This window comes from Cnephaeus nilssonii (genome assembly GCF_951640355.1).
Source record: "Cnephaeus nilssonii genome assembly, chromosome: 15".
Lineage (NCBI taxonomy): Eukaryota > Metazoa > Chordata > Mammalia > Chiroptera > Vespertilionidae > Cnephaeus > Cnephaeus nilssonii.
In genome coordinates, this window is record NC_137086.1 from 64,498,026 (window position 1) to 64,630,276 (window position 132,251).

The 132,251-nt window shown below is 47.7% G+C and overlaps 1 protein-coding gene and 1 long non-coding RNA gene across 5 annotated transcripts; one reads left to right on the forward strand and one right to left on the reverse strand.

Moving 5' to 3' along the window:
* Positions 1-51,572: 51,572 nt before the first annotated feature.
* LOC307111782 lies at positions 51,573-103,609 on the forward strand. 2 transcript variants are annotated; one of them, XR_013814620.1, is made up of 5 exons: positions 51,573-51,792; positions 90,313-90,356; positions 98,543-98,802; positions 99,499-101,177; positions 101,596-103,609. It is a non-coding gene; the product is annotated as an uncharacterized lncRNA (long non-coding RNA). The 2 variants fall into 2 exon arrangements; XR_013814621.1 differs by lacking the exon at positions 90,313-90,356.
* LOC307111939 (sulfotransferase 1C4-like) lies at positions 67,398-80,464 on the reverse strand. Of its 3 annotated transcripts, XM_079792215.1 has the most exons (9): positions 79,188-80,464; positions 73,911-78,990; positions 73,417-73,571; positions 72,406-72,531; positions 71,820-71,917; positions 71,439-71,565; positions 71,047-71,141; positions 69,272-69,452; positions 67,398-68,744 (listed from the first exon to the last, which is right to left on the reverse strand). In XM_079792215.1, exons 3-9 carry the CDS (start codon positions 73,568-73,570, stop codon positions 68,632-68,634), a joined length of 894 nt encoding a protein of 297 aa, XP_079648341.1. In that variant the 5' UTR covers position 73,571; positions 73,911-78,990; positions 79,188-80,464; the 3' UTR covers positions 67,398-68,631. The 3 variants fall into 3 exon arrangements, with proteins under 3 accessions (XP_079648341.1, XP_079648340.1, XP_079648339.1); XM_079792214.1 differs by lacking the exon at positions 79,188-80,464 and having other exon boundaries at positions 73,911-79,181; XM_079792213.1 differs by lacking the exons at positions 73,911-78,990; positions 79,188-80,464 and having other exon boundaries at positions 67,399-68,744; positions 73,417-73,822.
* Positions 103,610-132,251: the final 28,642 nt, after the last annotated feature.

A 132,251-nucleotide genomic window follows, 5' to 3' on the forward strand; every position in this document is an offset into this window, starting at 1 on the left:
TTAGGCTGTCAATCAATGAACTAAAAGTGTTTTAATTATTTTCTAAACTAGTAATGATTTTACTTTGGTTAACTAAAAATTTTATTTTGTTTAAAATAAATTTAAAAGTTTTAAGTAAATGAAATCTTTGGACCTATGATAGAGGGGGACAAAGTACCAATGAGCATTTTTATTAACTATCCAGCTCCAATAAATATTACAAATTACTTAAAGTCCAAGAACAAAAATGAAAAAAAAATCCCACCTACAGTTGTTATTTTTTCATAACCACCTAAATCAATTCCACTTATAGAATCTACCACAAATCTAATAGCCTTCATTTGTGGGAAGCATGATGAGATTTAAAATAATGCAAAACAAAATGTGATCTAAACGGGAAACAAATTTATAAATGTAGTGACCTGAACTGAGAACACAGCAAATTACATATAATTTAGAAATTCATGATATATTGAAAATTGCTTCTCTTATAATTATACAAATCAGGATTTGAATAACGGTTGGCTATATGAGCTTATGCCAATGAAATATTAACTGGATGCTAAAATTTTAAACTCTCTGCTTCCAAATTTCAGGGCCAAGGTTTCAGAGAAATGCAGCAAAATTTATGGGACTAGAACTGTTTTAAAGAAAACACATAACAGTGACATAGAAAACAGGGGAGGCAGACTGAAACCACAAAAAGAGTGCGTGCAAGCCAGTGGCTTTGTAATACAGCTTGAAATCTGATATTGAAATCCCACCTACTTTCCTCTTCTTTCTCAGGATTGCTGAGGCTATTCGGGGTCTTTTTTTTTATTCCAGATGAATTTTTGGAGCGTTCTTTCTAGGTCTGTGAAATATGCCGTTGGTATTTTAATGGGGAGTGCATTGAATCTATAGTTTGCCTTGGGTAGTATGGACATTTTAATCATGTTGATTCTACCAATCCATGAACATGGTATGGGTGTTTTGAACACACAAATGGGATTATTTAATTCTATCAAATTTTTAACTTATTTGATGTCTTCAAAATAAAATATAACAACATAGCATTTAAAAATAGCAATACCGTTCATGTTACTGAAGTTATTTAAGCAATACATTCATTCGATGGGATTTTAACACAAATCTGCAGAGACCTGATTTTATTTTTAAGTGACTCAAGAGCAATTCAGTGATTGACCCCAAGGGCTTCGTGCCCCACTCTCAATTCCCTGAGGGCCTTCCTACCCCCACAGAACTGGAGTTCAATGGGCGCAGCATCGGGAGAGCTCATCGCTGGGGCACAGGATTCAGGGGATGCCATTAGCTGAAGCACCACAATGGCTTCTCTGGAACCAGTCATATCTGGTGTCCTTCATGCCATGAGTGAAGGTTAAGTGAGAAGTGGACCATTAACTTCCTGTGGTCACGTCCAGTGAATGCCTGGCCTGCTGTAGGTGGTCAGGTCTATGGCTTTGACTACATCTCCCTGAAATTCTGTCCCAGCCAGAACCATCAGGTTGTGGAGGATCCCGGTCTCACACAGGAGGGGGAGGAGGTGGGAGACATAGGAGGAAGGCGCCTGGGCTCCATCACACTGTGCAGGGAGGAGCGGGACTGGCCGTGGTGAGGATGAAATAACACCCTGACTTCAGAAGGCCGGCTCCCTAAGCAGCAGGTGCCCGCAGAGCCCGGCCTGCCCTCTGCCCTGCCTTGCCCTGGCCACCTTCTGGGGAAGTTAAGGGACTACCTGCAATGAGCTCTCCTCCAAAGAGGTCCCAGCGCGGACTCCTCACCGTGGGCTTAGCAGCTTCAGGGCCCTGCCTGCTGCCTGCAGCCCTCCGCCCACAGGCCCATGCCTGCCTCGTGCTTACTGAGGCCATGAGCACTGGAAAGCCACCATCTTCCAGATGTCCGTACTCTAACTTCCGGCAGGGGCGGGACTTCCTGGTGGAGAGCAGGGAGCAGTGAGGGACAGGCTGGCGTCCACTGTTGGCAAAGGGCGGCAGCCCCGGAAGCCTGCAGCCTCAGTGTCTCTTCTCAGAAAGCCTGGTCCACTGACGTGGCGGTGGTGGCGGTGAGCGCAGAGACATGTTCACACTTCAAGTCAGGCGGGTCTGGCTTTTCACACGTTAATTGGCTCTTAGGTAAGGTGACCAGATTTTAACATTGGTAAAGCGGGACACCACTGACGGGGTGGGGGGGGGGGGGGCGGGGGGGTGGGGTGGTGGTGGTTCTTGATTAAAAATTTGGTCTATATGGAGCAACAAAAATTTTCATAGAACGAAAAAATAGTATTGTAATATATTTTTTAAAATTTCAACATAAGTACAATTTACAAATATAATAAATAAAAAAATTATGTATAGTATTATTTTATTCTTTGGCATATTTCTCATTTGAGTGAATTTTTTTTAGTAGATTAAGTCCAAACAATGGTCGTCGAATTCTAACAACTGATCAACAATGTGAACTTTGATAAGCAGTTCTCGATAATCAGTTCTCAACAATTATTTGTTATTATTAAAGTTTAACATTATAAAATTAACAAAAATAATATAAAACTCATATCCTGGCTAAATAGCCACATGGCCATTGAAAACCGTATATTCCCTTCCTGTTCTCCCGCCGTTACCTAGCTTGTCGTGCATTCTTTCCAAAAATCGGGACTTTTTAAAAATGCCGCAGGACGCGGGACAAATTGATAAAAATCGGGACTGTCCCGCCAAAAGCGGGACGTCTGGTCACCTTACTCTTAGGGAATATCGACTTTATATCTTAATAATATAGTATGACTTCCAAAATACTGTCATGGAAATTCTGGTTTAGTAGTCCAAAGCTGAATTCCAAATGTGTTTCTTCTTTTCTGCTGTAAGAGTCCTCATCACACATATTCCTCTTGCCCCGGTGAAAGAAAAGCACCCCCTTCCTTGCCATGCAGATGGGTGCCTGTGGGTGAGAGCCGATCATATACACAGAAATGAAAAGATAAAGGCACCTGAGCATCAACAATACCACTGCCATTCCGGTAATGTCTTCAAGGAAAAGGTTATATTTCACTTTCTCTCTGCACTTTCTCAGGGTGCCTAGCACATAATAGGTGCACATGTGGGGTGACCAACTTGTCCCACCATCTGGCTCTTTGGTCTTTGGCTGGAACAACGACTGGATTTCAGAAGGTTAGAGAAATGTTTGACTGTGGTATAAAAGTGAAAGAAAGATCTAGTCTTTAATAAAACCTTGTATTCATAGTTTCAAACTGTAAGTCATTGCACCATGTGAGAAACGCCAGGACAGTGGACTGAGGGAGGGTTTATCTTCTAGTAATTTGCAATGGAAGGACATCTTTTCCATGGTGCTGGCTCAAAGTGGTGGCTCAAAGTGATGGAGATGTCCCTCAGGAGACAAAGGGTTGTGCCCTAGACCTCTGTCAGCACCACACCAGAGTGACTGCTCAGATGTCCCCACCACTTGACTGGGGCCCTCAGCATTGGGGGCTGTGTCACTGGTACCTGCCTCATAACATAACTTCCGTCCTGGCAGTCCTCTGGGAGTTACACCATTTTCCGTGTACTTCACAACCAGAGCCACACTCCCCCCTGGCACATATAGCTCCTTGGTATCCAGCCCTCTCTCTGACCTCATCTCACTCCACCTTCCCTTGCTCAGGGGGCTTCAGACACTCTGACCTTCTCTGATTCCTTGTGTACATCAAACAGAGTCTTCTTACAGCCAGCCTCCCCCTGTGGAGTGGGTTGATGCTCCTCTCAGCTCTTGACCTCTTGGTTACATCTCAACCTTTGGGTCTCAGTTTATGCGTGTTCTTCTCAGAGTGACTTTCCTGGTCACACGGTCCAAGCAGCTTCATAGGCACCCTAGGATTTCCTCACAGAATCCCATGTTTTTATTTTGTGGCCTTGTGACATCTGTTCATATGTTCTACTAGTTTAATATCTGTTCTACCTTGTAGACCTTGAAGGTGGTGTCTGGCTCTGTTTTGTTCCCTGCTATGCCCTACAATGTAGCATATGTCAGGCATCACTGAATATGGATCAACTGGATGCAGAGCCCTTGGGCTGAATTAATGAATGAATAAACTGATGATTTAAGAATTATGGTGTCCACAAGAAAAAAATTATAACTGTGTGGTAATGGATATTAACTAGATTTACTGTGGTGATCATTTTGCAATATATGCAATATCAAATCATTAAGTTGTATACCCAAAACTAATATAATGTTACATGTCAACTACATCTCAATTGTTATAAAAGGAAAAAAGTATGAGGATGTTGATAATATCATTTAAGTTATTGATAGTACAGGATTAGAATGTTTTACATTCAATTAAAATATTTTATTATATTTTTACATTATAAAAATAATGTAGAATCACTGCAAAAAATCAAACTAAACAAGAAGATACTAGTATACAAACAGTTAATTTTCACTGTCCTCTCTATAATCCCTCTCCTTCATACTCACCAATGTTAATAGTTTTTGTGTGTGGGTATTATTCCAGATTTTACATAAATACATATGTGTTTCTTCTTTCATACATGTTTGTGTATGTGTAGATTTATATACTTGTATAAGCAGTTTTTCTTCTGTAAGAGAAAAATGGGAGGCTATTTTACCCATACTTGGTAACTTGCTTTTTCTACTTACTACTTTTTTCTACTTAATAAAATATCATGGCCATCCCTCCAGTTCAATACCGACACATCTCTTTATTTTTACGAACTACATAATATTTCATAGCATAGATACCATAGTTCTTCATCTAATTTCCTATTGATGAAATGGAAGTGGTTTTCAGGGTGTTGCCATTACAAATAACTGTACAGTAAACCTCCTTATATAATTTGTGCTTATTCACTAGATTCTCAGTACATGTAGGGAAAGCATGGGCATTTTAAAATAGATTCTGCCAGACTTTTCTAGGAGGGAATTTAGACCCCCGTCAGCAATGTGCAACCGAGTCCATTTTCCTCTGTCTCAACTAAGAATGGATGTCTTAGTTTCTAAAACTGTTTTCAAATCTCCGCTTCCTTGTGGATGAGGCTTACAGGGAGTCATCCTCCTTCTGGAGTCTTGAGGCCTGAGAACGGAGAGTGGATCCCCTCCCTTCTGACGGGTTGCACAGGGACCTTGGCTAGAACACGTGCGGAGCAGGTAGTGGAGGAAGTAAATGGGGATGAGGAAGTGAACATGGACATAGAGGCTGTGTTAAGGAGTCTGCCTTTGAATGGCCGTGAGGATACACAACTAGCCGGACAGAGGTCTGGGTCAAGGGCGAGTTTGTGTATGCTCACCTACTTAAAGAAAATGCGTTTTAATGGCCGAATACCTCAGTGTGTCTCTCAAAAGTGAGGGCAGTTCCTCACCTAACCGCAACACCATTGTCACACCTGCCAATTTTCAATGAGTCCTTCATGTCATCTAATAGTCCGTCCAAATAGATCCAGAGACACAGAAACATGGAACAGACTGTGGAATGTCAGATGGGGCGGGAGTGGATGGGTGGGTGGGAAGAGATCAGCCAAAGAACTTGTATGCATATATGCATAACCCATGGACACAGACAATAGGATGGTGAAGGCCTGGGGTTGGGGGCAGGGGCGGGCTATAAGGGGTCAATGGGAGAAAAAAGGGGATACATGTAATACTTCCAACAATAAAGATTTAAAAGTAATAGTCAGCCCACCTTTATATTTTGAGACCTTTATCTTAATTGAGAGAGGAGGTTTTAAGGAGCACACCCAAAGCAGGGAAAGCATTGGAAATACAGGGGAGAGGAACTGACAATGGACAGATTAGCCCGAGGAGAAAACAGGTGGTGTTTATCACACACACAGGCAGGGGGTGAGCTGTGACACAGCAGGCAAATGCATGCTCTTAGGGGTGGTTGGAGGGGAGGAGAGATGGGGATACAGTGCTGATGGCGCTTCTCTGTGTTGGTCCTCACATATAAAATAAAACCCCTGTCTTTAAAGACCTGGTTGGTAAGTTGAATATATTGCAGATCCCTGTTACAGGTTTCTGGTCTTCTGCACCACAACTCCAGGAAGAAATTTTTGGGCATTAGTGGCTTGGTGTTAAAATGAGTGATGAAGTAGGACCTAGTTTGAGAGAGAGAGAGAGAGAGAGAGAGAGAGAGATGTTATGAAATGCCTGACCCCCTTGACCCTTGAAAGGTTAGAATTCAAGTCTGCATTACTTTAGCAGTAGGTGACTAGCATAATATGGAAGTAAAAGAAAAAGTCCGTTGATGTTAATTCAATTTATTTTGATTCTCCTTCCCCCACCCCCCAAAAAAGCTGTGGAGTGGACTCAGAGTCAAAGTGAAGTAATCTCAGAGATCATGAAATTCAAATCCTAAAAGTGTTTGGAGGTATTGCTTGGCCCATGGAGTTTTTAGGTTTCTTGCAGAATATTTTCTATGACTTTTCATAGTAGATTTCTGAACCAATGCCGACAGCTATTTCTTTAATGTATCTATGGCAGAGAGAAAAATTCAAGGTCCTCAAAAGTGTTCATTACATCTGACCAATGTGGGCAGAGGTTCTCCTGCTCTTTAGTAGAGTCCCAGCTGCAGTCACGGTAAGTGCATATTCCATAGATTCTGTGTAAATAAAGGTAGGGCTGCTCCTTCTCTCTCTCTCTCTCTCTCTCTCTCTCTCTCTCTCTCTCTCTCTCTCTCTCTCATTCTTTCTTGCTGCTTAAGTAGCTTTATTTCAATAATTTGTATGCCATAAAATTGACGTTTAAATGTGCAATTAAATGGTTTTTAGTAAATGAACGGAGTTGTGCACCCATCACCACAATCCAGCTTGTTCAATTCCTCTCATCTTAAGACGGTCCCTCATCCGTGATTTGCCGTCATTCTTATTCCTGTTCCCAGCCTCGGGCAGCCGCTCTGCAGGTTCCCGGCCTTTGTGGGTTTGCCCTTCCTGGATGGATTATAGAATCGTACGAAAGGCCGTTTTTGTGGTCCGCTTCGTTCACCAGCACAATGTTTGCCAGGCCCCATGTGTAGCGCGTGTGATGCTGTAGTCCTCTCTGTGCCCGTGCCCATGGTGCACATGCACCACGTGTGGTTTATCCCTCAGCAGTTGATGGACGTTTGGTCTGTTCCCACTTTTTGACACTGTGAGTTACTGTGCTATGAACACTGGAGCTAAGGTCTTTGCGAGGACATATGTGATTTCTTTTTCCTTGGGTAGATTGTTAGGAGTGGAATTATTGGGTCAAATGGTAAATGCACTTTTAACTTTTTAAGGAATTGCCAGACTGTTTCCATTCCCACCAGCCACATCTCAGGGGTTCAGCTTCCTTCTCCTGGACAAGATTGGGTATTGTTGGTCTCTCATTGTAGCCATGCCAGTGAGTGTGAAGGGCTTTTAATTTGCATTTCATTAATGACTTATGATGTTGAGCATCTTCTCATGTGCCTATTAGCCATTTATTTATCTTCTTAGGGGAGATGTGTATGCATGTCTTTGCTCATTTTCTTACCTCTTTATTTTGAAATAATTATAAACCACAGGAAGGTGCAAAATAGTAGAGGGGTCCTGCACTCTTTTTGCTCCAGAGGTAACATATTATATAACTTTAGTACATAATTCAGTACATGATCAAAACTAGGGAATTGACATCATATTCAGACCTTATTCAGGTTTTATCAGTTTAAATGGATGTGTGTGTGTGTGTGTGTGTGTGTGTGTGTGTGAGCGCGCGCGTGCGCGCACGCATTCCAAGAAGTTCTCTGTGTGTAAATTTGTGCAGACACCACAGTCAAGGGACAAAAATTCTGTATTACCTTAAAGCTCTCCCTCATGCTTCTCCTTTATAGTCACACTAGAGGCCCGGTGCACGAAATTCGTGCACGGAGGGGGGTTGTCCCTCAGCCCAGCCTGTACCCTCTCCAATCTGGGACCCCTCAAGGGATGTCCGACTGCCTTGAGGGCAGTTGGACATCCCTCTCACAATCCAGGACTGCTGGCTCCCAACTGCTTGCCTGCCTGCCTTCCTTATTGCCCCTAACCGCTTCTGCCTGCCAGCCTGATCACCCCCTAACCACTCTGCTGCCAGCCTGTTTGCCCCCAACTTCCCTCCTCTGCCGGCCTGGTTACCCCTAACTGCCCTCTCCTGCAGGGTTGATCACCTCCAACTGCCCTCCCTTGCAGGCCTGGTCCTTCTCAACTGCCCTCCTTTGCAGGCCGGGTGCCTCCCAACTGCCCTCTCCTGCTGGCCATCTTGTGGTTGCCATCTTGTGTCCACATGGGGGCAGGATCTTTGACCACATGGGGGCAGCTATATTGTGTGTTGCAGTGATGATCAATCTGCATAGTACTCTTTTATTAGATAGGATGACATTTCTTTCTTTTTTTTTTTTTATCCTCACCTGAGTATATGTTTCCATTGACTTTTAGAGAATGTGAAAGAAAAAGGGAAAGACAGAGAGAAACATCAAAGTGAGAGGAATACTTAGATTGCTTGCCTCCTTCCTGAGCCCTGACCTGGGCCCCAGCCAGGGAGGAGCCTGCAACTTAGGTACATGCCCTTGATCAGAATCTAACCTGGACTCTGCGGTTGGCAAACCTAGACATTATCCACTGAGCCAAACCATGTAGGGCAGGTTATGACATTTCTTAGCCCTCCAGCAGCGGACCTTCATTTTTTTCTCCAGGAGTGTGGTGGAAAAGCCCTAGATCACTTTTTTGGATTCTTATACCCAAGTTACTAAGAATATTACCAGTGGCATACAGGGAGCTTAGCCAATGAGTGGTCAGAAAAGGTATTTCCTCTGTAGTTCACACCTATCTCCTGTGATCTCCGGCTCCACCCCTGCCAAGGCCTAAAGCCTCCAGCCCTGGGCAGGGACCCCCAGCTGGCTCTGATCGCCCTGCTCTACCCCCAGCCAAGGCCGCAAGCCTCTGTTTGAGGCTCGGGCCCTGGGCAGGGACCCCCAGCTGGTTCCAATTGCCCACAGACACCCACAGCTGGCTCTATCGCCCGGCTCCACCCACGGCCAAGGCTGCAAGCCTCTAGGCTTGGGCTCTGGGCAGGGACCCCCAGCTGGCTCCGATCGCCCACAGGGGACCCCAGCTTGCTCTGATTGCCAGGCTCCGCCCCAGCGGCCAAGGCTGCAAGCCTCTGGCCAAGGCTTGGGCTCTGGGCAGGACCCCCAGCTGGCTCTGATCTCCCCGCTCTGCCCCCATCCAATGCCGCAAGCCTCTGTTTGAGGCTCGGCCCCTGGGCAGGGACCCCCAGATGGCTCTATCCCCCGCTCCATCCAAGGCCAAGGCCTCAAGCTTCTGTTTGAGGCTTGGGCCCTGGTCAGGGACCCCCAGCTGGCTCCAATCACCGCAGGGGACCCCAGCTGGTTCCAGTGGCCCAGCTCCACCCCCAGCCAATGCCCCAAGCCTCTGTTTGAGGCTTGGGCTCTGGACAGGGACCCCCAGCTGGCTCCGATCGCCTGCAGGGGACCCCAGCTGGCTCTGATCACCTGTGAGGGACCCCTGCTGGCTCTGATATTCCCCTCTGATCTTCGGCTCCAATATCCCAGTTCCAACAACTGCTCTCCGAGGCTGCAGCCATCTTGGTTAGGTGTATTTGCATATTCCCTTTCTGATTGGCCAGTGGGCGTTGCCAGTGGGCGTGGCTTGTGAGTGTAGCAGAGTGATGATTTGCATATTACTGTTTTATAGATAGGATACACCACCCCACCCCTGTCCCTACACCTGATGACCACTAACCTGTTCTCCATCTCTATACTTTTGTCATTTAAAAATCTCTCTCTATATAAGCCTAATATGCTAAGTGTTCAACCATTTAACTGTTTGACCAGTTGCTATGATGCACACTGACCACCAGAGAAGACGCTATGACCAGGAAGTTAGCTTGATGCTGGGGTCTGGCTGATCAGGACTGGGCGAGATGGGCTGGACACGCCCTGAAGCCAACCTCCCACGGTCCCTCCCTGGCCTCTAAAATATTTCTTCTAATTAATTTCCTTTCAATTTGCATGAATTCGTGCACTGGACCACATATATATATATATATATATATGTCTAATATACTAAGTATCTGACCATTTGACCATTCAAGTAGTCACTATGATGTGCACTGACCGCCAGGGGGCAGATGCTCTTATTGGTAGGTTAGCTTGCTGCTGGGGTCTGGGCCAATTGGGACTGGGTGAGTTGAGCCAGACACACCCTGGAGCCCTCCTGTGGTCCCTCCCCAGCTGGCAAATATCCTGCAGTCCCTCCCCAGCCAGCCAGTCCCAATCGGCTGGATAGGGACTGGGCAAGATGGGCTGTCCACATCCTGGAGCCCTCCCACAGTCCCTCTCTGGCCAGTTAATCTCCCACGGTCCCTCCCCAGCCTCTAAAATATTTCTTCTAATTAATTTCCTTTTAGTGTGCATGAATCTGTGCACTGGGCCTCTTCTCTCTCTCTCTCTCTCTCTCTCTCTCTCTCTCTCTATATATATATATATATATATATATATATATATATGAAGCCTAATGTGTTAGTAAGTGTCAACTGTTCGACCAGTTGCTATGATGTGCACTGACCACCAGGGTGCAGACGCTTCAACCCGTAGGTTAGCTTGATGCTGGGTCTGGCTGATAAGGATTGGGTGAGATGGGCTGGACATGCCCTGGATCCCTCCCACGGTCCTTTCCATGCCAGCCAATTTCCCACAGCCCCTCCCCAGCCTCTAAAACATTTCTTCTAATTAATTTCCTTTCAATGAGCCTCTAGTGTTATATAGAGGGAATGCTATAGTATGAAACCATTGAGGTGGGCTTTTTGCAGTCAGCATAATACCCTTGAGATCAGTACGGGTTATTGCATGAGTCAGTACTTTGTGTTTTTATAATTTAATCTTCAGTTGAGTAAAGTATCAAGAGAGTGATGATAAGACCCAGATCATCTTTGTCTCCATCACCAACATACAGGCAAATGATGACTGCACCAGTGAAGGTAAACGCAGGCACTTTTATTGAGAAGTTGAAAATCATTATGTATCATAATTTGCAGACTTTAAAATAAAATATGTGTCCTTTTTTAGAAGATAGACCCCATGCTGGTCCAGGAAAGCAGTGGAAACCTGGTGCTGTACACAGGAGTGGTTTATCACACACAGAGGCAGTGGCTTCCTCCTCAGCTATGACTTGGTAATGTTGCTTCAGTATGATATTTAATATCCATTACTTGTCTGTAGGATTTGGCAGAAGGTACTCTAAGAGTTGACAATGAAGTGTCCAATGTAGGTTGGCCTTCAGTTGGAGGTGTAAGACTTACCGCCTTGGATGGATTGGCACTAGGAACATGGCACAGATGGTGAACCTGCAACAAGTAGAGGTAGATAGTTTTAAAACAGTTAAGCTGAAGTTCAACAAAAAAGGTAGTTTAGAAATTGACATATGTGTAGCTTTGCTAAATCTCAAAGGTTTTAAAAAAAGTGAAAAAAATAAATAAAATAAAATAAAATAAATCTCAAAGGTTTTGTAAGGACTCATTATATTAAATGTATACTATGTTGGCTGGGTTTTTATCAGTTGTAAAATTTACACACATAATCGTGTAAATTTTACAAATTTAAATTATGAGGTTTAAATACGTATACATAGTTTGAAGAATAATGCATGAACATTCATATAAGCTCCACCCAAGTTAAAGTATAGGGGCTGCCAGTATAGTTAGTCTCCTGGGAGTCTTTCCTGACTCTATCCTCATCTCCCTGCCTCCCTCAGATAGATACCGTCCTGACTCTCACAATAAATCAGTCCCTTATTTTCATTAGTCGTTGTTTTGCAATTATGTAGGGGTCACTAAAGTGTGAATTGTTTAGTTTTTCTCATTTTGAATTTTTATATAAATGACACCATATCATATGCTCTTCTCTGACTTGATGTTTTTGCTCAACACTGTGCTATTTTTAGATTGATCTGTGTCAGGTAGCTGTTGTTTCCTTATTCTATGTTGCATGGCATTCCATTGTATGATACCAAAACCTTTACTCTTTAAGTAGCCACTAGGTTGCTTGTGTTGTTTCTTCTAGTAAACAATGCTTTTATTTTTTATTATTTAATTATTTTTAAAGAAGATATGTTTATTGATTTTTATACAGAAAGGAAGGGGAAGAGAGAAACATAGATATGAGAGAGAAGCATTGATTGGTTGCTTCCCATACACTCCCTGACCAGGGATCAAACCTGCAACTTAGGTATGTGCCCTGATTAGGAATCAAAACTACAACCCTTTGGTGTATGGGATGACACTCCAACCAACTAAGCCACCTGGCCAAGGCCAGTAAACAACACTTTTAAAAAATTATAGCGGGAGACAAAAGGGCAGCAGAATAGACGGACCTGTCCCGAGCCTTGTTTCAGAGCAGATAGAACAAGCAACTAAATCAAATAACATCCACCCTGAATTGGTGAATTACTCACAGTTGGTGAGACAATTTGCAGCTAGGGAGGGTAGAGGACACCTAGAGAATGGTAAAATCAGGGATCTGGGCTGGAAAGAACTGTAAGACCTCCGAGCCCAGAGGGTCAGAGGGAAACCTTACTGCACCAAGGCCATGTTCCTTGAGTCAGGCATAATGTCTGGCTGTGGAAAGGAGGTCTGCAGGACTGCTGGTCACAGGTATTCTAGATCTGGGTCTACTGCCATGAGAGACTGAGCCCAGAGGGGGCATTCTGGATGGCTGCCCAGGTCATGCCAAGCTGGGAAGAAAGGGGCTCACAGTGGTGCAGTTTTTTCCCCTCTTTTTAGTCTTTGCTTTTGTTCACTGCACCTAGTTCATAGGACCTTTCAAATATAGACACTCACCTGTGGCTGAGGTGCGTGAGCAGCCCACCCAAATCTGAGGAGCAGCAGCTGTGGGAGCAGCCAGACCCAGTCCAAGGAGCAGTCCCCCCCATCCGATGAGCAGCACCCACATGAGCAGCCCACCGCATGTGAGGAGCAGGAGATGTGCGAGCAGCCTGCTCCTATCTGAGGAGCAGTAGCTATGTGAGCAGCCCACCCTTGTATGAGGAGCAGCAGTCCTGTGAGCAACCTGCTCCTGTCTGAGGAGCAGCAGCCTGTGAGCAGGCCACTCTTGTCAGAGGAGCAGCAGTAGTGCACAACCTGCCTTCATCCTAGGAGCAGCAGCCCCATGAGCAGCTCACCCCTATTAAGGAGCAGCAGCGATGTGCAGCCAGCCCCTGTCTGAGGAGCAGCAGCCCCGTGAGCAGCCCATCACCATCTGAGGAGCAGCAGCTGCACTAGCAGCCTGCCTTCACCAGCCAGAGGAGCCACCACGGCTGTAAACAGTGCCCACCAGAGGAGCTGCTGGCAACTGAGGAGAAGCCACTACCACGACTGCCCAAGGAGCAACCACTGCCCAAGAAGCCACTTCAACCCAAGGAGCAGCTCCTGCACAACACAACACCTAGATCCTTTGGTGAGAGCAAAAATGGGTAGACAAAGAAACCTCCCAAGGAAAGAAAAGGAATCAACATAAAGGCAGCTAAGTGAAAAAGAGGCTTGCAATATGTCAAAAAAATAATTCAGAATAAGGGTCATACAGTTCATAAAGTGGATGGAAGAAAAAAAATCACCAAATTATGTAAGAACCAAGAAGAAATAAAGAGTGATATAGCTGAAATAAAAAACACCATGCAAAGTTTCAACAGTAGACTAGGAGAAGTGGAGGAGCAAATTAGTGAATTAGAAGACAGGGTATCAAAACACACCCAAACTGAACTCGAAATTGGAGAAAAAAATTAAAAGACAAGAGGAGAGCCCAAGGGAGCTTTGGGACAACATAAAATGAAGCAACATACGAATAATAGGGGTGCCAGAATGACAGGAAGAGGAACCAAGGTTAGAAAACCTATTTGAAGAAATAATGTCAGAAAACTTCCCTGATGTGGGATGAAAAAAGTCACACAAGCACAGAGAATCCCAAACAAGCTGAATCTAAAAGACTCACAGCAAGACATCATAATTAAAATGGCAAATGTTCACGACAAAGAGAGCATCTTAAAGGCTGCAAGAGAGAGACAGAAAGTTATGTACAAGGGATCTCCCATTAGATTAACAAGTTATTTCTCAACAGAAACACATCAGGCCAGAAAAGAATGGAAGGAAATTCACAAAGTGATGCAAAGCAAGGAACTAAATCCAAGAATACTCTATCCAGTAAGGCTATCATTCAAAAATTGAAGGGGAAATAAGGAGCTTCACAGACAAAAAAGGCTAAGGGAGTTTATCACTACCAAGCCAGCAATGCAGGAAATGCTAAAGAGACTGGTTTAAAAAGAAGAAGTAAAAAGGGAAGAAGGAACATAGGCACAAAAAATAAAAATGGCTACAAACAAGTACCTATCAATAATAACTTTAAACGTAAACGGACTAAATGCCCAATCAAAAGACATCAAGTGGCTGAATGGATAAAAAAAAAAATGACCCATATATATAAGCTGTCTATAAGAGACCCACCTCAGAACAAAGGACTCACACAGACTGAAAGTGAAGGGATAGAAAAATATAGTCCACACAAATGGAAATGGAAAAAAAAAAAAAAGCTAGGGTAGCAATACTTGTATCTGACAAAATAGACCTCAAAGTGAGGGCTATAACAAGAGATAAGGAAGGCTACTTCATAATACTAAAGTGATCGATACAACAAGAGTATATAACCCTGATAAACATATATGCACCCAATACAGGAGCACCCAAATACATTTAAAAAAAAACACATGGAAGATATCAAGGGAGAGATCGATAACAGAACAATCATAGTAAGGGACTTTAATACCCCACTGACAACACTGGATAAATCCTCTAGACAAAAAAAAAAATCAGCAAAGAAACAGCAATCCTAAATGACTCACTAGATCAGATGGAATTAATTGACATCTTCAGAACATTTCACCCCAAAGCCAAGAAATATAAGTTCTTCTCAAGTGCACATGGGACATTTTCAAAGAAAGACCACATATTAGGTCACAGGCAAAGTCTCTCCAAATTCAAGAAGATTGAAATCATATCAAGCATCTTCTCCTCAGACCACAATGGCATAATATTAGAGATAAACTACAATAAAAAACAATTCAAATACTTGGAAGCTGAATAGCATGCTATTGAACAATGACTGGGTTACCAAAGAGCTCAAAGAAGGAATTAAAAACATCCTGGAATCGCATGACAATGAAAACATAACAATCCAAAATCTATGGGACACATGAAAGCAGTCCTGAGTGGGAAGTTTATAGCTCTACAGGCTTACCTCAAAAAACAAACAAACAAACAGAACAACAAGAAAAAATGGTAGTAAATCATCTAACTCTACAACTTAAAGAATTAGAAAGAGAACAACAAGAAAAGCCCAGAGTGAGGAAAAGGAAAGAGATAATAAAGATCAGAGCAGAAATAAATGACATAGAGACCAAACAAAACAAAACAGTACTAAAGATCAATGAAACCAAGAGCTGGTTTTTTGAAAGGATAAACAAGAATGATGAACCTCTAGCAAGTCTCACCAAGAAGCAAAGAGAGTGGGCACAAATAAACAAAATAAGAAATGAAAGAGGCGAAATAACAACAGACCCACAGAAATACAAAGGATTGTTAAAAAATACTATAAACAACTTTATTCCAACAAACTAGACAACCTGGAGGGAATGGACATATTCCTAGAAAAATACAACTTTCCAAAACTCAATCAGAAAGAATATAAAAATCTCAATAGGCTGATAACTATGCAAGAAATTGAAGCAGTCATGAAAAAGCTTCCAGCAAACAAAAGCCCAGGGCCAGACGGCTTCACAGAGGAGTTTTACCAAACATTCAAGGAAGAACAAAAACCTATCTTCCTCAGTGTATTCCAAGAAATTCAAGAGGAAGGGACACTTCCAAGCTCATTCTATGAAGCCAGCATTACCCTAATACCAAAATCAGATAAAGACAAAACAATGAAAGAGAATTATAGGCCAATATCCCTCATGAACATAGATGCCAAAATCCTCAACAAAATTCTAGCAAATCAGATCCAGAATGACAAAGTACGATTTGTCCTACGAATGCAAGGGTGGTACAATATCTGCAAATCCATAACATGATACATCACACAAATAAATTGAGAGATAAAAATCACATAGTCATATCAATTGATGCAGAAAAAAGCATTTGACAAAATTCAACACCCTTTCTTGATAAAAACCCTCAGCAAAATGGGAATAGAGGGATCATACCTCAACATAATAAAAGCCTTATATGACAAACCTACAGCCAACATGATACTCAATGGGAAAAAACTAAAACCATTTTACCTAAGGAAAGGAATGAGACAGGGATGCCCACTTTCACCACTCCTGTTCGACATAGTTCTGGAAGTGCTAGCCATAGCAATCAGACAAGAAGAAGAAATAAAAGGTATCCAAATTGGAAAAGAAGACGTAAAACTGTCATTATTCACAGATGGCATGATACTGTACATAGAAAACCCCAAAGACTCCATCAAAAAATTATTAGATTTAATAAATGAATTTGGCAATGTAGCAGGATACAAAATTAATGCCATGAAATCTATGGCATTTCTATACACCAATAGTGAACTTACAGAAAGAGAGACTAAAAAAAGACCCATTTACCATCGCACCAAAAAAATTAAGATACCTAGGAATAAACTTAACTAAGGAGGTAAAAGACCTCTACTTAGAAAACTACAAGACATTGAAAGAAGTGATAGAGGAAGACATAAATAGATGGAAGAGCATACTGTGTTCATGGATTGGTAGAATCAACATCATTAAAATGTCCATACTACCCAAAGCAATCTATAGATTCAATATACTCCCCATTAAAATACCAATGGCATATTTCACAGACCTAGAATGAACTCTCCAAAAATTCATCTGGAATAAAAAAAGACCCCAAATAACTACAGTAATCCTGAGAAAGAAGAGCAAAGTAGGTGGGATCTCAATACCAGATATCAAGCTGTATTACAAAGCCTCTGTTCTCAAAACTGCCTGGTACTGGCACAAAAACAGACATATAGATCAATGGAATAGAATAGAGAACCCAGAAGTTGACCCAAACCACTATGCCCAATCAATATTTGACAAAGGAGGCAAGAACATACAATGGAGTCAAGACAGTCTCTTTAATAAATGGTGTTGGGAGAATTGGACAGATCCATGCCTCCACTGCTCCAATCTCCCATTGCCCCCATCACCTGCATATCAAACAAGCATGTTGTCACAAAGCTCCTCTAGACATGGCTGCCATTACTAACAGTTCCCATGAAAGATAAAAGCATACCTGCAGGTCCCTGAACCAGCTCAGTCTTCACTCCAAGCCTGTGCACATTCTGGAAGGACCTCCCATATCTCATTTCACTGTTTAGCAAAATCAGGTTCTAATTCATATAACTCTAGACGTGGACTTAGGATTCAGAGCTTGGTCTCTATTTTTAGGTCCCTAGGTTCAAGGGCTAGCCAAATGGCAGAATAGACCCAGGATACCACTACCTCAGTGGCCATGAGAGTGTGAGGTCCTGAAATAAACTCCACAAACCAGTACCCCTTAGTGATTCTGCACTTGCAGGAATCTCTGAAAAGAGAAAGGTCTGTTGAGAGCCTAACAACCATGGCCAGGATCAATGGGCTCATGCCGCTCAGTACCCTGGCCCAGCCCTGGGCCAAGCAACTCAAGATGACTACATTACCTCAGGGCCTCAGTCCTCAGTGCACGTTCTTGCCAAGTTCGTGATCTTTCAGAGGACTTCTCCTTCCTGTCACCAACTGGTATCCTCTGTCTTCTAGTGACTAGAATCTAGTCTGTTCTTCCTCAGAGCAGTTTTGGGAAATGTTTAGAACCCTCTCTCAGACAATGGCCTTCTTTTGTTCACAACCATGGATGGCTCCAGCTTCCTGAGAATGAAAGTAAAACGCATTATTCTGGTGCTCATTGATTTGGGTGTGACTTTCCTGTGTCTTTCTCCTGGTGGTCATTTTGACCTCTTTGTTCTGTTAACATAGTCAGTGGCACAAACACTGAGTCCCACAGCGTCCTCGCTGTGCAGTGCTGTTTCTGAGGCTTGATTGGCTGCAACAGGTGGGATTGAGATCTCTGTGCATCCCAGACTGTTTAGCTTACAGAGTTCAACTCAGCCTTACCACAGTTACCTACCATCCAGCCTTGGGTGTGGGCGCCTGACAAGTCCTGCAGCCCAGGTGACAGCATCCAGAACAGTGAGTCGCTCATGGGTGACACATGTTGTGACAGGGTGAAAGAGGCTGACAGGCTGCAATGCCCACGTGTAGGCTTTTGGTTGGTGTGGATAGCTTGGGAAGATTCAGGAATCCTGGGCCGTTTTGTGCATAAAGGCAACAGAGAAGATGAGGCGAAGTTTTGTGAGAGAAGTTTTAGTTTCATTCTCAGGAATCGTTGACTGTGAATAAAAGAGGAGCATTGTCTGAGGTAGGATTCTAAACTTTTTCTAAAAATGCTCAGAAGAAGAATACACCAGAAGAGATAGGATATCAAATGGGTACAGGAAAGTGAAGTCCTTTGAAAGATAATGAACTTGGCAAGTGGTCTAAGGCTAGAGGTAATGCAGTCATCTCTAGATCACCTGACCTAGGGGCTGGGCATGAGTACTGAGCAGACTGAGCCCATGGATCCTAGCAATGTTTTCCAGGCTCCCAACACAAATTCTCTTTCACAGATTTCTGAAAATTCAGAATGGCTTAGAGGTACTGGTTTGTGGGTCTGATTCCAGGGCCTGACATTCCTATGTCCTCTGAGATAGAGGTGTCCTGTGACTGTCCAGCCACTCTTCCAGTCCTTGCACCTGGGAAACTTGAAGAGACACCAAGCCCAGAATCCTAAGTCCAGGTTTATAGTCATGTGAGTGGTCCCTCATTTCGGCTCCCATGAATTGGATGTGATAGGTCCTTCCATGCATAATTTCCAGAATGTGCATAGGCTTGGAGTGAAGACTGAGCTGATTCAGGAACCAGAAAGTGTCCTTTTTTTTCTTCTTCTTCTTTTCTTTTCTTACCTAGGAACTGCTAACTATGGGACAGGATTCAGGTCTAGAGGGATGTTGTGCCAACTCTGGTGACTGTTCTGCAGGTGATGGGAGCAATGAGAGATATAGAGCAGTGGAGGCAGGTGATAGGAACCAGGCTATTAGTCTCCATGTGGCTTCATCATGTTGAACAATATGGATGTGAGGGAGATGGTAGAAAGACTAGTCATGGTGAGTGTGATGGTAACTGACCCATGATGGTGACCGTGGAGATGGAAGAAGCAGTTGGATTCTGGATCAGTTTTAGGTGTGGCCACCTGGATTTCTAAATTTGAGGTTGAGAGAGAATGGTAAGATTCAGGGATGATGGGAGGTTTTGGATTTAGCAGCTTGAAGAATGGAAGCATCATCAGCTGAGATGGATAAATTTATAGGTAGAGCAATGTTCATTGGGGATATACAGTAAATTTTTTTAGGCTGTTAGGGTATAACATATTTCAGAGGGTATTTCAGGAGAGTCTGGAATTCTGATGAGCAATTCAGGATGAAGTCTCCTTAAAAAGGTAATGGAGAGTGTGTGGACAAATGTGGAGGTATAGATCACCTTTTTCTAAAAAATATGTTCTTACTGAATTTGGATATGGAGTAGAAGAAACAAGGAGAGAGACAGAAACTTCGATGAGCAAGATCCAAGGATTGCTTGCCCCTTACAGGAAACTGAGCAGGAAACTTGGGTTAGTGACATGACCAGGGCTCAATCCAACCAGTGGCCTCTCAGCAAATGTGTCCATGCTCAACTGAGTCACACCAACCGGGGCTTCAAGTTACTTTAAAATGGAGAATCATGTTTAGGATGATGAAGGTAGCTCAGGAAGGAGAATGTCACGCTGAGGACTGGGTTTCCTGCTGGGCTCCTGTTTGTGGGAGGCAGGTGTCAAAATACATCATAGGGACAGAAGTGATCAACTAGAGGGAGGAAGAGATATTATCATTTGGCAGTGCCCAATAGCCACAAAAATGAGTGGACACAAAGATGAATTGGAGGCTGGCTAGTAATTCAAAGATTAGCCTGGGGCTGTTGCATATGTACTTCTCTTCACACTCACCAGGATTTTGTTGTGAGCCTTGGTGTGGCCTGGGGTGTTGTAGTCAGTCTGATTGTTTAGCTTAGGGGAATGAGTGTTCATTTATGAGACTCACTGGTCAGGGAGTAGTACGCTATTGGGGCTTGGGCTTTGGTGACAGTTGAATGGAGAGATAAACACTGTCACTGGTGAAGGGACATCAAGTGCAGCATCAGTGGAGCTGGTCTCTTGAGATCTGATGCGGTTCTCAATAGGTGAGGTTGGAGGAAAAACAGTTAGCAGTACTCAAGGATGCTTCCATGAGTGTGGACTATCACAGTCAGGGAAATACTTCATTGTGTTAGAAAATGCCAAGAATTTACTGGGCACCCATGGTGAGTAATGAGTAAGAGGCCGAGGAGATGACCGTGGGGGCTGTGGCTCTGGGAGTGCAGGTATGAGAGAAGTGTGGTAGAAAGAGTGATGTGCATTTGTAGATGGAATGTGAATTCATGGATGTGGGGGCCTGACATTGACATAAGAGTGAATGAAAGGGGAGTCCATTTCTGATGATGTCTGGATGACATGATATGGGAAATTTTAGGGTCTTTTCTGTAAAGAGGAGCTGCTGTGCTGCAAGCCAGCTCCTCAGCTTAATTGCCATATATGTGCTCACCTCCCTTTTGTTGTTGATGGCTGATGCAATAATTATTAGGAATGAGATAGCATATATCACTGTCATCAAGCTTGAAAATCACCACTGACATGGGAAAGAGAGAAGGGGAAGAGAGAAATACATTATAGAGGTAGTGATTTGAAATATGGAAAAGAAGCTGATTAGGAAACAACCCATCCTTCTAAAGGCATATTTTTTGTTAACTTTGAATTTGAGCATACGGAAGGAAGTTGTGTGAGAGAAATGAAGCACAAAGAATTATGTGCCGCAGGACTACAATGTGATGGCCTCAGCACTTTTGGATTAGGGTTGGAAGGGTGAAGTGTGATTTCATGTTTTTGGTGCCTTGTAGAGACAATCTGGGGGACTACAAAAATATTGCTTGACAGGACCAGTGTCAGAATGCTCACACTGCCTTTAGGGCCAACAACTCTCCCAACCTATGTTTGTGACACCCGCTGTATTGACAAGAGGTAGTGTGGCCTACATGTCAGGCTTAGAGCTCAGGTATCATGAATGTGGTCTTCTGCCCTTATTGTTGGTGGAAGGCACAGTATCAGTAGGAATATAAGGAGAGAGTGTATTTGATGGGACCTAGGCCTGATATCTTCACTAATGGAGTAGTAGAGGGAGCATATGGATGGGGAGTACAACAAATGTAAAATCCTAGGAGAGAAGCTGACCATGGACTGAACTGTCCCCATTAATAGGATATGATCTTTGAGGACTTGGCCATTGCCTTCTCTCAGGAGGAGTGGGGGCTACTTGATGAGGATCAGAGACTCTGTACTGTGAGGTGATGCTGGAAGTTTTTTCACTTCTATCATCTATAGGTAAGACCTTTACATCTCTCCTACTGTCCTGAAGTGATGTCCTCTCTTCCTTTATTCTGCCGATGTAGCTTTCTCTCTCCCACAGCCACAACATGGGCTCTGCTAATTTTCCCCATTATCTTCTCAAATGCCCTATGGCTGCCAATGCTAAGCTGTGTGGAGAGCCCTGAGCAATGAACATCCTTAACATCAATTGCCTCAAAAAGTGCAGGATGTATCTGGGAGTCAGGAGTCTTATAAGGAGCCTAATGGTTCCCTCCTGCTCTTCTTCTCTCTGAGAGGGTGACCATATCCAGACCCATGGCTTCCATTTCTACCCCTTCCTCCAGCTAAAGTCTCTTTGTGACTGTCTGTGCCAGGATATGTTCTTCACTTACATGAACCATGGCTGTTCTTGTAAGACCCTCCTTCAATTGTTATTTGTAATCTTCCCTGAATACTATTGAAAGCGAAATTGCTCTGGGATAGTGCAGGCTGCTCACCTCTGTTATCTTTCATTAATACTCAGAATATTTAGATTTTACGTATGTGTGCAGGGATAACCCTGTTGTTGTTTTTTCACAGGATGAACATGCGAGATATCCTCAGAGCAGGCCTGGCCCTGTTGGGTGGTAGCTGGGCGAAGGTATGACATAAGGGCTGTGTACTTATCATACAAGGAACTTGCTCATTTCCAACAGTTTTGACGTGAAAATGCCACTGGCAACACTTCATTTCTACTTTGTCTTTCCCATACTTGACACTTTACTGACTTGTCATTTCAACTATGACTTTCTGGTTTTGCTGCTACCTTCATCTTCCTGTCTTTTTGTATCATCTGATCCTCTGAACTGCTCTCTCGGCAGTATTCTCAGACATTGACCTGCACATGTGTTACAAGGTGCACTTACATGCTTAAGTGCTCCTTGTATATCAGCTACACAATTACTGAATTTTACTTAGAATGAGTTATAACCAACCTCCTGCTTAGCTTGCCGATGTCACCAGCAGACAAGCCATGATGAGCACTGTTAGACGAAGAATGAGTTGGAGATCCTGCTTCTCCTCCTCGTGGTGCTTGCCATGTTTGTGTCTTATTTCTGGTGAGGTCTTCCCTGTTTTGTGATATTCAGAGACCCAGAGCTTCACCAGCCTCTTATTAATCCTTCTAAAACATCTGATATTTTCAGAAATTTGCATGGAACAAACATATTATTTATAAAAGACTTTTGCAATGGGACTTCCCCTGTCACCACAGTCAACACTCAGTTCCTCACCATTTCTCTGTTTTCAGGTTGTTGGCATAAAATGGATGAGATGGAGGTGCCTCCTGAGCAGAGTGTATCTGTAGAAGAGTCACAGTTCAGGACTTCTAAGACATCTCCAGCTACCCAGAAGACCTATCTGTGTAAGTGGTGTTTCTCAGTTTTAAAAGATATTTTGCACCTGACTGAGTCACAAGCAGCATACATTGAGCAAAAAGCCTTCTTCAGTGAAGCAGCTGTGAAAGACTTATTTTTTCAGTGCAAACTGTCACCAGCAGCAAAGAGATGCCAATGGAGAGAAGCCCTGGAAAGAAAATATGGACAGGTCTTTGTGTTCAGGGACAGCTTCTATTTAACAGGGGTGCCTTTAACCAGTAGGGAAGTTGGCAAGGACTTGCCAGCCATCTCAGACATTCTCCTACACCAGGCCACTGTTAGCACTGAGGAGCCACAGAGAAGCAGTGAGATTTCCCAGGAATTTCCCAGTGGAAAAAGTCATCACCAATGTGTTGAATGTGAAAAAGCTGCCAACAGCAAGCAGAAAGTTGTTCAATATCTGGGTGTCTCCTCTGGAAAAGTAAATAATGAGTATAACAAACATGGGAAATGTTTCAGACAAAAGTTTCACCTCATTGAGCACCAGAGAGTTCACACTGGAGAAAATGCCTATGAGTATAGTAATTGTGGGAAGTCCTTCAGGCAGAGGTCTACATTCAATCAACACCAGACAGTTCACACTGGAGAAAAGGCCTATGAGTATAGTGATTGTGGGAAGATGTTCAGTCAGATTTATACACTCATTCAGCACCAGAGAGTTCACAATGGAGAAAGGCCCTATGAGTGTAGTGATTGTGGGAAGATGTTCAGTCAGATTTATACACTCATTCAGCACCAGAGTATTCACACTGGAGAAAAGCCCTATGAGTGTAGCAATTGTGGGAAGTCCCTCAGGCAAAGTTCTACACTCAATAAACACCAGAGAGTTCACACTGGAGAAAGGCCCTATGAGTGTAGTAACTGTGGGAAGTTCTTTCATCATAGATCTAACCTCACTAAACACCACAAGGTTCACACTGGAGAAAAACCCTATGAGTGTACTTACTGTGGAAAGTCCTTCTCACAAAGATATAACCTCGCTAGACACCGCAGAATTCATACTGGAGAAAATTGCTATGAGAGTAGTGATTGCCAAAATTCATTCAGAGAAAACTATACTCTCGTTGAACTTCAGAGTTAACACTGGAGAAAAACCTTACCAGTGTAGTGAAATTGGGAAAACTTTTATCCAGAAACCTAGCATAGTAAGACACCTGTGACTTCACTCTGAGAAAAGCCTTAAAGTTGCATGGAATATTTTATTTTTCTCACTCAGAATAACAGTAGTGAAGGAGACTCTTTGACGCCTATTTGCCAAAGGATATACTCCTTTTAATGGAACACACACTCTGCTAGACTCCTCATAGATTTCAGGTACAAGTGAGGCTTTAAGGAGCTGCATTGCACTTGCTAACCTGCCTGGGCCTACTACCCGATTGATGTCACTGCGAGTATTTGTGACTGAAGTGATTTCCCATCTTTCACCTGGCTCGTGCATCAGTGAAAACCCCTGCACGCTCAGGGAAAATGAATGATGTGTTATCACTTCTGCCTCATGAATAATGAATACTCTGGCACGATCTGTACTCCTTTCTTTCTGACTATGGAATGGGCCAAGCCAGGATTCATCTTGAGCTCCCATCCTCAGCTAACCAATGCTAGCTCTTTCAGGGACATGTGGGTCTCACAATATGCTGTGATGAATGGGTTCAGCTTCTAACTCACCACCTGCTAACAGCTTGCTGTACACTGCTCTGGTTTATGATCATTTAGTAAAAGTGTTTTGCCTTTGTACTTTTAACTCTGTTAGTTCTATCCACTGCCCGGGTGATTTGAAAGCAGAGTGGTGATCTGTGTACATGTAGAAGTGAACAGATATTGTGGGGATCTCAAACTTTCTCTGATGTAAAGGGACAGCATGATGGCCTAAAATCACTCTAGGTCCAATATTGGCTTCTTCTGAATTGCTGCCCAAGGCCTTGAAAGAAAGACTGCAGGACGTTGGGTTCAAATTTGCAGCCTGATGCCTTGATTTGTGGTGCGGTCAAAGGTCACCCTGAAGAAGAGGCCTTTGCTGTGCTTCTGTGAACAATATGAATTACATTCTCTGTTCACAGTAGGTATTACATAAGACTCTGCAATGTGTAGGGTAACTCCTCTCCACGTTCTGCAAAGGAGTCATGTGCTATGATGTAGGAAATTTCATGTGCTGGTGTCATTTGTTATAAGATTCTGAGGTGGAGCCACTATTGGGAAGAAACACTGTTTCAATAGGGAGTGGAAGAGACTTCAGTAAATTAGATGAAATGTGCTTCTTCTGAATGTAAATCCACAAATATTCCAGGACCTGTGGCTTGTGTGATCTTTGTGTACAGACATTCTCAGAAATTTAAAACTGTTTCCCTGTAGCTGAAGTCATTGGCAGAAAAAATAATCTAAGGGTTTTGTGGGTTTTTCTTGCCTCTTTAGGGTGTTCACCTCAAAGTTGTTGCTCAACAGGCAAAGACTCAAAGCTAGAGGAAGGATAATCCTGTAATCCTTTCCAAATTGTGTCTTTGGGACCAATCAGCATTCCTGTTGGTTCCCATGGCAATAGTCTTCACTGATTGCCAATATCTGCAGTCAGGGGCACCAGGCTGTTCCTTCCAGGAAATGAGAACTGATGTGCAACAAAGTGCACTTCTCTAATGTTACTATTTGGTGAGCCTTGACACAGATATAAAGCTGTGAAACTCTCACACGGGAAATAAACTTACCTGTCACTCATAGAGATGTTAGTGCAAAAGTAGTCTTATGGTTGTGAGTAAGCAAAACACGGAGTTTATTCTTTGTAAAAAATATTTTAAAAATACTTTTATTCTATTCAGTTTTATGGGAGAGCAGAAGGGATGGGGAGACAAAGAGAAACAGGATTATTTGATCTTTTGCTTCCTGCACGCCTCCTACCGGGGATGGATATGGGCATGTGTCCTGACCTGGAATGGAATCAGTGACCTTTTACTGCACAGGATGATGCCCAAACAGCTGAGCCATACTGGCCCTTGATATGAAAAAAATTGTGATATTTTTTCATATCGAGGACTCTAAACATACTTTTGGCACACCCTATATCTACCTCCTACCATTTTGTAATCTCTCTTTCTGCCTTTTGCAACCCTCAATGCAGTCATTTATTTTCCTCCCTGTACAATAGATTACTTTATATTTTTCATAATTTTATATGCACTGTAAGTTGTGTACTTTTTAATAAATACTGGTTTTCCTCATACTACACAATTATTTTGAGATCAACCCTAATGCTTATTTGAATAGTTAATTTTTTTATTGCTGAGTAGTATCATGTTCTATGGATAACCACTTTACCTATTGATCTTTCTATGATTTTAATTATTTTAGGTTTGTGGTAATATAGATCAGTCTGCTAGGAATATTTGCATTCATTTCTTTATATAGTTATGTGTTTTCCTTATCAAACTGTTGCAGTGCAGGTGAATGTTTTACATTTTAAGATATGCAGAACTGTGATCTAAAATGGTAGTTCTTTTTGCCTTCCCACCCACCCACAGTGATGAAAATTCCAGTGTTTCTATAACCCTGAGAGCAATTACAATGGTCAAATTTTTTAAATACAATCCCCGGAAATGAGTATAAATGATAGCCCACTTTCTTTTCATTCCTTTTCCCTAAGAATTTGTGATGGTGATCATTTTTTTCATGCATTTATTTACAATGTGTTTGTCTCCTTTGTTTAAATGTCTGTTCAGAATGGTTTACCTATTTTTAAATGGGTTTACTATTTTAACCAATAGGAGTACAGTGCAGCATCTAACACATATGTTTGCATTTCACTCATTCCTCAATGACTCATGTGACTTCTTTGCCATATTTGAATACTGGAAGCAAAATTGTTTTTCTCAGTTTTTATCGTATGTACAATTGAAATAAACTTGTATCATATTAATATATGTTTAATATGCACTGCTTACATTCTCCATCACTCTTTTTTAAGTCTAAGCATTAAATAATACATTAAGTGACGTCTAGGTTTGTAGTATTTGTCATTTTCCCTGGTGTAAATATTCTCATCATCATCAGTGTCAAATTGCCAAAATGATAGCACTGAACATGGACATGATAAGATATTTCAGTAGATCATCATATATTTTTTTCCAACATACTGATATAGTAGCAACAAATATGCTCAAGAACTTTCATAATTAAACAGTAAAATAATTGGGAAGTGGCAATTTTTATACATTATTAAAAGGTTTCTTTAAGTACAATTGATTTAAATGTACATTTTTAAAACATATGCTTTTGGTGGTTCCATACCTGCCTGCATCCCTGAACCCAAGTTCCTCCTGCCCCTCTCAGTGCTTCTTCCGCGACATATGGAATAACTGCTGCCAGGACACATTCCACTTTGTAATCGGTTATTTGAAATATATGTATAAAGTAAACACTTATAAAACCCCATGCATCCTATTCTTGCCTTCCATCTTACCTATTATCATGGTGGTTCTTGCACCTCTCTATTCCTCAGTACATTAGTGGGTTATTTTACTTAAACTCCCAGGTATGTGAGGCCATGCACGGATAGCACAGTGGGTCAGAGCCTCATCTCGATAATTCCAAGGTTGCATGTTCCATCCTGGGTCAGGGCAATAACAAGAATCAATCAAAGAATGTATAAAATTGGTGGAACAACAAATTGATCTTTCTCTTTCTCTCTCCCCATTTTTCTCGGTCTCTAAAATCAATATATTTGTTTTATTCACCCAGTCAGTCCACACACATGTGAACGCCTGCATAGCCCAGGGACCCCGTGGTATCTAGAAGCCCGGGTTCTCATGAGGGCAGAGCATGACATGATTGAGGCAACACAGGGGAGGTGCTGCTGCTGTCAGTGTAGCAGGTGCGGAACCGGGCTGAGCTACACAATAACCCACAAGAAATGATGACGTCAGAGTGCTCCCTGAAACTAAAACCGAAGCAGCCAGGAGAAGCTCTGGGCCTGGGCAAGCCCCTTGTGGTCTCTGCACCCTCCAGCCAGGTGCTGAGGTGGGGCGATTTCAGATTCAGGTGGTTGAGGAGCCCAGATTGCTCTCAGGTGTCAAGCCTGGGAGCCACGGTGGCAGCTGGCCAGGTGCGTGTGGGCAGGCAAAAGCCCAGAGCAGTTGCCAGGGAGAGTTGGTGCTGGGTCCTCGTGTGTGACTCTGAGGCCCTCTCTAGTCCAAATCCAGGCTGGTGGCCACTCTGTCCCAATGTTAGTGCGAAATGGACTAAGCTCTGCTGCAGGGTTGAATGTGGGATTTGACCTAGACTCCTACACTGATGTCTCTCTAGGAGGCGAGGGGAAGGGTGCCTCCTCTTGGGAGAGGGTCTCTGCCTGCTGGGAGCCCAGCACCCACTTCTCCTATGCTGCAGTGTGGGAGAGCAACGGGGGTAGTCCAAGTTTCGGTAGCTTCTCCCCAGTGATGAAGTGATGGTATCCTCTCCAACTTCACATGCTTTTCTTCCTGCTGTTCAGTGGACTTGACATCATCCTGTCCTCTTCCAGAGCACTAACTGCAATTGCTCAGCTCCCTCGAGCGCATAGTGTTTCTGTTGCCAGGCCAGAATGATATCACGGACTCTCTCACGGTGCAGAAACTTATCAATGAACTCATCTACATGCATCAGTTCAAACTTTGCATTTCAGGTCTGGCTCCTCATTTTTCTGATGACATTCTACAGGGGCTCCAAGTACTTGTAGCAATCAATTGCATTGCCTGTCAGCCTCATGGAAAGTGCTCCCAACATGCGGATGACTGAAGTCTTCATTTTTTATAAACAATGATGTCCTTCCCCAGTTGAATCTGAAGCCCTTTCAAGGTCAATCACAGAAAGGGAGACACTACCCACCAACCTTAATGCCATGGCTTTATCGACCACAAGTTTGGTGGTCAGTCCAAAACACTCCTCTTTCCAGTGCTTGGACTCACAGATTCGAGTCCTAATGATCTTCAGCAGATAAGGAGGATTAGTGCCATGGATGCTCTGAGCATCCGTCTCTATGAGTTTCACCATTTTTAGAGCCTGTTCCACTTATTGCATGCCTTCATTTGGTTGCTTCTTGAATGTGCCCTGACTGAGGATCAGACCCACAACATGGACCTATCTGGATGGCCCTCGAGCCACAGAGCTACTGGACCAGGGCTTGGTTGAATTCCTAAGTGTCCTCCTTATTTATCTCATACTCTGCTCCTCCCCCCAATCCCCCACTATGACCCCATCCCCAGGTGAGTCCTACTGATCCATAACCTACTCACATAGCACCAGCATTTCCCCACTCCAACAGCTTGTTGTCTTTGTGAAGAACCAGATTTCTCTTAAATTTTATGAGGTTGAGTTTATCATTCATTGCCTGTATGGCTCCCAGGCTTTGTTTACAGTCCTTAGAAAGACCTCATCCCTGTGTTAATTTTGGGTGCACTTGTGATACTGGTGAGCGTGGTGGGGTGGTGGTAGGGTTGGTGTTGGGGGTGAAGTCAAAAGAAAAGGAAGAAAAGGGGAAGAGAGGAACAAATGTGGACAGAAGTAGACTTTATCTTTTGGTCTCAATACAGTATATATTGAGATGATGTCACACTGCATGTTCATGATGTTCCTTGAGATGTACATATGAAACTGAAGGAGTGCACTCTCAGAGCTGGCGCCCCGGAGGCTGTTCTGGGAGGCAGGAATAGTTGGGATTGAGCGGGCATGGCTCAGTTCCCAGAAGAGAGTGAAGGAATAGTGAAGAGTTTTTTTCAAAAGCTGTTTTGTCTCAAAGCCCCCCCTGGGTCTCTCCCCCTGTGCTGGTAAGGCTGAGAGTGTGTTTTGTCTCGACTCCTCAAGGTCCCTCTCCCAGTGATGGGAACAAGCTGTGTGTCTTGTCTCGGATCAAAGAATAAACAGAGCGGTGTTGTTCGGACAGAGAAAGAAACATAGAATATAAGATTAATATGTAACTAACAGCTCCCCTTTGAAATTTCCCAGCAGCTTTTGGTCCCCTTTTCCTCCCACCCGTGTGTGACCCCTCCCAACGTGTAGTTTTTGCCTATATAAGCTTGTAAAATTTCCCACTGGGCTGTTCAACCCCTCTGCTCCTGCGTGAGTTAGGAGTTGAGCCCCAGCGCGCTGGAATAAAAACCTCTTGCGGTTTGCATCAAGTGACGCCTCCTGCGGTTGATTGGGGTTGCCGTCAATTCGGGGGACAGAGTAAGGGTCTCCTTTTGGGGGTCTTACAAAACCAAACAACCAAGAGGTCTGGGCTGCCTGTCACTACATGAACCAATAAAGCACAGACAGGGTGGAATCATATATGAGCCTTTATTCCAATAATGCTGGCAGTATGGGAGAGCAGCAGGTCATGCAGGAAAATCTGCTCTGTACTCCACTTCCCCATAAGCCAGCGGGTTGTATGGGGAATAAGGACAAAGATTACATGGGGAAGTGGGCAAAAGGAGTAAGAATGGGTATAATGGTTACAGATTATAGGCAATGTGGGCAGTGTGAGATGGGTGTTTGCAAAGGGCAGGGGGCATCAGGGACTCCATTGTTTGTTTCCTCAACAAGGTTGTTAATCTTTCCATGATAGTAGGCAGCTCCCACATGGGGAGGATGGAAGCATTTACAGTGAGCTCCAAGGTCCCGCATACAACTCCCAGCCAGGTTAGAATGTGCTTTTAAAATCAGAACAATTACGGATAACAGAGCATGAGTAATATTTCTTATAATTATTTCTTATACATAATAATTAGTCCCAAATATTCTATTTCTGCCACTAACATGTACACTTGCCAAACCTGTAGCTTTAGTGAGTGTGTGAATGGAGTTCCATGCAATGATTCTTATTTATTTATTTATTTATTTATTTATTTATTTATTTTAAAACCTGTATGGTTTTATTGACTGACGTCTCCCCAATTAATTCAACTTGGGGGAAAAAAGAGGGAGACAGAAAAAGATATAATGATTCCAGAGATGTCCTGTCAATACTCGCTTGGTTTTAAAGTCCCCAGCACCTCCCCCCCCCCCCCCCGCCCCCTGCGCCCAAATCTGTCTAGGACCGTCTCAGAGGCCCAGGCATGGCTCTCCCACAAGGGTCTATTTGGGAGGAACTAAGGCACACCAGCCTGTTGGTGTCTGTCAAATTGTTTCACCTCCAAGTGGGCTGCCTGATAAAGATGTTGTGGACACCGACTTATAACGATGTTCGGACACCACCTGATAAAGGTGTTCAGACACCACCTGATAAAGATGTTCGGATACCGCCTTATACAGATGTTCCAAGAGCCCCTTCTGCTACCAAGGTCACACTGTGCAGCCTCCCAGGTGGCCATGGACTGGATCTGACCAGAGGGCAGGCTGCCAGGCACCCTCACCAATTCCTGGGGTGAGAGATGGGACCCCCAAGAGGACACCAGAGGGTTGGAAGAGCAGGGGCAGGTGTGGCTTAGCCTGGGGTGGGCAGGGGCAGAAAAGAACATATTGTCTTCTCCATTACCCCTTGGGAAATTGCCTATGCAGCTGCCTGGGCAGGGTGCACAGACTCACCGGGAAACATACAGACACCTCAAGCACAGACACACACAGGTACAGAACACCCCCAGCCTAAGATGGGCACTCAGGTGCAGGGCTTTTGGCCAGGCTCACCAAAACCCAACACTCTAGACACAGGCACCAGCTTGAGGGGAACACACACACAGATAAGAACACACTGGGCCAGCCAGACAGTGCAACAGGGCAATCCCACAAACACAACAGACACAAATACACACATCAGAACAGACATACACGGAAACAGAACACAGACACAAAGAGGACACACACACAAACACATACAATCAGGAACACCTAAAGGGACAGCAAATTCACACATACAAACAACACGCCCACATGCAAATAAACACTCCTGCAAATGCTGAGTCATACTAATTCACTGTCTTGAAGGAAACATTAAGTATTAAGGTGCTGCCCTGGCCAGATGGCTCAGTTGGTTGGATCATCATTTAATTTATTGCCCATACCCCCCCCCCCCAGATAAGATTGAAGGCTTAATTCTTGGTAAGGGGATACATCTAGATTGAGGAATCCATACCTGCTTGGGGCGCATAAGGGAAGCAACTGATCAATATTTCCTTTCATTTCGTTATTTCAATTTTTTTCTCTGTCTCCCTTCCTCTCTCTCTAAAATCAGTGAACATATCCTTGGATGAAGATTCAAAATATATTAAGGAGTTGAGTTTTCAAGAACACCATTAAATATAGAGCAATCTCTCTAGAACAATTGTCAGAATCATCTGAACCCAGTAGAAGTCTGTCTCTTAGCACCTAAGAGGCTGAGAACATGAATATCATGGATCTCAGAAAAATCCCCCACTATTAGTGTCATTGTCATAATTCTCTTCTTGCTTATATTTAAGCATTAAATTCCCATGATTTCTGAATAAAATCATCTCTAATTTTTTTTTAAACTTAGGTTATTCTTTGAGTGATAAAAATGAACTTACCCATGGGAGATGGTGATTCTGAGTGATTCCAATATGGCTTTAGGGAGACAGTGAGGTGGGTAGATCCCATGGTGAGCTAGAATGTGTGCGTTACATAGAGAAACACAGTTTCTAATGTGTAAAAACACTGCCAGCAGCACAGGAAGCAGGAGTCAGCCAGCTTGCAGCCTTTCATAAACTAGAGCAGCCCCTGGAGACCACTTAGAGGCTGATGTCGGGTTTCTAAAGATGATTTCTTGAGAAAGATGTATTGAAAATGTCTAAGGCTCCTCATTATCTCAAATATGATTTCAATTGCCCATCCTGTCCCATTTTTGTGTCCTTTGGCCTGACTTTTTGAAATTCTGTGGAAAGTTACCATCATTACTGCCTCCTTGTAAATTTCTGTAGTTGTCATTTTCCTCTGGAGCACTGTCCTTGCGGTGAGTATACAAAGTACCTTACAGACACACTTTTAATCATAAAAAAGCAAGTTGTTTCAGCCCCTGGACCTTCCCTTTGCACTCAGTCCTGCAAGGTTACCTCTGGGCACTGAGTTTGCTGGAGGTGCCCCACAGCAGCCCTTCTGAAGGCAGCCCGGGGCTCGAGATAAACTGTGAGTCTTCCCGAGGGGGAAGTAAAGTCCTCACACAGCACCCACAGCCCAGCCAGGTCCCCACTTTCTGATCCTGGTTGTTCAACCAGCCACAGTGACCTCCCTTCAGCTCCCAAATGGGCCTGGCATGCTCCCTGAAGTCCCTCCACCTGGACTCTGCCACGCCTTCCTGGACTTGCTCAGTGGCAGCATAGAGTCACTGCAACAGACACTGCATGTTGGCATTTCTGCCGCTCCCTGCACAGATAGAGAGAAAGCCTCCCAGGTCTGGGCGGGCTGCCAGCACAGCCACTTTCTGGCTAGTGGTTATGTCCCCATCCAGCCAGCTCTGCAGCCAGGTTGCCGGCCCCACCCCATCCCTCTCTGTGAATTTGCTGTCCAGATCTCCCCTCTGGTCCAGGTCTATCTGAGGGGAGAGTAAGGAAAGAGCACTCCAGGGCCACACACAAAGTAGGGGGAGCCCAGTCACGCTCCTCCAGGAACTCCTCCAGGGTGACCATCCTCTGCTCCGGGGGCACAGGGACCCCCAGGCCTGGGGCTGGGCCACACCCCTCTTCTGGATGCCTCCTGGTGGGGAGTCCCATTCTGGGTGGCGGGTACTCCTGGCGGCTGAGGGTAGTGTGGCCTGGGGTGCTGGCATCACGGGGCAGGCAGAGAGCTGTGTCAGGTCCTCACTGCGGAAGCTCTCAGTCCTGCGGTGGAGTGGGCCGGGTGAGAGGAACCTGTTGTCAGGGAGAGGGGACACAGAGGGACACACGTCAGTCTCTCACTCTCACTCTCCTGCCTCCACTGGGCTCTGCGCTGCCTCCTACTCACAGAACACAGGGAGCCCTGCTGGGGAACCCAGAGCACACTTCTCCCAGGCTGGCATTGGGGATGTCAAGGACATGCTGGAATTCTCTAGAAGTTCACGCTGGGATATAAAAACAAAATAAGGGAGGAGGAAATGCAGAACTCCTGCTAAAGCTGAAATTAGCAACAGCTGTGAGGCACCACACTGCTTAGCCCTTGGGACAGCGCAGACAGACCATCTTCTGCACCATTAACAAGCTTAGACACAGTAAAGGAATCACACTCACCCCGTGTCCTCTGAGCACGATGGACCGGAACTCCCAGCCCTGTCCCCATCTGGAAGCTGCAGGAATTTAGACTCGGAGGAAAGGTAGCTCACCCAGGTGCTCAGAGCTGGTCAGTGAGGAGATTGGATCTGAACCCAAATCCGTGAAAACTCCCAGGCCTGAGCCTGAAACTGCATGATGTGCCCTATGGAGGCAAACCCATCAAGCTTTGAAAAGCTTGCTAATTGTCTTCTTTAAATCATACAGATAACCCCAAGCCCAGAGCGGAGATCCAAGGGCACTGGAAAGTGCCCAGAAGGAAGGCCGACTTACCCTTCAGGCCGCGAGGTGAGCGGTCACTGGAAGCATCCCTGCGGCTCTCTGAGCTGCCTGGCCGGGACCCTGAGAGAAAAGGACCACCCTGAACCAAAGGGCCGCTGACCCAGTCTAGCCCAGACTGCGCCATCCAGTCTGCAAACGAGGACAGAACAGAGCGATTCTGCCACAGCTCAGGGAGCGCACTCAGAAGGACAGACCCGGGTTCTGGAGACGCCCCAGGAGGGGTCCCGCCTCCCCTGAGCTCCAGGCCCCGGGCACAGTGGGCATGGGCTGTGCGGGATGACAACCTCTGCTTCTGTGTCTGTGAGGTCTGGGGCTGGGGCTCAAACAGTGTTGTTAACAGAGGAAATTTCACGCAGAATTCGGGTATAGACCAAACAGGGCGGCTCGGGAAAGCGAAGGGTTGGAGGGGTGGAGAGCCCACTCTTACTCCACATGGAGTTTTCTAGAACACGTGGAAACACGCTGCCTAGACCAGGACAGTGGCACCTCGTGAGGGCGGGAGCCAGGACAGGGCAGTGTGCGCGCCCACGTGTGCACAATGAAGCCTGAGCCGCTCCAAGGGCCACTTCACCTCAGTGGTCTGAGGGGGCGGGTGCTGGGCCTCAGGAGGAAAGAACGTGCTGGCTTTTCGTGGCTGTTTGCTGTCCTTCAGCTCCTCCTCTTTTTTGTCTCAAATTGCCAGCTGCCCCAAAGGGAAAAGAAATGGACCTCACGGTGACAAGTGTGGGGCAGCCGCCCTCCTGGCTGCGGTGTGTGCCTGCCTGAGCGTGTCTAGGGCAGCCCTCCCTGCCTCCCTGGGATCAGAGCAGAGCACCTGCTGCAGGGAGGGCGGCACCACCAGGCCAGGGCAGGCGGTCCTTCCAGGCCTGCAGACCGCCCCTCCTGGTCCACGCCCCCAGCACACGCAGTCCCACGGCCCCGTCCCGTGTACCATCAGGGCTTATCCTGCTGCACAGTCACAGCTGGGGACAGGGACTGTGTGCCCGTCCTCCCTGCACACAGCTGGTGTTGAGCTGAACTGCACTGAGAACCGGGGACACACTAGGAGCAGCTCTGCTTCCGCCCCGCCAAGCAGTCTGCTCTGGACTCACTGGGGCACAGGGCACCCAGTTCCCCAGCCCTGGTGCACTCCCCAAATAGCAGGCATCGGAAAAAGCCTGTTAGCAGCGGGGCTGGGGGTGAGCCAAAAAGTACTTGGTTTCCATGAAGAACACAAAAGCAGAACCAGCCCCTCTTTGAGAAGGAAAACCTTGGACAGAAACATCCACCTTCCTCTTGGAAAAGGACGTGTCACTGAAAGGCAACTGGGATACAGATCAGCGGGCTCCAAACCCTCCGTCCATTCGAGCCCTGCACTGCCCACCCCTTCGCCTTCTGTCTCTTGGTAAGAGAAGCTCCAGGAATCAGAACACTTAGGAAGAGGATCTTTTCCTCGGCTGATTCGGCATAAATCTGGCCCCTCGGTGACACTTCCAAGAGCGGTGGCCGACTCCTCCTGTCGTGTTCCCCTCCACCCAGTGAGAGAGGTGAGGGCTCCGCGGTGTCACAGTTTCCCCATAGATCCTGTCTCTGCCCATAAGCTGTAAGAGTCCATGCCAGCACCACGGAGCTTTCTAGGCAATGGGAGGGAGGAGACAATGCTCACTCCTACACTTATTATTGGTTACTTCAGAAGCTGAATCCAATGGAAACTCTCTCAGTTTTCATTTTAATCAAAAAGTTAGCTTCCTACCCTCCTAGGATTTTGTTCTTAGAAATTATAAAAACCCAAAGCAACTGTTAATGTTCAAAAGGCTGGTGTCATTCACTGTTTCCCTTCTGCCTACATGAGATGTCAAGTGTTTCCACCAATTTCTAAGATGAAATTTACAACTCGGAGCTGCTCTGGGCAACTAAAACCCAGGTGAGGAAGGTGAGACCCTCCTGCAATCAGTGCTCTCTGCCTGGGCCACTAGACCTTCCTGCCAGCAAGGGGAGTCAGAGTCTCCAGAAGTAGTGACTCCCCTTCCCTGGAGGGATGGAAGCAGCAGCTGCATGCTTAGGCCCCAGGGAAGGCAGGAGAGGGGTGTTGAGAAACTGTGGGTCCCCATTCTCACATCAGCATAACACCTCCACTTTCATCTCCTGTGTGTGTGGGACTTGCACACAGGCCTTACTTGAAGGAAAAGCACTGTTGATGCAAACAGCTGTGAGAACCCAGGCTAAAGGGCACCACACACAGCCCACTCCCCGTGCTGCCTGCGGTTGGGAACTCGAGCGCCCGGAACCGCTCACAGGGGCTGTCCTCTGAAGTCTAGCCGGCGGAGAACATAAGGCTGGAGAGTCAGCAGACCTGGAACATCCACGGGGAATCCTGGGCCTTTTGCGAGAGAACCACCTCTGACTCTGGCCCAGCCCCTGAGTCCTGGTTGTGTCCAGGTCCTGGAGGAGGGAGGGACAGGTGGACCGTGCCCTTAGGGAGCATGTGCCTGCCTGTCCTATCTCCCCCTTGTTTCTCCTGCCGGGACAGCCTCACACTCGGGACTCTATCTGACTTAACTTTAAGTCACACTTTCGCCTGCGCAATGACTGGGACTCCAAAGGACAGCAGTGTCCTGGCCTAAGGGCCATGCAGCACAGGCAGCTGATACTTAGTGTCCCGGGTGCCCTGCACCCCCTCCAGGGCCAGCTGCACCAAAAGCAGACCCCGAGAGCAATTCTCTCCCAGGGGCCTGGGCTCTCCAGGGGCTGGAGGAAGGAAAAGGAGAACCACCACCCGAGGGAGGATGCGGGCTCCCTAGAGACTGAGCCTGCACCAGCAGCTCCTCCCAGCAACGTCCAGTATCCATGGGCCACCAGTCACTGCTCTTCCCTGAGAAGGACTAAGATGCCCCGTGCCTCAGGCCTGCCAGCTGCTCTCTGACAGCAGCCCTGGACCCCTCCAAACTGACACCAGGGTCTCCATTTTGCAGACAGTTCTAGGTCCACCTGAGCGTGAGCACTGGGCTGCCAGGGAATCGCTGTGAGCAGTGCTGGGTGTGCAGTGTGAGAGGCCCTCGGGCAGGCTCTGCAGGCGTCTGGACAGGCCTGGGCTCTGGCTCAGGATGGGAGCCAGGCTGAGACAGCCCGAGGGTTAGCCTGGAGGGGTGGGTCTGGAGCCACATAGGCCGCTGGCAGGCCCTGGGGAGGTGGTGCTCCTGGCTCCTGCTGGAGCCCAGGCAGGGCTTCTGCTCTGCCAAGCCTGGGAGACCGGGCCGACTGCTGAGTGCCCACAAGGGACACAGAGCAAGCCCACCCTAGTCGCACCCGTCACCACGCCCCTGACACCCAACAGTCAGTGACTGTCATTTCAGTGTCTGGCCAGGAGCACAGAGGGACTCACCTCATCTTCTCCCAGGGGAGCTTCTGATTTGTAAACAAGAGGCAAGGTCCTGAAGCTGCCCCAGGAAGTCTTGAGGGCAGGGACCCTGTCTGTCTTTGCTTGGCTTGTCAAACCACGGTTATGCATGTCATAGCTTCCAGGTCCTGTGGGAGGTAAGATTATGAAAAATCATAACCCCGTGTCTTCTCGTCAGGTTCGAACACCCTGGGACAGTCATTTTCAGCTCTTTCTGCTGTCCTCAGATATTTCATCTCTGGGTTAGAAGCAGAATGTCTGTTTAAGTTTTGAGCTTTATTTCTCTTTTCTGTTGCACATTTTAAATTTCCGATTGCTCTTCCCCAAATGCTCCTTTTCATAGCATCCTGCTCTGGTTTCACCATGCAGAGTGGCTTACTCTGAGGTCATGACGGACATTTTAAAGCTTCTGTCTCTGTGCCTAATGCCCGCTGGCTCTGTTGCTCTCACATTGGTTTGTCTCTGGTGTTGCAGGCGCTCCTCAGGTGTCCGGGGACCCAGACCTCTCATGGGCTCCCCTGGCAAGATGTGACCCGACTGCTCTGCTGGGAATGTCTCCTGCTAGTCAGATGCCTTGAAGAGGATGTAACGTCCCATCTATGGTGTGAGCACGCATGGCTACTGGCATCTGGGAGACATCCAACCTGTCAATCCTTCCCGAACCCCCTTGTTTTTCAGTCTAGGCCACCTGCCCTCCACTCCATGGACCGGCCTCCAGTGCAGGGACCCTGTCAAGTCTCCTCCCTGAAGAATAAACCTCCAAAGTTGCCTGATTTTAGCCCAAACTCTGGTTCATCTCCGTTCGGGAGCCACTTGGTGCCACCAATTCCTGAGCAGTGGTGTGGGTTCCAGGGCTCAGGCCCGATGGCGGAGTTACCCTCCCAAAGTCGCACAGCTGTAGGCGGAGCCGAGCTCTGAACCTGTGTCTGTGGAACACCAAACCTGCCCACAGCTTCACCCACCTGCTGACCACCTCTCAGTCTGAGAGGCGCCTCCTGCCCCTGTGAACCGGGATCTTTGGGAAGGACCTTGGGCCGAGATGCTCGTCCCTCTTGGTTCTGGAGGGACCCATGACTCACCGTGTCTGAGAAAGGGAGGGGCTAGTTAGAAGCGGGTGTGATGTCAGAGGAGGACCAGAACCTCAGGCGTGTAGAGAAAGCCGGGCGGGCAGATAGAGACTTGGCCTTGTCCTCGCTTCCGCTTCTCCAAAAGCGATTCTTTTTGCGCTGAGTTGCTAAATTGTTAAACCCCCGGATAACACAAGAGAGGAAGGAAAAACAGAACAAAACAGCAAATAAATAAAATGAGTCATAACAAATGACTACATTAGCTAAATGTTCTTGGGAGATCAGAGTCCTGTCCTGCCCAGGAGAGTTGGAAACTATACCCATGGCACAACCAGAATCAGGACTCGGTGAACCGTTATGCCCTGACTCCACTTAATTCATTTAGTGGCATCCTTCTGCCAACGCTTTACTGAGCACGTGAGGAGGATTATGTTGCTCTAGGACAGAGGATTATATTGCTCTAGGACAGGCTCTACAGCAGCGGTTCTCAACCTGTGGGTCACGACTCCTTTCACAGGGGTCACCTAAGACCATCGGAAAACACAGATATTTACATTACGATTCATTAACAGTAGCAAAATAACAGTTATGAAGTAGCAACGAAATAATTTTATGGTTGGGGGTCACCACAACATGAGGAACTGTATTAAAGGGTCGAGGCATTAGAAAGGTTGAGAAGCACTGGTCTAAGGGGTTAAATCTTTTAAACATTTATTTTTTATTGAATTTTTACAGAGAGGAAGGGAGAGGGATAGAGAGTTAGAAACATCGATGAGAGAGAAGCATCAATCAGCTGCCTCCTTCACCCCCCCACCCCCCAGGGATGTGCCCATAACCAAGACACATGCTCTTGACCTGAGACCTTTCAGTCCGAAGGCTGATGCTCTATCCACTGAACCAAAGTAGTTAGAGCATAAGGGGTTAAATCTTTTACCTTCTATGGGAGAGTTCAAGGCACTGGAAGCCCTTTAACTCAGGGAATGTTTTTTTGTTTGTTTGTTTTTCCGGTTAATTCCATGTAATACCTGAAGCTGCTGCTGTTTCTTCCCATGGCTGCAGGCGTCTAGGGACGTGGTTGGCACACTGCGGCTCGCGAACCACATGCGGCTCTTTGGCCCCTTGAGTGTGGTTCTTCCACAGAATACCACGGCCTGGGCGAGTCTATTTTGAAGAAGTGGCATTAGAAGAAGTTTAAGTTTTAAAAATTTGGCTGTCAAAAGAAATTTCAATCATTGTACTGTTGATATTTGGCTCTGTTGACTAATGAGTTTGCCGACCACTGGTCTAGGGCATCCGGCCTCCCCAGCCTTCCTTCTCCTGGCTCTGTGGGCTGAGTCTGCCTAGTAACCAGCTCTAAATCACCAGGACTGCTGCGGACTTCAGCTCTGTCTCTCCTCCACTGGGCTCCTGGGAGTTCAGTTGTTGTTTTTTCCAAGTCATGCCTGCCCCTGTCCTGACTGCTTTTTCTCTTGCTACTAAAACCTTACTCTGTTCTTTTTATTATATACATAATCTTTATGAATTTAATACTTTCAAATTAGCCTTCAAATTTTTTTCTATGCTCTTCAAAAATGCATAACTATGCCTTAGACTTTCTATTAAGTATCTTTACTTTAATATTTTTTCTGTCACACTATTAACAACTTGTAGACCTTTTCTTTCTTTTATTCTTTAAAATGTTTAGAAGTCTTTATTTTTAGCAATAATTATCAAAAAGTAACAGTCAGAATTTCCTGGATTAATACTTATGTACACACTTTAAATGTACTTTTACTTTCAAGTATACCTAGACCTTCTGTGATATAGCTAAGAGCAGGTAAATTAAAATTTGTCTAGTAAAAACTGCTATATTTTTCCTTATGTAATTTCAAGTATATTGTATCAGTCTAATTTAGTATTGGAAGGGTTAAAAAGAATAAAACGGGGCAGAGAAAGATTAATCGTGCTCGCAGAAAACTTGCAACCTTGAGTCTAGTACAGTTCAGATAAGACACCTGGCAGGCTACAGACCAGACCCCTATGCCAGTAGAGCGGTCTGCAGCCAGTAAAAATTAACAAAAACCCATCTTTCCCTGCTTCATAATGAACCGCCGACAACCCCCCCCCCCCCCCCCGGTTTCTGTATTAACCCTTTACTCTGTCCTGAAATAAGGCAAATGGTCTGAGAGCCTATATATTTAGGCTTTTTATATTTAAGGATACTTTTTTCTTCCTGTAACAGTTGCTTTCCGTCACAGATTTTTCCTCTTTACTCCAAGCCTCTAGAGCAGTGGTCTGCAAACTGCAACTCATGAGCCACCTGCAGCTCTTTGGCCCCTTGAGTTTTTAGCAAAGCCCAGCTTAGGAGTACCCTAATTAAGTTAATAAAATGTACCTACTTATATAGTTTAAGTTTAAAAATTTTGGCTCTCAAAAGAAATTTCAATCGTTGTACTATTGATATTTGGTTCTGTTGACTAATGAGTTTGCCGACCACTGCCCTAGAGGTTCTTAAATCCTCCTTTACTACTCTTGATTTCTCCGACCATTGTCCTGTCCCTCAGCCCAGGGCTCCTCTATCTCAGCAGGCTGAGAGCATACCACCCTGTCCAGCAAACCCCACCGCCACCACCCCACACCCACTCTGGAGCAGTTAATTATGAAAAGTCTGGCAGTCTTTCTCTCTAGCCCTAAACAGGCCATGAGAAAATGTACTAATCTTAACCTAACAAGCCTTAGCAGAGGAGAAAAGAGTAGTGGTCTAGTCTTTGTTTAAACTTCTCTGGGCTACACCCTTCACAAATTTATACCTTTAAATTAACCCCAGAATTCCAAAATTTCAATGTAATACAGTAAAATCACAAACATAGACAGAAATTTCATTAGCTAAGTGGGCTGATTCCCTCTCTGACAGAGAGAAAAAAGAAAGAAAGAAAGAAAGAAAGAAAGAAAGAAAGAAAGAAAGAAAGAAGAAAGAAAGAAGAAAATGGGAAAAAAGGAGATCCCAGCAGCTGCTTGGGGTTTTTTGCAGTCTGCCAGAGCACCTAGCCTTACTATACACAATTAGGCTTCTCTCTAAAGCAGGGTTTGCCCTACCTTTAAACAAATTAAACAACTGAAAGAGAAAACAAATACTCTCATGTGTACAGCCAGATAGTACAAAGTAGCTTTCACTTCACACAGACTCTCACACTTACTTTATACACCAGACAATCTGAGTTTTCTACCAGATATTTACTCAGAGTTTATACAGTCCACCTGATTCCTGATTAATTTGCTTCTGGGGAGGTGATCAAGCTCCCCCTTCCACTCACTTGAGTGGGCCTGACTGACTGGGGCCCCACCTTACCAATTCTGTTGACAGGTCCAGAAGTGTCCATCCACTCTCTCCAAATGCCAGCTGGGTCCTGGGCTGAGATCCGGATCGCATAGGGTCCCCCGGTTCAATTCTGTTAAATCAGCAGAGCGCGCCTCCCAAAGGCCTGTCCGGCGCCCCCAGGCCCCAAACCGGGTCTACTCACCGGAGGCCAAAAAGGCCAAGCACAGTGATTTCCCATATTTCATGGAACCATTAATGTGTCAGAAGACCGGAGAAGAACCAAGCAATGCTTGGAGAGATGGAGTTACACTTTACTATTATTATTATTATTATTATTATTATTACGTGCGGGCCAAGAGAAAACTGTATTTCAAATTCTGGGCCCCAACATGGAGGAACTTTCCCTATTTATATGTTTTTACCTTTTTTGTCTCCCAAATATGGGGTGTTTCCGGTCCCCTTTGTAAGTTCTTAAAGAGCCCTATGTGCTGTGGCTTTGCGACCTCAACCAAAGGCTTGGCCTGGCGCCCGCACTGATAACTTCATCTGGAGAAAATTTATGGCCTCTCTGGAATGGGAGTAGTCTTATTTTCCTTATTATTTAAGCAAACAAGCATTTACAGAAGCCAAAATAGCAGGGTTAAAATTTCAAACAGCAGTTTTTATATAAGATGGATGCTTCAACGGGAGTGTCTGTTTGCCTGGACACGGACCGCAGTGCTGGTCTGGACTTGCAGGGGAGCCTGGGGAAGACAGGCCGGCCCTGCTGGCAGCATGGGATCAGCCACGGGAACAGCTGCGCACACCAGGGCCTTGGATGAGCTTCCCTGTTCAACGGTAACCTGTGCTCCTTGTGGTACATCGTGGCTGGAGGAGGCGCTACTGTCTAGGACGCCGGGACTCAGTGGACTGAAGCCCGCACTTGGTGGAGAGTTTCCAGCCTGCAGGACTGTGGGAACACAGTTCTGGCTCCGGAGCCCCCAGCAGTGTTGCTCTGTGACGCAGCCCTGAGAGACTCGTCCAGGGCTGCATCGGGTTAAGGTGGGCGTTTGGTAACTGGCTCTGGTATCCGATTTGGTCTCCCCCTGGCAGAGAGCCTGCCGAGCAAGCAGCTCAGGCATAACTGCAGGGGTTACTTTTTCCATCACAAAACATGTTTTCTGTTAAACAGACAAGCCTGCAATCTAAATTCCGCTTCCATATGCAAGCATATAAAGTAACCTAGGAACACGATAAGAATGAAACTACAGGCAGGTGTGCAATGGGGAGAAGTCCCTCTCCCTTTACGCTTTACCCCCAAGCGCTCACAGGCAGCCCCCAGGACAGGCCATGCCCACCCTGCAGGGAAGCGTTTCATCCCTGTGACAGAAATTAGGGACTTTGCGTCCTGTAAAATTTACACAGAAGAGATCAGACCATACATAGGGCTGCCCCTCAGGCCCCTTCATCTCTGCAGACCTTTCCGTCAACCACAGAGACCCGGCCTGCCTGCCTCGGCTGTAGGAGGCAACACACCACTGGGTGCACAGGCTGGGGGTTCAGGGTGGGTCTCTCCCAGGCCATCCCAGGCGGCTGCCAGGCTCTGTGAACCCTGCCAGGCATCTCCTTCTGAGGGGGCTGCAGGCTGGCTGCCAGCGGCTGAAGGAACATAAACGGTTACATTCCAAAATGGGGGGAGAGAGGGGGAGAGAGAGAAGTCCTTCCCTCTGAGCCCACAGGGTCTTTCCAGTCAGGCCAGCTAACTTGCATGTCTTGTGCTTCCCCTGGGTGGTGGTGATGCTGGGAAAGCACCCTGGGTGTGGCCTGGAGCCAGCAGGACCCTCTCCTGGTGAGAAGATAGGAAGCCCCGCCTGGTGGTGGGGAGAGGGGGGGACAGGCGTGTGGGACCAGGTGAGATGGCCAGATGTGTGTTGGCATTTTTGTAGGGAGAGTGATGTGGAGGGTGTTCACCCAAAACTCACAAACACTTGGCATCTTTATTTTTTAACTAGAGGCCCAGTGCACGAAATTCGTGCGGGGGAAGGGGGCCTCAGCCCAGCCTGCACCCTCTCCAATCTGGGACCCTTTGGGGGATGTCTGACTGCCGGTTTAGGCCTGATCCTTAAACCGGCAGTCGGACATCCCTCTCACAATCCTGGACCGCTGGCTCCTAATCACTCACCTGCCTGCCTGCCTGGTTGCCCCTAACTGCCCCCAACCCTGCCAGCCTAATCGCCCCTCACTGTCTCTGTGTGCCAGCCTGATTGCCCCTAACTGCTCCCCCTGCTGGCCTTGTTGCTCCTAACTGCCCCCTCCCTGCCAGCCTGGTTGCTCCTAATTGTCCCCTCCCCGCCGGCCTGGTCACTCCTTACTGCTCCCCCTGCTGGCCTGGTCACCCCACGCAGCCTGCTGTTCAGTCGTTTGGTCATCCCTCACTAACCCCCCTGCCAGCCTGGTCATAGGCAGCCATCTTGTGAGGGCGTGAGGGTCGATTTGCATATTACCTCTTTATTATATAGGATATATTTTTATTGATTTAAGAGAGGAAGGGAGAGAGAGAAACATCAATGATGAGAGGGAATCCTTGACCAGCTGCCTCCTGCACTGCCCCCCCCCCCAACTGGCCTGTGCCACTTGGGAAAGGGTTAAATAACTGTCTTATCCCAAAGCAGGTGCAGTTACCCACATGATAGCGTTACAAGCATTTCCCTAGCTCCTGCTTTGCCCTCACCTGCCATCTGCTCACCCCGTGATAGCAGCCGGGGATCAAAGGGGAAGGCCTCCTGCCCCTCCGCCAGCAGTTGTGGGGGTCCCGGGGTGGGCAACAGAAGCAAATAGAGAAGAGGCGCCTGTGGTCGCCAGGAGGGGCGCAGGGCCACGGAGCGGAAGCCATGGGGTGGGCCGAGCCTGCAGAGCGTGTGAAGCTAGAACTGAGGGAACAATGGGGAGGGGCGGGGCAGGGTCCGCCTGCCAGCCTTGCGGACTCTGCATTGCACGGCAGGCGGCGCCCCTCGTGTTTATTTCTCTCGTGTGTGACAAGTGGCCACACGTGAGGACCTAAGACCACAGCATCTGTTACCCCGCAGCCTGGAGCTCCGCGTCCTGCAGGCAGGGCTGGTCTGCGCTGAGTCCCCTGCCACCCAGGGGCAGCGGAGTGGTTCTTCCGGGGCTCGGAGCGGGAGGAGGGGCGGGGAGGGGAGAGAAGCGGCTCCCAGGGTGCCAGGGCGGGCAGGACTCAGCTCCGCGCAGGCCCCACAGTCTCAGACAGACAAAAGGCCTCCCGGGTCCCCAAGCTCCGTCACCCCCACTTCTGTCTTCCTCTCCCACTTAAAAGGCTCATGTGGCCAGAGGCCAGGTACCGAGCTCACCAGGTGATGGCTCCGGGTGCCCAGCAGGGGCAGAACGGGGAAAAGGAGGCGCTCGCCCCAGGGGCCTTCCTCCCAACAGGTTGCTGCTCCTGCGGTTTGGACCCCTGACCTCTCCTCCCTAGAGGCCTCCCTTGCACATCAGCTCCAGGCCCAGAAAAGCAGCAAAACCAGACAGGGACGCAGTGGCTGCCTCAGGCCCAACTGCATCGGTAACGACCCTGCCCCGGCGCTGACCCAACCATGGAGACCAGGACCCTGAAGACCACCCTGGGAAGCTGGTGAGTGTTCCATTGAGACCGTCCCTGCGGCCTCCCCTCCTCACGCTTCTGGGGTAAATAAGGGCAGAACAGGAAGAACTGATCATTGGAGCCTCAAACATGAAGGAGGGCTGAGTCTGGGAGGCCGGCGAGTCCTGTGCTCACTGCTGCCTGCAGGAGCCTGAGAGCACGTCCGTGTGTCTTTCAGGGGCGCCCGGGACCCTCAGCGGAGCCTCCTGTGTGCAGAGGTCCCAGCGCTGACCCCGTCCTCCAGCCAGGGGTGCCCTGGGCCTCCTCGCCCAGCTCAGCTCGCCGCGCACCTGGTGGCACTGCGACCTTGCTGAGCTGCTGAAAGTCAGTTTGGGCCACTTAACAAGACACTGCCCTGCCCTGCAAAGGTTCCCCCCTCCCCTCCCAGCAGCTCCCCAGCCGCCCTGCCTTGAATGTCCATGGCAGCGGTTCCAACGCTGCAGCTTGAAACAGATGAACCGACCCGAGGGACGCTCCCGTCCTCATGGTCACAGTGTCCGGTCAGGCCCGACCCAGGGATTCTGACTGCATCGGTCTGGGTGCCGCCTGGGCAGCAGTGACTTTAAAACCGCCCAGTGACGGAAGCACAGCCCCTGCTGAGACACACATCCCCCTCCGCCCTCCCCCACCCCGCTGTTCCTTTGTGGCTCTTATCTGCTCACTGACACTTTGTGACTCGTCCAAGCTCTCATCCCTGACCCTTTCTTCTGGGCCTTGGCTTGTCCTCTGTGCAGGCTCTCAGCCCCTGGGGCTCCCTCACAGCAGTTTGCAGAGAGGTTCTCTGGGGGCGACGGCGTCTTTAGGAGTCTGGGAGGGTGTCAGTTAGACAGGTGGCCATGGCTGGATGCCCCCGGGGTCAGGCAGAGCCTCAGCGAGGGGCCGGGTGGAGACGGTTCCGTGGGGAGGGCAGGGGGCTGGGGTGGTTGAAGGGCCTGCCGCTGGCCACCTACCCACCGGGCTGGGCGGCCATGTGGCTGTCAGATGGCAAACGCGTCCCTGGACTTGTCAGAGGCTTTGGGGGCTGGGTACGGACTTGCTCTGGCCAATGGGCCCTGTTGCTGGCAGGCAGCCAAGGCCTCACACCCCTGCGGTGGGCTTGCTCTCCTGGGCTCAGGGAGTCTTTGGCCACCACCAGGGCAAGGAGCCCTGCAGCCACCATGGAAGGCGCACGGCCAGGGCACGAGAGTGCGGCTCTCCTGGCCCGTCCGCCCAGATGACCACGAAGAGCAGCCATACTGACCCGGACGAGGACTGCCCGCCGGCCCGCGGACTCTGGGAAAGTGATGTGTGTTCGGGGACTGAGACCAGGGTGTGCAGCAGAGGCTTCCTGAGTCCAGCCCAGATGTCCGGGTCTTTCAAGGAAAACCGAGGTCACATTTGTGTGTAAGCTCCAGTTTTTAAAAATGTCCATTAGTAGCCAGGCGTCCATAGAGCGCTCTGGGCAAACCCGCACCTCTGGGGGCTGCCCTGGGCCTGCAGGTGATGGTCTTGCTGCCTAGGGGCCTGGCGCGTTTACACCGCCTCTCGTGCCAGGCTGCCATGCCAGCTTCCCCTCCACAGCTGCTCTTTCGTGTGCGATGCCCACAGTGCCCGTCACAACCTCAGCCCCTGGCAGTCTTTCCTTATGGACATAGAGGTGGTGGGTGTCTCCAGTGTCCTGGGCCCCGAGGAGGGGAAGGGGAGGGACCCCTGACTTTGGGTAAGCAGGAGGTCACTGTGGAGGTGGCTGGTGGGAGCAGTGGACAAGGCATCCACCCGTTTTGCCAGAGAAGAAGGTCTTGCAGGGAAAGTTGGAAGACAAGCTTGGAGGGACAGAGGGGAGAGTGTGAGTGTGTGCCCTTCATGCTCTGGGGGTGGGGGGGAGGGGCACCCTTGATCTTGTGGGCATTCCAGGCAGTAAGTCCTCTGAAGCTTTGAATGGGGTGGGGGCAGGGGGCGGGGGAGGTGCGTGGGGAAGCAGTGCTGCGCCTGCTCCAGTGCCAGTGCCCACAGCTGGAGGAAGGGAGGAGGGGAGGGAGGGAGGGGGCAGAGAGGCAGAGAGATCAGAGGGGCTGTGTTTATAGCAACAAAGGGAAAAACTGACCTGGGGCAGAATTTAACTTAAAATGATGGTAACTTCTCTTTAAGTTATGGCTAGGTATGCTCATTTTCTTATATGCGTAAAGAAGACATATTGGCATTTTTCAAAAGCACTCTATCAAGGACAATGAGTTTGGACAGACAATAGTGTAGGGAAGGCCTGGGGCAGGGTGGGAGGGGGTAGAGGGAGTCAGTGGAGGAAAAGGGGAATCTGTAATACTTTCAACAATAAAGATAAATTAAAAGAGAACTATGTGTGTGGTTAAGGATCTTGTTGCCTGACTTGAAGGCATCTGGGGCTCTCGTTGCTTGTTCCTGTGCTGGAGGCTCGGGGAGGAACTGCCTTGGTCTCCACCCAGAGCATCTGGATCACTGCCTCCCTCCCTCTTCCCTCTTCTCCCTCCTGCTCTCTCCCTGGGCGGGGGGGGGGGGGGGGGTGTCTAACTTACTCCTCCTCCTCAGCATGAGGCACACAATGTGGGAAGGGGGGGTTCTGGGGGGGGGCTCAGTGGTTAGAGTGTGAGCCCATTCACCAGAGTTCAATTACTGGTAAAGGGCACTTATGACCTGGGTTGATCCTTGGCCCCAGTTGAGGCGCCTGCAGGAGGCAATCAATCGATATGTCTCTTTCACATCTCTCTCCCCCCCCTCTCTCTCTCCCTTTATCTCCCCCCCCCCCATTTCCCCTTTCACTCTATCTAAAAGCAATAGAAAAATATCTCAGGTGAGGATTAAAAAAAGGTTGGAAGGGTGGGAAGAGAAAACACAACAAAGCAAGTACATATTTTATGCTTCAACTAGGGGCCCAGTGCATGAATTCGTGCACCTTGAAAGGAACTGTGGGCTGAGAGGCTGCAGTGGGCACAGGGGCCGGTCTTGGCCCATCCTCTACGTCCCCTCTTGGCCCCTGGTCTCCTGTCTGCCAGCAGCCCTGCTCCTGCCGCTACAGGTCCCATGGGCTGATGGCACAGGCCCTGCTTGCAGCCGCTGACAACGTGGAGTGATTGGGACCGGTGCCAGTAGTGGGTGCGAGTGGGGCCAGTGCTGTCAGCGGGTGTGAGTGGTGGCTGCTGCCCCAATTGCCCCTCGGGAGCAGGGGGAGGTGGAGAAGCCCTCAGGGGTGATTGGGGCCAGCAGCTGCTGCTAGCACCCGCTGATGGCACCAAGTGAATTTTCAGTAACCACCAGAGGCTCGCCCTGATGACAGCGACCAGTGCCCCACCTTGGTTTGGTGCCCCGGCTCACCTGCGCCACCATCCCACTACGGCCAACACCCACCATGTTCCGCACTCTGCTGCCTGCTGCTGACACCTGCCATGTTCTGCAAGTGCCCCCTGGTGGTTTGCACACATCATAGCAACTGGTTGTTCCACCATTCAGTCCATTTGCATATTAGTCTTTTATAATATAGGATAGTGAGTTTTATTGATAAAACAATGTCTATACAGGGTGTGGCAAAAGTAGGTTTACAGTTGTGACCATGCGAAATACAGTTTATTTTCATGTTGTTATTTATTAATTATTGTATTATTTTCCAGATGAGCAGCTGTGAACCTGCTTTTGCCCCACCCTGAACGTCACTGTGAAGTGCGAGGCCTGGCAGGATGGCCCATTTCCATGCACTGTGATGCCATTCTCCCATGGCTTCCGCCAGCAGCATCTGCTCCCGGGGGTGCAGGAAAAAGAAAAGAAAAACTTTCCTCTTTGTGATGAGAACTTGGTGATTTTCTAACAACTCCCTGACCACAGTGCTAGCTCCAGTCATCATGTTGCAGGTTCCATCCAGCACCCTGTGGCTGCAACTTGTGCCTTTTGGCCCCTTTCTCCAGTTCTCCCTCCCCGCCGCGGAACCACCAGTCTGATCTCTGTCTGAAAGTTTGGTTGAGGTTTTTTGTGGTTGCTATTTTATTTTATTTTATTTTATTAACTCATTTATTTATTCATTTGCTTAAGAATCCACTTATATGTGAGATCATATGGTATTTGTCTTTGTCTGAGTCATTTCACTTGGCATAACGCCTTAAGCTTCATCCATGTTGTCACAAGTGTAGGACTCTCTTGTGAAGGCTGAGTCACATCTGTTGTGCGTATGTGTGTCACCACGTCCTGGTCCCTGCCCTCGCTGACGGACACTTAGTAACTGGCTGCTGTGACCGGCAGGGTGCAGACTCCTTTTAGAACCATTTCCCCGCTGCCTTTGGATGTGCTCCCAGAGGCAGAATTGCTCGGACAAATGGCAGTTCTAGTGTTGATTTTTTGAGGATCCTACACACAGTTTTCCAGAGTGGCTGCACCAATGTCCATTCCCACCAGCAGTGCCCGTCCAGGGCATGTCCGCCCAGCTCGCTCTGTCCCACCTGCTGCTGCTCCTGCTGCTGCTGGGGCACCTGCACGGCCCTCGCTGTACCTGTCTCTCACTTTTGCTGTGAACATAAAACTGCTTGGGAAAAAGTCTTAAAAAGTAAGACTCCTAGGTTTTCTGGTGAGTGTTTTCACATAGGACAACATTTCTGGAAAAGAGTATCAATGTTAAGCAAGAAATGCCTCAAGTGTGTAACTACTTGTCTTTTTGTGGGTCAGAACTATTTTACTGTCTTTTTGAAAATATGGAGATTCGACCCTTGTTTTTGTGTATCTTCTCTATGCAGTTTTGTTCTCTATTTCATGAACTGTTCCTTTAGTCGCTATTACTCCCTTCTTACACTTCTCGTTCAGTTTACTTCCTTCAAAGTGTCTTGGTTATGGACTTCATTCCAGTCTTCTGTCCCCTCGCGCATGCACTTTAAACTAAATTTCCTTCCAAACACTATTTTGGCTGATTCACATCTTTGAATTGTGGAGCTTGATCACATCATTCAGTTTCACAGGTGGTCGGATTCCTGTAACAACTTGTTTTTCTTTTCAGTTGTAGTAAAAATCACCTGACATAACAGGAACCACATAACCGGCTCCAGTGTGTGTGACAGGGTGAAGCACAGTCTCGTATTGGGCACAGACTTCCGGGGCTGGTGCGTTAAACAATCTCCTCACCCCCCCCCCCCCACCCCTTCCCCAGGAAACCCTCATTTTACTGTTTGTGTGAGTTTGACAACTTTAGGTACCTGATTGTCGCTGTAGAACAGAAGGGATTCTACCCGCCCCCAAGGTGGAAATCAGGGGGGACCCGGTGGCCGTGGGAGCTGCGGTGGCGCTGCCTTCCCCACAGGCGCCGGCGGGGGTAGATTCTTCGCTTCCAGGCCCTGCTGGTGCGGGGAGGCCCGGAGAGGCCCAGCTGGGCACCAGGGCCCAGGCTCCTGTCGGGGCCCAAGACCAGTTCCGAGACCCACGAGGACTCAGTAAAGCACAGGAAGCGCATTAACTGAGCAGGGCGCTGGGCAGCGGGGGCAGCAGCGCTGGGAGGAGAGATCCCCTACGGGTGGGGGAGGAGGTGGGAGGTTTTCATTAAACCGGGGGCGGGGGGCGGGGGGGGGCGCGGGGGCGGGGTAAGTGGTTCCCAGCCTGGAGGCTGCGGCAGGGCTCACGCCCCTCCTCTAGGGGTGTGCTTGGTGTGTGCATGCATTGACTTTTGTCTTGTGCCTTTGCTGACCTTATTGGTCAGTTCCTGGAGTTGCCATGGTGATTCAGGGGTGGGGTTTGTCTCAGTTACAGGAAGCCGGAAGGACCAGGGGAGCAGCCAGAGGACGCTCAGTGTGGGCCCTTCCAGACGCTCCAGCCCCTACCGACGCGGGCTCACCCCCGCCTCACCCCGCAGCTAGTGTTGGGGTGCAGCCCAGTGGAGCTCTTCGAGTAAAGTGCCAGAAGGGAAACTTGAAACTTCCCTCCGAAGGCTGATGATGCTCACTGAGGAGCATTCCCCTGTGAGAGGCTCGCCTGTCTCCTGTAAGTGGAGTCACGTTATTCGTCCGTGGGTCCCGCTCCTTTCCCTTAAGGTCCCCAAGTGCCCCCGTTCCAGCCCCGCAGGCCCGACCTGCCTTAAGGCGGAACACTGGCCGTCGTGTGCGTCCCACGCTGCTGGCCACTCGCCCATCCTGGACACTCCTGTCGCTTCCATCTTTTGTTGTAAAAAACGCCACAGTGAACATGGGTTTGCAAATATCTGTTTGAGGTGCATGTTTTAATCCCTTGACCCGGAAATGAGGCCTCCGAGTCCTGTGGTAGTTGCGTGGGAAGCATTGTCAGAGCGCCCATGCTGGTTGCTCTGGAAGCTGTGTGATTCCGCGCTCCCGCCCAACGTACCCCAGGGCTCTAACCTCGACACTCTGGCCAGCACTGGCTTCCTGGGTTTTATGGGCATCCCAATGGGTGTGCGGGGATGTCTCATTTGGCTTTATTTTGCATTTCTCAGATGACTAGCAATGCTAAGCATCTTTCCATCTGCTGTAGAAACACCAATGCAAGTACTTTGCTCATTGAAAAATCAGGTGGCTTTGTTGAGTTTTAGGAGTTCAGTCTGTATTCTGGATATTAATCCCTCGTGAAATATATGATTTGCAAATATTTTCTCCCATTCCATAGGTTGTCTTTTAATTCTGTTGATAGTTGTCTTTGAAATACCGGTAGTTTCATTTTCCTAGCCCCTGGTTTGGTTGTAATATCCTGGAAATCATTGCCTAATTTAATCTCATTAAGCCTGTTCTCCATATTTTCTTCTTGGAGATATATATACATACACACACACACACACACACACACACACACACATATATTTTATAAAATATATGTGTGTGTGTAGTACATATATATGTATATATAAAATTTTATATATAAAACATATATGTGTGTGTGTAGTACATATATATGTATATATATTTTGTCTTATGCTTAGGTCTTTTATTCATTTTTAAAAAAATATATTATTTTATTGATTTCAGAGAGAAAAGGAGAGGGGGAGAGAGATAGAAACATCAATGATGAGAGAGAATCATTGATCAGCTGCCTCCTGCACATTCCCTCTTGGGGATCAAGCCCACAACCCAGGGATGTGCCCTGACCTGGAATCAAACCATGACTTCCTGGTTCATAGGTGTTGACTCAACCACTGAGGGCCTTTTATTCATTTTGTGGTAATTTTTGTAAACGCCTATGAGAGTCCGACTTCATGCTGGTCTACGTATACACCCCCCCCCCACACACACACACACACACACACACACACACGCACGCGCGCGCGCACATATATTCCTTTTATTCCTGCAACCCAGGTACGTGCCCTTGACCAGAATTGAACCTGTTAATATGTTAATGTGGTGTGTTACATTGATTTGCACATGTTGAATCATCCTTGTATTCTAGGGATAAAACCCACTTGGTTATCATATATATTCCTTTTATTCCTGCAACCCAGGTACGTGCCCTTGACCAGAATTGAACCTGGAACTATTTGGTCCTCAGGCAGACGCTCTATCCACTCAGACAAACTGGCTAGGGCTCTTTTTTATCTTAGTCCTTCCAGCTAAAGATTTGTCACGTTTGTGAATCTTTTTTAAAAATCTGATTTCATTGATTTTTCTGTATTGTTTTTCTATTTTATTTATCTGTAATCTTTATTGGTTCCTCCCTCTGCTAGTGTTAGATGTCGTTTGTTCTTTTCTTAGTTCCTTCAGTTGTTAAGTTTTAGATTTGAGATGCTTCTTATTTTTAATATAGAAGAGGCAGCTGGAGTTAGGAACTTTCTCTGCAGCATTTTGTTGCCTCCCCTAAGTTTTGGTACTTTGCACTTGCATTTTCATTAATTTCTAAGTATTTTCCAATTTCTCTGTGATTTCTTCATTGATCATTTGTTTAATAATTGTGTTATTTAATTTCTAGAAGTTTTTTGTTTACATTCTGTTATTGTTTTCTAATATTCTGTTGTAGTCAGAGGGCATCCTTTGTATTTATCTATATATTAAAATCTATTGAGGCTTAAAGTGTGGTATAACATATTATCTACCCTGGAGATGTCCTGTGTGCGCTGGAGAATATGTGTGTACTGTTGTTGGATAGAGTGCACTGTAAAGGGTATTTGTTTGCTAGATCAGCTGGTTTTTGTGTTAAGTCTTCTATTTCTTTACTTACTGGTATCTTCTGCCTGGTTGTTGTTGTTTTCATTATTGCAATAACCAATTATTATTGAACTGTTTGTGTCTCCCATTAATTTTGTCAGTTTTTGCTTCATATATTTTGACAGTCTGTTATTAGCTGAGTAAATAGTTACAATTATTATATACTAGTGGCCCGGTGCACGAAATTCATGCATGGGTGGGAGGAGGTGTCCTTCAGCCTGGCCAACACTCTCTTTAATCTGGGACTCCTCGGAGGATGTCCAACTGCCCGATTGATCAGGCCTAAACCGGCAGTTGGACTATCCTCTCGCAATCCAGGACCACTGGCTCCTACCCGCTCACCTGCCTGCCTGCCTGATTGCCCCTAACCACTCTGCCTGCCAACCTGATCTCCCCCAACTGCCCCCATGCCAGCCTGCTCATCCTCAAATACCCCCCATTGCTGGCCTTATTGCCCACAACTCCCCTGCCGGCCTGATACCCCCAACTGCCCTACCCTCCTGGCCTGATCACCCCTAACCACCTCTGCCTTGGCCCCACCACCATGGCTTTGTCCAGAAGGGCTCCCAGAAGGTCTCCCAGTCTAATTAGCATATTACCCTTTTATTAGTATAGATTCTTGTTATATTAGCAGATAACCTGCTAATCTTTAATAATAAAAGTATAATATGCAAATCAACTGAACAGTGGAACGACCATCCAGATGACCACACTATGACACCCACTGGTGCCAGGCCACCCAAGGAGGGTGCAATGCGATTGGTCCAGGACCTGCCATTGCCCCATGATCACACCGCAGAGGGAGGACCAGGCCACCTGCGGCGGGAGCCTCTCTCATCTCTTCAGCAGCTCTAAGGATGTCTGACTGCCTGAGGAGGGGGCCTAAGCTGGCATGTGGACATCCCTCGAGGGATCCTGGGCTGCCAGAGGGATGTCTGAGTGCCAGCTTAGGCCCGCTCTCTGGGACCAGTAGGTGGACATCTCCCGAGACTGTGAGATGGTGCAGGTTGGGCTGAGGGACCCCCCGAGTGCATGAATTTTCATGCTCTGGGCCTCTAGTGAATGTTATAAAACATTTTGAGGGAGAGAGCACATTCACACCACTTTTATTACATTGCTATAATTGTACCATTTTATTATTAACTAGAGGCCCGGTGCATGAAATTCGTGCAGGGGGGGGGGAGGTGTCCCTCAGCTCAGCCTGCACCCTCTCCAATCTGGGACCCCTCGAGGGATGTCCGACTGCCCATTGCTGGGATCGGGCCTAAATGGGCAGTCGGACATCCCTCTCACAATCCAGGACTGCTGGCTCCCAACTGCTCACCTGCCTGCCTCCCTGATTGCCCCTAACCGCTTCTGCTGCCAGCCTAATCACCCCCTAACCACTCCCCTGCCAGCCTGATTGATGCCTAACTGCTCCCCTGCCAGCCTGTTTGCCCCTAACTGCCCTCCCCTGTAGGCCTGGTCCTTCTAACTGCTCTCCCCTGCAGGCCTGGGTTCCCCCAACTGCTCTCCCCTGCAGGCCTGCTGCCCCCCAACTGCCCTTCCCTGCAGGCCCAGTCACCCCCAACTTCCCTCCTCTGCTGGCCTGGTCACCCCTAACTGCCCTCCTCTGCAGGCTTGATTGCCCCCAACTGCCCTCCCTTGCAGGCCTGGTCCCTCCAAACTTCCCTCCCCTGCTGGCCATCTTGTGGTGGCCATCCTGTGTCCACATGGGGGCAGGATCTTTGACCACATGGGGGCAGCCATCTTGTGTGTTGGAGTGATGGCCAATCTGCATATTACTCTTTTATTAGATAGGACAGAGGCCTGGTGCATGGGTGCAGGCCAGCTGGTTTGCCCTGAAGGGTGTCCCGGATCAAGGTAGGAGTTCCCTTGGGGTGTGGGGCAGCCTGGGTGAGGGGCCTGTGGTGGTTTGCAGGCTGGCTATGCCCCCTGGTGACCCAAGTAGAGGCCCGTGTATCTGGGATTTATTTATCTTCTATAATTGAAACTTTGTAGCCTGGAGTGGAGGCCTAGGCCGGCCAGGGCTGCAGAAGCTTGGCTTCCTCCATTGCCGAGGGCAACCCTAACCTCCTGCTCTCTCCAGCTCCATGGATGCCACCATTTCTGTTCGAATTTATTCATCTTCTATCATTGAAACTTTGTAGCATTGAGTGGAGGCCTAGGCCAGAAAGGCAGATGGAAAGCTTGGCGTCCTCCATTGCCAGGGAAACCCAAGCATCCCTCCTGCTCTCTGTGGCCACAGCCATCTTGGTTGGGTTTATTTCCATATTCACTCCTGATTGACTGGTGGGCGTGGTTGGTGGTCTTGTGGGTCTAGAGGAGGTATGGTCAATTTGCATAATACTCTTTTATTATATAGGATTACTAGAGGCCCGATGCACGAAATTTGTGCACTCAGGGGGTGTCTCTCAGCCCAGCCTGCACCCTCTCCAATCTGGGACCCCTGTGGGATATGGCCTAAACTGGCAGTCAGACATCTCTCACAATCCGGGACTGCTGGCTCCTAACCACTCGCCTGCCTGCCAGCCTGATCACCCCCTAACCACTCCCTTGCCGGCCTGATCGCTCCCAACTACCCTCCCCTGCTGGCCTGTTTGCCCCCAACTGCCCTCCCCTGCCATCCTGATCACCCACAACTGCCCTCCCCTGCCGGCCATCTTCTGATAACATGGGGGCGGCCATCTTATGATGATGTGAGGGCATCACTCAAGGGCACAAAGGCCACCTAGGCTTTTATTAGTATAGATTGCTTTAATCTTTTATACCTACTTTATTTATCAAACTTTATAAAAGGTATGAAGTAACCATTTTGGAAGTCTGAAGTCCACTGAAGTCTTGCACTTCCAGGGACAAGCTTAGAAGGCACATTGTGGTTGATGTCAGTCAATTTCAGTCCTCAGTACAATAACAGTTCCCACAATCACCCAAGCACCATGTTAGGCAAGTCTACATATGTCCCTGAAGCATCATCATGCACACAGTTTGTGGAGGAGCCAGACCTGGGGAATAAAACAGCATCCTCCAAATACCAGTGCTCTGATCACTGCTTGCTGCTGACGAGCAAATACGAGCAGACAGAGAGCAGGTAGTCATTGTTCTTGTGCCTTCCCCCATTGTTGCAAGCCCCTTCCTGTCTATATAAAGTGATTCCCAAGGGTTTTAAAGGGCCAGTGCCCTTTTCCCCATTATTTTTCTCGTTTTTGTCTTTTGAGACTCAGACATTAAAGACTAGGACATACAAAAAGCAATTACACCTTCAGGAAAAATTAGAAAGTGGTCATACATGCCCAGGGAAAGGTACAGGCTCAGAAGAGATTTGGGAAGACCTTAAGTCTACACCTTAGAAAGATCTTTGGCAGAGACAACCTAATACAATAAAACAACAACAACAAACCAGAACACTCTAAGGAAGAGGGAGAGTCTGCCAGAGTTATTCACATCATTAAATTCAAATGTCCAGCTTTCAACAAAACAATTACAAGGCATACAAAGAAACACAAACTATGGCCCCTTCGAAGGAAGAAAATAAATCAACAGAAACTATTCCTGAAAAAGACCTGATAGCAACTTTACTAGACAAAAACTTTAAAACAACCACCTTAAGGATCCTAAAATATTAAAGAAGGATGTGAAGAAAGTCAAGAATGTGAGTTATGAACAAAATGCAACATCAAAAAAGAGATATAAAACCTAAAAAGAAATGGAAAAAAAATTCTAGAGCTGAAAAATACAATAACTGAAATGAATTCATTAAAGGTAATCAAAGGTAGATCTGAGCAAACAGAAGAAACAATCAGAATTTTAAAATAACATAATAAAAATTATCTAATCTGAGGACTGTAAAGACAAAGATTGAAGAAAAGTGAACAGAGCCGAAGGGACCTGTGGAACACCAATGTATATGGACACCAACATATACATTGTGGGAGTCCAGAAGGAGATGAGAAAGAAAAATGAGCAGAAAAAATACTTGAAATAATAGTAAAAAAAAAAAAATGTCCCAAATTTGATGAAATACATGAAGATAAATATAAAAATGCTCAACAAATTCCAAGTAAGATGAATTCCAAGAGAACCACTCTAAGACACAATAAAATCAAACTTTCAAAAGAAAAGGACAAAGAGATAACCTTGAAGAAACAAAAGAGAAGGGACTCAACATACAAGGGATCCTCAACAAGAGTAGATTTCTCAACAGAAACTTCAGAGGTAAAAAGGCAGTGGGCCACCCTAACTGGTTTGGCTCAGTGGATAGAGCGCCGGCCTGCAGACTCAAGGGTCCCAGGTTCGGTTCTGGTCAAGGGCATGTACCTTGGTTGCGGGCACATAACCAGTGGGGAGTGTGCAGGAGGCAGCTGGTCAATGTTTCTCTCTCATCAATGTTTCTAGCTCTCTGTCCCTCTCCCTTCCTCTTTGTAAAAAAATCAATAAAATATATATTTTTTAAAAAAGGCAGTGGGCCAATATTCTCAAAATGTTAAAAAAAAAAAAAAAAACAACACCCTGCCATCCAGCAATTCTATAGTCAGCAAAATTGTTCTTCAAAAGTGAAAAAGAAATTAAGACATTCCCAGATAAACAAAAGTAATGCTCAAGGGAGTCCTGCAGGATGAAATAAAAGGACATTCAACAGTAACTCAAAGCCATATGATGAAATAAAGAATTATTTACTCAATAAAGGTAAATACATGGCAGTAATATTGTAATGTGGACGAAAGGAGCCACCTGCTAACCTGACAAGCTCAGGGGAGGCCTGCGTGGCAGTCTTGCAAACTCAGAGACCTGGAATAACCACAAAGGATGGTTTAAAAATTAAATATTTAACTACAAACAGGTTATGGTGGGCAGTCATTCCTAGGCTTCTATCTTCCCTGACAAAGATCAACTTGGATCTTCTTTACTGAGCCCATTTGCCTTTTTGCCTCTGAGATAACATATCTGTGAGATGTCTGGGTAACTTGTAACTTCCTTCTTTTGCTGGAGCCCCTGGGGTACAACCAAATGTGGTAGGCGCCAGGACAGATGCCTCAAATTCCTTCATTATCATGTTAATTGTTCCTGTACCCACCTAAGTATGTGTCCATCATTTTACTTTTTGTCCAATCCCAGGGGTTTCCCACCATTTGACTTTATCCAATGAATTTCATGTAGCCCACCTATGTCCCTCCTTTAATGGCAATGCATAAATACAGATGTAACCCACCATTCTTCGGAGCATAATCTCAATTCATTGAGGTTCTGCTTCCGGGCATATGTCGACAGTTTGGCTCAAATAAACTCACTAAAATTCTTTACAGGTTTCAATGGTTTTTTCGTTAACAGTAACAACAGTTTTTGTTTTCTATATGATTTAGGAAACTAATACATTAAAAAAAAATACTAATCCAAAAGCTAGTATTATTGTAACTTTGGTTTATAATTACACATTTTGTTATCTACATAATATGAGAGAGTAATGCATTTATTTGTTTACTAAAGGCCTGGTTCACAAATTCGTGCACAGGTTGGGTTTCTCAGCCTGGCCATTGACTGGGGCCGATTGGAGCCATCTCGCTCAGTCCTGACCAGGGCTGGTGGCCAAGCTCCCACAGCCCCTCCCCCTGAAGGGGCCATTGGAGGTTGGTCGGCCAGAAGGAGGGGCCACGGGAGATTGGCTGGCCGAAGGGAAGAACCGCAGGAGGTAGGATAGCCAGCCCTCCCCCCATCGGGGCTGATCAGGGGAAGGTACTATGGGAGGTTGGCTGTGGGTGCTGATTGACCACCAGGGGGCAGCTCCTGCATTGAGCATCTGCCCCCTGATGGTAGTGCGCGTCATACCGACCGGCTGTTCTGCCATTCAGTCAATTTGCATATTAGCCTTTTATGCCTGCGGGATCAGGCCGAAACCAGCTCTCTGACATCCCCCAAGGGGTCCCAGGTTGCGAGAGGGCACTGGCCAGGCCAAGGGACCCCACCGATGCACAATCGAGGCTGGGAAGGGATGTGGGAGGGTGGCCAGCCAGGGAGGGACCACAGGAGGGCTCCAGGGCATGTCCGTCTGTCTTGCTCTGTCCCGGTCGGCTGGACCCCATCAGCAAGCTAACCTACCAGTCAGAGCATCTACCACCCTGGTGGTCAGTGCACGTCATAATGAGCGATTGAGCGGCCTTAGCATATCATTAGCATATTATGCTTTGATTGGTTGAATGGACTACTGGACACTTAGCATATTAGGCTTTTATTTTATAGGATGTTTTTTGGGCAAATCATGTAAAAAGATATAAGTTTGTGACATCAACAACCAAATAGGGGTGGGCATGGAACTATGAAAGGAGTAGAGTTTGTATATTATTAACACGTTAAATGCCCTGTCAGTCACCGGTGACTGACACTATACTTTCTGTCTCAAAGACAAAACAGGTTGGGCGCTTAATGTGTTAATGTTAAGCTGGCATAATTCAAATGAGATTGTTATAACTTTGGGAAATTAAATATAATCCTTGTGGTAATCACAAAAAATTGCTATAGAACATATATAAAAGGAAATAAAAAGCAATTTAAATGTCCCACTATGGAAAATAAACTAAACATAAAAGAAGACAGTAATGCAGAAAATGAAAGAAAGGCTTATAGAAAACAAACAGTAATATGACAGAAGTCCTGGCTCATCAGTAATTACTTGAAATGTAAATGGCTTAAATTTCCTAATGAAAAGACAAAATCTGAAGAATAGGAGGAAAAATCCATGATCCAATTATATGCTGCCTGTAAGAGACTCACTTCGGATCCAAAGACAAAAGGGTTTGGAAGTGAAAGGATGGAGAAAATACTCCATCCAAATGATAACCAAAAGACAGCCAGGAATGGCTGCACCAGAGGTTCCTAGCGTGAGGCACATGCCCCACAGGAAGGCAGTTTGATTGTTAAGCGGGGCAATTTGAGAATGAGTTACTAACAGTGCATTTCTTGCCTTTCTTATTATTGTAGGGGCCTCATACACAGTATATAAAGACATGTGTGATATATTTATGCATTTCAGTTCAGTTCTCTATTATATGTCTGGAAACTTCATTTGCTATTTTTTCATATCACTTCATATTATTATTATTTTTTAAACAATTCCTTAGAGATTGTTTCCTCAGTACTTTAACTGTCCTTTCGTTCTTTTATTTTTCTTTCATGGATGCTATGTTCTTTGGAAGCTTGTTTAAACCAAGTTCATGGCCTTTAAGGCTTCTTCCATGTGAATAGTAGTTCACTTTTTGAATAATAAGAATTATATGTCACAGAGGGGCGGGGGACATCAGGATTTTAGAGATGCATGGCCCAAAAAGGTTGGGAACCACTGGGCTACACTAATATCAGACAAAATAGATTTTAAAAAGGTTATATGAGTCAAAGAAGAACATTATATACTAACTAGAGGCCTGGTGCACAAAATTTGTGCATGGGTAGGGTCCCTAGGCCTGGCCAGTGATCAGGGCTGATGGGGGCCTTTCTTCATTCCATGCTGCCTCATGGTGGTCAGCACACATCATAGTGAGCGATCGAACTCCTGATCTCTGGTCGAACTCCCAAGGAGACACTTTGCATATTAGCCTTTTATATATATATATAGATAAAAAGATGTTTTATATGAATAAAATGGCATCCCACAATATATCCATGCATGTCCTGAAGGCCTCAGAGCCTCCCAGCTTGGCAATTATGAATAAAGCAGCTATAAGCATCTATGTGCAAGCTTTTGTGTGGGTACAGGTTTTCAGCTCCTTTGGGTAAATACCAGGAGGTACACTTGTTGGGTCATGTGTAAGAGTGTGCTTAGTTTTGTAAGAAACTGCCAAGCTGCTTTCCAACATGGCTGTGCCATTTGTATCCCCACCAGCAATGGCCTGGCGCTCCTGTGTGTCCGCATCCCAGTGGCTGTTGGTGCTGGCGCAGGTCCAGGTTTGACCTCCAGCGGGTGTATAGTGGGTCTCGTTCCTTTCCCTTTCCCTGACAGCATGCGATGAGGGCACCTTCCCATGTGCTTCATTGAGATCGTTAGTGAAGAGGTCTTTTGGTCATTTTTTTTTTTTTCAAATAAAGAGGCCATTTATTGAAGAAAACCAGTTATTCATTTGAAATATATTCTCATGCTGTTTAAAAAACTGTATTTTTAAATTACAGTTTAGATTCATTATTAATTTGTGTACAGCTTAGTGGTTATTTCAACTAGCCACTTGGTGCCAAACATTGTCATTACAGTATTATTGATTCTGTTTCACATGTTCTAGTTTGTACTTCTCAGTTTGGTCATTTTAAAAATCAGAGAGTTTGTTCTCTTATTGTTATACTAGAGGCTTGATGCATGAAATTCATGCAACGGTAGGCCTTTGCAGTCCCAGCTGCTGGGGCCCTTGCAGCCCCAGCTGCCTTATGGCTCCAGCTGCCTCATGGCCCTGCGGTCCCGCCCCCTCCTCCCCGCCCACCTGCGTCCGCCACCACACACCCCTGGTTCCCCAGTTCTGCAAAGCCCCTCGATTGATCACCCATAGAGGGTGGCCTGAGCCTCCCTCTTTGGGCAATCATGGAGCCTCCCGATTGATCGCCCTGCTGGCTGCCCCCTGGTAGTCAGTGTGTGTCATAGCGACCGGTCGTTCTGCCATTAGGGTCAATTTGCATATTACCCTTCTATTACATAGGATTCTTCTAATGCTGATGCGAAATGATGCCATGTCTGTGTGATGAGATGAAGTGCGGAGAATGACACAGATGTTGTAAGCTTGGTGGTAGGCCACTAGTGTCTGTCAGATTGTGTGACAAAAAGAGGATCATCAAGCCAGGATGCCATGTCTTCCACCTACAAATTTAAAACATTTTTCCATCTTAACTGAACACTTAGACACTGTGGCTATAACTCCTGCAGTGTGAGGTTTGACAGCAAGACTAGCATAAATTTCTTTTTCTTTGTTTGCAGTTTCATGGATAGAAGATTTGTTCTTACTGTAGATCTTGGGAACCCCAGTATGTGATTTCTTCCTTATTAAATTTAGAACTTTTATATTTTCATTTTTAAAAAGTGGAAGCACTTCACGGCTCTCTTTGGCATGTCTGAATTGCCGCAGCACTGCTCTGCACTTTGGGACCATTGTTAAGTAAAGTGAGGGCTCCTGGAATAGGAGCACTCGATACCAGGACAACCTTGTCATCGAGATGGTGACCAGGACTGATGGTGGGTAGTGTACACAGTGTGGATGTGCTGGGCAGTGGCATGGTTCACGTCCCAGGAAGGATGGAGTGAGTTGATGTGTAATTGTATCCCACTACTCAGAATAGTTCAAAATCTAAAACATGACTTGCTTATTTCTGGAATTTTCCATTTACTATTTGGAACTGCTATTGATCGGGCAGCTGAAATTGCTAAAAGGGAAACTGTGGGTACTGGGTGACTGTACATTGTTTGATCGTGTCTCCTAAGTCCTATTGAATTTAGTTCTACCCATGTCTCTTTTAGCTCGAGCATCTTAAAGGTGATTGTTTTGAATTCTTTGTCATAGATATATGTGTCTTTAGGATTGATTTCTGGGGGTTTATTTTGTTCTTTTGATTGAGTATGTTTCTCTTTGTCTTTGTATGCCTTGGGATCTTACTTTGAGATTTGGTCATTTGAAAAAAACTGTCACTTCTCCCAGTCTTTACAGCTATGCTTTGTACCAGAGAAAACCTTCGCCCATCAGTCCAGCTATAAATTCAAAGGCCCACTCAAACCTTTTCCGGGGAAATGACCTCTGTGGTCTTGTTCATGCAATTTCCCTGTTAAAGAGGTTGTCCCTGTTTTGTTTTCTGTGTTTCTTATTGTTGACTAGAGGCCCGGTGCACAGATTCATGCACCAGTGGGGTCCCTCAGCCTGGCCTGTGGAGGTCGGGCTGAAACCAGCAGTCCAACATCCCCCGAGGGGTCCCGGAATGCTAGAGGGCACTCTGCAAAGTTGCTGTCACTTGGAAGCTCCTGCGCTGAGCATCTGCCCCCTGGTGGTCAGTGCATGTCATAGCTACTGGCTGGTCAGCTGGTATGCCAGTCGCTTAGGCTTTTATATATATAGATTTTAGAGAGAGAGGAAGAGAGAGGGAGAGAGAGAATAAACGTTGATGTGAGAGTAAAACATCGATAGTTTGCCTCCACTGGGGATTGAGCCCATAACCTGGGGTCCCAATGGCAACCCTTTGCTGCACGGGACAATGCCCACACGAGCCGCCCAGCCAGGGATGTGCCTGTTTTAGTTTGGTTTAAATCAGGAATGTCTCATCTCTTGCTCACACTAGTGCCGCCCTGCTGACCTGCAGGCTCTCTGGTGCTCTAAGTCTGTTGATGCAAAAATCACTTACTTTCTAATTCCCTATCTTATTGTGATATTTCTTATCTGAGGGTGTTTTTATTGGGGTAGATTTGAGTTTGAATTGGCATAATGTATTTATTTGAAATCTGTGTTTCTATTGGTCCTTCCCAACGGGCAACAGCCAGTGGGCTCAGGAGCCTGTTCAGTTGTACAAGTCTCTTCCCAACATTGCTGGATACAAAAGCGTCTTCATGTTTTACATAGGATCATCGCACCAACTGCGCTGTGCTAGCGTGCTTCTTGCATCTCTTATGTGCAGTTTGTTTTAATACATATTTTCTTGATTCAAACCAGACTTCCTCCACAGGAGTCCAAGGACATTGCTCAGGTATGATAAAACACAGAGCATGAACCCTGTATTAATAGATTTGAGGTATCAGAAGGGATACAAATAGATCGAGCATAATATGCTAATCACTCATTTTAAGAGATTTGAGGGGAGAGGCCACGTTAAGGACAGGTTGAATTGGTCTGTTTGTGCTAGAGTTAAGTAACCAAAATATATAGGTGGGATTTACCTGCCAAGATTATGGGGGTGGTTTGAAGGAAAGTAAGAGGTAGAAACCTGAGTGCAAGGTCAAGTGCCCTGAGCTCAAGCCCTCTCTCCCTGTGCTGTTTATCCAGGGAGCTGGCAGGCTCTGAGGCCGGGGTTATGGGGGTCGGGGGAGCTGGGGCACAGCCCCAGAAAGCACCACGTCTGATCAGGCCTGCAGAGCCGTGCTGTGCCCGTTCCAGGGGAGGAATAGAGATGTAAAGGCATGAAGGACAGAGTTCAGACCGGACACATGCCTGGTAGTCAAGTGTGAGGCAACAGTCCACTTGGGGCCCTGCTGACTTCACAACTTTTGACAGTGGGGTGGGCTAGCCATTTAGTAGAACATTATTAAATGTCACCTGAGCATGGGCAGTGGCCAACTCCTGGCCAGCCTGGGCTGGTTCAGGGTCCGGGAGGGGCGAACAGCCTGTGGTCAGTGTGATTGTGATGGAAGCCTGTGGTGAGACTGAGCAGGACAGGAAGGAAGAGGCTTGGTGTTGAGAAATCAAACCCCAGGCTTAGAAACACTGGAGTTATGTTTCAAACTAGGTTCCAGCACTTCCCATAGAGGAACTTACTAATGCCTCTTACCTGCAGGGTTAGTTTCCACTGGGACATAAGGAAAAATCCCAAAGGATTTTTGTGAAAATAAAAGGTCTTGTCCATCAGATCTCTTTCTGGTGATAGAAATCTATATATATAAAAGCTTAAATGACCGTTACAACCGAATGACCAGAATGACTGGTCGACCAGTCGCTATGACATGCACTCACCACCAGGGGCAGGCGCTCAATGCAGAAGCTGCCCCCTGGTGGTCAGTGTGCTCCCACAGCCAACCTCCTGCAGCCCCTCTGCCCAGCCGGCTAACCTCCACGGCCCCTCCCCACTGCCTGTTGGCCTCTTCAACCAGCCAGCCAACATTCTACTGTCCCTCCCCTCTGCCAGCCAGCCCCCTGATAGGCCCTGACTGGGGGGCCGGCTGGCCAACCTCCCAGGGTCCCTTCCCCTGGCCGGCGGCCCTGACCTCCCTTTTTCCCCTCCCCCCACAATGGACCTCAATCGCCAGCCAGGCCGAGGTTCCCCACCCATGCACAAATTTCTGCACCAGGTCTCTATCTATATAAAAGGCTAATATGCTAAGTATCCTTCCCACCTTCCGACCGGTCACTGTGATGCACACTGACCACCAGGGCACAGATGCTCAATGCAGGAGCTGCCATGACGTGCACAGAGAAATGACACCGTGGACCTGGCACCCAGAAAGCAACATTCAGCTTCCCCCAAGTGGGACACATGCCCTGCCACCATCCTGGAGCGACAGCCCACCAAATCGCAGCTGATGCTGCCAAGACCCCATGGCGCAAAATGCAGCCCATAGCCCAGCCCGGAAATGGTCGCTGTGAGTGCCAGATAATGACATCAGGTAGCAATGCCCAGCTTCCTCTCCCTAGTGACTAGCTTCCTTGGAGTTCCAGGAACACAGGTGGAAACATTTCACACTTTAACCAAATGTCTGTGAAGCGTTTTCCCGTGCCTCATCTCATTTGATCCTCACAGAAGTCCTGGAGTAGGTAGATAGGAGACTCAGTAGAATCCTATTTTCTTTTCATTAGCCGGAAAATGGAGAATTAGAAAGCTTAGAAACTTGACCCGACTGAAAAGAAGTAAGAAATGATGGACCTTGAAAATGACTTCAGGTTTTCTCACTGCACAGAATATAGTCAGACACTGCTACAGTTTAATATTTTACCCTTTGTTCTCCCTGTGTGATCTACAATAATAATCTGCGTTGTGTTGGTATTTACTGCTGTGTTGCTGATAATTACCTGAAAGAGAAGTTGGGGTGCTTCACTGAGCTGGAAAAAGTTTAGCTAAATCAGAAAGCAGGTCTAATGAAGCAAGTTTATTCTATGTCTATAAAAGGCTAAGTTGACTCATGCATGCACGGTACATATAAAGCTCTTGCTGGTGCCAAACACATGTGTGTGTTTTCATCTGTCATTGTCGATCATAAATTTGGTTGACACTTCTATTATAGAGAAAGGGCGAATAGCGATATTAAAATATTTCTTCCAATTAATTTCCTTTCAATGTGCAGGAATTTGTGCACCGGCCACTAGTGTTTTATAAAACGCGCTATCCAAACGATAGGCCCAGTCACATGTGCTCCTGGGCCCTGGAAACCTGGCTGGTGCGAGTGAGGAGCTAAAGTTTAAATGTTAATTAATTAAATAGCCACGTGTGGTTTTTCCCACCTTATTGCACAGCTAGCTACAGATGAGAGCCGTTAGAGGGCTCTTTAGGATATAAACAGTTGGCTTTTCAGAATTTTCTTGAGTGAAATGTTCTTCCAGTTCCTTATTTCTGTGCAGGGTATGTACTGTTTGGTGTGCAGGGAGGCATATTGTCCCTATCTTGGAGAAAAATACACAGAGGAAATTTAAACAAGCACAGTAAAGACAACATAGACAGACAAGTAACAGCACAATATGCTTTAATATTAATAAAAAGGTGAATTATACCAAGTGTAGAGGAGTCAGAGGGACAGTCTCTTCAGGAGCAGGAGGTGCGGGGACTGGGCACGCTGCCCGTGTGCAGGGCACAGAGAAGGAGGGGATTCCCGGTGGAGGCCCAGGACAATGAAGCCAGTAGTTCAGGAACCTGACAGGTGTGAGCAGGCTCAGTGGGAGGCTGACTGGCTGCAGTACGAGGTGGTTTGGAAAATGGGATCACCTGTATCACATACAGCTATAGCTGCCTCTGAATTCATGGCTGAAAACCTGGATGCAGCTCTCAGGCAGGGAAACGTGGGCATTATTGGAAAATGCAGCACTAGGGGAATGTAATCAGAGTTTCACTGCAGGAGAAGAGCCCTGGCAGGTGTGATGAGCACAGAAACGAGTCAGGAAGCCCACACTCGCCTAGGCGGGAAGCACAGGTTTTGGCGGGAGGGGGCCATGGAGGTGGCAGCATGTAGGGCACGTGGCACGTGGTGCTGCATGTGAGAAGGTGACTGTGGAGGCACTCAGAGCGTCAGAGTAAGGTGGGCTGAACAGTAGCACTTGTGGGTGGAAGCGAGTCCAGCCAAGTGCCCAGGTAGTGGCGAGAGATGGGGAGGAAGGTGTTCTAGCCTGAGCCCTGAGTGACCTGGAGACTTCAGGGGGAAGCAGCCACTGGACAGGCACCTGGCTGTCAAGCCATTGCTGGAATTAGTCGCTGTTTACACATTTCAGTGCGGCATTAAAATTTAGCTTGGCCCTGGCCGGGTAGCCCAGGTGGTGAGAGCATTGTCCCCATTATGCCAAGGTTGTGGGTTCGATCCCCAGTCAGGGCACATACAAGAAGTGACCAATGGATACATAAGTAGAACAGCAAGTCGATGTTTATCTCCCCCCACCCCGCCCCTCTAAAATTAATCAATAAAAAAACCCTACCTTTAACCAACACTTCATCTGAAAACTTGAGTGTGTTTTATGTGAGGACTGGAGCATTTTTAATGTTAGCCATCACATGACCTGTAAGCTTCAGCAGAATGATCATTGGCACCAGTGTCACGTGTGTAATAGGAGTTTATTGAACCTCCTCCCGACAGTTCCCATCCCCACCGTCCCCAGTCGCTGCTAACTCTGATCTTTTCTTTGTAGAGTGAGCAAAAGCAAACATGACCAACAACTGGTCTGAGAACCCGGGCCCAATGCAGTGTGTCTGGGGAATGAAACTTCTATCGGTTGTTGCCCAGTGAGCTGGGTAATAAACTAAAACACTTTCTCTCTCTCTAGAACTGGAAGTGGAAAGTTAGACTTGTCCCAGCCATTTTCCGCTGATAGTCTTCGTCAAACCGCTCGTTCTGAGCCACGGTGAAGTGATTCCTCCAGTCTCCAACGGCCCCTGAAAGAGGTGTTGGAGTCAGAGCTGCTCAGGACTGTGCTCTCTGCCCTGCTCTTGGGTGTGACGTTCCTCCTGCCAGCCTGTCCCTTAAGGGAAGAGGACGTCTGTCTGATTGTGGGGCCAGGAGAGCCTGCTACCCCTGAGCCACGTTGTGGTGGGGGTGGGGACCTCACGTTAAAACCGCAGGCCTGGGGGCTTTCCTGTCTTTTCCCTGCCCTCTTGCATGACAGGCAGCATCGAGCTACCTACACAGTGGATGCTTTGCTCCATTGGACTGAAGTCAGCATTTCCACCTTATCATCTAGAACTCTGGAGGGGAGTGAGATAAGGCATTGGGTTTAAACACTAAACCTTACTCTCTAGTTGTGGCTAAACGTTGATTTCATTTCATCTGTGGTCTCTTAAATACTCCTTCCCCCAGCATCATTTATTATGGACCTTGTTTTTCTTATCCATGGAAACCTCCCCACAGGCCCTGGGGTCCTCGACAGTTCTTTTAGAGTCTTGACCAACAGAGAGAGAACCACCTTTTCTCATGAACGGAGAGACCGAGTGGTCCATGACCTCAGTGGGGACTGTCGAGTAGTTTGCCATGGGATTTTGCTTCATGACATCAAACGAAGTGTGATAGGCAATTTTATCTAGGACGTTGTCATCCAGCTTTTTTCCAATAAATTCTCCCAGCTTCCGAATTTCATGCTTTGGGTTCTGTGATCAGAGTGAAAAGAAACGTGAAGATTTGATATAAAATAGTTTTTAAAATATTGCATTGAATTAATAATATTGATATGTAACATAAAATAATAAATAATCCTGCCTCACAAATGCTCAACTTTCCAGAAATGACTCATTTTAATACGGTGACACAGATTTTTACAAATTAACTGTAATTATCAAGCTTTTCCTGTTCTGAGATGGAAGCACCGCTGAGGATGATGTGCAGTGTGCGGGGAATGCTGCACTAAACTTATTTCCAAATGTCCTGCTCGGGCAGTTACTGGAGGGTCTTGGTCGGCCACGTGTCCAGCAGGGAGTCCGTAGCCGAGTGATGAGTCCAGGGTCCAAGGTGTAGTAGTCCTTATTCAGTGATTAGAGCCCCTACCTGTGAACTGAAGAGTCACGGGTTCGATTCTGCTCAGGGGCACGTACCTCAGTTGCAGGCTGGATCCTTGGCCCAAGTCAAGGCAGGTGTGGGAAGCAGCCAATCCATGTGTCTCTCACATCGATGTTTCTCTTTCTCCCTCTCCCTTCCACCCTCTCAGAAAGCCAATGGGAAAAAAAAAACCATACACTTGGGTGAGGATTAACAACAACAACAAAAAGTGCTTAATTTAATTGGCCTCCTACAGACTAGGGATCAGCAAGAGTGCTGAAAACTGTGAGCTTTGTGTGATTGCATTCAGGGAATATTCCAGAATATGACCACAGAACATGCAAAAGGTTTTAGGAACTCTGAGGTTAGACTACCTGTGTATTAGAATACTAGAAATGTAATAAACTATTTGTTTTAAAAAACCATAGAGTGCAATTTAAAACAAAACAAAACAAAATAAGAATATAGACACGGGGAACAAACTGGGGTTGCAAGGGGCAGGGCAGGGCTGGGAGGAGTGGGTGAGGGGTCAGAGGTACAGACTCGCAGCTGTCTGCTCAGTCAGTCAGGGGTGTCTGTGCAGCAGGCGGCTGTGGTTAATGATACTGTGTTGCATACCTGAAAGTCGAGGAGCAAGTAGATCTTAAAGTTCCAACTACAGGAAATAGTTATAACTCTATTTGGTGCAGATGTTAAGTAGACTTACTGTGGTGCTCATTTTGCAAGGAGTACAAATATCAAGTCATCCTGTTGTATACCTGAAACTAACACTATATTACACATCAATGATCTCAATTAAAAACATAGAAAACGATGCTTTTTTCACTCTCGATATTTTATATCTGGCAATAAAGCCAGAATTTGAATTCAATAATTCTGACTCTAAATCATTAGTATTTTCCCATTATATCATTTCTTAAACTGTTCTTGAAATTGATGTTCCTCAATGAAAAAAGTGTGTTAGAAAAGCGTTTCCCTCCTAAGCAGAATGTAAAATAGATGTGCTGGAAGGCGGGCGAGGGACCAGCAGCAGGAGCTGCGGGAGACGTGCGAGGCAGGAGCCAGGACAGCCGGGGGCATTTCGCACGGGGCAGCTACCTCCAGTGAAATGAAGCCATTCTTGCTCCCTTTCACTCTGCGAGGCCCTGATGTGCCCCCACGCTGTGATGTAATATTTCATGGTCAAATAGGAACACTGCTGCCCCTCACCATCTTCAGGTCCTCGTAGAAGAGGTAGAGGATGCGGTGTTGGTCTCTGGCTTCCCACCATCCTTTCACGTGGTCGTGCCATGAGCCCCAGCACACTGCAAGACAGGGCAGGGCCAGGGCGTGGGATGGGGGGAAAGGGAGTGGGCCAGGGCCAGGGGAATGGGACGGGTCTAGGGGAATGGGACGGGAGAAAGGGAGTGGGACGGGCCCAGGGAATGAGGTGGGGCCAGGAGGTCCCTGCTCACCAGCTGACAGTCCACGGAGGAGTGAGCTCCCAGTGTCAGGTGGGGATCCCCTCACATCCAAGAAGGCAGGCCCCATGGGTACTCAGGAAATGGCCCTTTTTATGGTGTTTGAGGCTTAGAAAGGGGTTCAGAGCAGAAGGTTCATACCTTTCCCAGTCAGAAAGCTCTCAAAATACTCTTCCCAGGTCCCTGGGGCCGGAAGCGCTTTATTCATCCTGTGGAAATGGTAGTAAGACACCAGGTTGTCCTTGGGGTTTCTCGCCACATAGATTATCTGGGAAGGGGGGAGAGAAATAGCCTATGAGGCCGCTGCGCGATGGTTATCGCCCACAAGCTACGTCCATCCGTCCATCCTTCTGGACAGGGTCTTTGGGATGCTGATCCCGGTGAGGTGGGTGTGGGAGATGGAAAGCTCATAGCCGTGTGCACGCAGTTGTGGTGAAGAGGTGAGCCCTTTAATAGTGAAGTGCTTTCGGAGGAAATAGAGTGAAGACCAGAGCATAACTCAGAGCTCCTGCCGCTGTTTACCTTACAGTTTTTCTCCAGGAAAGACGGAGGCAGTAATTGGAAGGGAAGGTGTGTTTTCAGGGTCCGTGGCGAGGGCATCGCATTAGCTTGTTCCAAGCCTGTAAAATGATTTTGATCATTTCCCACTATTGTTCTCTGTGCTTCAAAACACTGCTGTGTTCATTGTTACCACCTCAGGGCCAACTGGACAAGGTAAGGCAACTCTGTGCTCTGACCTGCGAGGATGTGTCTAACCTGTGAATTAATGTTCTGGCTTGAACAATGTCTAACCATTACAAACAGCAAACCAAACGAATAAGAACCCAAAAAATCCAAACCTGTTGACCAGGAAGTCACTGAGGCTCCTCCTGGTGGAGTAAAATTAATGTCTAATTGGAGGATCAAAATTTACCTTCCTTCCGTATAAGCAGTGACTCGTTAGAAGAAATGGCTGTAGTACAGCATTGGCCTGATACAGTGTTTTGAAAAGACAGAGTCACAAAACCCATCATTACTTGTGCGAATGTCTGGAGTTGTGAGAGGCTATTTGACAGCATTCTGAGCCTGCATTTAGGAGTGCAATCAAGTGAGGTTATTCCACACTCACCCGATCCTATGGACGGGATGACCCATTCGATGAAAGGAAACCGCACGTGAGTAGGTGCTCGTTGAGTTCTGTCAACATCACCATCATTTAGTATGAAGTCCACTATCTCCTGAGTCCACGTTGTCCCTTGTTAAGCAGGAGGTGGAGATGAGTAGACCGTTAGTGTACTATATCCTTAAGATGGTCAAGTGCATGTTAGACATCTGTGTGCATTGTGAAACCAGATTTATGATGGAATTGAGAAAACATCATTCTTTATACCTTGTTTTACCATAGTATGATTTTTTTGTTTGTTTGTTTTTTTACAGAGTGGAAGAGAGAGGGATAGAGAGTTAGAAACATCGATGAGAGAGAATCATCGATCAGCTGCCTCCTGCACACCCCCTACTAGGGATGTGCCCGCAACCAAGGTACATGCCCTTGACCGGAATCGAACCTGGGACCCTTGAGTCCGCAGGCCGACGCTCTATCCACTGAGCCAAACCGGTTTCGGCCATAGTATGATTTTTATGAAAAGGCTACAGTGTGCAGTAGACTTATGTGTGCAGTTCATTGTTTCCTGCCTCAGCCATTCCCTGGGAGCTGTCCTGTTGACTGAGCTGCACTGTTCCTTAGGAGAACAGCTCTCCGATCCTGCCTGCAGATTTTGAGGGCTGCTGAGCCGGTCAGCAATGCAGAACCCCAGTTCCCCTAATCGTCCCCAAATCAGCCTGGGTCCCTTTCCTGCTCACTCACACAGAGTGGCTTTGGTACAAGGCCCATAAGGAAGGCCTGCCTTGGGAACAAATCCATCAACAAGTCTAGAGCCCGTGCATTCTTTGCTGAGGAGGTAAAAAGAAATGTGCATCACTGGAAGAATTAAACACTTAAAACTTGTTTCAGTTTCAGTTTCCACTGCGATTTGCTATAGCCCTCACTGCCCAGCCAGCAGCCCTCCACTCAAAGATCATCTCTTTACTTCCCTATAAATGCATTTCCCCGCCCCCTCCCGGCTCCCCTGCTCCGTCCCACCTGCTTTAGGGTAGGTGCAGATGAGCAGGTCGTCAGGCCTGGCCTGGAAGTCCCAGATCTGGTCCCAGTTGTCGCAGGTGGGCGTGGGTTGAAGGATTCCCTTCACGTAGTCCACAGTTATGCGCTCTGTCCCATCACATTTCAACTCCTCCATTCTGTTCAAGGTCATTGGTGTCAGGAGTCAGAGTGCTATTCCCACAGGCTGCGGGCTCTCGGTCAGCACAGAGCTGTGGCCTGATACCCTCCAGGCAGCGCCCTCTGACCTCAGCCCTCCTGGGAGCCTGTGTGCTAGGAAGGGAAAAGCCACTGGCCTGCTGGTCCCGCCAGGAGCCAGGCCTGTTGTTTGGGACTTTGCACTCAGGCACCTCCTGGCCTCGGCCCTCCCCCAGCTGCAACACTCCAGGCCTCTCCAATCCGGAGCGCTGGGTGCTGCTGGCCCTGCCCTCCGCTTCCTGGCCTCGGCCCTCCCCCAACTGCAACACCCAGGGCCTCACCCATCCGGAGCGCTGGGTGCTGCTGGCCCTGCCCTCTGGCATCAGTGCAGCAAGGGTCAGTGCCAGGTCTCCTGTGTCATCTCTGTGTTCACAGAATTAGGCACAGATAGGCCAGCTGTATCTGGAAGGTCTACACTGAGTGAAGAGTTGGAGAGGATCTGCCTGTGGGATTACAGTATTGAGCAGCTTCCCTGATGGCTGGAGGGCAGAGACCTAAAGGCTCCTCAGGGTTTTAAAGAATAAAACAGACTGGCCTATGAGAGAAGGTTCCTTCCTGCTGGGGGCCGTTTGGTGTTCATACCAACAAGAGTCTCTTCAGGGCTCTTAGCACAGTTTGTCTCAAAAGCAAACGAGTAGCAGGGGGGTTGTGTTAGGACTCGCCCCATCTGCTTCCTCCTTCTTGGGGCTCGTTTCCCTCACAGCCTCCGGCTTGTCTGGGCCCCCGGCTCCTCTCCCGGGAGCAGCCTGGCTCTTGTGGGAGCTGCTTTCCTCCTTCTCCCTCCTGGCCCACCCTCTTCCTGGCTGACCAGCTACACAGAGGCCAGGCTCCTCTCCATTGTTCCTTTCGATGCTGAGTGCTATTGGTCACCAACTAACTTTCCTGCCTTCCTGTGATGCAATAGAACAGACATCTCTCTGCTCCTTGTTTCTTTTCCTTACACAGAACTCCTAACCTTTGGAAGTTCCTGTGGTTGGAGTGCCCTTGGTTATTCATAAGGAGGCCCATTCCACCATACCTGGGCGTATGCTAAAGAGCGGGGCCAGGGGCCCTGGGATAGTCTCCCAGCTGGAGCAAGTGGGCTGGCCACACCAGGAAGACAGTGCATGATGAGGGTGGGAACTTTTTCAGGCCCATCCCCAACCTGCAGGGAGGGGAGAGGGGCTAAGGCCCCAAGAAAGCTCTGGCCACTGAAGCATCAGTGGGTGGTGAGCACGTGATGTTCTCAGGGGTGTGGGGGGAAAACGACATGCCCAGTGCCATGAGGAAAGGGCCTGGACACTCTCTGCCCCTCTCCCCAGACCTTGAACTATGCACCTCCCCACTAGACTGCTCCCGACCGCATCCTCATGGTAAAGCTGTGAGCATGGTGCCTCTGTGATCCCTGTGATCCTGCTGGTGGATTAGTGAACTAGGGGGTCACGGGAACTCCCGCATGAGAGCTGGTTGGTCATCGGTGCGGGTGAGCCTGGGGCTGGCTGACACCACAGATGGGCAGTCTGTGAGCAACTGTCCTTGACGTATGGGGTCTGCACACCGGCAGGTGGTCGGTGCCGATTGAATGGAATTAGGACCCTGGTTGGCGTCGGGGATTGCTGTTGGCATCCCAGCAACCCTCAACGGCTCTCAGAATCCATTCTGTCCCCAGAAGTCAGGAAGTTCTGTTCTTGCTTAAATCCTCCCCCCAAACCTTCACAAGCTCCCGTGAGGGCCTTCGTGCAGAGGCCTCCCTGTACCCAGGCTAAGCCTCACCCGCTGCCTCTCAAGGGGCAGCTCCAAGGCCATGCCTGCCTGGCAGCAGCTCCCTCTGGGGTTGCAGACACCACGTCTCTCTGGCGTGCTCATTGGCTCTGCAGGTCATGCATGTTGAGTTCTTTGGCTTCCTTCTCGGCTGCTCTAATGTCTTCCCGCCATGCCCCCTCTCTGAGAGGCCCCCCTGAACTCAGGTCCCCATGCAGGTCCCACCTCCTTTCCTTCGAGGATGTTTCCCGACATGGCTGTGTGAGTGGGCATGGCACTTGCTTATTGCAGTCTACACGGTTCAGTTGTGCAGCATTATACAGTCCAGCTGTGTTGCAGTCACTCCAAAGTCCAGCTCCCGTTTGTTACCGTACAGATGGCCCTTTACATGTTTCACCCTCTTGCACTCCAGCCCCAACCCCAGCCCCAGGCCCAGCCCCTGATCTGTTGTCTGCCTCTATGAGTTTGTTCGTTTGTTTTTGGTTTTCTTTTTAAAAATATACCATGAATGAGTGAGATCATATGACATTTGCTTTAGCTTTTCTTTTTTTAATTTATCTTTATTGTTGAAAGTATTGTAGATTTCCCTTTAATTATTTTTTAACCATTGACCCCCTCTAACCCGCACCTGCACTTATCAGGCCTTCACCACTCTATTGTCTGTGTCCATGGGCTATGCATACCTGTATATATAAAAGGCTAAGTGTCCATCCATCCGACTGGTAGCTATGACACACACTGACAACCAGGGGGCAGATGTATCACGCAGGAGCTGTCATGATGCGCACTGCCCATTTAAAAATAAACAGCACCACGGACCTGGCGCTGACAAACCAACACTCGGCTTCTCCCAAGTGTGACACAGACCCCGCCACCACCCTGGAGCGACACCCCAGCAAATTGCAGCTGACACTGCCAAGACCCCATGGTACAAAATACGGCCCACAGCCCAGCCCCACTCAGAAACGGCACTGTAGGTGCCAGGTAACAATGTCACATAGCAACGCCTGGCTTCCTCTCCCTAGCGACTAGCCTTCTTGCAGTTTCTTCAGCCCAAGGACACAACTTCCTTTATAGCCAGGTGCAAACATTTTACAGTTCAACCAAATGTCTGTGAAGCATTTTCACGTGCGTCATCTCATTTGATCCTCACAGAAGTCCTGGAGTAGGTAGATAGGAGACTATGGAATACTATTTTCTTTTCATTAGCCAGAAAATGGAAATTTAGAAAGTTTAGAAACTTGACCCGACTGAAGAGATTTAAGAAATGGTGGACCTTGGAAGTGACTTCAGGTTTTCTCACTGCACAGAATATAGTCAAACACTGCTGCAGTTAAATATTTTACCCTTTGTTCTCCCTGTGTGATCTACAATAATAATCTGCTTTGTGTTGATATTTACTGCTGTATTACTGACAATTACCTGAAAGAGAAGTTGGGATGCTTTACTGGGCTGGAAAAGTTTTAGCTACATCTCAAAGCAGGTCTAATGAAGCAAGTTTATTCTATATATATAAAAGGCTAAGTTGACTCATGCATGTGCGGTACATACAAAGCTCTTGCTGGTGCCAATCACGTGTGTTTCGATCTGTCATTGTCGATTGTGAATTTGGTTGACATTTCTATTATAGAGAAAGGGCGAATAGCGATATTAAAATACTTCTTCTAATTAATTTCCTTTCAATATGCATGAATCTGTGCACCGGGACACTAATATGACTATAATATCACTAGAGGCCCGGTGCACGAAATTCGTGCATGGGGGTGAGGGGGGGGTGTCCCTCAGCCCTGTCTTGGCCTGCAAAGACACCAGCATCCCTCACCCCGGCCTCTAGCCAGAGGTTCCTCCCCTCCTTCTGCACAGCCTCTGGGAAGATGCTTGTCCTGGGGCCTCCTCAGGGCCCTGGCCCACGACGCCCTGCAGTTCAGGTACTCGGGGGCTTGGGCTTTCAGATCTGGCTTCCTCACCTGGCATGGTGAGCATCAGCTGCCATGGGAGCCTTGCCTTAGGAGTCACCCCCTTGGACCATACTACTTGCGAGTGTGTGGGGGAGGGTGGCCTCGGTGGCAGTGATTTGATGTCTGTAGCATGCCCGCTGACACCCACCACCGCGGCGCCACACTGGTCCCGTCTGGACTGCTGGCAGGGGGCTTCCAGTCTGCCACTGGGGCTGATGGGCTGCGACTGGGGGCTGCAGGTGGAGGACCCCGGCACCCATAGGGCTGTCAGCATCAGGAACTGGAAAGATCTATTTTTCTGGTTCCTCCCCTGCCGCGCGGATGCTGAGCTCCGGGCCCCACAGGCCCATTCATTCCTGCCGCACGGCCGGCCGGGGCGGGGACATGGGCGTGCAGTGCCGGAGGCCCTTTCACTCCCGCCGCACAGCTGGCCGGGGCAGGGACGTGGGCGCGCGACCCCGGAGGCCCGTTCACTTCCGCCGCACGGCCAGCCGGGGCTGGGACGTGGGCTTGCTGCCCCAGAGGCCCCTTCTGTGCCGCAGCACAGCCATGGTGCAGACACTGAGCTCGCGCAGCCACTGGCGACGCGAGCTCAGCGTCCTGCCGGCCCCATTCAGTCCCCGCTCAGTGGCGCAGCAGCCAATGGCATTGGCGGGAGGCGCGGGGGGCGGGGACTCGCGAGTCCCGCGCCTCCTGCCAGCCCAATCGGCCACCCCGGCCACCCTGAGTCCCGCCCCCCCCGTGCCTCCCACCCAATCGTGGGCATAGCGAAGGTACGGTCAATTTGCATATTACCCTTTTATTATGTAGGATTACCCAACCACCCGACTCCAGCCTTCCCTCTGAGGTTTGAGGGTCTGTTCTGTGCTTCTATGTCTCTGAATCTGTTCATCAGTTTATTTTGTTCATTAGATTCCACATTTGAGTGAGATTGTGTAATACTTGCCTTTCTCTGACTGGCTTATTTTGTTCAGCATAATGCTCTCCAGACTCCTCCATGCTGTTGCAAATGGTAAGAGTTCTTTCTCACAGCTGCATAGTATTGCACCTCCTGGTGGGAATCATGAAAACATGACACAGACCGAACCCCAGAGAAGACACATTTGTTTCTTTCTGGGGAGAGGTCAGAGCACTGCCTTCTGTGTACCTCTCCCGATGTTTTAAAAACAAACTGTGTGAGAATGTGTGTTGCAACTCCAAGTGTATGTTGACATAGTCCTTAGTGACATGGGACTTGGTGCCCAAAACTTGAGTTCTCACGTTGGGTTTCATAAATTGGAAGTGCTTATGCTGCCCATCATGAAGCCCAGTGTCAGCGAGAACACGAAAGTGGGAACAGACTTACAGGTCTCTGTTCTCCATCCCCTGCCCCAAGCCCGTGGAGGGCAGGGCCTGTGTCTAGTTGCCCCTCTAAGCGCTGCATCCACAATGTCACTTGTGCCTTGTTAATGAAAGTGTCATCTTGGGCTGGTATCCTCTCGCTCTGTGTGACCTGCCTCGGCACCCCTGGCCTAGCAGCCTCGGAGCCACTCCATCCACGGCCAGAGGAACCCTGGCACAGGAGGCCGCAGCACTTTCCAGGTGTGGCTCAGAGACGAGAACAGAACGCTGAGTCTGGGCAGAGCTGGCAGGGGGTCTTGGGAGCCGAAGAAGCCAGGAGAGGCTGTGGGTGTATAAGGATGAGTCATTATTGCTGAACCAGTGGCCACATAGCCATCAGACAGAACAGTCCAAACAGCCAAGTCCATGCAGGCAGGCAGCAGACACCGGCTGGTGAACATACCTCTTCCCCATAAAGCAGCATCCATCCCTGTACCCACAGCTGTAGCTGGGCAGCCGCTCGCTGCCTCCTAGACTCACCTCCTCACGTCATAGGGCACCCTCCCAGCTGCTCTCTCCACCAGGCTTCTCACTCCATCCCAGCTGCTCTCTCCACCAGGCTTCTCACTCCATCCCAGCTGCTCTCTCCAGCAGACTTCTCACTCCATCCCAGCTGCTCTCTCCAGCAGACTTCTCACTCCATCCCAGCTGCTCTCTCCAGCAGACTTCTAACTCCAGCCAACTAGACTGGTCAGTACCCACTATTTACACAAAGAAGGCTTCGTGCCAACAGTGACGTCAATCACACTGGCCACAGAAGGGCACAGTGTACCGTGTGTCCTTGCACCCGCTCATGGTATGTTGGCCTGATAAGGATTCCCAGGCTTAGAGTCCTGAACATCCCGTTGAGGCGCATGCCCAGCGCGGCCTGTGGCCATTGTGGTGTATTGACAACAAGGCATCTGTGCTCCACTGGCCTTGACTATCCAGGGACCTGGCATGGTTCTCATACCGGGCATGTGCCCTGACTGGAAATTGAACCATGACCCCCTGGTTCATAGGTCAACACTCAACCACTGAGCCACACTGGCTGGGCGTAATATTTTTTAAAATAAATTTATCAACCAGGTAATATTTTGGCATTGAGAGGAGAAGTAATTTCTCTAAAATGATAGATGTCTGTTTATACCTATTGTAGAGTGCTACTCTACCCCTTCAAGTTGGGAGGTTACCAGCATTAATTAATTAATCGCTTAATTTAATTACATATTGAACCTGGGCAAGGCTCTGCCCAGCCCGGAAATCACCTGCTGGCTTCTTCCATCTGATGGCAGAGCTGATGCCGTGCACAGTCCGGCTTTCCCGAGCCCCTCTGTGTGCTCTGGCTCCAGCCCCGCCACTCTGGGTGCTGCCTCCGCTCCTACCGCACAGCTGATTGGGGGGTGGGGGGCAGGCTGGTCAGGGTCTCTCCTGGGCATTGACGCACAAATACAGAAAGAAGTTGTCAGTCTGTCGTGAGAATGGCCCATAAAGCTAACTAGTGAGAAGGCGGAAAACGGGCAAGAAGGTTCTCTTAGTGCCTGTGTGTGGCCTCTGAGAGTTCTATCTGAGACAACAGCAACACAAACAAGGCAGACACAGCCCCGCCGTTTTACTCAGGGGTTAGAGCATGGCTGCAGGCTCAGGGTCTCGGGTGCAATTCCAGACAAGGGCACTTACCTCATTGCAGGCTCGATCCTCGGCACGGTTAGGGCAAGTGCAAGAGGCAACCAACCAAAGTGTCTTTCTCACATTGTGTTTCCCTCTGTCTCCCCCTGCCTTCCACCCTCTAAAAATCAAGGGGGAAAATATCCTTGGGTGAGGATTACCCCAAATATAAGAGAATTAGGGGTGGAAAGCAGGACAAAAATGAACCTAAAAGCTTTACTTCTCTCAATGGACTGGAATTAAAGTTAATGAAAACTGTTTCTCTTTTTGTCTTGACTCCTAATGCACCCAGCCTGGGTTCTGACCAACCCTGGGGACTTCTCATTAGCCTTTGTTTGGGTGTAGGTATCTCTTGCTATACATGGTGCCTTTGGAACTTCTACTGAAACACAATAATATGGTCCCAGCCCCTCGCATGTGGAGGTGAACGCCTGTGGAGCTGTGCATCCTGGGAAGGGAGTGCAGGTGCCTGCTGGGGACTGAGCCCACAGGACAGGGGAGTGACTCTCCCGCAGAGGGTGGGCTCAGTGGGAGACTGAGAAGTTGGACAGTGGTCAGAGTTCCTGCAGATGAGAGGCCTCCATGCAATCCGTGGTGATCAGGTCAGCTCAGGGTTCAGGACGCACATGGCTGAACGTGAGGACGTCCACCTTTGTGATCTTGGCGACACCACATGAGCCGCAGAGCTGGTATGCTCCCCCCGCGCCCCCCCCGCCCCCCGTCTCCGAGCGTCCCACACCTGCACACGCTTTGTTGTGGGTGGAATTAGGACCCAGGTGGCTTGGAGAGTCCCGTTTCTTTTCCTGTTTACTAATGAGCTTTTCCTTCTCTGTTCACCGGTTTTTCTTACCTTTTGTTTCTCTGGAACTGCCTGGTCATGGCAGGTGCGGGTGTCCCGCCCAAGCCCTGGGGGTGCTTCCTAGTGGATGCAGGCCCAGCCCAGCGGCTGGCCGCAGGTGCCTCACTCATGCTCAGCCTCCAGCCTCCTGCCCCTCTGCCTCAGGGTGCCCGCCGGGAGTGAAATAGGCTCCTTCGCTCCCCACCCTGGGCCGCAGCCTCCAGGCAGAACATCTGCTGAAGGCCCGGCCCCCCTCTCCCTCCCCCAGTTATTTCCCTGACCCACACTCCTGTGTGATCCTTCCCCTTGGTCATGCTTCCTCCTTCCTCCTAATCGCGTGCCCAGGAGCCCTGACCTCCGCTCCTGCTTCCAGGGAATCTGCCTGAAAAACTGGTGCACCTACCGCTTGCAGCGAAAATGGATGCTTCAAAGTAAAACACATTTTTTCTCTCATTTTGGACTTTTCCTCTAGTTCCTGATATTAGCCGTAGCTTCTGAGCTTTATGAGAGCATGAGTGACTAATGTGTCTCATTCGTTTAGAATTAACTGGTGACTGCTATGGAAAGAGATCTAGCACTGTTACAGAGAACTGGAATACATCAAGCAATGCTCGGAGAGTTTGGAGTCACACTTTATTATTATTACGTGCAGGCCCAGAGAAAAATGCCTTTCAAATTCTGGGCAAAGCTACAAGCAGATCTTCCCTTTTTATTAAAGAGCCAGCCCTCTGTGTGCTTAGTGGTTATCTGGCTGCTGGCCTTGAAAATAATACAGTTCAATCCAATTAAAAAATACACCTGGCATGGCATTGAGAGCATGGGCGTATCTACCGTATTTTCCGGCGTATAAGATGACTGGGCATATAAGACGACCCCCAACTCTTCCAGTTAAAATATAGAGTTTGGGATATACCCTCCCTATAAGATGACACCCAGCGTATAAGACGACCCCCGACTTTTGAGATTTTCCTGGGTTAAAAAGTCGTCTTATACGCCGGAAAATACGGTAGTCTCTGGCCTACAAGATCAGACGGCTAAGTTTATCTTCCTCATATTCAAGCAGGCTAGAAAGCAAAGTTATTTTTTTTTAGAATAAGAGGCCATCTAAAAAAATAGCAGAGAATTCCAAACAGTCGTTTTACAAAATAGGGGTTAACCTTCTCAGCACTTGGCCATGGGGGAGGGGGGGGAAGAGAGATCTGCTCCCCTCTCTCCTGAATGCCCCCCCCCCGCCCCTTTTGGGCTTTGCTGTTGAAGAACTACTCCCCTGGGTCTTGAAGGGTCCCTGGGCCTTAGCGAACCACTGAATGATGTGACCTTGTGAGGTTTTAGAAATACAGTTGACCCTTAAACAATGCAAGGGTCAGGGGCGCCTACCCCCGAGCAAACACCTGCATTGACTTCTGATCCCTCCAAGCCAACTCCCAGTTGCCTGCTGTTGACGGGAGCCTTACCAATAACAGTCAAGTTGTTGCAGAAGACCAAGAAGACCAAGGACGCTTCTGAGGAAGTTGGAGGGACACTATTTAATAACGCCAGCGGACTCAAGACTCAAGGAACAGCCTTCCAAATCTGAGTGAAGGAACACGCATGGGGTCCTCCCTTATATCTCCCTCCCTGTGATCTTTGTCCCACAAGCATGGATTATGCTTCCGGTCCTTTTCTCGGGCCTTGCAAGAAGGCCCCCAGGTGTTGAGGGTCTCCAGGCCATATCTGGTGGTCTGGCCTGGCGTCAGAGTTAGGAGCCTTCCCTCTGGCCAGTGCACTGTCCACATTCCAATGGCCTTTGTAACCGGTTCTGCAAGACCAGTGTCTGGGAAAGAGGCAGTGACTTAATTATAGGCTATCAGAAATATACACTGAGCTTACTGGCCTGGATTCAGATCACTAGCCCCAAATATCAGGGTTACATTGGAATTAGCCCTTTTTGCCTCCTCAAAGTAACGCACATTTTGTATGTTACATGTTACAGACTGTGTTCTTCCAATAAAGTGAGTGAGAGGAAAATGTTATTAACCAGGTAACTGCTTATACGTTCAAAACAGAAACCATCCCCACTGTGTCTGTAGACGCTTATGCGTACAAAGAGTTAAGAAAATCATAAGGAAGAGAAGATATTTTATAAAAAGCTGGGTATACGTGGACCTGCCCAGGTCACACCAGGTTTGCTGCAAGGTCACCTGTAAATGGTTAAGTAGGCAGCCTGCGCAGCGGTGATGGGGAGGGGACCTGCCTGTGCGGGCCGGATGCAGCACCAGTGGCCAGGGCATGGCTGCCGGGAGATGCCCGGTCACGTCCCTGGTTTCCTCCTATTTCTGTGGCTCCATCCCACGGGGCTTTTTCTTCTCTATTGAAACTATCAAAACAGGAGTTTTTAGGCATGAAAAAGACAGGTTTAGGAACTTTCAGAAATTTTAGAAATTAAGGGGACCATGACAAAAATACAGGGCTGCAAAGTAGCAGAAGGTATATTTCCATAGAATGGGGAAGCTGAAAAGCTGTACCAGGTGCATTTCCATAGAATTAGGGAGCTGGAAACAGCTGAAGATCTATATTTACAAAATAAAGGGAAGGAGCCCCTCATCCAGAATGAGAAGAAAGCCCAGGGGGAATAGGAAAACAATAAGGAACCCCTGTGAGGTTCCACCTTTGACCTCAGAAGTTACTATAGTAACCAGTCCAAGGAAATTGTGACCAATCAGGGGAGATATCAAGGCACCAGGATCTGCAGCCTTTATAGGCCGCAGGGAAAAGGGACTCAATGGGACTCTTCCCCTCCCCACGCAGGAGTCTGTGCTGTGAGAGTCTCTCCCCTCCCCACGCGGGAGTCTGCATTTGTTCTTCAATACATTTCCACCTTTGCTATGCCACCTTCCATCTGTGGGTTCATTCTTCGACTCCGATGGACAAAGAGCCCAGGAACCATCCTGCCCAGGGGGACTCCGCCTGTTCCAGTCCAAACTCCCGCTTCTCTATGACCTAGTGCCCCTCTCAGCCCAGGAAGTGAGCACCATAGTGAAGGAGTTAGAGCAGAATTAGGTGGAGAGGTGGGGGTGGGAGAGGGAGGAATGGGCTGAAACAAACGGAAAATGTGTTTTGCAGGAAACAGGATGCAGAAAAACATGAGGGATAGCAGAAACACAGGGTGCTTTGAAACAAGGATGTTTTTCTTGCAAGTGACAAACAATGTTGCAAAAAGGCCAGGAACCAATCAGAGAGCGCCGCAGCAGGGAGCAGCTGATACTAGAGGCCAGCAGAAGGCTGGGGGCAGCCCATGTGAATCTCCCTCTGGGAGATAAGACCCTGGGACAATTCCTGCTCACAGTTCCCATATCAACAGTTTGTTTGAAATACAGTCACCTGGGCCCATGCTACAGTTCTAGCCTTTAGGGGAAGGGCAGCTATAAGAATGGAATCTGTTGTTTAATAAGCTACGCACATAAAAGACTAAGTGGCTGTCCGACCAACGGTAGCTATGATGCGCACTGACCACCTGGGGGCAGACGCTCAAAGCAAGAGCTGCCGAGCTGCAGTGACTTGGCAGCGGTGTTTCTCAGGTGATGCACCCCGGAACTGGAGAGGAGGGAGCCCGATTTCTTGCAGGGCCGTGCATTTCCACCCTCGGCCATGGGTTATGTTGTTGCTGGGGCACTGTGGGCCCTGAACCTGGTTTACTGCTGAGCTGCGGTGACAGTAGACACCCTTCGAGCTGCTGCACCGCCCCAGGTGCGCTGGCCAGGGAGGGACCACGGGAGGTTGGCCCCAGGGCGTGTCCAGCCCATCTCACCCAGTGCCACCCCACCAGCCACCTTCTAACTAGTTTCCTTTCAATGTGCATGAATCCATGCACCGGCCACTAGTTCACTGTGTTAGCTGTAGAAAAGCGATTGTTCTTGCAGATCCTGGGGCACTGGGGGACGTGCTGCAAGAAGACAAGCAGGGCTCTAAACATAAGGCATCGGGAGCCCAGGGCGGGCCGTTACTCAGAGAAGAAGATACATTTTAAATGCAGGTCAAAGGCAGGGCCTATCTCAAGGGAGATCGCATGCTTGGCCCATCTTTGCAGGTTCCCGGGCCCATCTTTGCGGGTTCCCGGGCCCATCTTTGCGGGTTCCCGGGCCCATCTTTGCGGGTTCCCGGGCCCATCTTTGCGGGTTCCCGGGCCCATCTTTGCGGGTTCCCGGGCCCATCTTTGCGGGTTCCCGGGCCCATCTTTGCGGGTTCCCGGGCCCATTTTTGCGGGTTCCCGGGCCCATCTTTGCGGGTTCCCGGGCCCATCTTTGCGGGTTCCCGGGCCCATCTTTGCGGGTTCCCGGGCCCATTTTTGCGGGTTCCTGGGCCCATCTTTGCAAGGAGGATGGTGGAAAACAGACCCTGTGACTCACTAGTGTTATTCTTTTCCCACCCTCTCTAACCCTATGGTAGGGGCTGGTTTGAAATGAAATGTCAGAGCGGTTTCTTTCAGGGTATTATGCCTGCTGCTCTCGGATCGAGGGCCATTTGAGTAAAACACCACAAAGATTCAGCTTTGTCTCTTCACATTGACTCACTCAGGTAGCGAGGGGTAGCAAGGGCCTCCCTGTCCGTGTCACTGCTGGCTGCACCTTCCTGGGGGAAGGAGCCTTGTTTGTCACCTTTTGATGCTTCCCTTTTCCCAGCATGAGTAAGGCACTCAGTACATGCCTGTCATCAAGTGAATGGAGTTGGTCTTTTTTCTAGGTAGGATTGTATTGTACTTTTCAATTCAAATTATAACAGAAGATGGGAAGAGGCTATGTAGACGGAACAAATTCTTAAATGTATATTGCGTATTACATGCTGTGTATTGAGGTTAATCTGAACACTCACAACCGCAGAGAGAGGAGGGAAATGCTGGATATTGGTGCTGGGTAAATGCAGTCACATTGGGCTCATCCAAATGAGCAAATCATACATTGAAGAGTAAGAATGTCCAGGGCATTGTTCACAGCCCTCCAGGAGGTTGCGGAAGCTGCCAGCGGCCTGTGGAGCAGCATGCTCCTCTGCCTCACAGAGCCTGGTGAGAGCGGGTCTCATTCCCACGCTCTAGTTTCTAGAGCTCCATGCAGAACGACAGCGGGTGCCAGCCTTGTTCTTCTCAAGGTGCTCGTTACACTGCTTGTTCTGAGCTTCAGTGAACTGACTTTTCCATACTCCCAGGACTCCTGAGAAGAGCAGCGTAAGTAATATTTTCATGAATTTTGACCATTTTTTGTTTGGGTAATCCCTTTCCTCCCAATACTTACATTTCTCCCATAACATCAGCTCATCGTCCTGCTGCATTGAATGAGAAGTGAAGCTACAGGTCATACTCCCCAGGGCACAGTGAGGCCCTTGTGAGCAGAGAGCCATGCTCTGAGCACTGGGGATGGGCTGCAATCCAGGTCCTGGTTCTCTTACTCTCGGCTTTGCACCCTGACCTCTCTCACCCACAGTCCTTTGTGGCCCCTCAGGACACCTTGTTGCAGAAGACCAAGAAGACCAAGGATGCTTCTGAGGAAGTAGGAGGGGCACTGTTTAATAACGCCAGCGGACTCAGGGAACAGCCTTCCAAATCTGAGTGAAGGAACACGCATGGGGCCCTCCCTTTTATCTCCCTCCCTGTGCTCTTTGTCCCACAAGCATGGATCATGCTTCCGGTCCTTTTCTCGGGCCTTGCAAGAAGGCCCCTAGGTGTTGAGGGTCTCCAGGCCATATCTGGTGGTCTGGCCTGGCGTCAGAGTTAGGAGCCTTCCCTCTGGCCAGTGCACTGTCCACATTCCAATGGCCTCTGTAACCGGTTCTGCAAGACCAGTGTCTGGGAAAGAGGTAGTGACTTAATCATAGGTCATCAGGAATGTACACCGAGCTTACTGGCCTGGACTCACATCACTAGCCCCAAATATCAGGGTTACATTGGAATTAGCCCTTTTTGCCTCCTCAACCTCACAGTCTATTTAAGTTCACTGGATCTCGTTTTCTTGTCTTCTCTTTCCGGATCGCTGAGCACTGATGTAAGTGGCTGCCTCCTCAGAGTAGCTTTATTCAGGCAGAATTCATAGTTGAATACAAGTGAGAATTCTCCTTTCCAACCTGAATTATCATTGCTGTTAACATATGAATAAGTTCAAGCAATCTATACTAATAAAGGGGTAATATGCTAATTAGATTGGATGTCTTCCAGACGTCCTTTCTGACATTTTTCTAGACAAAGCCACAGTGGCTGCAAAGGCTGAGGGCCGGCAGCTGTGGTGGCTGTGAGGGCCAGTCCAGCGCTGAGGTCCCTTTTGCAGAGGCCATGGGAGAAGGTGCCACAGGAGAAGGCAGAGGAAGAATGTGGCAGTTAGGCAGTTAGGGAGATCAGGCCAGGAGGGGAGAGCAGTTAGGCAGTTATGGGGATCAGGCCAGGAGGGGAGCAGTTAGGGGCATCAGGCAGGCAGGCAGGTGAGCAGTTAGGAGCCAGTGGCTCTGGATTGTGATAGGGATCCCAGATTGGAGAGAGTGCAGGCTGGGCTGGGGGACGCCCCCCTCCCCCATGCATGAATTTCATGCACTGGGCCTCTAGTCTATCTATATAAAAGGCTAATATGCTAAGTGTCTTTCCCACCTTCCCACTGGTCGGGTCACTATGACAACTTGCTTTATAACCAAGTGGAAACACTTTATACTTTAAACAAATGTCTGTGAAGTGTTTTCCTGTGCCTCATCTCATTTGATCCTCACAGAAGTCCTGGAGTAGGTAGATAGGAAACTTGGTGGAATCCTATTTTCTTTTCATTAGCCAGAAAATGGAGATTTAGAAAGTTTAGAAACTTGATCCAACTGAAGAGATGTAAGAAATCGGGATGTTGAAAATGACTTCAGGTTTTGTCACTGCACAGAATATAGTCAGACACTGCTGCAGTTAAATATTTTATCCTTTGTTCTCCCTGCGTAATCCACAATAATAATCTGCTTTGTGTTGATATTTACTGCTGTGTTGCTAACAATTACCTGAAAGAGAAGTTGGGGTGCTTCACTGAGCTGGAAAAAGTTTAGCCAAATCAGAAAGCAGGTCTAATGAAGCAAGTTTATTCTATATATATAAAAGGCTAAGTGGACTCGTGCATGCGCGATACATATAAAGCTCTCTCTGGTGCCAGTCGCATGCATATGTTTCCATCTGTCATTGTTGATCGTGAATTTGGTTGACACTTCTATTATAGAGAAAGGGCGAATAACGTTATTAAAATATTTCTTCTAATTAATTTCCTTTCAATGTGCATGAATTCATGCACTGGGCCACTAGTATAATATAAAGGAGTGATAGGGTTGTTTAACTTTGGTTCATGCTTATGCAATAGAGTATTCATTCATATTTTTAGCTTCAATAACTAAAAATGGTCATAGATACCATAGAAAGCGATTTCTCTCCTGATTGCTCCATGCTATCTGATTCATTTAAGCCAAGCATGTCAAACTTGCAGCCTGTGGGCCACATGCGGCCCAAAATGAATATTTTTGTGGCCCAGCCAATATAAAGGTATGTAAGAAACGTTTTAATAAAAATGTAGTAACTTAACTTTTACAATATTCTGTTATACATAACTAGGGGCCTAGTGCACGAATCCATGCACCTTGAAAGGAACTGTGGCCACAAGGCTGCGGTGGGCACAGGGGTGGGTCTTGGCCCATCCTCCACGACCCCGCCCAGCCCCTCCCGCTGCAGCCCAGGTCCCCTCTCTGCCGCAGCCCCACTCCTGCCTCCAGCTCTCACACCCACTGATGGCGCCGGCCCCACTCGCACCTGCAGCCAGCACTAGCAGCGGGTGCGAGTGGGGCCGTCGCCAGCAGCGGGTGTGAGTGGTGGCTGCCAGGCCCAATAGCCCTTCAGGAGCGGGGGAAGGTGGAGAAGCCCTCAGGGGTCATCAGGGCTGGCAGCCGCTGCTCACACCCCTTGATGACACAGAGCGATTGGGGCTGGCGCTGGGGGCCAGCAGCGGGTGCAAGTGGGGCTGGTGCCAGCAGCAGGTGCGAGCACTGGGCAGGACCTTGGCGCCTAGGAGCAAAGAATTTTCAGTAACCACCAGAGGCTCACCCAGATAATAGCAACCAGCGCCTGGTCTTGGTCTGGCTCCCCCACCTACCTGCTCCACCATCCCGTCGCAGCTGGCGCCCCCCATGTTCGGCGCATGACCCTGGTGGTCAGCGCACGTCATAGCAACCGGTTGTTTGTTCCTCTGTTTAGTCTATTTGTATATTAGCCTTTTATTATATAGGACTATAGGCCTGGTGCATGAAATTCATGCATTGGGGGGGGGGTGTCCTTCAGCCCAACCTGAACCCTCTCCAATCTGGGACCCATCAGAGGATGTCCAACTGCCAGTTTAGGGCTTAAACCGGCAGTCGGACATCCCTCTCACAATCCGGGACTATTGGCTCCCAACCGCTTGCCTGCCTGCCAGCCTGATCACCCCCTAACCACTCCCCTGCCAGCCTGATCGACGCCTAACTGCTCCCCTGCAGACCTGATCGCCCCTAAGTGCCCTCCCCTGCCAGCCTGATTGCTCCTAACGGCCCCCCACCACCGTGGCTTTGTCTGGAAGGACGTCCAGATGGATGTCCAAAAGATGTCTGGTCTAATTAGCATATTATCCTTTTATTAGTATAGATAACATATATGCCCCTAGAAAGTTATATTATTTTACATGCTTTAAATTATACAGTACATTCAACCTCTTTTACCTTTTTTTTTTTCTTCTTCTTTTTCTAAATATATCATACTCATTTTTTTCACAGAGAGGAAGGGAGAGGGATAGAGATTTAGAAACATCGATGAGAGAGAAACATCAATCAGCTGCCTCCTGCACACCCCCAACTGGGGATGTGCCCCCAACCAAGGTACATGCCCTTGACCGTAATAGAACCTGGGACCCTTCCGTCCACAGGCCAATGCTCTATCCACTGAACCAAACTGGTTAGGGCCCCCTCCCCCCACTTCTTTTTTTTTTCTTTTTAGATTATCCACATTTGTAGATATGGCATTAATTCATTTTCCATTGATTTTTAGAGAGAGTGGAAGGGAGAGGGATAGAGAGAGAGAAACATCAATGTAAGAAAAATCCCTTCATTTGCCTTTCTTAGGAGCCCTGACCAGGGATCCAACTTGAAACCCAGATATTTGCCAGGTATGTTCCCTGAACTGGAATTGAACCTGCAACCTTTTGGTGCACAGGACCACGTTCACACTCAACCAACCTATCCACTTCAGCCTGGCTGTTATTCAATTTCTGGAATTTTATTTCAATTAATTCTCGCAAAGTCTGTGGTTTAGGTAATATTCACATTATTACCTAAGAGAAAAAAAAAAAAACAACTTCTTTGTTTTGAGACAGTATTCTTCCTTCATTGCTGCATTTTTCTGCCAGCCCTAGAAAGGCTCTTCACAGCAGTTTCACTGGTATCTAGAGTCAGAAGCATTCTCCTCACCACTACCCTCTCCAAAGCCTCCTCTGCACTGATACTGAGACTGTCCTGAAGGGCGCAGAGGCTAGGTAACAGAGACAATGACAGAATTTGGACCACTGGAACCACCGTATTCACCTTTCCTCTCCATGCTGGAGAAGGCTGGGCCAGCAACTTCCAGCAGCACCGAGCTTCCAGATAGGCTAAGGTTTACAGCACTAGCTCTTTGAACACCGTAAGTGCTTCAGTCTCTCCCTCTCAAGAGCTGCTGTCACCCCTGAGGTTATAGGGCTGCCCTGAAAGTCCTCTGTGCGCCTCCCATCGGTGGCAAACATGGCAGTGGACTCGGCGATGGAACTGCTATTTTTAGATAATTTAAACACCCCAGAGCTGAGGTAAGACTTTGCTTCTGATTCTGACTCTGCTTCTCGCCTGTGGGACATGTACAAAAAATCCTTAGACATGCTTCGACTTTCCCTCCTGCCAGTGGCCTTAAATTCTGCATGTACACACCCGCTCCCCCCCAGCTGGGTGTGGGCACGTCTGCGGGAGAGCATCAATGGCCAGGACATTTCTCTGCCTAACCTTAGGCTCCTGCATCTTTGGTTGAGTTGGCTGTTCTGCTTGCTTTGCTCCCCTGCCCCCTTACCCTCGTCAACTTTGGGCCTTGAAAATATCTTGGTTCTCAGGTTTAGCTCAGGTGGTGTTTGGGAGGGTCTCAGACTGCCTGTGTTGTTGTTGTTGTTGTTTTTAAAATATACTTCTTTATTGATTTCAGAGAGGAAGGGAGGAGAGAGGGATAGAAACATCAATGATGAGAGAGAATCATTGATCGACTGCCTCCTGCATACCTCACACTGGGGATTGAGCCAGCAACCCAGGCATGTGCCCTTGGCCAGAATCGAACCTGGGACCCTTCAGTCCACAGGCTGATGCTCTATCTACTGAGCCAAGCCGGCTTGCCTGTGTTTTGACAGCAGTTCCAGAGACCAAGCAGGTCACGATGGTATCGTGATTCCTAAATCCCTCCTCTCAGGTCCTTTTTCTAACGGGAGTTAGGTTGTCCTGATGTGACACTCATTCGGTTTAGGATTCACCCATTAGGACATGACATATTTGCATGTAACAGCTTTTGCGTGGAGGATACCTGTGAGGGGGGAAATCAACGGTGAAAGGAACCAATGGTGGATTTGGAACCCCCAGACAGGGAACCTCGCTCACTCCCCGCATGTCTCCCCACTGCACTCCCTGCATGTCTCCCTCAGTGGTCAGCCTGGGCGTGCATATTTGTGGCTATGGGCATGGCCACCTTTGTCGTGGAGTGACAGTTAATTTGCATATTACCCTTTTATTAGATAGGGTTAGAGGCTCAGTGCACAAAATTCATGCACAGGGCATGGTCCCTCAGCCGGGCCTGCACCATATTCAATCTGTGACCCCTCGGGGGATGTCTGAGTGCTATTTTAGGCCCTGCAGGATTGGGCCTAAACTTCTCACTACCTAGGAACACAGGCTCCTAACTGCTCACCTGCCTGCCTGCCTGGTTGTCCCCTAACTGTCCCCCTGACGGCCTGATAGCCCCTAACCGCCTCTGCCTTGGCCCCGGCCACTGTGGTTTTGTCCAGAAGGACGTCTGGTCTAATTAGCATATTACCCTTTTATTAGTATAGATTAATAATGAATTATAATGTCCAGTAATGACTGGTTATTATAATCATGCTAATTCATTTCCCTTATGCGCCTTATGCGCAGGCGCACCATTTCTCTCCACTAATACCAGCAGCAAATATTTTAGCAGCCGATTGTGATGTCATTAGCCTTGGACTAACTTGTTTGGTGTGCACAACAGGAAAAATTTCACTTTCGGAGTGTTACAGAGATTCGGATCAATCAAACAATGCAGGAGAGTTTGGAGAGATGCACTTTATTCACCATGGTGGGCTTAGAGAAAATGAATTCAAATTCTAAGCCAAGCTACAAGCAGAACTTCCCTTTTTATTAAAGAGCCAGCCCTATGTGCACTTAGTGGTTATCTTGCAGCTGGCCTTAAAAACAACACAGTTCTATCCAATTAAAAAATGCACCTGGCATGGCATTGAAATTATGGGCATATCTAGTCTCTGTCCTACAAGGTCAGACAGCTAAGTTTATCTTCCTCATTATTCAAGCAGGCTAGAAAGCAAAGTTATTTTTTAGAATAAAAGTCTGTCTAAAACAACAACAGAGAATTCCAAGCAGTAGTTTTACAAAATAGGGGTTTGCCTTCTCATTCCCCCGCCCCCCCCCCCCCCCGCCCTTGTCCCACAAGCTTTTCAGCCTTGTGGTACAATAACCACGGGATGTTATGGTGAACAGGGGTGTCGAAACTCTTTTACTGCTTCCTGCTGTAAAGGGGCGCCGTCCAAAGGGTTAACATCCCGTTTCTTCCTCTTGGAGAGGTTTGTAGGGAATTCTTCTGGCTTGTAGGACCATTTGAACTTTAAAGGCATCTAGACAGGATGAGATAAAGCGAGTTAACAGATTTAGAAGACATGGTCCTAGGGTTATGGCTATGAGTAGCATTAACAGTGGTCCTGTCAATTGAAGGAGTCATTTCCAGACTCTCCCCCCCCCCCCCCCCCCCCCGCCCCCATGCAGCCCAGGTCTCAGATAACTCCTGTCTTATTTTTGAAGCTCGATCAGCTAGTTTCTTGGCCCCATTCTTTACAATACCAGACTGGTTAGCATAAAAACAGCATTCTTCCTCAAGGAACAGGCACAGCCCCCCTTTCTCCGCTGTGAGAAGGTCTAGTCCTCTTCGATTCTGGAGAGTAACAGCTGCCAGTGAGTCAATCTGATCCTGTACTGCAACAATACCTTGAGCTATTTCCTCTAAACTGTTAGTAAGGTCTTTGGATAGACTCTGATAGCAGGAGAGGGAAGTTGCCAGTCCCCCTATTCCAGTGCTAACCCCTGCTGAAATGAAATGCCAAGTGTTATAAGGAGAGGGATTAGCTGGACTGCTCTTAAGGGGCAGAGTGTAGACCTGTGAGTGGTCGAGATTAAGAGAGTTCAGTAACAGGGAAAGAATTAGCCTTAGCTTCATCGTGTTCCTTTGCTGTGTGGGAAGCAGTGAATTTATGGTGCTTCTGTGTTCCAGCAAGGGCAGAGGAGTTCTCCTCCTGGGACCAGCCTCGGGTTCTGGCGGCACTCATAAGAAGACAAAATGAGAATTATTAGAAAGATAAAAACAATAATTATCCAGAAATACCAGAGCATTTCCAATTTAAGAAAAGATAAGAAAGAAATAGAGCAGGTTGATCAGCCAGGTCTGTTGTTTTCTTGAGGGTGATCCACAGGGGGTGTTTCTGGTCAGAGGTCACCTTCCACTCAGGCTGGACGTCGCTCGGCTAGTGTGCTGCTTTCACCTGAGAGTGGTGAATCTAGTTGTTCAGTCCTGCAACCTTGAGAGCTGTGTGAGTGGTTAATATGACTGGATAGGGTCCCTTCCAAATTGGCTTAAGAGGCTCTTTTTTCCAGTCTTTTACCCAAACCTGGTCTCCAGGTTTATAAGGATGTACAGCTGTTCCTAGAGAGATTGGTAGTCGGTCAGTAACCTAACTGGATCTCAAAGACAGTTTTTCCAAGTCCTTGTAGTTGCTTCTGGATTTCTAAGTTTCCTATTTCCCCCAAATCTCCCTTTGGCCGAATTAAGGGAGGGGGTCTACCATATAGAATTTGAAAGGGAGAGAAACCTACCCTGGCCCTCGGGGCACAGCGTACCCGCAGGAGTACAAAAAGGCAAGATATCTGTCCAGGGTAGGGTTGTCTCTTGGCATAGCTTAGCCATAGCCTGCTTTAGAGTCCGGTTCATGCGCTCTACTTTCCCTGAACTCTGAGGCCTGTAAGCTGTATGTAGGTTCCATCTAATTCCTAAAGCCTTAGTTACCTGTTGTACTATTTCTGCTACAAAGGCTGGGCCATTATCAGACCCTATGTTCAGAGGCATTCCATACCGAGGAATTATGTCCTTCAGCAATGCCTTAGTGACTTCTCTCGCCCTTTCAGTGCGAGTGTGATATGCCTCGACCCAACCTGAAAAGGTGCAAACAAAGATTAGCAGGTATTTATTCCCTTTGCTAGGCCCTATTTCTGTAAAATCTACTTCTAAGTCCTCAGAAGGAGCTTGCCCACACGCTGAACTCCTATCAGTCCTACAGGACCCTGTTTAGCATTGTTCTGAGCACAGAGGAGGCAACGCTGAGAGACTGAGGCACACAAGGAGGGTAGATGGGCAATCAGGTAGTACCTGCCTAACAAAGCTTCTAGGGTAGTCTTCCCTAAATGAGTGAGTTCATGCTGCTGGAGGACTACTTTATGGGCTAACTGTTCTGGGACATAGACCCTATGATCTGGGAGTATCCACCAGCCTTCCATTGTCCTCTTGCCCCCTTCTTTCTGGGCCCATTTCTCCTCCTGGGGAGTGTATTTTGGAGGTTCAGATAATTCGGGGCCAACATGATCCCTGCAGGTGCTTCTTGTTCTTTAGCAGCCAGCTTGGCTGCAGCATCAGCACGATGGTTTCCTTCTGATACTGAGTCTTTCCCTTTCTGGTGACCTTTGCAATGGATGACGGCTATTTTCTTAGGCTCCCAGACTGCTTCTAGTAACTTTAAAATCTCATTCTGTTTTTTTTTTCCTTTTCTTCCTGCTGTCAAGAGCCCCCTTTCCTTATATATGGCCCCATGGACATGCAGGGTAGCAAAGGCATAGCACGAGTCAGTGTAGATGTTGGCACGCTTATTCTTACTGAGTTCTAGGGCTCTTACTAGTGCCCAAAGTTCTGCCCTCTGCGCTGACCATCCTTCAGGCAGGGCTTGTGCCTCGATTGTCTCAAAGTTTGATACCACTGCATACCCAGCTCGTCTTTTTCCTTCATCTAAGAAGCTACTGCCATCTGTGAACAATACCAAGTCTGGGTTTGGCAGGGGCCTATCCGTTAGATCTGGCCGGCTGGAGTAAACCTCCTCTAGGACTTCCAGGCAATCATGCTCAGGGGCCCCTTAGCTTTCATTAAAGTAATAACAGAATGAGGTACTTTTACATTTAAGTTTTGTCCCAGGGTAAGCTTATCTGCTTCTTTGATTAATAATGCCGTGGCTGCAAGGGCCCGGAGACACAGGGACCACCTGGAGGCAACTGGGTCAATGTGCTTGGAGAGATAGGCTACTGGTCTTTGCCAGGGTCCAAACTCCTGGGTTAGAACTCCTAGGGCTACCCCGCTGTTCTCGTGAACAAAAAGATTAAAGTCCCGTGTCGCATCTGGTAACCCAAGTGCTGGGGCCTCAGTAAGCTTTGCCTTTATGCTGATGAAGGCTTCTCCTGCTCGGGTCCCCATACAATGGATGCCTTCTCTTCCCCTTTTAAAGCTTCATAGAGGGGTTTGGCCAGATCTGAAAACCCTGGGATCCAGATTCGACAGAACCGTGCTGCTCCCAGGAATTCCCGAATCTGTCGCAGGGTGCTAGGGACTGGGATGGCACATACTGCCTGCTTCCTTTCAGTCCCTAGCCTTCGTTTCCCTTGGGTGATTCGGAAGCCTAGATACTTGACTTCCTTCTGACAAATCTGTGCCTTTTTCTTGGACACTCCGTAACCTGTTTCAGTTAACAGTCTCAGGAGGGCTCGTGTCCCTTCCCAGCACTGAGCTCGTGTGGAGCTAGCCAGTAGGAGGTCGTCTACATATTGGAGTAGAACACACCCCAAGTCCTGTCCTGGGAACTGAGACAAATCAGATGCTAGTGCTCCACTAAAGAGAGTAGGGGAGTTTTTAAATCCTTGTGGAGGTCTGGTCCAGGTGAACTGCTCCTTGGCTCCCGTATTTGGGTTTTCCCACTCAAAAGCAAAAAGCGGCTGGCTGATGGGGGCTAATTGGAGGCAGAAAAGGGCATCTTTCAGATCTAGGCATGTAAACCATTCCGCTTCTGATGGAATAAGTCCTAGAAGTGTGTAGGGGTTAGGCAGTGTCGCATGCAAGATTGTAACAGCCTCATTAACAGCCCGTAAATCCTGTACCGGGCGGTAGTCATTAGTCCCAGGCTTTTTGACAGGCAAGAGGGGAGTATTCCATGGTGACTGGCATCTTTTAAGGAGTCCCCACTGAAGTAGCCGGTCTAAGTGGACCTGAATTCCTAGGAGTGCCTCCCGTGGAATTGGATATTGTCGGATTTTGACAGGCTGTGCCCAGGCTTTAAGTCAATTAGTATCGGGGCATGGTCTTTGGCCAGGCCAGGGGGATTTCCTTCTGCCCAGACCAGTGGGAATTCTTCCTCTAATTCAGGCTCTGAAGGTGAGGCCTTTGACTGAGGGGCATAAAGTCTCCGTTCTTCCTCCCGGGGCACTGCTAAGGACAGGATCATTGGAGAAGTCTCCTCACTCAGGCGAAGCTGTGCTGAGCCATTTGGACCAAAAGTGATTTCTGCCCCCATTTTGGCTAAAAGGTCTATACCTATCAGAGGTACTGGACAGTCTGGCAAGTTCAGGAATTCATGAATTACTCGGTGGCCGCCAAGTTGGCATCGGCGAGGCTGGCAGAATGGTCTACGGGTCTGGTCCCCAGTAGCTCCAATAATGGTGACCTCCTTCCCTGAGAGAGGCGCTACTTTCTGTGTGACTACTGAGTGCTCCGCTCCCGTATAAACCATAAAGTCCACAGTCTGCCCCCCAATTTTCATTCTGACCATGGGCTCGTGGGGGCCCAGCTGAAAAGAGCCCGGTCTGTCCTAGTCAGAGTCAGCTGCTGCTAGCCCAATAAGGTCTGCTTCAGGTGGTTCTGATTAATAGCGACTGGGTGGAAAAGGGGGCCCTATTTTCTTGCTCTGCCGTTTGGGACATTCATTCTTCCAGTGCCCTGTCTCCTTACAATAGGCACATTGGTCCCGTCTCAGACTTGCTCTTCCTTTCCCTCCTGATCTGTCTTCTTGCTTCCCTTTCTGTGCTGTCTGGGGGCCCGAACCTCTGAAAGCCGCTGCTATCCCATTGGCCCTTCTTTGCATTTTCTTTTCTTCCTCCTTTTTTGCTGCCCTGTACTTAGCCTGCTCCTGCCCTGCCTGCCTCTCCTTAGCCTGCACCTGCCCTGCCTCTTCACTCCTACTACTAAAACCTTACTCTGTCCCTTCTTACACACGCAGAACTGGACCCAAGGCGGCAAGGTTTGAGCAATTTCTAACCAGCTGTCTATGTAGGGAAACTGATCTGCGTGTCCAGGATCTCCTGTGACTACATTCCACACCGCCCTGACCAATCCTTCATCTAAAGAGCCTTCCGAGGGCCAGCCAACCCCAAAGGCTGGCCATTCCACTTCACAGAATTTCCTCAATGTTTCAGACTTCATTTTAATTCCATAATCTCCATCAAATCCCTTTTTAAAATTTTTCAACATGCAATTGAGAACAATGGGTTTACTCTGTCCCGACCCCATGATGATTGGTGGCGAGAGACAGACAAGGGAGCGGGTGACCTGTTTTCACAGATCCTCACTCAGATGCCTGTCTGGCCGCATCCCTTGGGAGCTTAGATTCGTCTTAGCTAAGGTGCACACGTATAAACCCCGGGCCTGGTCACCTCCACGTGGGGGTGAGTCACCATTATGCCATATGATGAATCGCGGAACCGCAGGTTGGGGCCCACTCGGACTCCGTAACCAAAGTCGTGGAGCCACACAAAGGAGAGGAGAGGGCAGGCCCTCTCCCTCCACACTCACACACTTTCACCAGACATTCACTCAGAGTTTAAACAACAATCCACCCAATCCTGATTAATTTGCCTGAGGAAGCCGAATGGCTTCCGGGGAGGTGATCAAGCTCCCCCTTCCACTCACTTGGAGTGGGCTGAACTGATGGGGCCCCTACCTTACCGATTCTGTTGACAGGTCCAGAAGTGCGTGGTGGGGGTGCAACGAGAGAATGCTTCCAGTGCAGAAACGAAGGCCACAGTGCCCCCAACCCCGGGCTCCAGCCCAGCCTTGCCCGGCGTGCGGTCAAAGCAGCCACTGGAAAAGTGACGGGCCCTCTGTTTCTCAACGTAGAGGGGCCGTCCTTCCAGGTCATGACCCGCTGCTGGCCACGCTGGAACTGGCTAAAGGCTGAAGATGCCAGGACTCGACGACCCATCACCCTCGCCGGGCCCCAGGTAAACGCTCAAGGTAGTGGGTAAGCAGATCTCTTTCCTGATCATACGGGGGCTACATCTCTGTTCTTGCCCTCCTTTTTCAGGCCATTGCCCCTTCCATGATCTCAGGCATGGGTATTGATGGCAAACATGCTCTGGCCTCAGCGCCTTCTCACCCCGCCCTCTCCCCCTCTCCTCCCTCCCTAGAGAACAACTTTCTTGCTGGCACAGGCTTATCAGAAACTCAGTTCTGAATTCAAGCAGTTAGAGGCCTGTTCCAAGAAGTTTTAAAGTTAATTGTTGACAAGGATTTTAAAAGGACCCACTCACCTGGACGGTCCTGCCCCAGGGGTTCAGAGACAGCCCTCATCTGTTTGGCCAGGCCTAACAGAGACCTCCAACAATGCTCGTTAGAACCCAGCACTCTCCTCCAGTATGGAGATGATCTCCTTCTCTGCAGCCCCTCCCTGGACACGTCTCAGAGACATACAGCTGGCCTCCACTGGTAGGATTCTTCCAGCCTTCACCCCGTAGCCTACCTGTCCAGGCAGCTTGATCCCACAGTTCGGGAATGGCAGCCCTGCCTCCGGGCTCTGGCTGCAGCTGCTGCTCTCACCAAGGAGGCCCAGAAGATTTGCCTCCAGCAACCCTTACAGGTCTTCTCCAGGATCTTCTGTCACACGGTCCTTATCTCTCCTTGCCCCCTCTCCCATGCAGGAACTCCATCTCCTGTTCCTCGAGAGTCCGGACATCTCCCTAACTCAGTCCCCAGCCCTGAACCCAGCCACACTCCTTCCTGCTGCCTCCACCCAACCTGCAGCAAAGCGCTCCTGTCCCGAGGTCTTCAGAGGCCCTCACTCAACCTCGGGCGGGACTTTCAGATCTTCCTCTCTCTAATCCTGACTTAACTCTGTTTGTGGATGGAAGCTCTTGTCTAGACCCCCAGGGACGTCAGAAAGCCTCCTACGCCATAGTAACACTCGAGCGGACCCTGGATACGGCCTTCATCCCTCTTCACCTCACCCACACTGCGAGAGGCAGTTACAAGTGCCTGCTCCTCCTGCTCACCCCAGAGAGGAATGCGCCCCAACTTTCCTACACATCAAATGAGGGGACACCTCCCAGGGCAGGACTGGCAGGCAGCTGCTCCGGGAACAGGCTGACAGGTGGACGGGACTGCACACAGTAATCCTCACCACCCCCACTGCAGCCAAACTACTTGAAGATCCATCGTGGCACCACCTCTCCAGACTCAAGAGGACTCTGGAGCAGCATGACTTCTATAAATGTGAGGTGTTGGGCACCACTAAGGTCTGCCTTAGCCGCCCTCCCCCTCCTCCTTCTCCTCCCAGCCCTGGGCAACCTACACCCACCCCCACCTGCTTATGTGTGGAGGTTCAAGGTCCATGAAACCTACGACCAGGACAGCACACAAGTCACCCGGCAGGTAGGATCTCAGGACTGCCCTCTGGTCGGATGCCAGGCGGAGATCCTGATTGCTGTCGACCTCCGGTCAGTGTCCAACAGTGGCCGACCATATGCCTAATCTGCTTACAACCAGCGGAACCCAGGCAGGTGTAATCGCGACGTCAACACCTATGGGGGTTGCCGCTGGTCAGGCTGTGTCATCCATGATGCCTACAATGAGGTCAGGTCTGGTCCCTTTTTCTGGAAGGAAGGAACCTTCAACATCAGGGTTCGGGACCCCTGGGACCAGGGATGGGTTGCGGGCGTTATGGGAAAACTATATGGGGGTGGTTGGAGCTCAACCCCTTCAGGGACCATCTACATCTCCCGGGAATATATCATGGCCAGGAGGCCCAAATCCAGGTCTCCAAAAGCATCCTACAGGCGGAACATTCCCTTAAAGGGAAGCTGCCTGATTCCCCCCGGGTAGAAGTCCTGTCTTCTTGGCTCCAACTTATCCAACACACTCTACTATTCCTTAACGAGACCTGCACCCTGCCCAATGTCTCGCACTGCTTTTTATGTGTCTCTCTCCAAAGACCTTTGCTGGGACTCCTCCAGGAACCCAAGGACATGGTGAATGTCAGCCTCCCCTGACTGGCATTCCCCTCTGGGAACCCGAAACTCCAGAGCCCACCTTGCCCCCACGGATATGCTACCAGACCAGCAACCCGGTAACTGTGGGACGGGTCACTTGGAACTGTACCCAAAACCACACTGCAGCCAGTCCCACCAAGGCCAGCCCGGGTACCTTCTTTTGGTGCAATGGCACCTTAAGCAACTGCATAAACTCCTCTGACCCCGGGCCTTGCTTTGGAGTCACAGTAGTTCCCCAGCTAACCTTGTATGGAGAGTCGGAGCTTGCCTGGTTTCTCCCTTCATCCCACCCCCGGGCCCGCAGGGCCGCCTTCCTCCCTGTCATGTTGGGGGTAAGTATCGCTGCCTCGATAGGCCTCGCTGGTGGTGGTGGGGGGGAGGGGGGCTCGGGAACAGCATAATCTCTGCTCAGGATTTCAATGACAGACTCCAGATAGCCCTGGAGTCTACTACTGCCTCCTTAGCCTCCCTGCAGTGGCAAGTAACATCAGTAGCCCAAATAGCCCTGCAGAACCGAAAGGCCCTAGACCTTCTTGCTGCGAAAAGAGGAGGAACCTGCATGTTCCTTCAAGAAGAATGCTGCTACTACATCAACGAATCCGGAGTGGTGGAACAGAACGTGCAGACCCTGACTAAGCTGAGTGAAGAATTACGTGCAAGACACTCCCGGAACAACTCTCTTTAGAGCTACCTGGATCTTACCCCTGTTAGGGCCCCCAATCCTCATCTGTGTCTTTTTTTTTTTCCTAGCTCCCTGCCTCCTCAAATTCATCCACTCCCGGATGGCAGAAATGTCTCCGGTGACTGTAAACCAGCTCCTGCTCCATCCCTACACTCGGCTGCCCCTCAACCCGCCTCTGCCTGACCCTGGCCTTTAACATCCCCCACCCTCTTCGCCCCTAGTCAGCAGGAAGTAGCCAGGACGATTTCGGCGCCCCCTATCACCAAAAAGGCTGGGATGTTAGGTCGAGGCAGGGGGGAAAGACCACAGCCATGCAAGCATCCACAAGGTAGATGGTGACAAAGATGACTGGCGCCTTCCCAGACCCTTGCCAGCCTTCCCAGACCCCTGCCTGAGGCAGGAATTCCACACCTCTCATGCCCTCCACCCTCCCCTCGCTAAACAGCTGTATAAAGGAAGTACCTAAGCCCCCGTTTTGGCGCGAACTCCCCTGGCCCACTCTCGGACCGGTGAGTTTCGCCCGGGAGCGCAAGATTAAAACCTCCCCCCTTTCCATGGCCTGGGCTCTGTGTCTTGTTTCCTGCGTCGCAAACCTTTCACTCACTTCATTCACTTTTTCTTGCCGTCTTCTTTCATTGCTCTAAATTTCATATATTTATGACAAATTTTTTCTCAACACATACCACTCTCCTAAGCTACATGCTTATCTATGGACACCTGAATGCCCTTTGGGCATTTCAAATTGAATGGATTAAAAACTAAACTCATATTCAGAGAAACTTACTCTTCCTCCTTCATTCACTGTTTTCATTAATGGTACCACTGAAACAGGAATGTTTTGGGGTGAAAAAAAACAGGTTTTAGGAAATTTCAGAAATTGAGGAGACCATGGAGGAAGCACAGGACTGCAGAGCAGCAGCAGGTATATTTCCATAGAATGGGGGAGCTGAAAAGCTGCAACAGGTGCATTTCCATAGAATGAGGGAGCTGGGAACAGCAAAAGGTCTATATTTACAAAATAAAGGGAAGGAAGCCCTTCAGCCAGAAGGAGAAGAAGAAAGCCCAAAGGGAATAGGAAAACAATGGGGAAGGAGGGGGAGAACCTCATGTGTCCCTTGTGAGGTTCAACGTGTGAGGTTCAACCTTTGATCTCAGGAGTTGCTATGGTAACCAGTCCAAGGGAATAGTGACCAATCAGGGGACATCAAGGCACCAGGATCTGCAGCCTTTATAAGCCCCAGGGAGAAGGAACTCAGCGGAACCCCTTCCCCCTCCCCATGTGAGAGTCCATTCTGTGTGTCTCTTTCCCACTCCCCACATGGGAGTCTGTACTTGTTCTTCAGTAAATCTCCATCTTTGCTATACCACCTTCTGTCCGTGGATTCATTGTTCGATTCCAGTGGTCAAAGAATCCGGGTTCCAGTCCAAAAATTCCATTTCACCACTATCAAACAATTAAAATCAAGAAATCATACTAGATTAAAGTGACCAGACGTCCCGCTTTTGGCGGGACAGTCCCGATTTTTAACAATTTGTCCCGCGTCCCGCGGCATTTTTAAAAAGTCCCGATTTTTGGAAAGAATGCACGACAAGCTAGGGAACAGCGGGAGACCGGGAAGGGAATATACGGTTTTCAGCGGCCATGTGGCTATTTAGCCAGGATATGAGTTTTATATTATTTTTGTTAATTTTATAATGTTAAACTTTAATAATAACAAATAATTGTTGAGAACTGATTATCGAGAACTACTTATCAAAGTTCGCATTGTTGATCAATTGTTTGAATTCGACCACCATTGTTTGGACTTAATGAGCAATGGCATATTTCGGGATTGGCAACGACGAAAACATTTTGTAACTGTCTCTCAGACGATACATATCGTACTGCGTGCTAGTAAGCTAGTTAAACAAGTGATGTCATTACAAATCAGCTATTCAGATAATTTAGGTAAGTTATTTATTTATTTATTTCATAAATACGTAAATTTTCTTGAATTTAGCAGACAGTGCTCGTATTATTTTTATTTTATAGTGGCGGCAAAAAGTCTAGCGCCGGCCTTGAAAGTGACTTACGACTTACGTTACGGCAAATTCAGAGGAAAAATAATACAAGTTAGTATTGTTATTATTTAGAAAGAAATATAGGATTAAAATAATTTTTTAAATATAGTTACTTTATAACAATTAAATTAATTTAATTTATAAACTAACAATAAAATATGTTCATGTAATTATGTACCTACTTACTGTGCTTTTAAGCAATATGTATATAACAATTTATAATATAATTTTAAATTATTTTTTTTAGATTTTTAACATAATGAGTAAGAAAAGAGGATGCAAATTCAACGATGATCTAAGAAGTGAATTTCCTTTTATTAAAAAAACCAAAAGCGATTACAATATAGACCAAATTTTTAATCAAGACCCCCCCCCCCCCCCCCACGGCCGATACCGGTTTGGCTCAGTGGATAGTGCGTCGGCCTGCGGACTCAAGGGTCCCAGGTTCGATTCCGGTCAAGGGCATGTACCTTGGTTGCGGGCACATCCCCAGTAGGGGGTGTGCAAGAGGCAGCTGATCGATGTTTCTCTCTCATCGATGTTTCTAACTCTCTATCCCTCTCTCTTCCTCTCTGTAAAAAATCAATAAAATATATTTTTAAAAAAAAGAACCCCCCCCCCCCTCCCGTCAATGGTGTCCTGCTTTACCAATGTTAAATCTGGTCACCTTATACTAGATGCTTCTTTTTCTAACTCTCCCTTGACTAAGTCTGTAGGTTCTATCTGTTCTTTACGTTTGGAATTCATCTTCTCACTGCCCGTATTTAATTTTATAAATTTATTTTCAGAATTAAACTTATTGGGGTAACATTGTTAAGAACATTGTCTAAGTTCCAGTGTGCGGTGCTATAATCCATCACCCATATACTCCATTGTGCACTCGCCACCCAAAGCCTGGTCTCTGTCATGTATCTGACTCTCTTCCACCTCTTCATCCTAAGTCTCCCTGATGCCTTCTCTGGACTGTTGCACCATCTCCTCGTCGATGACCCTTCAGTCTTGCCCCAGTTCTTTTTGCCCCTCAACATTCCCATGTCCCCATGGGATCTTTCTAAAATGTAAATGGGATCATTCATTTTCTCATTCAAATTTCTTTTTTTATTGTTTAAAGTATTACATATAATAGTACATATATCTCCTTTTTTTCCCCCATTGACCTTCCCCCACAGCCTCCCCTACTCCCTGTCATGTGCCTTCATCCCACCCCCTACCCCCAGTGTCTTGTGTCCATTGGTTGTGCTTATATGCATGCATACCAGTCCTTTGGTGGATCTCTTTATCCCCCTCCCCAACACACCCAGCCTTCCTGCTGTAATTTGACAGTCTGTTTGATGCTTTACTGCCTCTGTATCTATCTATTTGTTCATTAGGTTATAATGTTCTTTATTTTCCATAAATGAGTGAGATCATGTGGTATTTTTCTTTCATTGCCTGGCTTATTTCACTTAATGCTCTCCAGGTCCATCCATGCTGCTGCAAATGGTAAGAATTCCTTCTTTTTATAGCAGTGTAGTATTCCATTGTGTAGATGTACCATATTTTTCTAATCCACTCATCTGCTGATGGGCATTTAGGCTGTTTCCAAATCTTAGCTATGGTGAATTGTGCTGCTATGAACATAGGGGTGCATATAACCTTTCTGCTTGGTGTTTCTAGTTTCTTGGGATATATTCCTAGAAGTGGGATTACTGGGTCAAATGGGAGTTCCATTTTTAGTTTTTTGAGGAAACTCCATACTGTTCTCCACAGTGGCTGCACCAGTCTGCATTCCCACCAGCAGTGCACGAGGGTTCCTTTTTCTCCACATCCTCTCCAGCACTTGTCGTTTGTTGATTTGTTGATGATTGCCATTCTGACTGGTGTGAGATGGTACCCCATTGTTGTTTTCATTTGCATCTCTCGGATAATTAGTGACGTTGAGCATGTTTTCATATGTCTCTTGGCCTTCCTTCTGTCTTCTTTGGAAAAGATTCTATTTAGGTCCGTTGCCCATTTTTTTATTGGATCATTTATCTTCCTTTTATTAAGTTGTATAAATTAATAAATTTGGAGATGTTGGAGATTAAACCTTTATCAGTGATAACATTTGCAAATATGTTGTCCCATACAGTGGGCTTTCTTGTTGTTTTGTTGATGGTTTCTTTTGCTGTGAAAAAGCTTTTTATTTTGATGTAGTCCCATTTGTTTATTTTCTCTTTAATTTCCATTGCCCTATGAGCAGTATTGGTGAAGAAATTGCTTCGGCATGTCTGAGATTTCTCTGCCTGTGAATTCCTCTAGTATTTTTATAGTTTCATGTCTTATGTTTAAGTCCTTTATCCATTTTGAGTTTATGTTTGTGTATGGTGTAAGTTGGTGGTCTAGTTTCATTTTTTTTGCATGAACCCGTCCAATTTTCCCAACACGATTTATTGAAGAGACTGTCTTTACTCCATTGTATGTTCATGCCTCCTTTGTCAAATATTAATTGAGCATAGTGGTTTGGGTCAATATCTGGGTTCTCTATTCCATTGGTCTACAAGTCTGTTCTTATGCCAGTACCAGGCTGTTTTGAGAACAGTGGCTTTGTAATAAATCTTGAAATCTGGTATTGAGATCCCACATACTTTGTTCTTCTTTCTCAGGATTGCTGTGGCTATTCGGGGTCTTTTTTTATTCCAGATGAATTTTTGGAGAGTTCTTTCTAGGTCTGTGAAATATGCCATTGGTATTTTAATGGGGAGTGCATTGAATCTATAGATTGCTTTGGGTAGTATGGACATTTTAATGATGTTGGTTCTACCAATCCATGAACATGGTATGTTCTTCCATCTGTTTACGTCTCCCTCTATCTCTTTTTTCAGTGTCCTGTAGTTTTCCACATATAGGTCTTTTACCTCCTTAGTTAAGTTTATTCCTAAGTATCTTAATTTTTTTGGTGTGATGGTAAATGCAATTGCTTTTTTAGTCTCTCTTTCTGTAAGTTCACTATTGGTGTATAGAAATGCCATAGATTTCTTGGCGTTAATTTTGTATCCTGCTACATTGCCAAATTCATTTATTAAGTCTGTTAGTTTTTTTATGGAGTCTTTCGGGTTTTTTATGTACAATATCATGTCATCTGCAAATAAGGACAGCTTTACTTCTTCTTTTCCAATTTGGATGCCTTTTATTTCCTCTTCTTGTCTGATCGCAATGGCTAATACTTCCAGTACTATGTTGAACAGGAGTGGTGAGAATGGGCATCCCTGTCTTGTTCCTGTTCTTAGGGGAAATGGTTTTAGTTTTTGCCCATTGAGTATGATGTTGGCTGTGGGTTTATCATATATAGCTTTTATTATGTTGAGGTATGATCCTTCTATTCCCACCTTGTTGAGAGTTTTAATCAAGAAAGGGTGTTGGATTTTGTCAAATGCTTTTTCTGCATCAATTTATATGACCATGTGATTTTTATCTCTCAATATGTTTATGTGATGTATCACGTTTATTGATTTGCGGATATTGTACCATCCTTGCATCCCTGGGATAAATCCTACTTGGTCATGGTGTCTGATCTTTCTGATGTAATGCTGGAGCCGATTTGCTAGAATTTTGTTGAGGATTTTGGCATCTATGTTCATGAGGGATATTGGCCTGCAATTCTCTTTCTTTGTGTTGTCTTTATCTAGTTTTGGTATTAGGGTGATGCTGGCTTTATAGAAGGAGCTTGGAAGTGTTCTGTCCTCTTGAATTTTTTGGAATAGTCTGAGAAGGATAGGTTTTAGTTCTTCCTTGAATGTTTGGTAAAAGTCCCCCGTGAAGCCGTGTGGCTCTGGGCTTTTGTTTGCTGGAAGCTTTTTGATGACTGCTTCAATTTCTTCCATAGTTATTGGCCTATTGAGATGTTTAGATTCTTCCTGATTGAGTTTTGGAACGTTGTATTTTTCTAGGAATAGGTCCATTTCCTCCAGGTTGTCCAGTTTTTTGGAATAGAGTTGTTTATAGTATTTTTTAACAATCCTTTGTATTTTGGTGGGGTCTGTTGTTATTTCTCTTCTTTCATTTCTGATTTTGTTTATTTGGGTCCTCTCTCTTTGCTTCTTGGTGAGCCTGGCTAGAGTTTCATCAATCTTGTTTATCCTTTCAAAGAACCAGCTCTCTTGGTTTTGTTGATCTTTTGTATTGTTTTTTTGGTTTCTATGTCGTTTATCTCCGCTCTGATCTTTATTATTTCCTTCCTTCTGCTTACACTGGGCTTTTCTTTTTGCTCTCTAACTCTTTGAGTTGTAGGGTTAAGTAATTTATTACCATTGTTTCTTGTTTTTTTGCAGTAGGTTTGTAGAGCTATAAACTTCTCTCTCAAGCCCGCTTTAGCTGTGTCCCATACATTTTGTATTGTTGTGTTTTCATTGTCGTTTGTTGCCATGATTTTTTTTGTTTCTTTTTTTAAATTTTATAAATCTTTATTGTTAAGATTATTACAATTGTTTCTCCTTTTTCCCCCCATAGCTCCCCTCCACCCGGTTCCCACCCCACCCTCTGCCCTTACCTCCCCCACACTGTCCTCATCCATAGGTATACGATTTTTGTCCAGTCTCTTCCTGCACCCCCTCATACCCCTTTCCCCCTGAGAATTATCAGTCCACTCCCTTTCTATGCCCCTGATTCTATTATATTCACCAGTTTATTCTGTTCCTCAGATTTTTAATTCACTTGATTTTTAGGTTCAGTTGTTGATAGATATGTATTTGTTGTTCATAATTTTTATCTTTACTTTTTTTTTCTTCCTCTTCTTAAATAACTAGAGGCCCAGTGCATGAAATTCATGCACAGGGGCGGGGGGGGGGGGGTGTCCCTCAGCCCAGCTTGCACCTTCTCCAATCTGGGACCCCTCAAGGGATGTCCAACTGCCTGTTTAGGCCCGATCCCACTGGCAGTCGGACATCCCTCTCACAATCCAGGACTGCTGGCTCCCAACTGCTCACCTGCCTGCCTTCCTGATTTCCCCTAACCACTTCTGCCTGCCAGCCTGATCACCCCCTATCCACTCCCATGCCAGCCTGATTGATGTCTAACTGCTCCCCTGCCAGCCTGTTTGCCCCCAACTTCCCTCCTCTGCTGGCCTGGTCATCCCTAACTGCCCTCCTCTGCAGGGTTGATCACCTCCAACTGCCTTCCCTTACAGGCCTGGTCCCTCTCAACTGCCTTCCCTTGCAGGCCTGATCCCTCCCAACTGCCCTCCCCTGCTGGCCATCTTGTGGTGGCCATCTTGTGTCCACATGGGGGCAGGATCTTTGACCACATAGGGGCAGCTATCTTGATCTTGTGTGTTGGAGTGATGGTCAGTCTGCATATTACTCTTTTATTACATAGGATAGAGGCCTGGTGCACGGGTGTGGACCACCTGGTTTGCCCTGAAGGGTGTCCTGGATCAGGGTGGGGTTCCCTTGGGGTGTGGAGAGGCCTGGGCGAGGGGCCTGTGGTGGTTTGCAGGCCAGCCACGCCCCTAACAACCCAAGCAGAAGCCTTGGTATCTGGAATTTATGTACATTCTACAATTGAAACTTTGTAGCCTGGAGTGGAGCCAAGCCTCCTGCTCGCTCCCATGGCTGGCAGCAATTTCTCTTGGGATTGATGTATCTTCTATAATTGAAACTTTGTATCCTTGAGTGGAGGCCTGGGCCCGCCAGAGTGTGTGGAAAGCTTGGCTTCCTCTGTTACCGGGGAAACCCAAGCCTCCCTTCTGGTAGCCATCTTGGTTGAGGTTAATTTGCATACTCACCCTGATTGGCTGGTGGGTGTGGCTTGGCTGGTGGGCATGGTTTTATGTAGCGGAGTGATGGTTAATTTGCATATTACTCCTTTATTAGAGAGGATACCTTTCAGCATTTCATATAATACTGGTTTGGTGGCGATGAACTCCTTTAGCTTTTTCTTATCTGTGAAGCTCTTTATCTGAACTTCCATTCTGAATGATAACTTTGCTGGGTAGAGTAATCTTGGTTGTAGGTTCTTGCTATTCATCACTTTGAATATTTGTTGCCACTCCCATCTGGCCTGTATAGTTTCTGTTGAGAAATCAGCTGACAATCATATGGGTGCTCCCTTGTAGGTAACTAACTGTTTTTCTCTTGCTGCTTTTAATATTCTCTTTGTCTTTTGCTCTTGGCATTTTAATTATGATGTGTCTTGGTGTGGTCCTCTTTGGATTCCTTTTGTTTGGGGTTCTGTGCGCTTCCTGGACTTGTAAGTCTATTTCTTTCACCAGGTGGGGGAAGTTTTCTGTCATTATTTCTTCAAATAAGTTTTGAGTATCTTGCTCTCTCTGTTCTTCTGGCACCCCCATAATTCTGATGTTGGTACGCTTGAAGTTGTCCCAGAGGCTTTTTACACTATCTTCAACTTTTTTTATATATATATATTTTATTGATTTTTCACAGAGAGGAAGGGAGAGGGATAGAGAGCCAGAAACATCGATGAGAGAGAGACATCGACCAGCCGCCTCCTGCACACCCCCCACCGGGATGTGCCCGCAACCAATGTACATGCCCCCGACCAGAATCGAACCTGGGACCTTCCAGTCCGCAGACCGACGCTCTATCCACTGAGCCAAACCGGTTTCGGCTATCTTCAACTTTTTGGATTCTTTTTTCTTTTCTGGTTGAGTGTTTTTTGCTTCTTTGTATTTCAAATCTTTGACTTGATTCTTGCGATCCTCTAGTCTGCTGTTGGGTCTCTGTACAATATTTTTTATTTCAGTCAGTGTATGTTTAATTTCTAGTTGGTCCTTTTTCATATCCTCGAGGGTCTCGCTAAATTTATCGGCCTTTTCTAGGAAATTCTTGAAAAACCTTATAACCGTGGTTTTGAATTCTATATCCAGTTGTTTGTTTTCCTCCATTTCTTTCATTTGTGATCTGTTTCTTTGTCTCTGCATTTTCACTGCTTCCCTGAGTTGGTAGGGTAGGCTTGTGTGCTAGGTGTCCTATATGGCCCAGTGGGTCGGCCTCCCCAGTTACCTGAGGTGGACACTCTTGGTGCACCCCTTTGTGGACTGTGTGTACAGCCTTGTTGTACTTAAGTCTTGATTGTTGTTGGTATCACTGGGAGGAGTTGACCTCCAGGCCAATTGGCTGTGAGGATCAGCTGTGTCTACACTGGGAGACCTTCTATGCTGGAGACAGCCTTATGGGACCAGGCTTGCAAAATTGCAAAAGCCTCTGTGCTCAGCTTGGATGGGGTGGAGTGTCAGGGCTGAGCAGACAGTCTTGGCTTCCCGTCAGCCCTTCCCTATGAGACCCTTGGGTCTCATTGTCCCTCGGTAATCGCTGCAAGCACCTCTGAGAGAAAGCTGCCTTCAAGTTTCGCCCACTGCCAGGCAGTCCAGTTTCTCCCCCAGTGAATCCAGATTCCCAGATTCTCACCCGGAACTGGATTTCAGAGCAGTCGGGAGCTTCCGGTTCCCTCCAGCCAGTGGCGCAGTCAGCAGTCAGTCCTCTCTTCGCCCATTTCCACGTGTGCCTCCAGACCTCTGCCTTTCACGGATCCCCTGAGTTTCCGTCTGACAGTCCAGATTCCCCCCGTAAGAGCTTGGGTCCCCAGGGGCTCACCCAGACCTGGGGTTCAGTGCAGTCAGAACTGGGGTTCAGTGCAGTCAGGAGCTTCCGACTCCCTTCCGCTAGGGAAAGCCAGCGGCAACCTCCGCAGTCAGTCTTCTCTGTGTGCACTCGCGCGCACACGCGCCTCCAGAACCCTTCCCGCCATGGCTCCCCCAAGTCTCCTGTGTGCCTTTCTCTCTACCTGACAGTCCAGACCCCCACCCCCTCCATATGAGCCTGGATCCACGGGGTTTCGCCCGGAACTGGGCTTAAGTGTAGTTAGTTCAGTGCAGTCGGGAGCTTCCTTCTCTCTCCCGCCAGAGTAAGCCTGCCAGGCACTCAGCCACCCTTCCTCTCTGCGCGCGTGTCTCCATACCTCAGCCCTTTGCAGCTCCTCTGATTCTCCGTGAGCTTTTCTCTTTCCTTCTAGTTGTAGAATTTTCACCCAGCCAGCTTTCCTGTGGTTCTGGATGATGTCTGTTCTGTCTTTTAGTTGAAGTTTTGAAATTGTTGTGCAAGGCAGCAGTTTAGGTGCTTACCTATGCCGCCATCTTTGTTTTCCTTCCTGCCATGATGTTTTTTATTTCTTCTTTAATCTCTCTGGTAACCCAGTCATTGTTTAATAGCATGCTATTTAGTCTCCATGTGTTTGATTTTTTTGGATTGTTTTTATTGTAGTTGATTTCCAGTTTTATGCCACTGTGATCTGAGAAGACGCTTGGTATGATTTCTATCTTCTTGAATTTGAAGAGACTTTTCCTGTGACCCAATATATGGTCTATCTTTGAAAATGATCCATGTGCACTTGAGAAGAATGTATATTCTGTGGCTTTGGGGTGAAATGTTCTGAAGATGTCAATTAATTCCATCTGGTCTAGTGAGTCATTTAGGATTTATGCTTCTTTGCTGATTTTTTGTTTAGAGGATTTGTCCAATGGTGATAGTGGGGTATTAAAGTCTCCTACTATGATTGTATTGCTGTCAATCTCTCCCTTGATATCCTCCAGGAGTATTTTTTAATGTATTTGGGTGCTCCTGTATTGGGTGCTTATATGTTTACCAGAGTTATTTCTTCTTGTTGGATTGCTCCCTTTAGTATTATGAAGTGGCCTTCCTTATCTCTTTTTATGTCCTTCACTTTGAGATCTAATTTGTCAGATATACGTATTGCTACCCCAGCTTTTTTTTTTTTTTCATTTCCATTCGCCTGAAAAACCTTTTTCCATCCCTTCACCCTCAGTCTGTGTGCATCTTTTTCTCTGAGGTGGGTTTCTTGTAGACAGCAGATATATGGGTCATGTTTTCTTATCCAATCCGTTACCCTGTGTCTTTTGATTGGGGCATTTAATCTACTTACATATAAAGTTATTATTAATAGGTACTTGTTTGTCGCCATTTTTATTCTTTACCCCTGTGTTCCTTCTTGGCTTTATATATATATATATATATATTTTACAGCAGAGCCTTTAGCATTTCTTGCATTGCTGGTTTGGTGGTAATAAACTCCCTTAGTCCTTTTTTGTCTGTGAAGCTCCTGATTTCACCTTCAATTTTGATTGATAGCCTTGCTGGGTACAGTATTCTTGGATTCAGACCCTTCCTTTGCATGACTTTGTATATTTCATTACATTCCCTTCTGGCCTGATGTGTTTCTGTTGAGAAATCAGCTGCTAATCTGATTGGGGATCCTTTGTAGGTAACTTTCTGTCTCTCTCTGGCCGCTTTTAAGACTCTTACTTTGTTGTTGGTGTTTGCCAATTATAATGTGCTATGGTGTCTGTCTTTTGGGGTTCATTTTGCTTGGGACTCTGTAAGCTTCTTGGATTTGTGTGGGTTTTTTCTTCCCTATATCAGGAAAGTTTTCTGTCATTATTTCTTCAAACAGGTTTTCTATTCCTTGCTCAGTTTCCTCTCCTTCTGGGACCCGTATTATGTGGATGTTTTGTTTCATGTTGTCCCAAAGTTCCCTTAGGCTCTCCTCCTGCTTTTTAATCTTTTTTTCTAGAAGCTGCTCTACTTGGGTATTTTTTCCTACCTTGTCTTCTAGCTCACTGATGCAGTCCTCTGATTCTTCTAGTCTACTCTTGATGCTTTCTATTGAGTTCTTTACAGCAGCGATGTCATTTTTCATTTCTTCTTGGTTCTTCTTCATTTCCTCTTGGTTCTTATATATATATTGTCGAATTTGTCTTCCATTCTTTTCTCCATCCACCTTATGACCATTTCTCTGAATTCTTTCTCTGACATGTTGCTTGCCTCCATTTTGTTTACTTCCTTCTCTGGTGATGCCTGCTTTTCTTTAATATGCGGGCTGTGTCTTTGTCTCCCCATGATTTCTCTTCTCCGGGTGTCTGGTTATGTAGTTCTCTCTCTCCTTGATGTCTAACCACCCTCACTGGGTTCAGCCTCAAATTTCTTTTTGTCCCAAGTCACCTGTATGATCAGCATAGCAACACGGCCCTTCAGTTATGACTCCCACCTTCCAGGCTTCATTTATGGCATCGAGTGTACTTCTTAGGCACAATAGTCCTGGCCCCTGCTCATCTGGTAAACTAGCTGCTCTCCTGCCTCTCACTTGGCAACTTCCCATTTACTCTCATGACCCAGCTCCTCCGTCACCCTTGCCAACCCTCCTTGTCCAGGAGTTAAGCACTCCTAGCTCTCTGTTCCCAGAACACCTTACCCATTCCCATGGTGCTTTACTGTTACCCCCACCTGCAGCCTGGTGCTGTCTACCCTACCAATATATGGACATATGTCTTTAGTCACCACCACCCCCCCAGAGAAAGATATGCAAGGTAGCATGATTAAGGCCCTGGATTAACTCTAGAAAACCAGGGATGGTATAAGTGTGGCTCTTGACCAGACTGTTAAAAGGCACAGAACTGTTCTCTGTGGAGAGGACTCCTTTGGCTAAGTGCCAAGAGCCCATCTGCAGACTCTGTAGGTAAGTACTTCTGTAGACTACAAGCCAGGACATGGGTTCTTGGGGCTCTGAGCGAGTTGTAATGAGTTCTTTAAGGACCAACTCATGATGTATGACAAATTGCCTGTTTTAAAACAGTCATGGGGATATACAGTAAAGTATAGGGATTGCAATCAATAGTATTGTAACAATTTTGTGATGTTAGATGGCTGAGTGCTGACTTTGTAAGTAATGTAAATGTCTAATTACTGTTATACACCTGAAACTAATATAATATTGTAAAAAAACTACTATAAAGTTGAAAACAAAAAGAAGTATGTGAAAATCCACTTGTACCTCCATAGTCTTCAATATAGAAAATAATTTTTATGTTTACAAAAATTTGACAAAATTATTTGGTTTTTATCAGTTCTCAGAATGTACTTGTGGGCTTGGAAGAGGCAATTTAGTTATAAATGAAATAAAGTGAGAGGATAGAGGAGCCCCATGGTTCCTAAGGTTCCACCAATGAAATCTGCTAAATACTCATTCCCTCGAGGCTAGGAGCATGCTGACTGTGTCCACACTTAGGAAGAACGTTGTGGTTGTAGGGGGCATGGAGTAGGCAGCGCAGGGTCGTGAAAAGGTCACATGCTGTCAGGTTAAAAAGGTCTGGATTTGCAGCCCATCTCTTGCATCTTCCAGGTGTTATCATTGGACATCGCTGAGCTGTAGTGTGCCCATCTTCACTCCCCTTGATGGCATAATTGAGGGGCTGAGGATGCTCAGAAGCAAGCCCAATCGATGTTGGTCCTCTCTCTCTTCTCCATGTAGGTGTAAACTAAGCCCGTCCTTGTCAGTGAGAGATGAGGAACATGGGAAATAATTGCAGGCCTCATCATCTATTCCTTGGTGCTCTTGGTAGACACGACACGGGGATGACTGGACCACGGTTCTGACACAATATTCTTATGAGGAATGATCATCTCTGACTTTGTCTGCTTCACACTTGCCTCACAGTTTTCTCCCAGAAGGTGAGGGCAGTAGTTGCACAGGAAGATGAGTTTTCAGCATCCTCGGGGAAGGCATCGCATTAGCCTGGTCAATTCCTGAAAAATTACACTGGCTGATAACTTACTTTTAAAATGTTTTTCTTTCTTATGCAATTGATTGTGTCATCTTTTTCAGTTATGGATTTTGGGCTTAATGTCATGTTTAGCCCTTCACTTCTAGATGATAAGAGTATTCTTCCCTGTTTTCTTTTAGTACTTAGTACATTGGGTTTCATTTTGTATGTTCAGGTCTTCGATACACTGGCCTTCACTTGGTCTTTATTGTTGGTTCCCCTATCCATTCTCATCTCATTAACCTTCAGTACCTACAACAGTGCTGCTTGGCCTTAGGGGTTGTTGGCATAGACACAAATGAAGACACTGAGACCACGTGGCAGGTTATGCATTGGCCATAGGTCAGCCAGAGCTTGCTACGTTATATTTTAAAATCACTATTCATATAAGATAATCAAGGAATTGTTGTAGAATTCTTGAGGACTTCCAATGATGTGTCCACAGGTGGCCTCTAAGATCAAACCCAAATCGCTTAGTGTGGCCTAGGATCTTTCTTAAAATAGGACACTCACCTTTGCCACTTTTCCCCAAGCACCCTGGCTTGACGCTGACCAAGCGGTTTTGAAAACATGACACATGTTAGCCTACTTAAAGAAACAAAAAAGACAAAACACTGAGCATTAATTTGTTAATTCACTCTTCAAAGATGAGTTCATAAGTCAGTTGTTTTAGATTGGATAAGAATTGATTCTGGTAGAAACAGTATTATTAACCTTTTGCACTCGGATGTCGAGTGTGACTCGACACGGTTAGCATCGGTAGCAGCTCGTATGTCGAATTGTATTGAATGTATCAATAATTTGAAATATAAAAAAATCCAAATAAATAAGTTTGTATGAAAAGAAACTCCAGTTTTTTATTCTACTGCCGCGCTTTGTAAAATCTGGGGTATTTAAAAAATTAAATCCCGAGTAGAATAAAGGAATCGAGAAAAAAGCAAGCGAGTGCAAAGGGTTAAAGACTAGTGGCCCAGTGCATGGATTTGTGCACATTGAAAGGAAATTAATTAGAAGAAATATTTTAATATCGCTGTTCACCCTTTCTCTATAATAGAAGTGTCAACCAAATTCACTATCAACAGTTACAGATCAAAACACATGCGTGTGATTGGCATTAGCCTTTTATCGATATAGAATAAACTAGCTTAATTAGACCTGCTTTCTGATGTAGCTAAATTTTTTCCAGCCCAGGAAAGCACCCCAACTTCTCTTTCAGGTAATTGTCAGCAACACAGCAGTAAATATTAACACAAAGCAGATTATTATTGTAGATCACGCAGGGAGAACAAAGGGTAAAATATTTAACTGCAGCAGTGTTTGACTATATTCTGCGCAGTGAGAAAACCTGAAGTCATTTTCAAGGTCCATCATTTCTTACTTTTCTCAGTCAGGTCAAGTTTCTAAACTTTCTAAATCAGCAGTCACCAACCAGTGGACTGTGAACCACTGGTGGTCCGTGAGGTCCTAAAGGTTGGCGACCGCTGTTCTAAATCTCTGTTTTCTGGCTATTGAAAAGAAAATAGGATTCCACCGAATCTCCTATCTACCTACTCCAGGACTTCTGTGAGGATCAAATGAGATGAGGGAAAAGGCTTCACAGACATTTGATTATAGTGTGAAATGTTTGCACCTGGCTATAAAGCAAGTTGTGTTCCTGGGCAGAAGAAACTGCAAGGAGGCTAGTCATCACTAGGGAGAGGAAGCCAGGTGTTGCTACGTGACATCATTACCAAGACAGACACTTAGCATATTAGCCTTTTATTTATGTAGATGACCAGGTTCCACCAGTGTCTAACTCCATCCTATACCTCAGATACATAAATTTGGAGTAGTCCATACAAGAGGTACACACACACACACACACACACACACACACACACACACACCATATATATTAAGAGCATGGCTTTAGAAACAGAATTCTTGAGTTCAAATCTTGGCTTAGTTACCTGTTAGTTATGAACTTTGAGCAAATAATAACCTCCCTGTGTTTCGGTTTCTTCACTTCCTACGTGGGTATAAAACAGCAACTATCTGGATTTGCTGTACAGACTAAAACTCTGCATGGAAAATGTTAGAATGATGCCTGGCGTGTGGTGAGTGCTATAAGGATCTTAGTTGTGGCCATCCCGTTTGTTTTTCCAGGGACAGTGCATTCTTACTATGAACCTGGTGCCCTTGATGCCAGGCTTCCTTGTCCTTGGCACTGGGGTCCTACATGGCAAAGTAGGTACTCCATGGGGGAGGACTGGGTAGGTACCCCTGGGCACTTGTAACTCACTGACACTTCATTCTCTAGAGAGATATTGCCTCTTTATTAAGTAGGGAGGCTAAGTAAGTTTCTAAGTGAAGGGGCCTATCCAGATTTGCACAAGAAAAGACAATTTTCATCCCCAGTTAGAACTCGGGACTACAAGAAGGGTTCATTTTTTCAGTGTGGTAGACTTTCAGAGTCTCTGCTCCCAATTCTCCATCTTTATGGGAAGATGATGATTTCATATTGGAGCCTCACCCAACATGAAGAGTTGGTTGCTCTTACCCACTCCAAGCAAGGCTGTCGAAGGGGAAAGGGAGCCCTGCTCTTCTCAGTGTCTCCGCTGTTCTGTATCAGATCTACGATTGCCTGGTCCACGTCATTCCTGAAAGTAGGGTGAAGAACCGAGGACTGATTATTAATTTTCTGCAATTACAATTTAGAAACATCTTATCTACAGAAAGAATTAATTTTCCTATCAATACTGCACTCACATTACTTACTATGTTGAATTGAAACCAATTATTAAGATTCTCTTCTCACCAGAAACTTTAAGGGAAGAAATGTGACATTCATTTTTTTATCTTCCAATGCTATTTTTTAAAATCTAAATATGCATTGGTATTTTTAGAAAATGATCATGTAAATAATTATTACGTGTAATCATAGGGGTTTATTTTGTTTAATATTTTCATTGGAGAAAAATCACAGAAATTCACAACCACTCACTTTTACAATTAAAACCTTGCTGCTAATAAATAATCTTGTTTCCCTTTCTGGCTATTTTTTCTTTTTGGGAACATGAAATTGATCCAATGTGTAAAGGAAAGAAATTTTAAAAGGGAAACTAAAATTACAAATAATCCACAAACTGCAGGAATATGGATTGCATTAATTTCCCTTTAAAAGGAAAAGAAAGAGCCCTGGACGGTTTGGCTCAGTGGATAGAGAGTCGGCTAGTGGACTGAAGCATCCTGGGTTTGATTCCGGTCAAGGACACGTGCCCAGGTTTCGGCCTCGATCCCTACTGGGGGGCGTGCAGGAGGCAGCCAATAGATGATTCTTTTTCATCATTGGTGTTTCTTTTTTTTTTTTAATATATTTTATTGATTTTTTACAGAGAGGAAGAGAGAGGGATAGAGAGTTAGAAACATCGATGAGAGAGAAACATCGATCAGCTGCCTCTTGCACACCCCCTACTGGGGATGTGCCCGCAACCAAGGTACATGCCCTTGACCGGAATCGAACCTGGGACCCTTGAGTCCGCAGGCCGACGCTCTATCCACTGAGCCAAACCAGTCAGGGCTCATCATTGGTGTTTCTATCTATCCTCCCTTTCTCTCTGAAATCAATAAAAACATTTTTTTTAATAAAAGGGAAAAGAAAGACTCAATGTAATATTAAACAACTACAAGAAAGTTGAATTGGTTTTAAATGAAAAAATAACCTTCTTACATTTGGAGGTAATACTTGTTTCTCTCTACAGACGTATCTGCCAGCTCCTTAATGATCTGGCTGGGGAGGGTGTTCCTCTTGCCCCTGAGCCCCTTGGTCCCCACAGAGTCCAGCCTCCCAGGAAGCCTCCCCCTGACTGGCTTCTGGGCCACGTGGCTGCCCTAGTCCTGTTTCTCTGGGGGAAGCATGGAGGTGATGTGTGTGAGGCTGCGGAATCAGATGGACTCCAATCTTCTCTCTGGGATGCTTGATTTGGGTGGTTTTGGATAAATTATATAAATTTCATTGAGCACCAGTTTTTATCATGGGTTTTGAGAATTAGACAACAGGCAGAACCCAGCTTAGAGGCAGCGCTGCACATGTTGTGTCTTCATTTTTCACTGTTGGTGCTTGTCTTCCGGGAGGGCCAGAGCCAGTGCACGTGAGAGCCCCGTGCTCAGGTCACTGGGGGGAGTGTGTTCTGGTCCTGGTGCCTCATGTGGGTTCCTGCGGCCAGGTTCCCTGTCCCTAGAACCTGACGGCAGTCCCTGAGTGCTGGCCTGTGGCCCCTTCTTGACCATACGCTGTCCCCGGATCTGCCCGCTCCTGGCAGGTTTCTACTCTGCACTGAAACCAATGTCTCCTCCCCCGGAATCAGAGTTTGCTTCATCCTTGACACCTGGCTGCCTCCTTGTCACGTACTGTCTGGCTCCATGTGTGGTTCTGCCGGGGGCAGACCCCTGACCTGCTACCCTTCCTGGGCTCTGAGGGGCTGAGTCCCTCTAAGGAGGAGCCCTCCTGCTCTGCAGGCTCCGCTTCTGGACTGGGCTTTGCTGTTGGAGACACTGTGAGCATCTCGGGAAACTTGGGCTCCCCCAGGGGCGGGTCCCTACCGCCCAGGCTTCTGACAGACTTCCTGGCCTCCTTCTCCAGACTTGCCTGGCAGGCCAGCTGTTCATAGGGGCGCCCACGAGACTCACACTCCCCACTGACTACTCCCTTCCGCCCCAGCGAGCTGAATCCCACTGTCCCATCCCTGTTTCTGCTGACGAACTCCCCCTGCCCTCTGAGCGCTGCCCTCTCCTGGACGCTGCCCGCCAGCAGGTAAGTGATGACCCATCCAGGCAGCTCTGGTAGTTGTGCTGCGGCCAGAGATGGAGGAGTAAGGAGGGCAGGACGTGCTGCCCAGGTTCCCTCTGAAGGGAAGGGCTTCTCTCCCGCCGCTGTGGAATGCTGCTGGCAGACTCCTCGCTGCCCATCCCTCCCCAAGAGCCAGCCCTGCCCTTTGCTGAGGCAGCTGGTCAGTGGCTGCCGCCTGGTCCTCCCCTCAGTGAGAATGGCGCCAGCTCAGAGGAGCCATCTCGGCGTCAGAGCATCTCATGGGGTGGACGAGGCTTTGCTGGGACAGAGGTAAAGCTCAGCGTCTCCCTCTGCTCAATTCTGCGTCCTTCTGGAGGGAATGGTCCCAGGAGCACTCCCTCATCCTCGTAACCCCCACTTCTTCCCACTCTGAGTCCGACTCTCAGAGCCCGGCTTTGACATGGACGGAAAGGGGCTGATTTAAGGTGGAGATCATGACTGAAGATTGCATCAGGCTGTTAGATAGCAGATGGGATCATGGAATCGTACAGGAGCTTTATGGAGTTAGGGTTTTACAGAGCAATGTAGTCCAAGTGATGTCATTAGGGGGGCCTGACACAAGGTGGGTGGGTGCTCACAGGGAGAGGCCGGTGCTCGCAGAGAGAGGGGGAGGGGGGGCAGACATGCATGGAGAGAATGGGGTTGAGCGTGCAACTGAGAGCCCTGCTGCAGACCTTTTCCTCGGAGCCCTCAGCGCCCAGCTGCCTGCACCCCAGCAGGGAGGCCTGGGCTTTCGGTTGGGTGAAGCGCTGGGTGCTGGGCTGTGGTGGCCCCGGCAGACTGTCATCTGCCTGTGTGGTGGGCACAGTAGTTCGGCTTCTTTATGGTGCTTTCCTTAATGGAGGACCTGCCAGTATCATCTCATCATCCCTTCCACGTCTCCGCCCTGCCTTTCTCGAGTGCTGCACCCAAAGGCCTGCGCACTGGCTTGTGTAACGATCCGTGTCACAGACAGGATGTGGGGCCAGCACAGGGACCACTGTGCCTGGTGCTGAGAAGACTCGTGACAGATTGTAATTGAGTTAAAAACGACGAGTGCGGGTGTTCTCACCTACGGAATCTGGTTTGACCAGTTACATTTTTAATCAATCAACTGCTCTATCTATAAACAACTCCCTCGTCGTTTTGTAGGGAATTTCAGACCCTTTGCCTTCACGGATTTACAGGCCAGCACACTGCGTCAGTCACTCATCCTGGAGCCTACTTCACGCTCCCAATCGTAGCTGCCGCTCCCACATTCGTGCGTCCCCCCCGCCCCCCGGCCCCCGTCCCCCGTCCTGCACACACCACCACCCACCCCACCCGCACAGGCCTGTGGGACAGGAAGCCATGAAGAGTCCTGAGGCTTGGCCTCAAAAAGTCCCCACTTTGTCCCAGATGCTGCGTGTCTTCTCTAGCACAATCCCACCCACGCAGGTGGCTTCTGCGGGGGACCAAGGCCCGCGCTAACTCTTGCGTCTCCTCCACCTCACCTTCCGCCATTCTGTCCAGCTTGGTCGCGGCACCAAAGCGACAAGCAAATGAAGGGACTCACATGGGTTTCACGGCCTCCGTCTCTAGGCCTTTATGATAGGAACGTGTGTTCAGGCAGACGAAGGGGCCTCATGCCTGGCTCCTCTGTCCTGAGGGGACTGAGCGGAGAGGCCAGCTTTGGGCCAGGACACGCCTTCCTGATGCTGCCAGAAGGCAGAGCAGCAGGAAGGCAGCTCAGCCAGGGGCCTCCCCAGGCCCCGGAGGGCACTTCCTGGTCCCGAAGCACCCACAAAGACGGGGCATTGAGAGGTGCCACCGAAGGAAGCTGGAGCAGATCTCCAGGAACCACCCTTCCTTTCCCTCTTCCTCTAAAGCTAGCGGTTCGGTGCTCTGAGCTCGCCACCGTGACATTGGGAGGAAGGCCTTCCCCACAGCGGGCAGAACTGAGCTTCCGTTAACCTGCACCTGCTGGGGGCCCGCTCATGGCTCCAGCCAGACAGGCCAGCTTGCAATTCCACCCAACTTCCCAGTCTGAACCCAAGAGTTGCTCAGTTCTCAGGGTTCGGTTCCTCCCGCGGCAGCTGGCAGACGGACACCCTCCCAGGGAATTTCAAGTCTCCTCCCAGCTTTCCTTGGCACTGGAGAGAGCAGGTTCTTCCCATGGATGGACGCCCCGTCCTCGCCCTCCAGGAGCCTGTTGGAGAGGAGGGCACCTCGTCACCCCGTTGGGGTTAGAAACCCAACTCAGCTCTCTCCAGCCCCAACCCGGCCCTGCAGAGGGTCAGAGGATTCGTTATTCCTGTTGTGGTGGAATTACCATCTCCCACGCCCATGTTGGACGGTGTTTGGATGAAGCAGAGTAGTTATTATCTAAAAGACTTCTGTCTTTGTGAGATACCACTTTCCTACCTTTTTGGATAGAGAAAGTGGCTTCTTTGAAGGGGCATTTTTGTATGTAATTGTTTGTGTTTCTGGGTTACAAGCTTCTTTGGGACCAAGTCTCTGTCAAAAAACACGCAGAAAGAAACCCCAGGCATATGCTAACAAGCACACTCTGCAGGCACAGGCAAGCATGAGGACACACTTTCGTACACCCACACTCGCAAGTGACTATAAGAGAAACCCAGTCACTCTCACCTTCTCATGTTTGGGATAGGAGATCTCTTATTCATTTACTGATTTTCTCCACCTTTCAGAGCCTCTTTATGTTTGCTTTGTGCGTACAATATCCAAGGATTTTAGCAATGTGACGGTGAATAATAACTTTATACTCTGACTAACCATGAAATAGAACTAGAATAAAATGTACTAAGGAATTTATACGAAGGACCTCTACACTAAAGGTTTCCTTATGCACATCCTGCAGGCACCAGCAGTTCCAGGCTGTACAAGGAGCGGCGTTGGCACAAGACCTGGCTTACACAGGTAGCCCAACCACAGGAATGTGGCTTGCATGGACCGACTCCAGGTGCTGAGATTCAAGATCTGCATCAGGACCAGCAAGGACACTCAGGCGTGTCCACAGCCCCACCAGGACTCTCTGTTCCTCTTGCCTACTCCCTCCCTATAAAAAGCCCTGCACTTACGGGACAGTAAGGGGTCTTTGGGATGGGAGTCCACCATCAGGCGGCTGGCACTTGAATAAACCATTTTTCTCACACTGGCTCCTGCCTCTTGAGGACTGGCTTTCAAAGTGGCAAGCAGCTGAACCTGGGTTTGCGATCAGAATTTGGCGAGCAACCCCAGAGGTGCTCTCAGCTGCTTGTGGCCAGCTGACTCTGTGCCAGGACTGCACAGGGGCTTCCCAGAGCTGTGGAGAGGTTCTTTTACATCTCAGGGACGCCCCTTGTCCTTCTCACAGCATCAGCAATCTATAAATGATTTGCTGGTGAAAGCGAATGGTCTTTGGGGGAGTCAGCTGGCTCCAAGACGGAGTAAGTCCAGCTGGCATCCACCAAAAGCCCTCTCACTGCCGCCTGGGCTGGTGTGCTGTCTGCACTCAGCCAGGAGACATTTCCAGGATTGGTTAGCAGGGACAGAACTGGATGGCTTTAATCCGGGTTTTCCCACGGGAGGATTTGGTTTTGATTTGAGAGCCCCCGTCTGTCTGGAATGCCTCTTTGGTTACAGTTGCTCTTTGCTTTCTTTCTTACATTTGGGGGACTTGGTTTGATGGCTGCTGTTCGTGCCCGCCGGGAGTCCTCTGCCGCTGCTGTTTTGGCTTGGTGGCATTTGGGCCCCGTAAAGGTCACTCATGGCAGTGATTGGTGTGAGGTGAGGCTAAGGCGGGTGTCTCGGTCCCTCCTCCCAGCAGGTTTGAGTTGTGATCATTTGTTTCTTTGAACTTAATTTTTGTGTTTTGAACTTTGTTTCTGTTTTAAATTGGATGACTTGGTATCAATTACACCAGCATGTCCATTAGGTCTTATTCTAGCTGCCTGTTCCACTTACAGCTATAAGCCGATGACGAACTAGAATTGTTTTGCTAAAGGTCTAGTAGACGGGATAAGACCTCTTATGTGCAAACTTTCATGTTGTTAGATCATAAGTTTTCTACTCAGAAAGGATCTAAATGGATGATTGAAAAAGGTGGAAAAGATCTCACTCCCTCCCAGAAAGTAAAATTCAGAAACAAGAAAAAAGATGAGAAAGCAAGTTCTTCGAAACACTACATCCGCCTTTTGGTGGTCCAGGAGCTGCTGCAGGCCTGGGAACAATGGGGGGATTAATGCCATCGCCAACCCCACACAGGCTGAGGGACTAACAGAGGCCCCTGCCCCTGCCCTCAATGTGAAGAACAGAGGTAGCATTCTAAGAAACCGCCGTGGCAGCCCTGGCCCGTGCTTAGCTCATTGGAACATTGTCATGGGCACCAGAAACTTTGCAGGTTTGATTCCGGTCAGGGCACATACCTACAATGCTGATTCAATCCTCCAGGAGGTAATCAATTGCTGTTTATCTCGCATTGATGTCTCTCTCTTTCTCTCACCCTTCCTCTCTCTCTAAAGCCAATGAACATATTTTGGCATGAGTATAAAAAGAAAAAAAAAACTGAAGCGACTGAAGTCGTCCAAGTCTGATCTCTCCCATTGTTTTCCCCAGCCTTCTTCAACGTTGACAAGGAAAGTAGGAAATTAAACTGCTCGGTTTTGAGCACACTAAAGCCATGCGTTCATCCCCAAGATTCCAAATTGGTGACCTAATTTAATTGATGTCTTTTATTTTTTTATCTTGATTGTTGAGAGTATTACAAATCTCTTCCCTTTTTTCCCCCATTGCCCCATTCCCCGGGTTCCCACCCCGTGCCAGGCCTTCACCACCCTGTGGTCTGTGTTCATGGACAATGCATATGCATATAAGTTCTTTGGTAAATCTCTCCCCACTGCCCCCCTGAACCCCGCCCCCCTTCCCTGGATTCCTCAGTCTGTTCCATGTTTCCATGACTCCCATTCTATTTTATTCATCATTTATCGTATTCATTAGATTCCACATTTGAGTGAGATCATGTGATATTTGTCTTTCTCTGACTGGCTTATTTCGCTTAGCATAATCATCTCAGGACCCTCCATGCTGTCTCAAAGGGTAAGAGATTCTTCTTTTTTACACCTGCATAGTATTCCATGGTATAAATGTACTTCAGTTCTTTTTATCCACTCATCTACTGATGGGCACTTGGGTTGTTTCCAGATCTCAGCTATTGTAAATTGTGCTGCTATGAACACAGGGGTGCATACATTCTTTCTGATTGGTGCTTCGGGTTTCTTAGGATATATTCCTAGAAGTGGGATCACTGGGTCAAATGGCAGTGCCATATTTAAGTTTTTGAGGAAACTCTGCACTGTTTTCCATAATGGCTGCACCAGTCTGCATTCCCACCAGCAGTGCACGAGGGTTCCCTTTTCTATACATCCTCACCAGCCCTTGTCATTTGTTGATGGTAGCCATTCTGACAGGTGTGAGATGGTACCTCATTGTCGTTTTAATTTGCATCTCTCGGATGATCAGTGACATTGAGAATGTTTTCATATGTCTCTTGGCCATCTGTATGTCCTCTTTAGGAAAATGTCTATTCAGGTTCTCTGCTCATGGTTGTTGTTTTTAAATATATTTTTATTGATTCAGAGAGGAAGGGAGAGGAGAGAGAGAGAGAGAAACATCAATGATGAGAGAGAATCATTGATCAGCTGCCTCCTGCACACCCCACACTGGGGATCGAGTCTGCAACCTGGCCATGTGCCCTTGACCAGAATTGAATCCAGGACCCTTCAGTCCACAGGCTGACACTCTATTCACTGAGCCACATCAGCCAGGGCTCCTGTTTTAATTGGATTGTTTGTTTTTCTTTTGTTGACTTGTATGAGCACTTTAGTTTTTTGGAAATTAACCCCTTACAGATGTATTATTGGCAAATATGTTGTCCCACGCAGTGGGCTCCCTTTTCGTTTTGATGCTGGTTTATTTTGCTGTGCAGAAGTTTTGAGTTTGATGTAGTCCCACTTGTTTATTTTTTCCTTAGTTTCTCTAACCCTAGGCAGTGTATTAGCAAACATTCTGCTAAGTGAGATGTCTGAGATTTAGTTGCCTACATTTTCTTGTAGTATTTTTGTTTCATGACTTACATCTTTTATCCATTTTGAGTTTATTCTTGTGTGCGACGTGAGTTGGTGGTCTGGTTTCACTCTTTTGCATGTACTGCGCAATGTTCCCAGCACCGTTTGTTGGAGAGACTGGCTTTACACAGTGCTCTGTGCCAGGAGGCAGGGCCAGCACACTCACCACCAGGCTCTGCTGAGCTCAAGGCAAAGCCAGGCTTCCTGGGAAACCTGGGCCGTTAGGAGCTGGTGGGGGTTTAATGAGAGCCGTGGAGACGCAGGGCTGAAAGACTGCACCTCATGTTCTCCTCTCAGGGCCAGCGAGGCTCTCAAGGCCTCTTGCCTCACCTCCTTCCAATGAGGACCATCCTGGACCAGATTGCCGACTTCAAGCTGTCAGTGAAAAGGGATCGCACATCAGCTGATGGCTGTCCTAGCCTGCTATTTCCGGCCCAGAGAACTCCAGTTGACATTTCACACAAAAAAGGGAAAATCTGAGCAGAATTGGGCTCCTGCGTCATTGCTGCCTGTCGGGCCCCTGCTGGCCGCCAGGCTCAGGTGCTCCTCATGCCGAGCCCAGGCCCCCCGCCCAGCACCACGGCCTCAGGGGTCCCCCAGGCCTGGCCTGCCACTTGTTTCCCCGTCAGGTCCCTGTGTGCCGGCTCCTAACCGACAGCCACTCCTTCTTACTTTGTCGGCCTCTCTCTCCAAATGCCTCAGCCTCTCTGATTCTCTCGCATTTACTGCGACCTCAGTCGGCTCCGGTGGGGAACCCCTGCTCGCTGAGCTCCTGGTGGGGAACCTGAGTGCAGGCCCTGCTCTCGGAGCTCCTGGTGGAGCTGCTCATACAGCCATGCCTGGTCCCGGAGCTGCAGGGCGGACCTGTGCGGCGCCCGTGGGAATACTGGCTGCGTGGCAGCCTTTCTCACCGCTCGCCTCCTTCCTCTGCCGCCTGCAAACACTCCAGTCTCTGTCCCTTAACTACGGACAAGCCCTGAGGCCAAAATTGGTACAACAGCCCTGGCCCGGTTGCTCAGTGGATAGCGCCTCGGCCTGCAGACTGGATTCCCGGTCAGGGCACAGGACCGGGTTGCTGGAGATCCCCAGTGGCAGGTGTGCAGGAGGCAGCCGATCCTTGATTCTCTCTCATCACTGATGTTCCTTTCTCCCTCTCTCAGCCCCTTCCTCTCTGAAATCAATAAAAAAAAATATTTTTTTTAAATGCCAAAACAAACCCAAAAAGAAAAAGAGGGAAAAAACCTGGACCTGGCCACGCTCCACAGACAAGGCTCCCTCTGGGCGGTGGGGGGAGGACCTGGCTTCAGACTGTGTGGGGAGAAAGCCAGAGCCACAAGGGGAACCCAGGCTTCAGTGTGCAGCACCTGCCCCACAGCCTCGTGGGGACAGGACCCCACCCTGTGCCCAGGGGGCATCTCCCTGCCCCAAAGTGTGGGCAGGAAGCCCGGCTGTGGAAGCCCCTAAGGCCCTGATGATCCTGACTCCCTGCCCCCCTCCCCCTCCCCCTTCCCTCCCTCTGAGAAGGAAAACTCCTATTTTGTAAAAGTGCTGTTTGGAATTCTTTGAAGATAGACTTAGCTGCCTGACCTTGTAGGACAGAGACTAGATATGCCCATAATCTCAATGCCATGCCAGGTGCATTTTTTTAATTGGATAGAACTGTGTTGTTTTCAGGGCCAGCTGCGAGGTGACCACTGAGTGCACATAGTACTGGCTCCTTGATGGGAAGGGGAGTTCTGCTTGTGGCTTGGCTTAGAATTTGAATTCATTTTCTCTGAGCCCACCGAGGTGAATAAAGTCTCTCCAATCTCTCCTCCTGCATTGTTTGATTGATCCGAATCTCTGTAACACCTCCATTCCCCCCACCCCCACCCCCACCCCCAGGCTGCCCTGAGCAGGTCCCGCAGCCAGTGCAGGCCCCGCTGTGGTGATGGCTCAGAGGAGGCCCAGCTTACTTGGTAAGTTTGCGACCAAGTCAGGTCCCCCCAGCCAAGTTGAGGAGTGCCTGTCCTCCATGAAGGAACTTCCTTGATGCGGGGTGGCGGTCCCCCGGCCAGCTGGGAGTGAACCTCTGCTCAGCTTGGAACAGCCATCCCTGTGCAGGGTCCCCCATACCTGTGCAGGGCGAGGCGCTCGCTGCCGGGGAGCCCAGCCCCAGGAGCGCCCACCTCACTGGCTAAGTGAGCACCCGGTGCTCCCAAAGACAAGCTGCAAACCTGGGGGTGCGCAGCCCCGCCGCAGTCTGGAGGGCTTTACGGGGCCCCCAGGGACTCTGTGCCCCGGACTGAGGACCGAGTGAGCTGCCCTGGGGGTGAACTCCGCGGTGCCAGGAACCCTGTGCTCCCCAGCCTGCCCCTCCTCCCTTCCCCCCACCCCCACCCCCCGCCCTGCCAGCGAGGTGGCCAGGCCACTTTGTTCCCACCTTTCAAGAGAGCCGGGGGTCATTGGCAGCCTCCTGCCCCCCCTCCCCCCACTGGGCTGGAGCCTTCCCTTGCGGTCTCATCAGACGCCCAGGCTCCCAGGGCCCTGCCCTCAGTCCAGACAGCGGGGCTGGGGGCTGAGGGCAGGGACAGCCCGGGCAGCCGTGTGGGCTGAGGGTTAGGCTCAGGCCCAGGCCCCCACACTGGAGGCCACTAGTTCCTCCTTAAGGCCATTCTGGGTTCTTGGGGCGCCAGGGCGTGTGATCAAAGCTCCAGAGTCGGGGCGGTCAGTGGTTGGATGGGGGGGCCCTTGGAGAGGTAGGCGCGGAGGTTTGCCTCCTCACTCTCCCTCTCGGTCAGCTGCTCTCTCAAAGCCCCTCTTGCCCCTCTTGCCCCTCCGCCCTCCAATGTGCTCTTGCCGAGGGGGGACATTGCCAACCATCACCAACCAGTTGAGAGAACACACGGAGCTCGGGCCACTGCTGCCCAAGCTGCTCTGTCCCGCGAGGGAGCCCCAAGCCGCGCCGCGCCAACCCCCGGAGAACTGGACTCGGGGGGCTGCCTGCCTGGTGGGGCACAGGCTGCCGCCCACCAGCTCCCCGCCTCAGCCAAGGGGACCGAGAAGCACCCTCTGTGCTGCGCAAGCCCCCGGTCAGCACCGCCCACAGCGTCTGTCCAGGGAGAACCGCCCTTTGCCTTGCTGGGTGGCTAGACTGTTGCAAAATGCAATCCCCGCAGTGGCCACAGAGCTGGCACCCAACCGCCTCAGTCCGTGGGAAAGGCCGCGGAAACAAAGCCTGTTTAGGAATGCGCGGCATTCCACACGCTAAGCGCCAGAATAAAAAATTAATGAAGTAAAATGTTGCGATTGGCTCTTCATTCACTCACGATTATCCAATGGCATGATTTGCACAGACATTAGAAACATTGTTAAATGTCTACTTTACTTTGCCCTGAAACCTTTATCACTGACCCAACATTTTCCCCAAATTTAAAAAAGTGCAGAGCATGGACTACACATCAACCCTTCGGTTAGCATGTGCTTTTCAAATGTTCGGTCCTGCTGTTCAGCAGACACTTCATTTACACAATAAGCACCAGCACCATTATTATAAGAACAGAAGAGAAATATGTAAGTAATACATTTGAGTCATATAATTAAATGTTCTGCAGGTGTTGCAGAAGGCCAAAGACAACCAAGGACTCTTCAAAAAAATGGAGGGACGCTGTTTAATACACCGGCGGACTCAGGCAACAGACTTCCAAATCTGAGTGAAGGAACATGCATGGGGCTCTCCCTTATATCTCCCTGTGGTCCTTGTCCCACAAACATGGATTATGCTTCCGGTCCTTTTCCTTGCAAGAAGACCCCCAGGTGTTGGGGGTCTCCAGGCCATATCTGATGGTCTGGCCTGGCGCCAGCGTTAATAACCCTCCCTTCGGAGCAGTCCACTGTTCACAGTAACAGGTTCTGCAAGACCAGTATCTGGGAAGGAGATAGGGATTTAATTATAGGTTATCAGGAATGTACACTGAGCTTGCTGGCTTGGATTCAGATCACTAGCCCAAATATCAGGGTTACATTGGAATTAGCCCTTTTTAGCCTTCTCACAGGTATAATTTAAAAAATTAACAGGTTTATAAAAATTCACTCACTATGAAGAAAAGATTCAAAAAGCCAAGTGCACTTATTTGGTTAATAAAGCATTTTACTTAATTTTTTAAAAATCTTTATTGTTGAAAGTATTACATAAGTCCCCCTTTTCTCCCCCATAGACACCTCCAGCCCCCGCCCCCCTCAGGCCTTCCCAGCCTATTGTCTGTGTCCACGGGCCATGTGTAAGTGCATACAAGTTCTTTGCTTGATCTCTTCCCACCCACCCCCGCCTTCCCTCTGAGATTCATCCGTATGTTCCATGCTTCCATGTCTCTGGATCTATTTTGTTCATCAGTTTATTTTGTTCATTAGATTCCACATACGAGTGAGACCATGTGATAATTGTCTTTCTCTGACTGACAATTTCACTCAGCATAATAAGCTCCAGGTCCCTCCACGCTGTCTCAAAGGGTACGAGATCCTTCTTTTTTACTGCTGCATCATATTCCATGGTATAAATGTACCACAGAATTTTTTTTATTGATTTCAGAGAGGAAAGGAGAGGGAGAGAGAGAGAGAGAAACAACAATGATGAGAGAGAACCACTGATCGGCTGCCTCCTGCACACCCCCCATGGAGGATACAGCCCTCAGCCTGGGCTTGTGCCCTGACCGGGAATCTAACTGTGACCTCCTGGTTCATAAGTTGATGCTCAACCACTGAGCCACACTGGTCAGGCAACCACAGCTTTTTTATCCACTTTAGCTGTTTCCCGATCTTAGCTATTGTAAATGGTGCTGCTATGAACACAGGGGTGCATACATTCTTTCTGACTGGTGTTTCGAGTTTCTTAGGATATATTCCTAGAAGTGAGACTACCGGGTCAAATCACAGTTCCATATTTAATTGTTTGAGAAAACTCCACAGAGGCTGCACCAGTCTGCATTCCCACCAGCAGTACAGGAGGGTTCCCTTTTCTCCACATCCTCGACAGCACTTGTCATTTGTTGATTTGTTGATGGTAGCCATTCTGTCTGGTGTGAGGTGGTACCTCGTGTCATTTTAATTTGCATCTCTCTGATGATCAGTGACTTTGAGCACTTTTTCATATGTCTCTTGGCCATCTATATGTCCTCTTTGGAGAAGTGTCCATTCAGGTCCTTTGCCCATGTTTTGATTGGATGTTTGACTTCCTTTTGTTAAGTTGTATGAGTTCCTTATATATTTTGGATATTATCAGGTGTATCATTGGCAAATATGTTCTCCCATACAGTGGGCTCCCTTTTCATTTTGTTGATGGTTTCTGTTGCTGTGCAGAAGCTTTTTATGTTGATGTGGTCCCATTTGTTTACTTTCTCCTTACTGTCCTTTGCCCGAGGAGATGCATTGGTAAACATATTGCTACTAGAGATGCCTGAGATTTTGCTGCCTATGGTTTCAACTAAGATTTTTATGGTTTCACAGCTTACATTTATTTAAGTCTTTTATCCATTCATGTGCATGGTGTAAGTTGGTAGTCTAGTTCTTTTGTGTGTGTTTTTATTTGTGGTTGTTGTTTGCATGTATCTGTCTAATTTTCCCAACACCATTTATTGAAGAGACTGTCTTGACAACATTGTATGCTCTTGCCTTCTTTGTCAAATATAAAATGAGTGTGATGGCTTGGGTTAATTTCTGGAGTCTCTGTTCTGTTCCATTGTCTATACGCCTACTCTTGTGCCAGTAGCTGGCTGTTTTGATTACAGTGGCTTTGTAATATAACTTGATATCTGGTATTGTGATCCCTGAAACTTTGTTCTTCTTTCTTGAGATTGTTGCCGCTATTTGTGGTTCCTTATAAATGTTTGGAGTATTTGTTCTAGCTCTGTGAAATATGCTGTTGGCATTTTAATAGGGATTGCATTGACTCTATAGGTTGCCTTGGGTAGTATGGACATTTTAATGTGTTGATTCTACCAATCCATGAACATGGTGTATTCTCCCATATGTTTATATCTTCCTCTACCTCCTTTTTCAATATCCTATAGTTTTCTGAGTGCAAGTCTTTTACCTTCTTGGTTAAATTTATTCCTAAGTATCTTAATATTTTTGTTGCATTGTTAAAGGGGTTGTTTGATTAGTTTCTCTTTCTGAGAATTTATTATTGGT

Excerpts from the sequence above, each read along its gene's own strand:
- LOC307111939 (XM_079792213.1), bottom strand. The coding sequence starts at position 73,585 with ATGACCTTGAACAGAATGGAGGAGTTGAAATGTGATGGGACAGAGCGC. Across the intron at positions 71,142-71,438 it reads GAGCTTTCTGACTGGGAAAG|TGTGCTGGGGCTCATGGCAC; the intron begins GTATGAACCTTC and ends CCTGTCTTGCAG. Across the intron at positions 69,453-71,046 it reads TCTACGAGGACCTGAAGATG|AACCCAAAGCATGAAATTCG; the intron begins GTGAGGGGCAGC and ends CTCTGATCACAG.